The sequence below is a fragment of the Lutjanus erythropterus genome, chromosome 23 (genome assembly GCF_056507025.1).
Source record: "Lutjanus erythropterus isolate fLutEry1 chromosome 23, fLutEry1.hap2, whole genome shotgun sequence".
Classification (NCBI taxonomy): domain Eukaryota; kingdom Metazoa; phylum Chordata; class Actinopteri; order Lutjaniformes; family Lutjanidae; genus Lutjanus; species Lutjanus erythropterus.
The window spans coordinates 15,515,123-15,616,202 of record NC_139339.1 but is presented as its reverse complement, the minus strand read 5'-3'; the positions used below and the strand labels follow the sequence as shown (position 1 = coordinate 15,616,202).

The window sequence follows — 101,080 nt, the reverse complement described above, 5'->3', positions numbered from 1 at the left end:
TTGAAGTGTGAGATCGGAGCTTGAATGAACCGGGATTAGAAAGTAAGGTTACTTGTCTCATGTTTTGAGATGTTATTACAGTGGTTTCATTTTGGTAATAGGAGACAAAAAAAATCAGATGTTGTGATGTGAGTTTTTATGTATCTTAATGATATCCTGATCATAATAATACTGTCTCATTTTTTATAATATTTTCTGCAACAGTTTAACATCAGTGAATTACGAGGTTTCACTGCAAAAGTTTTTTTTCTCAGAGGCAAGAAGGGTTTAGTTAAGATCTGTCACGTTCTACTTCACCCTGGTGATTCCGTTAATAAAAATGTGGGTAACACCTTCTGTGACGCGTCTGTAATGCATTATAAGTGTGTTCATAGGCCAGTGTAATAAGGCTTTGTAAAATGCTTTATAAATGTTTTTAACATAATACAATTGCTAATAATATCTACTGAAAGCTCACAAAGTCATGATATAGTACATAATTGATGTTCCATTGCAGAAACCTAGAATTGCGTTATGACACCGTAGAGCAGTTCTCTGTGGGTCATTATAACTGGCTAAAGTGATGGTAGTTATATGCACACTGTTGTCACTGTGTCATGGCAGTATAAAGCATTATGTCCACCACTTGTAATATACTATAAATATAAATGCATTATGTCTTAAGAATGAACTTATAATGCTTTATAGACATTACTTTCATGCAAAGTGTTATTGTTAAATGCACTATGATTAATATGAATGCTGTTAAGTGAATTTTAAATAAAATTTAAAAGACTATACACTGTGCTGTGTTATGAATTGGAGTATCAACTTTTTCTGTTTTGAACCTCAGTAGCTTTTTGTCTATAAAGTTTCATATTTCTTCAATACTGCAATAATCCACAAACTAATCCCATTTTTGCCACAGGATCTTTCTCCATGTCCGCAGTGGCTCCCTCCAGTCCCACCAGTCTCGCGGGGCCGGCTCTGGTCCAGTTCAAGCTCGGCCTGTTCAGGGAGATGGTTCAAGTCCCTGCTGGCAACCGGAGCTATCGTCATGCCAAGAGGCTGGCTGCAGAGATCATAGAGCGCAAGGTAATCAAAACCTCACACTGGTGGCCTCGTTTTCATGCTGCTGTCCTGAAGCATTTTGAGGGTGTTACACAGTAAATCAGGAGGGTTCATAGGCAGGGCACTCTTAAAGGGGAATTTCACTGAATTCACTCATGAAGTATGTTTTATTTGTCATGAGGAGCACAAATCAACCTGTGGAAAAAAGCTGTCCTCTGCAAGAAGTTTGCAAAGCAGAAGACTTGGCTTTGATTTGAGACTTTTTTGTGTGTTTCACGTGAAATTTATGCTGCAAACTGGAGGTGTGGGGTTTGAAGTTGATGTTTGAAGTTGAAGTGGGTATGTAGGTGGCAGAGAACAAATAATGAAAGACACTATTGAATCACAGGTGTTTTTTTTGTTTCTGAGCAATACTAAAAACAAAAAGTAGAGGTAATTTGGTCGATGCGGCATCAATTTTGAATTTTAAAAAAATCATTCTCCTGTAGAACTGCAAGAATCAGTCGACCAATCAGTCAATCAACAGTAATTAATCGTTAAATTAATTTGTCGAACAAAGATGGCAGAAATATTGTTTTCAGCCTCCTAAATATGGATTTCTCGTGTGCTTTATATTATATTAAAGTCTATGTTTGGTTTCTGGACTGACAAAAGAAGATATTTAAATATATAACCATGGACTTTGGACACAAAAGGAGCATTTAGGTCAGCCTTTTCTCTATATTATAAAACCTCTTATATCTGGCAAATAGGTAGGTTACAACAAACTAGACTAAAGCTGGTTCAAATCCCAACCCTGCTGGTAAAAAGCAGACTCATAATGGAATGACAATAATTGGGATGCCACTCAACCTAACGCTTTTCCAGTCAGTATTTTGCAGTGGTTACAGAGAGCTCAAATGGGCAATAATGTGCTTAAATGAATTATTAGTGATAAAAAATATGCTAAAATCAACTTTTTAGCACATCAGTAAATGAAAATCTGCTTTAACCCTTCACATAGTCCTACTTGGAAAATATTCAGTTGGTGTTTTGAATCTGTCAGAACTGTCAGGAAGTGGACTTTGAAAGGTCACCCTATGCATGAAGGAAGGTTGTGTAGGTTACTATCTACAGTGTGGCTTTTGAGAAACCACCAAGTGTCTGTGCATCATTGACTGATGCAGGTTGAAGGATGCTGGAGTGGTTTTTGGCTGTAGGGTATCCCGTTTACTAACACGTCTCATTTAGCGATTTTCATACTGTTAAAGCAGGTCAAATGTGAGCTTTTAAACTTTATTGTCTGTTTCTAAGAGGTTTGGGAAGAGAAATAGGCAATAAAAACGTAGAATTTTCTATGAGAAATAGGTAATAAATACGTAGAATTTTCTATGAGAGTAAAATTGAAGTGAGCAGTCAGTTGGTTAATGATGCACTGAAACTGTAGTTGAGGTTAAACAAAGATGAATCGCAGGTGTAGTTGGTCTCCGTGTCAGATGGTCGTGCCTTCGCACTGCCTCAGTTGCAGCGACTGTGTGGTCGACAAGAGCACAGCAAACTTTCCAACCACAGCATCTCCGCCCTTGTCTCAAACACACACGCACGCACACACACACACACACACACCTTTGATCAACTTTGATCTTTTCTCGAGTTTCCAGGCAGCAGGTCAGCGGTGATGTCTAAAGAATGCGTCTTTGTGTGTGTGTGTGTGTGTGTGTGTGTGTGTGTGTGTGTGTGTGTGTGTGTGTGTGCGTGTGTGTGTGTGTGCGCGTGTGCGCATGCGTGCATGTGCTTCACATTTTAGTGCATTCACTTGCACACAAACCTGACTGCGGGAGCAGGCCACTGCAAATATGTCACATACTGTTTATATGTGCAGCTATGAGAAAACCCTGTTATCTCCAATTCTAACATCCAACTTTTTAAGGTCACAGAAAAATTGAAATGAAACTTACAGCATTTTACCCACATTTTATAATAATATAATACTTTTATATAGATATATGTTATATATAGTATTTGTGTAGGACTTTTGTTTCAGAGACAAAACATAAATATTACCAGAATTTGGGTTGTTTTAGCTGAGCAGATACTGATTCTGGTAACACTATATTTAAAGGGACTGTGCATATGACTAACATGACACCATCATAACCATAGCATAATACTTGTCATTATCATGAAGGAGTCTTATATATGTTTGACTGCTGTCATTAAGTGTCATTGGTCAGTTGTTTAATTTTTTGAATTTTTTAAGATGTCCTTGTCATAACAACCTGACATTAACCAAGACAAAAATGTCTTTATGACAACATTAATCAAGCCAATAATGTCTTTGTTATGACAACCTGACATTAACCAAGAGAACAGAACCTGTTAATTTCTTCATGACAACTTGACATTCATTTAGACAAAAAGTATTTGCTATAACAACTTGACATTAACCAGGACAAAAATATCTTAATGACAACAACTTGTCAATGCCACGTCATTGACTGAAATCTGTTTTAAGTGCTTAACTAGGTCATCGTTTTGGTGGTAAAGGGACTGTTTGACTTTTACAAATGTCTCTTTCTGTCTCTGTAGATATTGAACTTTTCTTCAGGTTATGAATGCCAGACTTGAGATCATCTAAATTGACACATGAATAAAGCAATGAAGAGAGAATGGAAATGTTTGTTTAGAAAAAAAGTTATTTAATGTTATATACAGGTTTAAATTTTGGGAAGAAAGAAAACTACAGCATGTGGAAAACACGATAAAAGCTACATAAGTAATGAAGTTCTGTGCAGCTATTTTCTATATTCACATGTAGAGATCTATGTAGCTTCAGTCCAGCTGGTAGATCTAATGTTTTCTAGCAGCACTTCAGAAAGCTTTATATTTAGCTCATCTCTTGGATGAAGACTCAACCTGTGACCGTCTGTGTGTTCAGGCTCCAGACTGCAGCGTGGTGGGCGGCGGGGAGAAGATCCTGCTGTTCAGACACCAGCCTGCCTCAGAGCTGCTGCTGCACCGCCTGACGGAGCACGACGAGCTGCAGTATGGAGACCTCATTGAGGTCATCATCGCAGGTCAGAGCTCAGAAGCACAGAAAAAGCTTAATGAGGCTGATTTTCTGTAGTTTAATTTTTCCGTTATTGTTGGGTTACTACAGCTACTGGACTTTTATAATAACTGTCGTTTTGTCACAGCAGCTGTAAGACTTATTTAAGCTAAATGAAGTCTTATTTTGGCGGGAAATGTTTCATAAATAGGTTAAGAAGACACAATTTTACAAATGGAACACCTCTGATTACATAAGACTTGTTTTTAGCATTTCAAGTGTCACTGGAATTGCTTCTTACAATTTCACACATTAGTCAGATCCTCACAGGCTGTCAGGTTATCCGTGAGGTACAGAGTCTGGTTTTCTTCATGCCAACAAGCATCACAAAGCTGCTAAATCTCACCATGAAGCTGAGTCTGGCAGGTGAACCTCCTTATTTAACTATTCTGACTGAGTTTTTAGACATGAAATTCTCTATCAAGACCACAGGAGAAGCAACACTCTTGAATGGTGTATTTCAAATTAAGCCACCTGAACCTTGCTTCTAATTACAGGTTCCTGTTGTTAAGTCTGTCTGTAGCAAGTTCAAGTATATTTTGCATCTTGTTTTTCCACTTTTTTCAATTAAATAGCAGGAAGCAGTATGTTTACTGCAGCATAGAAACATTTTGACACAATGTGAATATATCAACTATTAGTTAATACTTGTACATGTTGGACTGCTTCACCCTGACGATTCGGCAAATAAATATCCACTTTTAGTACAAGATGAGATGTTCTTAAACACAAATGGATTTCAAAATGTTAGGCAGTAAAGAGCCTCTCGCAAAATACCAAAATATCAGAAAGTTTTGAGCTCTCAAAGTATTTATTAATTAATTGTGACCAACGTTAAAATACAGAACTGTAAACCTATCCTATTCAGCTATGGACAGTTCATGCAGGAAGCAGGTTTATTCGTAACAGCTCCTGCTCCGACTGAATCCTGCTTTGGGGTAACTCGAGTCGTATCTCCTCAATGTTCTGCGCTGTTGGGTTCTAGCAGGTGCTGTGGATGCTTCACTGGTGCTTTTGAAGTAGCCATTAGCACTTATGCTCAGTTCAGTTTCATCTGTCACATGGCTTCTTGAAATATTCTCCTCCTGATCTGCAGTTCTCTCCTTAATAGTTCCAGTTTGTAGCCACGATTACATTGTTTCTGAACCATTAATATTATCTCCACTTATTTGTAGAATTAAATATTTTTAAAGAAATTTATTTCACCTTAAAAAAATATGTTGGACCTTCCTCCACATACCTCTAGAGGAGTTTGCATGACGCCACTGGTACACATACTGCAGTTTGAGATCTAGGCCTTGGAATGAGCCGTTAGATTTACAGAGGATGCAGGTCCTCTCCCACTGATGCTGTGATGTTGCACCATGCTTCTACAGTAGCCCGGTAGGGACAAATTAAACACTGACTCTACATTTTTTGCAGCTATCGTAGGTTCTTCTTCACACTTGGAAGGGGAGAGTCGTGCCTAGATGGTTATAATCTTTTAAAAAGGTGACTTTTGATTTCACACAGGACATGAACTCTGGTCTTCTAGCTGAAAACACTATGTTCAACCACCACTATCTCCGTCCAACATGGACTTTCTGGCTCTTTATACTTAATCACCTGACTTCCTGAAGCACATGCTGAATCAAGTGTGCAGGTGCGAGCGGTGAGGGTGAGGTGAGTTAGTTGCAATCTGCAAGCTCACCACTAGATTTCACTAAGTTTCACATACTGGTCCGTTAATGGGTATGCGTTGACTGCCAGGATGGTCGATTCTGAATTTTATCGACATGCCGTGTCTGTCTCTGGAGAGACCAACAAGGAGGCTCTGTCAGTGATCGCACAGATCACACATGCACTTTGTTTTAGTTTTTTTCTATCATACATGCACTTTGTTTTAGTTTTTTTCTATCATACATGCACTTTGTTTTAGTTTTTTTCTATCACACCTGCACTTTGTTTTAGTTTTTTTCTAAGTGTGACTTTCAGTATGAGGTTTCTGGTCTGTCTTTTGTGTCACAGCCTTGCATCTCAAGCCACCGCTCAGTTTCTAATTGAGGATACAGACTGTCACATGTACTTTCTAAACATAGACACAAGCATGAGAGTAAGAGTGCCGATTGAAGAATTAAGATTCCAGCTTGTAGTTACGATTTCTCAAGATACAAGGTCTGCGAGAGGAAAGAACTGTGAAAGGGATCGTGGTGTCCCCCAAGGTTTAATTTTAGGTCAGACCCTTTTTATTCTTTATATGCTGCCACTTGGAAACATCATCAGGAAACACAGCATACATTTCTAGAGGTATGCAGATGATGCATAGCTTTACCTCGCCAAGTTTTTTTGGCTTACAGTTAGTCTGTATATACACCACAGTCTAGTCTAAAATATCTTGGCCCAGGTTTTTAATCCCAGCTACAACAACATGTGATATTTGTCAGTAGTGCTCAGCCAAAGGGCTGTGATAATTAGACTGTGCACCATCTCTTTATTTTATTTTATCTGACTCAGCATCAGCGTCAGTGACTGAGATGAGGGTCCGTCCACACTCCCTGGTGGTCCAGTCGTACCGGACTCCCACCTTCTGTCATCACTGTGGAGAGATGCTGTGGGGCCTCGTCCGACAGGGCTTAAAATGTGACGGTAAGATGTCTTTTTTTGTCTTTTCTTTGAAATGTGAGAGCTATCAAACTTTTCCAGAGTGTGTAAAAAGTATATCTGTTGTTTTATTTACCAGAATCTAATGTAAAAGTTGCAGCATTATGGATTTGCAGCCGTTTACACAACAGAATCTAAAGCTTCTCTGCCTCTCAGAAGTACTAATGATTCAAATTTCACTCTCACCTCTGCCTTTCTTCAGGTTGTGGATTAGACTTTCATAAACGTTGTGCTTTCCGACTGCCCAATGACTGCAGTCGAGCACGGCGTCAGGTCAGCACCAGCCTCTCGCTGTTTCCTCCCCGACGACCTCGCACACACTCCCTGTCCAATCAGGCAGGAGGCAGTCTAGAGGAGGTAAGGAGGTATTGTGAAAGAAGGAGGACAACAACTAAACTGAAACCTGTTTTTTAAGTATTGAACATGAACTCATAAAAACATATTTACACTGACGACTCTCGCCATCCATCCCTCACCAGATCAGCATGTCCAAATCGTCCTCCAGGCCAGCGTCATGGGCGGAGCCTCCTGTCTGGGTGGGCATCGGGTACGGTGAGAGGAGCAGGCCTCAGGTGCCTCACACCTTCCACATCCACAGCTACACCAAACCCACCGTCTGCCAGTACTGCCACCGGCTGCTCAAAGGGCTCTTCAGACAGGGGCTGCAGTGCTCAGGTGAGACGTCTGGAGGACATAACAGTTTTAGGGTTCCTCATTATATGAATTCAATACGATATCCAAAGATGGCGCCCATTCTCTTCAATGAGAAGTGCTCGTCTGGTCCATACGCCAAAAAAGTTCTTTAGCTCCTTCCATGATTTATGTCGCATTTTGTTGCAATACTTCGAGTGGCCACTTAGTGGCAGTGCCTTGTCATACATTTATGAGGAAAAAACTCAGACATAATCCTTTTAGTCATTTTTCAAGCAAAAATGTCAAACATTTGCTGCTTCAGCCTTCTTGAATGTGAAGATTTGCGACTTTTCTTTGTCATTTATGATAGTAAATGAAGTGTCTGGGTTTTGGATAAAAGAAATTGTTGGAGCCATAGTAATATTTTTGTTTCTTTTGTTTCTTGGTTTAATTCATTAGAGATAATTATATGTAAATAGAAGTGCAGTTTTGTTGTTTGAACACAGGGTGGAGCACTAGGTAAAACACAGGTAATATAGGTAAGGTGAAGCTGATGAGTAGCAGGTGTGTGAACAGGGGCAAGCAAACAGTTTTTTGACTGTGTGAGGCAGCATGGAAGTTTTTGGGACAATGTGTTGGAAATCAAACTGTTAAATGGATATTTGACTGTAATGGACACTAAACCCTCTTTAATGGTTTACCTGTGTGAAGGTGAGCACTGGTGAAAATAAATGGGTCACCGCACCCAAAGAGACCGGCGTATCAGACATTGGTTTATTGTTGTTGCCAAGAACATGTGTCCGAACAAGTTCTCCCTGTCCACCCCTCAGTGGCTTTAAACGTAAATGTTCAAGTTTTTATTGAAAGACTCTACAGAAATAATTTCAAGACGTCACTTTGCCCTCTGGGAGATTGTTTTGACAGTTGTAATGAATTAATTGATAAAATAAGAACCAAGATTAATTGATAAGGAAAATAATCCTCAATTGCAACCATGAATTAGTGATGGAGAATAACATTCATTTGACCAAAAAAAAAAAGTCAGCCTAAAATTCATCTTTTTAAGGGTGAATGTGTTGTAGAATGTCTTCTTTTCAAATCTGTCTTTTTTCAGTGATGATTCATGTAGTGTATTAAAATATATTACTTTTTAGATATTTTTAGATGCTCTGTTCGAGCAGAACCTTTTGATGAGCCATTTGTGGATTAGAGGCTCAGAAACATAAACTGAGGAAAAGAAAGAAAGAAAGAAAATACATTTAACTGTAATTTTCTGTCACCTGTGTAAAAGTCACTCATGATGTGACTGAGTGATGTAACTTTGAACCTCTCGTCTGTGATCCTTTTGTCAGACTGCAGGTTTAACTGCCATCGGCGCTGTGAGCAGCTGGTCCCTAGAGACTGTCCAGGAGAGAAGAGAAGCTCGAACGGGGAAGGTGAGCAGCAGTCAGTCCCTTGAGGTCTGGTTTCCGTTTTGTATTCAGGGGTTGTAGCTGTGTTAGATCATGCTTCTTTGAAAAGGCCCTTGCTCCGATGTTTCCTGTAACCCTGTGATGAGTCAAAGGACTCATTCAGGACTCATTTTTGATTCCCAGAAACATTACGTTTGTCCCAGCAGTGGCAATGATTCAGGACAATGTGATCAAAGCCTGATGAGATTCAAAATGAATTTCTTAAATGCTGCTGAGTCTGTGACTTTTCCTCTAGAAAATGTCATTTGTCCAACACTTTTTTCCATGATCAGATACTTCAAAAGGAATGACATTTCCATCAGCCTCAGCTGTTCTTCATGTTTGGAGCAAATTATTTTTATTTTATTTTATTTATTTGACTCATTCCTGTGTAATTTCCAAAACCAGTTTCACAAAACTAATACAAACAAGTGATGCAGATTCTATGATTGAAAAAAAGAGCAGAAGGGAGGTAAGTCTTATATTACCTGTCACTTTATTAATAACATAAATACAGATTGTCTTTTTGTTTCCACAGATCACATAAAAAGCTTTAATAATACATAATCAAATGTAGTCACTAAAAAGATTTGATCATACTCAAACACTAATAATGAGCAAATGTTAGCATGCTAACTTGCTAAATAAAAATGGTGAGCATGTTTAACATTATACTCACTAAACATGAGGGCCTGGTTGCACCTTAGGTTAAGATTTAGTTTGAAGTCCAAGTTTAGCTTTCCTTATAATAAAACTGGTTACACAAAATATCCTTAATTCTTCTCCTTGAGGTTCCCTTAAAATGTTCACCTAAGTATTTAAGATTTTCTCCTAATATAGCTCTTACACTTGAGGAATCCCTTTAAGTTACTTTGCACAAAAGACACAAAAGAGGCTGGGTTTATGGGAATAAATGAATAATGTGTGGAAGAATTCTGAGAAAAAATATTTCTTTTATAGCACATTAGATAACAGTCTGAAGGAGAAGTCTTTGAATGTCATTAATCTCTTTTTTGGGGCCAGAACAGTCAAGTTGTCATTGTTTTTTGAACCTTTTCGATAGAGGTGATATCCAGCACACAAGTGCCAGTGCAAGTCAACAAACGGTCTCCAAGCAGCCGCAGAATTTTGCAGCTGTAAAATCTCTTTCAATGCATTTAATGTTTTAAAGTTGTTCATTAACTAAGGAAACCTTTTAAGAGATTTTATGCAACACCCTTAATAAAAAAATGTCACACTGAAGGTCTTCTGTGGATTCGGCTCCAGCATGTCAATATTGAAATTGTGAGGATGTTAGCATGTTGACATTAACATTTAAATCAAAGCACTTTTGTACCTAAGGACAGCCTTAAAGAGCCGCTAGCATGATTGTAGATCTGTTAAAAAACATAATAACATCACAAACAGGAATTAACACCGGCTAAAAAAAACTGTGATTTTCTAACCTCTCGTTATCACCGTTATATCATCTTTAGTGTCAACTGAGAGAAAAATGTGCCTGTCAGAGATGAAAACAGCTTATTTTTAACAGCTACACTTCTAGCTGTTAAATTGAAGTTATGTATTTAAAAAATGACAAATATTTACTTGTTCCAGCTTCTCATGCGTCCATGAAAATTTATCACCAAGGGGTCATTTGACACGTCATGTGACTACAAAATATTACAACATGCTCAACATGCTCCCAGTTTGGAGAAGCAGCAGGAGTACTGGTGTAGGAAGTTAAGCAATGTACTGCGATGGACAGGGTCAGCAGCAAAACATATTTTAAAATCACTATCATTAAATACCTCGTATAACCCTGTTTCAAAAAATCACTTTAAAACTTTAATTGTAATTTTTACGTGTGGATCAAAAGTTGCTGACCTGCTACTGTTTACATATGATGTCACTTTCCCAGAATCCCCAGCAGTGGCTAACATCATCCCGCCAGAGGCAGAGGACAATGATTCAGATCTCATGAGTATGACAACGACAACACTAGAACTCTCTGACGATGAGATGTCCACTGACGGAGACCCGATGATGGAGACCAAGGACGATGAGCAGCTGCGAGAGCCGATGAGGTCAGTGGGCTGTTAATTTATTCTGATGATGTCATCTCATTTAAAAGGTGGTAGCCTGACGATGATGTCAGGAACTTGGCTCACAGCTGTTGTCAGGTGCCACCTACACACATACTGAAACACACACACTCATCTGTCCTGTCACTCATCACTGAGGTCATCTGCAGGAGTGAGTTTTGAGCTGTACTGCTGCCACCTAGAGGCGTTTAATTTAGTTTTTATCCCTAAATCACCCTGTTTGACTTATTTATCATGTCCTGTTGTCTTCTGTCCATCCGTCAGTCCGTGTTTCAGCAGCAACATCCCTCTGATGAGGCTCGTCCAGACGGTGCATCACACTAAGAGGAGAGCTGGTGGAGTCCTGAGGGAGGGATGGCTGCTGCATCACACCAGCACTGACACACTGGTGAGACACACACGCACGCACACACGCACACGCACACGCACACACACACACACACACACACACACACACACACACACACACACACACACACACACACACAAACACAGATTAAATGTGGCTAAAAGCAGCTAAGCTCTGTAATTATTCACTTTGCATGGCACAAAACATTCCAGTAAAAAGCTTTTCATTTGGTTAATATCCTGTGGTGGAAGAGGAATTCAGATACTTTAATGAAATCATAGGAAAATCATATAGTAGTAGTAGAAATGCTGTCCTGTGAGAACAATGACAAGTTTTGTTAAGAAAACAGCCGTTTCCATCCTCATGACAGTGCATGTTCCAGTTAATCCAAGAGGGTTTTTAAATAGTTTATCTTCCCACAAAGGAACTTTTAACCCCTCAGATAAACAGAGAAATTAAAATTCAAAATCACTAAATGTGGAGATGTTTGGTTTTCTGCAGACAAGAGGAGTATAAATATTTTTTTTAAAAAAAAGCTAGAGCAGTGAGACAAATGTAGTGAGTGAAAAATACTTGCCTCTGAAATGTAATGAAGTACAAGTATGTAGTAAAGTTGCATAAAATGTAATTACTCAAGTAAAGGATTAGTACCTAAAATTTATACGGAAGTGTGGTGCTTAAATTAATATACATGGTTACATCATTCCATCACACTTAACATCTCTTTCAGCTGAATAATAGATGCCTGAGTTCTCTTGTATTTATGTTCTTTAGTTTTATGTCTTAAGGTTTTGTGTGATTAGATAAATAGATCTCAAATTCAAATCAAACATCTCATACATATGACGAAGCTGTTAACTTCCTGTATACACAGATAACACATTATTTCTTTTTTTTTTTCCTCAGAGGAAACGTCATTACTGGATCTTGGACTGGAAAAGCATCACTCTGTACCAGAATGAGAGCAGCACCAAGTACTACAAGGTACGATTCATGGCTGACAAACACTTCTTTAAGACTAATGTGCTGATTTTAAAACCCTCTTGTCTCTCTCCTGCAGGAGATCACTCTGTCTGAGGTGCTGCAGGTCCGAGGCCCCGCCCAGCTCTGCGTGCCCTTGTCGGCAGGCAACAGCGCCCACTCCTTCGAGGTGGTGACGGCCTCGCTGGTGTACTGTGTGGTGGCCGGAGAGAACGGGCCGGCCTGGGAGAGCGCCATCCGACAGGCTCTGATGCCTGTCGAGAGCAGCAGAGGACACGGCAAGGAAAACCAGGGTGAGACGCAAACAACACCTCTGGATATTCATGAAAAAATGTTCCTTTTTAAAGTGTGAGGTGTTTTCTTATTAATAACTTATTACACAAACGCTACTGGAACATGAATCCAAACTAATCCCACCAAATTTAGATTTGTTTTAATAATGTGATGAGTGAAAAACAAAAATCGTAATCAGGATTATGCAACAAAATTCTTCATATAGTTTCTAATGAGTCAGACAGAATTATTCAGAGAATATTTGTGAACACTTGTTAGACAATAAGTGCTTATTATATGATCTTCTTCTCTTCTGATTACAGATAAAGATTCACGCAGAGACAGCGTGGTGAGGATCCGCTCCATACTGCTGCTTTAAAATCTACACAGTGAACAGTGTGTTGTGCAGTGTTAATATATGTGTGTGTGTGTGTGTGTGTGTGTGTGTGTGTGTGTGTGTGTGTGTGTGTGTGTGTGTGTGTGTGTGTGTTTTAGGACATCAGCTCGGTGTATCAGATCTTTACAGATGAGGTTTTGGGCTCTGGACAGTTTGGAGTGGTGTACAAAGGTGAGCTGAGTTTAAGCACATTGCTCAATTAAGGCATTGTCACGGTCAGATGATGTAATTTTATTTAACTTTAAGAGAAAACTGATAAACTGATTTTTTTTAGAATTTGTTGTGGTGGTGTGTTTTTCTACAGAGAATGACTGTACTTTTTTAATGCTGTTATCTTGACATCACTGCACCACTTGAAAACAAGCTTTTCTTTCCTGAGGTAACAAGTTAATCAACTTGTTATCACGACAAAACAAGATTTGTCATCTCAAGAACAAAAAAACTAACCGGTTATCACCACGAACATAAGTTTTGTTATTCCATGATAACAAAATAATCAACCTGTTATTAAGTTGAAACAACCTTTTTTTAATCCCAGGATAAGATAATCAACCTGTTATCACAATAAAATCAGCTTTATCTTGAGATCATGAAATAATCAACACAACCTGAAAACCAGCTCAAGATCAGTCTGTTATCACAAGAACATTAACTGTTATGTGACTGTGAAAACTGCAGTCAGCAGTCTCCTGTCCTCTGCCTCCATGTTTAGCATTTGATGATTTCCTCATTTTAAGCAGGATGTGAACGATTATTAATTGTTGATTTGTAATCTTCATATATGTTTTCATGCATTCAGCTGACCTCATTTGCACTGAAAGACTTTCTAGGAGGCAGTTAATTGGAATCAAGTAATTCGAAGTGTGTTAATTGAACAGTGTCTCTAATTTGGTGCTAATTGCAGTGTTCCTTTTTAGAAAACTGCAGGAAATAAATATGAAATTACAGACTTGTAAAATAAAGTGTCACCAAAATGTCTGTAAACTGGAGGCTTCTGACTGACTATAACTGTATTAATGCAGAAAAATGGCACAAAAAAAAAAGTCACTGAATTAAAATCAAGATGAAAACATGATTATGAAACTGTTCTTTGATGTGTTTGACCTGAGAGACATAAATCTGCAAAAATATTTTTAATCTCAGTGAGTCACTGTCTCCATTAAGTAAAGTTATGGAAGTTATTATCACTCGTCTTTCTCAGGTACTCACAGGAAGTCGGGTCGGCCAGTCGCCATCAAAGTCATCGACAAAACGCGCTTCCCCACCAAACAAGAGAGACAGCTGAGGAACGAAGTCGCCATCCTGCAGGTACTGATATATTTTTGTTGGCAGGGAGCTTTGTGTCATCATCCAATTATTTTCTGCAAAACCAATATGTGTGTGTATGTTTGTGTGTTGTCCAGAGTCTCTCTCACCTCGGTGTGGTCCTGTTGGAGGGGATGTTTGAGACGGTAGAGCACGTCTTTGTTGTCATGGAGAAGCTCCACGGAGACATGCTGGAGATGATTCTGTCCAGTGAGATGGGCAGACTCCCTGAACGCAACACCCGCTTCTTGGTCACACAGGTGAGACTGGTCTGTCTCCTGTCATTAAATCCTCTGGAGTTCCTGACAATAGACCCATTTTATGTTCTTATATGACACCGGGATCCAACCTAGGGCCCAGGATCCCAGAGAGGAGTCATAAGATAATTCATGGGGGTCATGAGATGCTTAATAAGATGAAAAACATTTTCATAGGATATTATTTTTAGTTTTGTCTAATTTTATACAAATTACATGTTGTTACGTCTTATTATTGTACTGTAAAATAAAGTGTGACTGGAAGTTTTTCCTCACCGCTGTTGCGTTAGTGTTTGCTCATGATTGGCATTGTTGGGTCTCACTAAATAATATTATAAAGAGGATGGTCTAGACCTGCTTTGTATGAAAAGTGTCTTATGATTAAGTTCTGTTTAAATAAAATTGATATGACCATCAGCCTGTAGACACCAGCATCAGTTTTGCATGATCTCCTGTATACTGTAAATAAAGCTTATAGAGAAATTGTACTATGACTTGTTGTTTTCATGTTTGTATTTGTGTGTGTGTGTGTGTGTGTGTGTGTGTGTGTGTGTGTGTGTGTGTGTGTGTGTGTGTGTGTGTGTGTGTGTGTGTTTTCAGATCCTTGAGGCCCTGAGGTACCTGCATTTGAAACACATCGCTCACTGTGACCTGAAACCTGAGAACGTGCTGCTGGCCTCTGCAGACCCTTTTCCTCAGGTGGGATTTTGTGATTTTCTCACTTGATGTGTTTCATTTACAGCATCAGTCAAAGGTCCAGTGTTTAAGATTAACAGAGAATATGGCAGACATTGAGTATACTATATATAGACATTGAGTGTGTGTGTCTATATATATATATATATATATATATATATATATATATTCATTTATATCTTAAAAGGGTTTATTTTTTTGCAAGTTTTGAGGAGGGGAGGGTGAGATGATGTGTTTGGAGTCTACAAGCTCATCACTAGATGCACTGGTCCTTTAAGTTCACTCTGTTTCTGTGTTGTAGGTGAAGCTGTGCGACTTTGGCTTTGCCCGCATCATCGGCGAGAAGTCTTTCCGTCGCTCGGTGGTGGGCACGCCGGCTTACCTGGCGCCCGAGGTGATCAGCAGCAACGGCTACAACCGCTCTCTGGACATGTGGTCGGTGGGCGTCATCATGTACGTGAGCCTGAGCGGCACGTTCCCCTTCAACGAGGACGAGGACATCAAACAGCAGATCACCAATGCTGCCTTCATGTACCCACGACAACCATGGGCCTCCATCTCACTGGAGGGTGAGGACCATTTTTTTTCTGCTGGTGTATTCAAGGACGGTCTGATAGGCGAGATTTTATCAAATTTGTTTAATGACCTAAATCTGTTTAATCAGTTTATATAATAAACTAGTAAATCCTTATAATGAGAAAGTTTCAATGTTTTGCAATACTAAATTATGTTGTAATATTTTGCTATACCAAGTCATTATTTTGAGATGTTAAGTCATATTGAGTACTAAGTCAATTATTCTGCAACACTAATACATTACTTCAGTAGAAGTTTCTCATTATAATGACTTTAGGATTTTGTATGTGTGTGTGAGTCAATGTAACTATATATTTTATATTATATTCATTAGCTCGTTTCAGCTCTTTACCCTAAGTGACACATGATGTTCTGTGTGGTTTAACGCAGTATGAGTTTGTAGTGGTTTTGATCAGATTCTCTTCCTGTTGGCCACTGGGTGACTCCAGTGGACCACTTTTAAGACGGTCTGAATAAATCCTTTGTGCCTCCTCTCTCCGTTTCCTCTCCAGCTGTGAGTCTCATCAACAACCTGCTGCAGGTGTCGGTCAGACGGAGGTTCAGTGTGGGAAAAGCACTGGGACACCCCTGGCTGCAGGTCAGACACATTAACACTTGTTTATGCTCCGATATAAAGCGGGATTATAAAATGTTTGTGTTGAGGATCTGGTCCCACAGTAACCTGGCATTGATAAGGAGAACATGTAGTGTAGAATTTGCTGAACTGTGTGACATATTTTAATGTCATTAAGTCCTTACAGAGGATACTGACTGATTCAGATAAATTTTCCTAATTTATAGGTTTTTGAGTTTTATGTGCCATAATAATAAGGTATATTGTCTGAATGGTAAAAGGATAAATCTCTTTGCTGGTTAGCTGTCAACTATTAAATTAATCCTCAGCTATTGAATTAATCAGTTTCAATATTTTTTGATAATGATAGTGGACTGAATATCTTCGGGGTGTGGACAAAGTAGGGTTGCACAATTTGCACATTCACTTTAATCAATAGTTAAAAACGCAAAAACAACTGATTACTCATTAATCACAAATAGATACAAAACACATTTTGTTCATTTGTTTCTCATTTTAAATTTACTTATCCAATAAATGGTTCTGCCAGGTTAAAAAATGTCAAAAGGGGAGCAATTACTGCCATTTTTTATCAATTAATTACTAATTAATGCATTTTTAATCAATAAATCATTGATGTCCCTTTGAGAAAACAACATTTGATCATTTTGGGGTTCAGGAAACCCTGATCGACATTTTTCACCATTTTCTGATATGTTATGGACCAAACAATTGATCGATTACTCGATAAAATAATCGTAAAAATAAATAAATGTTGTACTTCTTATGTGGATGTCCAGTTAGTGTTGATGGTAAATGTAGTCAACTGTATCAGTATTTTCCTCAGTGCGTTACATTGACTGAGTACCAAGATGCTTTGCAGTTGAGCTTGAGACTCCCACGCTAATGTTGCCCTCTATCACCAACCTGCCCTATAGCTATTAATTTTTTGGCCAAAACATATTATTAAATGATAAAAAATACTCATCTTGCAGACACTGTTGTTACCCTAACCCTGTAGTTCTTCCTTAAGACTAATGACATCACTGTGACATCACTGTATTCATGAAGAACAACCAATTTTGCATCAGGAGAACGCAGCTTTCTCAGTCAATATAACACACATCAAGGAATTTAATGCTTCAGTTTACTGCATTTACCATCAGCACTGACTAGACATCCTTTACGAAAAAAAATCTGAGCTGATTTTCATTGGAAACTGAAGGATTCATGTCTTCGTTTATTTTTTTTCCTTCTTCCTCCTCTTCATCTTCTCCCCTCCTGCAGGACTTCCAGCTGTGGTGTGACCTCAGGGAGTTCGAGCACAGGATGGGTCACAGGTATCTGACGCACCACGGGGACGAGGAGCACTGGACACGCTACGCCAAAGAGAGGGGCCTGAGCTTCCCGACCCACCTCTGCTGGGACCCCGACAACGACCCCGACATGTGACGTCAGCACAGAGGTTAGAGATTGGACAGTTTATGACTCGTCCATGATTCTCAGAGATAAATTTAAGACTTTTTAGGACCTTTTTTTTTCTTAATACCACAGAATGCAATTAAGACCAATCTCATGACCACACTGGAAAAATATGAAGGATATAATGAGTCAGTACTGATTAAAGCCTTTAAAAAAATAATTATTTACCAAGTATTTAAATCTTCAATTGGGAGTCTAAAGCCACAAGTCCATTCATACCCGGCTTGAAATATTTTTGGCACAAACGGCATTGGACCACTGCCTGGAAAAGGTTTATCCTCCTTGTCTTTTGGATTCTGCCACCACTAAAGGTTAAATTGACGCTTGTCCATTTTGAGGAGAGGAGCTAATGTTAGGCATTTTAAGATCTAAAACTGAGATTATTGGATTTTAAAGTTTTTAAGGACCCGTGGGGATTTAAATGTCATAGTTTAGGTTAGTGTTTATGCAACTCCATGGAAGGACAAAAAATGTAGGCCCTTTTTAATTGAAATTCAATATTTTTAAAGCTATAATATTTAACATTTCTGCATTAAAATGCGTAAAAATGCTAGAACTGTTATATATTTAGATGTGTACTTGCATCATCCAAAATGTTTCGATGTTCAAATGCAGAAAAATTTGTTTTGCGTTTAAGATAATGCCTTTCTTACTTGCCAGTAGTTGCTATAATTTTGGTGAAAACGTGGTATACATCAGAGTGAGAAAGAAAGTTGGCAAATGTGACTAAACATAATGTGAATACAACTTTAATATTACATGCCTGAGTCAGGTCAGATAGATTTTCATCAGCTACTATGTTTTTGTCCGTTTAATGAGAGAGACACCTAGTGGCAAAGCTTACATATTGTCCATTTAAGGCCTTATTTGTTATTTTGAGAGTAACAACTTAATGTTTTGTTAATACTTTTAAGTCCCCACAGGTACCCTGTTCATAGTCTGTACAGCTTAGATTAAAAAAGAGACGAGATGTTATCTTTGCTCTCTTGATGTTGGTGTTACCTGCGTCTGCTGTAGTGGGAACGATCAGGAGGAAAAACTGGCAGAATCAGCAGTAAACACAAGTAAAATACCCATTAATCATAGCACAGTTATCCCCACTTTTATACTACAAAAAAATATTTTTTAGTGTAGAAGTAAGGTAATAAAAACACAAACAACTGCTGTTTAGTAATATAATTTTCCTTTTTTATTCCAAGTTGTGGTTTTTAAAATTTAACTGTGAGAGTGAGTGTTTGTGGCATTGTTTATGATGGATGGACAGAATAAATGGATGAATGGAGGAGGAGAATGGAGCACAGATGAAATGTAAAATATCATAATTATGCACAGGGAGGAGTCGACTCGCACTGATCATCATGGCCGACCTGTCAATGGCACCAAAACCTGAACTTATTTAGCTTCGTCACTGACAATAGGCCTGCTATGGTCCCACGTACAGTTATCGATTCTTCTTTATTTATTTTGTCTGCAACCTTCCTGACGCCCTCACTGCTCAACACCTCTCTTCATCTGTATTATGTTCAGGAGAGAGGTGTGTGGGATCGTTCTCTCTGGCCATAACAGTTTGTCTTTCTCTCTTCTTACGTCCAGCCATGGCCCTTCTCTTTGTCTATATTTTACCCACAGTGCTTTGCTCTGAGTTGCTCTCTCTGCCTGCTGTCTTCATCTTAATATTCAGTGCTTTAAGTTTTACGGTCAGTGCTCCTGTTCAGCCCCCGTTTCTTCCTGAGCTTAAAGGCTTTTAAGATCTTCAGGTGACATTTTTTTAATCAGGTTTCACAGTGTTTTTAATTTATTCTGTAACATCGTAGCACCTGACTGGCTTTGTTAACAGGCTCCTAATGTGTTATTGTGTGGTTAAGGAAGAGTCAGGGACTCACAAAGACAGCATTTCTAAACTTTAACATAGCATGCATGTGCACAAATACACAACCAACCAAGCCGACTGACCAACCAGCATTTTTATCATGTTTTCTTCTTTAATTACCCTTCTACAAAAAATATGGCATCTGAGAGAGAGGGTGAAAGCAGGAGGCTTTACTCAACATGACTCAAAGATTTTTTCCCTCTATCTGTTTAACGTCTCTTAAAGGCAGGTATGTTCATATGTATGCTGCTTACATAACTTCAGTGCAATACCCACTCTGCACTCTGACAGAAATGAGGGACAAGCTGACCAGTCTGAACAGAGCAAAGTCTTCTACTCTCACCCTCTCTGGGAAATGTTGTTTTTTTTAAGGATGGGAGGAGTTGGGGGGAGAAGGGGAAGAAAGTTTAAGATCTGAAAGAGGAAAAAATGATAAGAACAAAGAATATAGAAGGACAGTGGAAGGGGTTTAAATCGCTCTCTCCACACAGGAGAAAAATATAGCTGGCGCTGGGAGGAAGAAGGGATGGGAGGAGGAGGAGGAGAAGCGGTTTATAAGTCGCTCTCTCCGTAGAGGGCGCTGGAGAAGGAGATGTAGTCCAGGGCACCAGAGGGGCAGTCGGCTCCGACGTATCTGGTCATGCGGCTGATGCAGTACTCAGCCTGCTCGGGGGGAAGCTCTCTGCGCAGCTCTTCCACTGTGATGTAGTTCTGGAGGAGACAAAGAGGAAGAGGCAGGGTGAGATTCGTTTGACTTTCCATATCCCCTCGTCCCCAGACTCAAGCTCAGGCAGACAAGTGAACATTGCAAGTTCAGAAAAACAGGCGACAAGTTGATCAGCTGTTTGTAACTGTCAGTTGTACTTAGTAACTTAGCCTGTTTTCTTAATCTCTGATGAAATATAATACTTCTTTTGATTTATTGTAGTAAATATATTACAGATTACTCCTTAATTGCAAAATGTAACCATCAGTGTGAAACAATTTTACTGCTGCTGTTACACAAGCCAAAAATTGCTCTCTCCAAACCACTTGTGCAACCTCTGTGTTTTAAAAAGGAAAGTTCACACAATAACACAAGCAAATCAATTGAGGCAGCAGCAGACCAGCAACTCTGGTCAGTGTTCTGTGAGGTAAAATTACTGATTTTGCCAATGAAGTCTGGTTGCACAAGACAAAGAGACACATTTGGCTTATAGAACAGCAGTTTGCAGTTAAACTGTGTGTCTTTACGTGGCTAAATGTTTTGTTGCTGACCCCTGTCCACAAGAGTACATTGCTTAGCTTCCTACACTGATTCTCTAGCTGCTTCTCTAAAGTGGGCTGTCCATCTATGCGTAGCTAATATAGACTATAGATAAGTACCTCATACAATATCACTTCAAATAACCTGAGTGTAAAATGTTATATTATATATTATCACCAAAAGTAAGAAAGAAGTTGTCTCTCTTTGTCAAACTGTAACTGCAGTTTGTGTCAGTGGTTAGCTGTTGTTGGGTTTTTAGATATTTTCTGGTGTAAAGCCAACAGGATTCTCTATTAGTCAGCTCACCTTGTCTGAGGCCAGGATCTTGAAGGAGGCCATGACCTGTTCTGCGGTGTCGGTCTCGGCGGTCTCGCGGGTCATGAAGTCGATGAAGGCCTGGAAGGTCACCACACCTGTGTTGTTGGGGTCCACCAGGGTCATGATGCGAGCAAACTCGACCTCACCCTGTCACACAGAAAAGGATTTTATTAGTCCAGCATCATTTGGTACAGACATGTTAAATGACTGCTTTTTACATTTTTATCAGTGAACTGAGGTAAAGCTCTGGTCTCTTGCTACTTTCACATAAAGTCATTGCACACAGGGACACATGGAGATGAATTTCTTAAACAAATTTAAACTAATACTGATTTGAAGAAGTCCTACTCAGTATTAAAAAAGTACATGTTGCACTAACCAGATCGTAACCCATGGAGATGAGGCAGGCACGGAAGTCATCTGGGTCCATCATGCCGTTTCTCTTCTGCAGAGGAAAAATATGACTCCGTTTTAATTATTGCAACTGACAATTTAGATGTAAAAGATAAGGTGTAGCTCCTAGAATCATAGTTATAAACCACATTTTCAGTTATTACTTGTGCTAGAATACTGAGTGTTAACTGAAGTCATGTGATCTTGAAATGTTTAGGGACAAAAATGACAAAAGAAAAACTAGATCTGCTGATGTTTCTTATGCATGTTTATCTTTTCAGAAATTAGTTAAAACCAGTGCTGGGCAAATCACTCAAATATAGTAATTAGTTACAGTTATTAGTTACTCCACTATGAAAGTATTTCAGTTATTTTACCAATTACTGCATGATAAAAGTAATTAGTTACTATGGAAAGTAACATTTGCATTACTTTTTAATGTCTGCTTTAATTCTCTTATTAATGCACATATAACTACAAAAAAAAAAAACCCAACACTGGCTAAAAACACTTTTACAACATCAGTATTCAGTATTCATCAGTATCAATATTTAGAGATTCCTTTTTTCCGAGGTCAGTGAACGCCTCACCCTGTCGAAGTGGTTGAAGGAGGCCCTGAACTCGTTGAGCTGCTCCTGGCTGATGCCCTTGGCGTCGCGGGTCAGGATCTGGTTCTCCACCTCGTTGATGGTTCTGGCGATGGTGGTGAGCAGCTGCTCCCAGCCCACACGGATGTGCTGCAGCGGTGCAGGAACAGAGGCGGAGAGAACACGATTAAAACAAAGAAACAAAAGGTGGAGGAGCAGCTTATGGTCATGGCTGCAGTGAGGTCCAGTGTACCTCCATGGTGTAGTTGGTGTGCTTGTTGTCGAAGATGAGGGACTCCTGGCTGAGCTGGTGGTCTCCCTCCAGCTTGTCGATGTTGGATTTGTAGTTGATGATGTTCTGCTCGTACTGCTTCAGGCTGTTCATCTGTTCCTCCAGGGAGCCAGCGATGTCCACCGACACGTGGCTGATCTCCTGCAGGCGGAGGGAACAAGAACATTTGAATGCATCAAAGTCCTGAGATCTCTGTGAAAATTTGATTTTATTTGCTCCTGTTGAGGTCATCTAAAGTATCTAATTATCCATAATTTGATATATTTTGATACCACTTAAAATGATACTATGTTAATTGTATCGAAAGTACCTAAACTATAAAAAATATTCTCATTCAAGACCTTTCGTAGGCTGACTGCTTTGACATGTTTTTGTTGTTGTTTTTTCTTTAATACTAGCCTTGTACTGAAGTTTAAAATTCTGGTATGTGACTACCTTAGCACTTGTTTTGTTTAATTTGTATATACGTAGATAAATCTATTTGTAATGTACTGATAAATAGTTTCTCTTCTGTTAATTCATTTTAAATCAGCATCCTTCACTGATATCTATGTGCAGGAGCTAAAAGTAAATCATGACATCTAGATAATGCACTAGAAATTGTCTTTACATAATTCGAAGACTGTTTATATTTTACAGTATTGCATCTTTTTTTCTATTGTTTTGTCTTTTTACACTTTTCCATGGTCAACCTTATTTCACCACACTGTTCAATAAATTATATTATAAAATGTCAAAAGTCAATATTCTTTATCCTCTAATGTCTCTATTAAATAAATGTATTTTTAAGCTGCTCCAGAGCCGTGAGACTGTTTAATTCATCCTTAGCACTCCACCAAGCAAAACATTTTTATTTATATTATTATGATTTTATCTTTTTCAATTTATTCAATCAATCTACTATATATCATTTTAACATTGATTTTTTGTGAGTAGCAAAAAGAGGACTAAATCTTAACCCTCTGTTGTATCATAATAGAATTTGACCTTGTACCAAAAATGTATTTTTAAGTGTAACTACATAGAGAGACACTGCAGTTATCTTTTCTACGTCTGTCAGTATGTTGTATTGTTAAAGTATCAGTTTACCTCCATCTTGGTTTGAATCCAGGGTCCGATGATGTTGGCCTGGGCAGCGAACTGGCGCCTCAGTCTCTCGTTGGCCTGCTGTCTGGCCACCTCCTCCTGGAGCATTTGGTCTCTGAGGGGAACAAGGTGCTTCACCTGCAGGTGGATAAATTAAGTCTTCTTCTGTGTAATATATTTAAAGGTAAATGACAGCTGTTTACTGCTAAATCATAAAACCACTTTGTCACCAAGGTATCAACAGGGTTGCCACCAGTCTGCAAAATACCTGAAAGTGCTTGGATTTAACCTACTAGAATACCAGAGTTTGAGCCTCAAAATTCACCATTTTTATACATCTTGAACACAAGTTTAATACACTTTCTTCCTATCTATCACTTTCAGCAAAGGCTACAAGCAAACAGTAATTTGTTGATCACTGATTGTTGTGTCACTGGCTGCTCTCTCACCTGCTGGTGGCCTTAGTAGATATCTATTTATTTTATAAGGCATTTTATGAGGAAAAAATGGTTTAAAAAAATCATGGTTTTCAGCTCATATTCCAACATAAAAAACTTTTAAAGCAATATGTTCATAAAAATCTCTAAAATGACCACTAAAATTATTTCTACTGATATGCTAATTCTTGCATATTCAGTTGCATATTTAAATTATTAATTCTTTGTAATTGACTCTCAATTAACATGGAAAAGTTTTATCCTGATGGAATAAAGTGATTTTGTCCCTCTTCTCAGGAGGTGTCTGGCCTTACATTTCTACTGCCATATAATTAATCCATTAAGGTCATGCTCAACTGTTTGATAGAGCAAATACTGGCCATTATCATTATTATTATTGAAAAATGTATTTAATTTAATTCAACTACACATTTTAGGTATGTAATAGTCAAACAATGCACTAGATGTCACTGTGTCTTTAAATATTACACCTTTTCAGTTTACCTCCTAACAAGTAATTAGAAACAAAAAGGCTCCTCCAGACATGTGAACTCTTAAGTTTTTTTTTTTTCAACATATTATAGTTTCAGAGGTGTTACTGACAAAATTATGTAACGTGATACAACAATAAAGTCTAATAAGTGTCAAATAATTTTGTAAAATGATGCCCTACGAAAGAGCTTCTTTGTGTTTTTATGGTAAAGGTATTGTAGCTGACCTAAACACCTATCAAATAAAACTGACATTACAAGGTAAAAAAAAAAAACATTATCATTCATTGGTTAATATGACACATTATATGTGCTGGAACAATTTAATAAATCTGATTTTTTTTTTCACTGTCTAAAGAGTAAACTAAAGACAGAGAGGGAGAGAGATCAACAGAGGACTTATCTATGAATGACAAATACAACAGTAGGACTGTTTCATTTCAAACATTTTTTGGTTGATGTGACTGACTGTGCAGATGAAAAAACAGATTATGTCGAAAATAAAGCATTTTTCTCAGTATATTCCTAACCTTGAAAATAGTTCAAATTAAGTATTTTCCAAACTTTTAAGTTTAAAATTTACAGTAAACAGACAGCTGAATATTAGCATCAGACAGTTTGCTTCAGTGCATTTAACTAACATGGTTAGTGATGTTTGCAAATTAAATATAGTTGTTCCAGTGCATCTTTAGTTACTTCATGATTCCCACAGGAACAAATCTATTTTCTCAGCACAGCAGTCTTGCAGTGACACACATCTGACAGATTGTGTTCTGCAGTTATTTTGATTTGCCCTGAGAGCTCGCAGCCAGTATTCAGTGTCGCTCTAACCTACATGTACTGAACTATTTCTGACCCGTCGCTATGTATGTATCGTATGTATTATTAGCCAGATGACCAAAAGCAGCGCACAGTGAGTCTGAATTAGGATGACATTTCCTGTTTACACATCAGAAATAAACACAAAGTGCTTAGTCGTGGATAAAGTATCTGTAATAATGATAAAATCAGTTATTTCCCATGTTCGTCCACAATAATTCTCAGGTGTGTTTGATTCGACTCACAGTGTCCCACTTATTGCTGATGTCCTGGGGGGAGAGGGTGGTGTAAGGGTTGATTCCGGACAGCTTGATGCCATAGGTCTGGGCGATCTTCAGGATCTCATTGTGAATGCCCATGGTGGCCATGCGCTCCTTGTCGGCTTCGGGCAGAGTGGCCTTGAACTGGTCATGAGCGGTGATCAGACTCTGTATGAGGACAGAGGAGATTCAGAAAATAAACCAGTCAAACGAGGACGATCCAGTGTTTGACGCTGAGTTTTTACTAATAAAACAAAAGCCACTTGATTGATTTTCACATTCTGGAGACCTTCATTTACCAGCACTTCTCATTTACACACATGGATTAAGGCAAAAAAAATTGTGAGCCTGCAAAGTTGTCCAGGAGGGAATGTGTATAATGTATTGAATTAAGCAATTTATGAATTTAAAACTGCTCAGGCATGGAGTCTGAGCCCTTAAGCCCCGTACAGAATTTATTTTGGGTAACCAAAAACTGACTGAAAAGATTTTTTGTGTTTTACAGCATTTTTTTCTTTTTGTATGGGCAGAAACTCTGCCAAAACTGCACTTATGTGCAGCTGAATGACCTCCCGAGTGAGAAGCAAACTCTCTGGCACAGTAAATCAAGTACAGTATCTGCCTGAGGAAACACTGATGTACAGTATATTCCTGCTTATTCTTTTCTCTATTACAAACTCTTACAGATTTCTGTCACAGGTTTAGACAGAGAACCGTGTGTCTTTAGTCTATATTTTTACTTTTCAGCACACAATTCAGATTTATTCAGGTAAACTAACAAATAAATGTGTCATACTCTTCCATTGATGTTATGAAGCATATACCTGTTCTTCAACAACAGAATGACTGCATGTGCAGCTCTTAGAGGTAAAAAAAAATCTAACATAACAAACAGGAGTAAGTTAAAGGTGCAGTTAATGATTCTGGAGAAAGACAGTTGATTGTTGAGTCTCATTCTCAAATTACCAATGCTTTGGATTGGTAACAAGAAGCTGGATGGCTGAAAACACAACAAGCATGAGGACTCATTGGTGCATTGTGTGTGTGGGTTGTTACATGACTGTGAGTTAACCGCCTTCAGGAAGTGTTGTTTGTATTGTAATACCTTCTGACCTTCCTAAATGTTGCCTATGACAAATACCCACCATATTATAAAAAAAACAACAAACTACAACAGAAATGAATAAAAACTAAACTCAAACTCAACATTTTGAACAATAAAAGTCAACAGAAACCTAAAAAAATTAAAATAAATCCTGATGAGAAATACAGAACTATAATAACTCTGTTCTGTACCTGGATCTCCTCAATGCTGTGGACAATGAACATGTCCTGCAGGTCCTCCATGGCTCCGTCCATCCAGTTGTTGAAGGGCGCCGCCCTCTTGGCAAACTCCAGGTACAGCTGGTCGATAGTCTCCCACAGCTTCTCAACTCGCTGAAAAATACAGAGAAGATTCAGACTCGTATCACAAACAAAGGTGGGATTTTGGCGTATGAGGAACCAATTTAAAGTTTACTGACCCACGTGGGGAAATTTACAGTTATAGCAGCGCAAGAGTCCAAAATAGAGGTAGAAAAAGAGCAAGTGACTGATAAAAATGTGATCAGAATTAGAATAATTCTAAGCTATGTAGATTATATACACTTTTCACTGGTACAGCTTTATGGATAATTGTACAGGATAACAGCGCACATATAAAAAAAAAATAAAGGTGGGATTTGGGTATATAAGGAAGCATTTTACTCCTATAACCAGTGTGATTGTGCATTTCACCTCCAGTGCGTCCCTCCTCTTCTGGGTGAGGGTACCCAGGTTGTCCCACTGGTCACAGATGCCCTGGCAGCGGGAATTGATTGTAGCAGCATCGTGGTAGTCCAGCTCACTGGAGGAGACAACAGAGTCAAACATCGGACCATTAATCATCTACACCGATGAAAAATTAAATGCCATCTGATGTATGGGTATAATGGTTTGGTTTTTAACTCTTTATCAAAAAGTCTCAGTTAAATATTGATGCCTCTATATGACCTACTTAAGCAAACAAGACCATCAATTAGATTTAATTATAGTTATTCTCAGAGATTTTTTTTTTTAATATAAAAATCGTTGTCAGAATTAGTATTTGAATGTGGTTGAATCCCTGAAGAGACTGTATTTGAGTATATGTTGTTGGATTTTTATGTGATCTGTGAAAAACAAAAAGGCCATCCATATTTTTCTTAAAGTGGAAAAAAGAAAATACACATTGAAATGAGCAAAATAAATGGCATTAAAATAAACTAAACTAACGACACAGAATACCTGAATTTGGTCTTTAAGTTTTACTATTACCTGAAGTTACACTCACATTTTCCCAAAACATCTGGAATCTACAGCAGAATATTTAATGACATCACCTGCACTTGATTTTTATTCTATTCTGCATTGTAAGGGGTCATCTGAGAACGTTTTGCTTTTGAGTATTTAATATGTGCTTTTGAAGTAATGGATGATAAATTATGGGTGGCACGCATACATTTTCAGCTCATATCATACTGTATATAGCATCAAAGGGATCATCTTAGAACTATCTGTGGAGGAAAAAAAGCCCTGAGGAGTGGTGAGGAATAAGGAAATGGTGAGATCAGAGGTTTCTGCTCTTTCATGAATCATCCTTTCATCTTCTTATTCATCTCATTAATATGCTTTCCACTCATCTGTTGCCTCTTTTGTTCTTATTCACAGTCTCATCTGCGCTCAACTTATCACGACCATTAGGAGTCCTAAAACACTTCAGTCACTCACTTTCTCCTCTCCGGTCCCTCCTACTGTTTCAAAATAAGCCGCTAAATCTAACTTAATCCATAATCTTATTTCTCCCATGCATCCTCGTCCTCAAAACTGATTTTTCCCATTTCCCTCCAACACACAATGAACTCTACCTAAAAGCTGAACAAAAATAAAAATAAAGATGTCACAGCGTCTTACTTCAGCTCCTGGGCGATGGCAGCGATCTGCTCCACTCTGTCCTGGTGAGCGGCGAGGTCGCTCTCAAATGCCTCGTGCTTCCTCATCAGGGCTCTGATCTCCATCAGGGAGGCCGACTCGTAGTCCTTCTGGGACAGCAGGTCCTCCTTACCTGAAACACGCAGTGGAAACATTTCACCACCTGATCTTTACAGCTCTCACTTTAGTCCGTCCTCTGATCTTTTGTCTTCCCTCTGCTGCATTTAGACTTTTTCTTTTACTCACTTAAGTATTCAGCTATCACCATAAATTACTGCAGAGAATTTTATTACTCTATCAATAGAATTATTATGTGATTTATCATGATTTTTCCAGTCTGTAATGGTTATTCTATGGATTTCTTTCCTTATTAGATCATATAAAGCAGGCATGTCCAAACTGTTCCATAAAGGGCCATGTGGCTGCAGGTTTTCATTCCTACCAAGCCGGAGCACACCAGGCTCGACTCATTTAATCAACTGATTTCAGTCTTCAAACAGCTGATTAGTCGAATCAGGTGTGCTGTAGACTGGTTGGATCAAAAACCTGCAGCCACTCGGCCCTTTATGGAACAGTTTGGACATGCCTGATATAAAGTGAGGAAAGTGTTCCAGATTCACTGTGCTGACTCAACAGCTGAGTCAAAAAGTTTAAGGCTGAAAGTTTATAAACTTTCTGAAACTTTGTGAGTTCTTAAAAAAAAGTCTTACAATGTTTACATTTACTAAATATTAAGCCTTACAGGTCATGAAATAGTATTTGAACTATTTTTTTTCCTTTCCTTTCCTGCCAAAATAAGACATTCTGGTCCATCTGAATCAACAACACCTCATGAAAATGTCAAAAACATTAAATTTACTTTCCTCATACACGTAGAAACTCTGTTACAACACTAATTTTCTTTTTTCTTTGATAACTGTAGCTTCTTTTTATGTTTTTCAAGATAGAACATTATATTATTAATTATTCTATTCTAATTTAAATATCTGGATATATGTTCTATGTGTATGTAGCATGAAGGGGCTACAACTAACATTCTATTGTGCAACCCTGTATTGTAAAAAAAGACAATAGATTAACTTTGATTAAACATTTCAAAAACATTTGCATATTCGTATTCTGTTTTTTCCAGTTACACTGTGTTCTAACAACAAAATGCATTGTTTCCAATGGAAATGTCTTAATTGGCTGCAAGTGGTGCTGTGCAATACAACCCACCATTTTGGATTAGACTTTGGCAGATGCACCGTTTCTATTTATTCCTTGAAATTGGTACAAAACATTTGATTCCTGAAGTTAAAATGACAAGTTAGCTGTATGATACCTTCTCATTTAACTACAAAAACACAAATGAGATTTCAGCTGGATAGATGCCAAAGAGCTGACTTAAAGAAACATTGAAAGTTTTCTGTTTAAAAAGTACAAATATAGGAAGATAGAAAGTACCCACTCATCTTTTACTTGAGTGGTTATGATTCAGTGATTTTTTTTTTTTGACCGGTAGTGGCTACCAGAGACCCGTCACAAGCGAACCAACTCTTGTATGAATGACTCTTATGGTTCAGTCATTAGTTAGACTACTGACATTTCAGAACGTCCTTACAAATCCATTATTATCTTAATTTAGAATTTTTCTTCCCCCAAAACAAATATAAAATGACTGGTTTGCACTCTACACCTTCCAGTCCCTCTGGCTTGTGTTCCTTTGTCTGTCTGGGAGGAAACCAGAGCAAACATTGAAACTGCACACAGAACGATCCTGGTGCGGTGGAAATTATGTTTATCACACTCTTCTGTTGGCCCTACCTGAGGTCCAGGACTCATGCATGGCACACTTTTGCTTGAACTTCTCGGCCAAGTGGTCAAGTCTCTCCAGGCGGCGGATCTCGGTCAGCAGCCACTCCTCATAGCCCTTCTCCACCTGCTCCAGACCCTTCCAGGCGTTGGCAATATCCTGCAGTAGCGAGAGAAGAGTTTTCAGCCATTTCATTGCCACTTATTTGAGGGGACTGAGTGTTCAGAATGTGAATAATGAAATGTATGCCCTGAGAGCATTTTAATATCCATGTAAATTTACAAGAAATTAGTTCTCCATTATTAGCAAATGAAATACATCCTCTATTTGCATTTCAAACTCAGCTCTAATCTCTGCAAAATGTTCTGTACTCATCAAGTTTTTCTGTCTTTCAGCTGCTACTTTTCCACCTTTGTTCATCATAAATTGCTGTTGTTCTGTGAAGACTTTGTGTCTGTAGTTAAGGGAACAGTCTTATCTTTGTTGGATCACAAAGCAGGGGGTTTGAGAGGATTTTACCAGCTTTAGGGGATGAAAAACAACATAGAGGGCGGGGAAGTAATCCTCTGGTTGATGTCAAAGCCTGAAAATCTACACTGATGCTGTGCAGAAACAATCATATACTGAGCTAAAAATCCGTCCTGCTCACCGACACCATCTTGCCCTCAGAGGGCATGAAGGCGGGCCTGTTGCTGAGCCTCAGTTTGGTCTGCAGGGTGTTGAAGTTGATCTCCAGCTGGCATTTCTCCTGCACACGGGGCGGCTTATGGATGCGGCGGTAGTCACGGAAATCCTCCAGCTTCTGCTGCATGGCGCGCATGGTCTGCTCGGCCACGCGGTTCTCCAGCCAGGGGATGGTGCGACGGATCCACTCCAGCAGCTGCAGAGGGAAGAGAAATGTGAAGATTGTTGTCATTTTATATCCTGTAAATAATAATTTTACAACACCCTACTGTCTAATAAGTGCTTCACTTAAATACCAGTCACAGACTGTGGGGTTATGAAGTCGTTGTAGATTAAAAATTAACTGGTGCTCAGGTTCATCTGCATGAGCACAATAAAGGCCATGTTGAAAATATAGATTTGAATCTCAGTTATCTCTTTTTTTCATCCTTTCTCTACAAAGAAAAATATTTTAAAAAATGACACAAGGACACTGTTGTTGTTTTCAATATTGTCTATCTCAGCTGGCCATTTACCTTCTTTAATCCCGCTGTTCTACTGATTTGTAGATCCAAAACAGCTCTCTTTTTTCCTAATATTTTTTTAATTAGAAATTAAAGTCCTAAGACAAAACACTATGGTTGTGGAAACTCACATTTGCCATTACTTTTGACCTTTTACTGATTGAAAAATCAATTCATAGTGAAAATAATCAGTGGTTGTCAAACTATTTTCAACAGCTGAAAATGCAGCTTTTGTGTTTTATGCAGCGAATACAGAATTTTGAATCGCCTTGTTATGGAAGTGTGCTATACAAGTAAACCTGGCTTTTTTAAAACAAGATTTTATCATATATTTATTGTATTTTCCCTACATAGTCCTTGTTCATGGCAGCCATGTTGCATGCAACATGGAACCAATAATCAGTACTAACCAGTGAACTGTGCTTGTACTTTTTTTGCCACTATGGACATGAAATAGGTCTAAAATTGCATTCATAATAGCCTTTAAAAGGTCATAAAATACTTAAATTTAACTTGTTGAAACCTGCAGATACCCTGATAGTGATATGAATTAGCATATCTAAATGTACCTTCATTAGTATCATTAGTAACACCTGTGTTTACCCTACTATTTCACACCAAAATGGCTGGTGTGGAAAAGGTCTATTGTCATTATTTCTGTATTTTGTTCTCAGCTACTTTTTAGAAGTTCTTCACCTATCATCACACTATTGATTTTCCTGAGTTGATTTTAGAGCCGTGTCAAGAAGTCAGTCAGAGGATCAGAAAGTTTAAAGAAACGCAGCGAGTTCAAACTGCTGGAACATTAAAGTGTTGTTGCAGAGGAGGACGTGTGGGACAGACTGCCTGTGGGAGTATTTTGGTTGCAGTGGTTTTCTCACCTCGCTGGCCAGCTTCTCGTACTCCTCCATCAGTTTCTCGTTCTCCTGGTTGACGGCCAGCACCTTGCAGATACGGTTGGCAGCTGTCTCAGCCTGAGAGGAGGAGAGAGTAACAATTAATATACATTTACAACCTCTCACATTTATTCATTGAGACTGCTGTCATATCATGTTGATGGTGTTTTATCTATCAGCTGCTTTAATAAATTAAAAAGTGATAACATGTTGACATCCACAGTGATATGACCTGCAATGCCAGTCCAAATCCCTTAATGAAGTGAAAGTAAAAGCATAATTATTTATTCTATTAATCTCTGTTTATTATAGTATATGAAAATGTATTGAGTGTTACAAAGGTTAAGAATTAGACATAATAGTAACAAAACTAATCAATTTTTTTTTAAAAAAACCCCAAAAACTTAAAAGCCAAAAGTAGTCTAAACAACTGAAACTGAGTTTTGTCAGACCAGATCTCAAATTTATCATAAAGGAAATCCATATGGTCCAAAGAGCCTATCAAAATAAATCTATCAAATATACTACTGCAACATAAAATCATCAAAATCAAAATAATCTGACCTGTTCAGCACCGGCAAAGGCGTGGTAGAAGCAGGACACATAGGTCATGATGGCCTTCTCATCAGGTTTGGGTGTGTTCACAATATCTGAGGACGTAAAAATGATCAAAGACAAAATTAAAATATTATAAATGGCTTTTAAACAGCCATCCCTGGTGATGTGTCATTTTTCACATCACCAGCTTTGTTAGACTGGATTTTTACAGAAGCTTATTGCATAGATGAGAAAAATATTTTGAGATTTTTTCACGTAAAAAAGAAAATCTGCTGTTTTTCTGAATGTAAAAAATAATTGTTCTACTGAATTTTTGTCTAATCCAGAAAAACAAAGAACTTTTTTCTCAAGTGAATGTCATCTGCTTCCATAGATTTTCAAAACTATCAATAAAAGAATTAAATGATTTTACATGAAAAATGACTGCCACCATAAAGTTGAAGAACATGATTTACTGTCGTATCTATGAGTCATTTGCCTACAAAATTAACATATTTCTGGAGGTCAGAACCATCTGTACTTCAACAGATGCTTTTAAAGTGATTTAAAATGGATTCATTATTTAATGCAGATGGATGAATTTCAAGTCAGAAGGACTTGTTGTCCTTGTGCCATCTGCCATTGTGTATTGTACTTTGCTGCAGTGGAGGTTATCAGTGTGTGTTTCTGCAGAGGGTTGTCACTCTGATTGCTGTTTCAGGATTTTGTGTCACCTTCAGCGTCAAGCATCTTGGGGATGTCCAGGAACTTCTCAGCCACCTCGAAGGCAGTGTTCAGGTTACCAATGGGGTCATCCTACAGGGAGACACAATTACTGATCAGACATGTACATGTAGGACTGCAGTGAAAGCACAAACAGAAAGTGCAGGATGAGAATCATAATACTAACAGCCCCTGTCATGATCCACACTGAGAGGATAGAACATAAATGGGATTCATACACTGTATAAAATCAGTTTTATAAAGCAGTATTGGTTTTGGCAAACAAACAAGTGCGTGGATTCCTTCTTGTCAAAAAGTTTTGCTTTGCTTTGCTATTTGACCACTGTGAAAGGTAACACAGCTCTGGAGGACACATGAAATACTTTTGTTCTCCTTTTGGGAATCAAAACATTCACTTCAAAATATCAGCTATAATCCAAATAACTAAAGTTGCCCTAAAATTTTCATCTAAGAAAAAATGAATTGCATAAAAATCCCCTTCCTCAGGATGTTGTGAGTATTGATGTCCAAATACTTCCCTTAGCTACTTAAGTATTCCCTTATGCGCGGCTAGAAGGTCATTAGCGACCATTTTCCTCCTTAAAATTGACTGTAAGCCTGGATCAGGCTACCATACATGACAGACTGTTGATATCATTCAACTAGTTTTAAACCAAATGACAGAGAGAGCATCCACCACTGGAATTTCTGATAAAAATGTCTAAAAAAATTGCAAGCTCCTAAAGCTTAATGACAATCATATCTGCTGAAAAGACATTTAAAATGACTGTAACACACCTGTCACCTGTGCATAATGGTTCATGTGTCTTTTAAACACAGCCACTGTGTTCATATCATCCTCAGAATGGTCCTCATAATATAATAACAAAGTCATATTCTGTTACTCAGAGTTCTTCTATGACATGACTCGCTCACTCCCGATTCCCCTGTCCTGAAATTCACCCATTCTCATCTGGGTCATCCTACCCTTAAAAGTGAAGCATAAGATAATGGCTGAATTTATGGTGACTGAAGAGGAGGAAGGAGACCAAGACACATTTTTCAAGACAGGGAAAACCCATTGTACACTATGAGCGATCCTAGCAACTTATTAAAAAGATCTGACATTTGCATTGACATCTGACATCTGCAACAACTTTACTTGACTCTCTCTAACAATTCTCGAATCTTGTGTCCAATGTGGATTTCTTTTTCTATTTGTATTCTCTTTGTTGTCCACTTTGGAGAAGTCAGCTGACCCTGACAATAATGCTGTCTAGTAACATTAAAGAATTATGTGAGTGAAGTGTAACCATGGTAACTGAAGCACACATGTGCTGTATTATGACATTACATGTTATTAAAGCCTTAGTCTAAACACTCAGGCAAGTAGACAACCTAAGAGGCTTTATGCAATGCTTTTAAATAAACCCCTCAGCTCCAGGAAATATTTTGCATGATGAACTTTAACTTGAAACTTAAGGTGGTTTATGCAACCAAGCACTGGCACTGACATGTACCGTTAACATCCCACAATACCATATGACTTATATGCACTAGAAATATGCCATTGGCTTAACAATGAGGCTGAATTTGGACATCTAGGATACTAAAATCTTTTGTATTACATCCACAAAAGATCTGACATTGCAACACAACATTACAACACATATCACATACTAGATACACTGTTCATTGTAAAGAATAAAAGCTAGATAAATACTCTATGAACAGATTTAAGAAAACTGACTGTGATGCTGAATCATAAGTCAGTGCAAAGCACATCAGAGGAGGAGGAAGGAAAAAAACAGGAAGGAAGGACAGAGTACCTTTCTCAGTTTGGAGTAGTCAATGAGGTCAGGTCTGTGTCTGTGGATGAGGGCGCACAGAGCCAGGCCATCCTTCCAACTGAGCCGCAAGAACAGGAGTGAAAAGTGGGAGAAAGACCAGACAAGGAAGTGGGAAGATTCCCGAGATAAAGGAAAGAAAAAAGTGAAAAAGATGGATAAGAAAACAGGGTGAGGATGTTAAAAAGGGAACAAAAAGATTTGAAAAAGAAGAGAAATGGTAAAGTGTTAAATTTAAGAAAGCAAAAAGATGGTGGTGGTTGCAGTTCCCCAATAATCCCACAGTTCGGCGTTGTAGACCCACCTGATATGGAAGTTCTGCACGTTGACATTCCTGTAGGGGGCAGTCTTCCTCTGGCACCACAGCAGCAGACCCTCCTTGGCAGAGGTCTCTGGAAAAAGTAAGAAAAGGAGATGGTGAATATATTGGCACAGATGAAAGAAAATACATTAATCTATTCAATAATTATTATTAGAAAAGCAGGGCATACAGGGTGTTTTCAAAAAAATTGATTCAGACAGGTGCATTGAGGGGTGAAAAGTAGATAAATCATGTAAAGAAACCCTCCAAAATGAAAAAAAGATTATATTCTTCTTCTATTTCTCCATTTACAGGAAGAAAACCTCTTTTCTATTTTCAAAGCTAATCTTCTGCAGCCAGTGGTTGAAAGATATCGTTTTTCTGCGAGGTTAGAAGGAGGTCGATGGGCAAAAGGAATCAGGCTATATGACAGGAGAAGATATTGAAGAGCCAGAGCAATAAAAGGAGAGTTAAAGAAGATGACTTGAAGGTGAGGGTCAGAGGTGTGAGGAAGGACAGGGTGAACGAGGTCTGAGTCTTTATAAACAAGAATTTATTGTGAGCTGACCTGCCTGACAACAAAGCTTTCATGAAATGACATGAGGTGCAGATAAAGTTCAGGGAAATTTGATGATTTACTGCAACAGATCTCACAGTGCAATAAATATACACCAGTCAGATGTGAGAGGATGCTTTGCTGACCTGAGACTCTGTATATGCGTTTGTCCCTGAAATGTGAAATTTTTAATGTTCATGCAACATGTAGACAGACAAAGTATTCGGTGTGTGAGTTTTGTGCAAAGATCAAGTGTAAAACTGATTTAGTTCCACTTCTTTAGTGTGTAAGACTGTGATTGACACAACAAAGGCTAATTTAAAACTGGCTCTGTAGGTTGTGCTCATATGACAGACATGGTGATTATAGTCAGTCAGCATCAATCAAACCTCTTATGTGATGATTAAATGTGCTATAATTGCTCTCATACTCATTTGAACTAATCTTTTCATTCAAAGGAATGATTTGACATTTTGGGAATACATTTAGGGTTTTTTCACACCTGAAAGTCAGAACCAAAGTTCACAGGGCTTTTTTTTTTAACACTGTATACAGCAATTAAGCGAGACCAGATGTCAGTTAAACATGTGCCTGTGCTACTGCAGCTCACTTTGTTTTGTTACGCAGTTTTTTCTTTTTCCAGTTCAGCAGTCAGAACCATTAAAATAAAAAAGGTTTTTCACACTAGAAATGAACCAAACAGTGGTTCAATTTGATCTGGACCGAGTCAACCTCTTTCAGTCTGATCAAAAAACTTCTGAAAAAAGTCTGAAAGCGCAGACAAAACAAGGAAAATATGAAAGGGCCCTTGATTTCATGTTGCCTTTGTTTTGTAGTTGTTACAACCTGAACAAAACAAATTTAAAAACATGTTATTTCAAGTTGTTTTTATGCTAAATGATTATTTTTTGTAATGAACAAAGAATGTGATGATGGTGGTATGTAAAATAATGTTTATTTCTAGTGAAAAAGTGATCACAAAGAACTGGTACAAACCTGAGCCTCAGGATCTAAAGCAGTGGATGGACATAGAGAAATCTTTGTAATGGAAAGGGCAATGTTCTGTCTGAGATCTAGACGAGCAATGTTTCTCAGAAAATGGGAGAAATGGACTGTCTACATTACAGCGGAATAGAACATTACCTTCCTGAGATTTCATTTGGGCAATAATGGACACCTGACATGATATATCATGATTATTAATCTGGGGTGGACCACACTGTGTTGTTGTTTTTCTCCCTCCTTCCCTTTTCATTTCTTATAAAATGTTGACATTATTTAAATAAAAAGTTAATACACACCTTCCACGGAGATGTCCTGGATGGCGAAACGCAGGATGATGGTCCAAATCATACCAAGAGTCATCTTCACATTACCGTCGACAATTTCTGTTAAAAACACACACACACACAAACAGAAACATATGATGACAATAGACTACATCTAGGAGACAAAACGCAGCAGGCCTCTTGGTCATGAATCTACAAGGTTAGAAGTTTTGTGTCTGCTACTGAAACAAGTTTAATTGTACGCCTTTTGAAGCTCTTGCTGTTGAGACAAATTGAATTTCACGCAGCCTGAAGGCTCAAAAAGAATCTTGACTGCAATTAGGGTGAGGAAAATTCAAGTCACACGAAAATGCACTAACTGCTTTTGAAGTGCTGCGATGTGAATGCTGCACGAGCGAACTTCTCAGTCTGAACAGTTGTTACCCCGCTGAGCATTTAAAGTCAGTTTAACCTCAGAGAGTCGAGCAGATTTAGAGGGCAAAAATCAATGTGGAACATTTTCACTGTTCAAAACACACTCCAGCTCACTTAATGTTATTATTGTTGGTTTTCCCACTACAGTGTCTGTCTTCTGTCATACCCAATTTGCCACTATCTTTAATCTTACTCAATATTAAATGTTTTAACCATGATTTTTATCATTTGGGACAAAAAGTGAGTCAACAAAAAGGGAGACTTTTATACAGATTCAAATATATATGTTCATATATATATATTTCAGCATAAATTAAAACATTTGTGTAATGCTGATAATTCCTCATATTTATTGCTAGTTGGAAGATCTGTTGTTTATTTTCCTGTCACTGCCAACTCATCTGAATTCTCCTGATACTGTGAACTTCACCAGCCATCTGGTGCTCAGAAACAGGTCCAAGAAATGCAAATACTATGTGACCTTGGCATATTAATTAAAGGGATGAAAATAGGTAGCAGAGGGAGGGGAACTAAAAGAACTGGAGTTTGTTAAGTCAAAGTAGGACTCTCACCCTCAGCACCAATAGACACCAGTTTGACTCCCTTGCTGCAGATGAAGTCCAGGGCTTTGTTCACGTTGGCGATCTTGTGGAAACGCATCTTGCCTTTGTCGGGTTTGGGCAGCCTCTCACCTGAAAGACAAGGATAAGTTACTACGGCTGAAACCACAATTCAATCAGCAAAGTATTTTTTTAATAGAATAATTGTTTAAGTAATTATTAGTCGACTAATTGTGCGCATCCCTAGTTTGTGTAGCAACTTTTATTGTATTTTCACCTACATTTTCACTTTCAACCGTGTTTTTCTTTCAAAAACTGCACTGAAACAGTCTTTTATTACCTGTGTTGGTTAGACATGTCACCCTGTATCTCTGAAATTATTTAACTACAACTGAGAAGTATGGCTAAAATGATGAAGGTTAAAAGATAAAACTACAAAAAAGGTAAGTAAAAAAGAAAAAGTAAAAAAGGAAGCATTTAAGACAAAGTTATTAGATCTATAACAATCTTTTAAAAGCATCATCTGAAGAAAGTATGTCTCTTCTCTATAATGAAAATTGAGTAATAATAGCAAAAAACAGATATTTTCCCATCTCAAAGAATGAGTTAATGCAATATTACTTTTCATTATTATAATGTGCAATATTTCATTTCATATTGTGTGCAATTTTATGAACATTTTCTGGTGCAATATAACTTTTTATTACTTTCAGTATTACTGCCAATACTACTTCTTATGTTTTAGTTTTGTTTTTGTTTTTTTTAACTTATCCTACTTCTACTGTTATTTTATTAGCAACCTCTGGTACAATAAAGTTCCATCATCCACAATGACTCAGTAAGTACAACAAATGTGTGTGTGTGTGTGTGTGTGTGTGTCCTCCAGTGTGATATCCACCTGATATGACCTCCAGCAGCAGCATGAGTTTGAGGCCATTTCTGAAATCCTCTTCAATGTTCTCAATCTGTGTCCCGGCCTTCCTCAAGTGGGAGTTACACCAAGCTGTGAAGGTCTGCGAGAGAAGAGAGGAGACAGAGGAAGAGGAGGAGGAGGTTACATTATCTGTCAGCTATCTGACTGTAGGACAAATACATTCACACACACTGACGGTAAGCATCATAACTTTACCTGATACACTCACACACACACGTACAGTGCATATACACTGAGAGCAGGGTCAAAAGTGCTTAGCAAGGCCTGACCTGTCCACTTCAATTTGTGACCTTGTTATTACTGCAGCTACTGACGGTGAGAGATACACTGAGACATTTATGTCAGTTTGACGGCCACTGTTGACTCAACAGTCCCGAAACTAGTTGAAACTGACTTCTGATTTATATTATATTTATTAATAAATTCATTCTATGCCTGTGGAAATCACTGGATTAATATAGAAATGCTTTAAAACAACAAATACGAAGGTTTTTTTTTTTTCAGTACAACAGGTTTTCACCTTAAACATCAGTTACTGTCAGGAGGAGTGGGATGACTGAAAGAAAATTAAAGAATAATCTTCATTTTGTTTTCTACATTATTTCTACTTTTGAATTTGAATTTTTACTTTTGGTAACAAATTAAAACAGACACAATTAAAATAAATTATCACAAAAGAATAATATTACACAACTAAATTATGAAACAGAAAACAAGGGAAAAGCAAAGTCTGATAGGAAATGCATATAAATTATACTGTATGTTTTGATCATATTAATCAGTTATTAGATACCAATATTAACTTTTCAACCAGAGTGTATATATTACAATAACAGAGATAAGAATATGAAAAGGGGGCTCAATGCAAAACATAATTAATAAATTAGTTAATAAATTTAGTGTAATCTGCCCTTCAACAGTAATAGGGAACAATCTGGACAGTTGATTGTTAAAGTAATTTATCAAGCAAAATGACAAGTATATTTTATTTCTAGCTTCTCAAATTGGTTGAGAAGATTTGTTGCTTTTTTTTCCACTGTAAATTGAATATCTTTGTGTAGTTTAATTTAGCTCGGTAACCATCTGATTTGATGTTTTTTGCTATTTTCTGACATTTTGGAGATTTTTTGAGTAATTAATAATATAATATAAAAAACAAAACAATTTATTGACAATATATTAAATTAACTTTGGGTGCAGGCCGAAATGGTCATGAAAATGTTTTACTGAAGCTCTCTGTGAATCACTTCACTTGCTGATTATTATGTGTATGCAACACGTAACACAGGTTACTTTGGTATGCGAGGCCAACATTTCTCACTACGTGGAGAGAATTTTTTTTCCTCTTTTCATTAATCAGTAGGCTATTAGTAAAAGGTTGTTATAGCCCCGTCACCTGTCTCTCCCTTTCTCCTGACACTGACCCTGGTTCTAACTAAAATCACAGATGTATCGCCTAAAGTGTTCCAAATTACTTCTAAAGTTCAAATAAGAAGCACAAGCAGCGCTCTTGACCTTGAAATTTACTTCGCCTGTCTGTTTGGTACGGTGCACAGGTGGAAGAAAAGGCACAAACAGGTGGGTGGTTTGTTCAAATGAGGCAGTACAAAGAGAGCTGTTGGTATTTTGGTGAAGACAGGGTCTTACATGCTGCCATAAGAATAGCTATCACATCTGTTTGTAGTGCAAAATCACCAGTAAATATATTATTTTAACCAAACCATCTCCATCTAGTACACGTTTGTGCAGGATTTAGTGACATCCAAGGGGGGAGCTTAAAGACTGCAAACACTTTGTCTCACTTTCACCCTCTGTTTTTGCATGTTTTTCTCAGTAAAGAAAAGAAAATCTGTCTGGGGCAGCATCTATTAAATTCTTTATTTTCCTCAGAGACTTCTTTTTGGGGGGATTTGAAATCCTAAGCTAGCCTCGGGGGACTTAAGACCAAAGCCGTAGATATAGGCTATGATGCACATTTTAGGTGTAAAAAAATTTAAACTTTTTTTTAAATTGGGTGTATAGACTACACATCTTTACAGCTGGAGAATGTAAGAATCACCGTAGGTCTACAACAATTATAAATACAAATTACAATGTTAAACATTTCATACAATTTTTTTGCCAAAGCCAGAGGAAGCCACAGGCCACAAGTGGTTCCAGAACTGCAGGTTGCTGACTCCTGATATAGGAGAACATTTAGTCCCACCAAAAAAATGTCAAAGACAGTAGAACCAGTGTTTGGGTTGTCCGTTCTAGGGTACTGTAGAAACATGACAGTACAACATGATGACAAATCTGGAAGAGGACCTGCATCCTCTGGCTCATTCTAGAGTAACAAAAACACAACAATTCTTTTTTTCAGCTGATCATACACTCATGAAAACATAGTTACGATTATTATATCACATTAAATCTTACACACTGGACCTTTAAATCAGCATCACAAATAACTTTTAATGTGGTTAAAGCAGAAAAAGTGAAGCGCTCGGCATTGATCCCATAAATTAAATCTGTTGTTCTTCAGTTCATTAAACTCTCAGCAGCAACATGAAGGCAGCTGGACAGATACAGTGTGTTGATAATTGTGCAGCCTCTAATTTGAAAGCAGCTGAGTCAGAGCACAGCTGCAAACACAAAGCCATCCACTGTGTTTACCTTCATTAAATCACATTCAAATGGCTGCTATAGAATAACCACACATACCTACACACATCAGATTTGTCAGTTGTAATTGCACCATCCAAACAACCCTCGAAAGCTGTTATGTTCAGCCACTGAACTGTATAGCCTCCACATGCTTTACATATTTATGCTGGAGTTGCAGGATCAGTCTATTAGCAGCGCTACTGTTAGCCAGGAAGTTACCTGCCATAAAGTACTACATTTGGCCTTAATCCTGTGTTGTGTTGAGCATTTTGTAAGAGTACAGTAGGTACTGCGTCTTTCAAAAGCCAGATCTCTGATTTTAAAAACCAAACTGCTCATTAGGTGATGCCGCTGTGCGTAATGAGCTGAACGCAGACGGTGATGTAAATGGCTCTCAGCCGCTGAGTGCTTGCTTTTGGTCTGTCTGGAAAATTGCCTAATGGAATAGGCCGTGCACGTCGGGGACAATTCAATTGCCTCCATCAGGCCATTCAATCAATCGTTCAATGGTATTTTGAGAGGCTTTCATGGTGTTTAGCTTCAAATGTGAATATGGGGATGTGTGTGTTCAGATTGTGTGTTCGGTCTGCTGCTGTACAGCCAAAACTTTGCCAGGGTTTGGAGGATGTGTGGGTGTAGAAGCAGAATAAGTACATGAGCTGAATAACTAACTACAGATGATGGTGTGGGAGGAGTGAGGAGAGGGAGACTGAGCAGAGAGAGAGATGTATAAATTAGCAATGAAACAGGGTTTGTGCTCAGTAGGTGAGAGCATAAATTTTCCATTTCAGCAGAGACCATTAAACAATCTAGGAATCTAAATGTACATGTCCTTGTACAGTGTGTGGGTGTGCGTTTATATCCATGTGTGCTTCCACATCTATCACTCTGCACTCAAGCATGACTGTACATCTACATGGGTGGACAGAGAGGCAAAGCAACAAAGACAGACAGAGAGGAGATGGTGACAGACAGAAACGGATGTTTTTGACAGAGAGGGAAGAGAGAAACCACTCAAGTGAATTAGTGAAGAAGAGATAAGGTATAGAAATGCACATTGCAGGGAGACACTACACATTTCTAGTCACACCAAAAGCTGAAATCATTATTTGATTTGTTGATCTACAGAAAATTTATAAAACTCAAATGTTACTCTGTTCTAGTCTTCTCAATTCTGCTGATTTTCTGCTTGTCTTTGTCTTATTTGAGAATAAACTGAATATGTTTGGGTTTTGGAATGTTGGTTGCAGAAGTCAATGGATTAATTGGTTTGGTTGATCAACCGGTGCTGATAGGACATTGTACAAACTATCAGTATCAGTATTAACGTTTACCATCTTTTACTTAGACTGTTTCGAAATACTATTATTTCGAAAGCTTGCAAAAAGCCTGCAACGTAACCATGGAGTCTATATAGTAAACCCTATTTTTTGGGTTCAAGTGTGATACAGACTCAGAGCAGAGAGAGAGTACACACACATGCAATTATGGCCAGAAGTCGACGTGATATAAACTTTCTTTGATCATGAAGCCTAATGTTACTCTATAATTCTGTCGTTTACACTGCAGACTTGAGTCTCTGTTAACAGTGACCAATAACTATATTCATGTTATATGTGCTTGTCTCCTTGCCTGTATTTTCATTATGCTGCTGTTCATACACTATCTCTCCCTATGGAAGCCCATTTTGGCAATGTGATGAAATCCTTACGCCATTATAATGACTTACATAATAAGCCATTATTTTGAAATAGTATAAAGAACAAGCAAAAAAACAGACTAAGATAAAAGAGCAACACATGTTATGCTGAAACACAGGAACACAAATCTTTTACAAGTACCATCATATTAGGTGTTAAGCAGCAAAGAAATGCTGCAATCTGGAGTTACACAAGAGCTTCAGGTGCTCTTTTCATTGCATAATCTTGACTGTCTTTGTATTTGCCTTTGCAGAGCTGTGGACTACAATCAGTGCAATTGACCTGTATATTTCCATTTTATGCTAGTTTATACTTCTACTACATTTTCTAGGGAAATATTGTACTTTTGATGAAAATGAAGTGAACAAAAATACACTGTCTTGTCTATGAAACACTATTCAATTCAAAGTTCATTTCAGAATTTGGAGGCCAAAGAAAGACTTTTGTACAAAGAGAAAGAGAGATGCAGTTAAGTGGAGAAGTGAGAGGAGGAGTGACAGGAATGCTCAGGCCCTGGTGTAATTTGATGTAAGGGTCTGGAGAGGAAAAGAGGCCGCCTGTCCAAGCCACCAGGGTCCTAGCAGGTGCTCGTCTCCTTTGCCATGCATGACCAAATTTAGACAGGCTCCTAATCCAGTACACACAGGCCACCAGGCCAAGCCAGGGAGGAGTCAAGAAGGTGTGCAAGGGGAGGAAGGAGGAGGCAGAAAGCTCAAAGGAGCAGGGAGGAGGGGTGGGTGGGCGTGTGGGGGCTAAATTAGGTAGAGGAGGAGGAGAAAAAGAGACCGAAAAGTAGAGGGGGGCTGAAGGAGGGCGAGAGGGCTAAATTGGGTTGCTATGGAACACCAGCGGACAGCTGAGAAGGCAGGATTCCTGAGGTGAACTGTAAGAGTCCAAGAGAAGAGGAGAAGGAAACGAAGAGAAGGAAGGAATGGATTGAAGAATATGACGGGATATAAAATAATAACTCGAGAAAGTGTGGGTAAGATGAGAGGGGTGAGAGCTCACCAACATCAAAGCAGAGCTGTTAAAAACTAAACTGGCAGTAATTGAAATCAAGGACTCACTTAACCTAATAAAGCTGTCATAATGCGGGATTCATTAAATCCAAAATGCTCAACGGAGCACCGCAGGATAAAAAAACAATTACCTACCATACCTGTGATGGCTAAAGCTATTATTGCTGTTCCCCTGCATGTAATGCTCTATTATCTCATCCCCTGGGTTTGTGTTAATGCCTGTGGTTGTCTACAAAATCCACCGGCATGAAGTCACCCTCCATCCTGGCATCGCCACCCCCTCTCTTCCGTCCTCTCTTCTGTCTGTCCACACCTGTCAGTCTGGCCTGGCTGAGCTCGGCCGGGGTCTTTTTTACAGGTCCTTCTTGTAAAATGAGGTCACGGCAGACCAGCTGAATGCCTGTCATAACTACACTGCCCCCCCCCAGGGGAATCAGGGCTGCTGACCCTCAATACAGCTGACATGCACATACACACATGTTCCTACACACCTACACACACACACACACTCACACACACACACACACACACACACAGGTCCCTCTTCCCACTTGAACAGGCTCAGACCTCTTAATAATGTCAGCTAGCTCGGCTGTCCATCAAAGAGCTGATGCAACCACACAGCACTGCCTGGAGTTACCACAGCTGGCCTCAGAGGGGAGGCCAAGAGCAAGAAACATTTACTAAAGAGGTCTGCTCAATATCCCTACTTCGTACTTCATCTCAGCAAAACCCTCCTGTAATTTGGTTAGAGGAGAAACTAATATCTTAAGGTGGAAGTAATATTATGCACCAGGAAGGGACAAATGTTGCCTTGTGATCCAATTCTTTTTCATTATTAGAAATATGGCTACAACAGAGGATTATTTTCATTACTATTACAATTTCCCAGAGCCCAGAGTGATGTCTTCAAGTCGGTTATTTTGTCTAACCCACAGTCTAATGGTGGAGCAAATAACATGAGTTTTGGTTCAAAAATATCAAAATAATATGTAAAATGAAGCATAATCACTTGACCTACTATGTCCTGGGAGAAAAAAAATTACGTTTTCTATATTTTACTCAATTGTTGTTAATAACTTTTTCCCTTTTTCATTTGATCTACACATAAAGTGTAAAAATTCCACTGAACAAAACCGTTCTTGGGGCGCCCCTGTAGCTCAGTTGGTAGAGCATGCGTCCCATGTACTAATGTTTCCAGTCCTGTGCTGTCCTGTCCCACCTGCAGCCCATGTGCTAACCCCTTTCTTGTCATATGTTCAGCTGTCCCTCTCAGCTGTCAAATGAAGACAAAAATGTCCAAAAATAATCTTAAAAGGAAAAATTGATGATTTGGGCAAAAATGAAGAGGAAAAAAGAACTTAAACATGAACGTGTCATCATAAAACACATTAAGATCATAACTAGAAACATTTGTGGGCTGTTTTTCTGAATAAAATGAGTCTGGCTTGGTGCTAATTCTCTAAAAAACCTTCCACTGTTAAGTTAACACTACATTGCTGCTGTCTCACCTGATGGGATTATATTTTGTTGACCTATGACATAACTTTCACCACGTTTGTAGACACAAAATGGCCTCCTGTGGGCTGACAATCGCCCTGTCTTGCTGCTATGTTAAAGGTTTGTACCTTCTGCCCTCTGTGGTGCCAGTCCAACATATTACACACACACTGTTAACACACACACTTGAGCTGTGGCTGACCTGATTATTAGCCCAGAGTGAGTGTTACTCTCCTGCTATGTCAAGGTGCTCTTTACACTTAGAGCGCTCAGTTTCTCTGTCTCAGACCGTCCTTTGACCCAGAAATAAAACAGCAGACTTTACACTAGTGGATAATTACATAAACCTGTAAGACGGCTTTAATTTACACCTAACCTCTGTGCAATTTTCCCTCACTGGTGTCCAGTCGTTTGTCATAGAGGAGTGCGCTGATTTAATTACAGAAGTCCTCAGAAGCTGATTTCCCTAATTAGCACCTTCAATCAGGGACAGACGATCTAATTAGGGAAATATGCTGGTGTAGTGTTTGTCTGGAATCAAAACTTGCATACTGAACACATACTGAACACTGCCTGCATATATCTATCTTTATCTCCCCATTGTGTCTGAACATCTTTATGCTCTACTCTCACTAGATGTTGTGCATTTTCTACCTGTTGACACAAAACTTGTAACAGATCTATGATGTAGAAAACAATAGGCAGAGCTTTTAAAAAGCTAATTCTGCAGCATATGGGGCACAGATTCAGTTAAAAAAATCTATAGTCATTCAATTTAGGAAGCCTATATCATCCAAGCTAAGTATCCTAGAGAATCATCTTGTGTGCCAATGATGGACTGAGACAAGACACTTTTATTGCAGCTTTAAACATTAAGCCCATAATAAACCCATTCTTTCAAGTGCAGTTAATCTAAATAAAAGTCCTGTTGTAGTACTTAAGATAAACACAGAGGTATTCTATTTCATTTGCTACTACTTGTTCATCTGTTTTTTTGTTGCGTCCCTTCTTGTGTAAACACAATCTGTTTATCCCTTTTCATTCAACAATCTAAATACATGCTGTTTAATATATGCTGTATATGAACAATAACACATTATATATCTACTTGTACTACAAGTGCTTGGGAAAGAATAAATATATCACAAGAAAAATGCTGTTTTAGAAGCTAAAACAGTGGAAAATATGACAAAAATCTACTACTTTCATTTGTCTATTATTTACTGATTTGCTATGGAACAAACTGAGACTTAAGGTATTTCACAAGAGACTTTTCAGCTTAAGTCCAGTACTGTGACATATGTTATGTTTAAATCAAGCACTTTAATATGAGGTGTGTACATGCCGTCTGTAGACAGCAAGCATCTCTTTTTCTTAGTGCAATAAATGTTTTTGTTGAAAAGATAAGACTTCTGTGAGAGAATCATGATCTCAAGTCTTAGTGAGCAAAATTGTGATTCACATTTTAGCAAGAATTGCGTGACCCTGCACTCTATGACAGTAAACTTTTGGGTGACATCTTGGGCTTTGGGAAACATTGATCAACATTTTTTTACAAATTTCTGACATTTTATAGACCAAACAACTATTTAATGGAGCAAATAATCGGCAGATTAATCTACAATGAAAATAATAATTAGTTACAGTCCTATTAGCCAACAGACTACACAATTAATAGTCAGAATAATCGGCAGACCAATCAACAATGAAAATAATCATTAGCTGCAGCCCTAGTCACTATTAATGACTTGAATATCTAAAAGGGTTTAAGAGATCATGCAGCCAGCACACAGTTTATGTGTTTTATCTTAATATAACACAGGTATTCATGTCTCACTGCCCGTTCAAAAATAGTCTGGCTGCAAGGTTGACATGGTTGACTCCATTCACACCTGTCCACTACAGATACCTTTGTCACACACCTGTTCAGAAGTCACGTCCTGTCAAATACACACACATGCCACATAAACAAATCACAGCCTTCTCACATGCACTCACAGAGTACACAATAATAGCAGCACATAAAAACACTGTCCTCTTTTGTTTATAAAGGTCACTATGTTTGTGATGCATGAGGACACACACAATTTAACTTGCAACAAACACATACACTAGGGATTGACTAATATCTTTTTGGCAGGGCCAATACAGATTATTAGTAAGATCGATGACAGATATCAGTGACTGATATTTGGAGTAGAGATGAAAATGTCAGTGCTGAAATTTAGAGGAACCATTTCTGCAACTTTATACTTCCACTCAAATGCATTTATGGAGGCAAATATTGTGATTTTAACTCAGCTAGGCTACATTTATCTGATCATTTTAGTTAGTAACATTGCAGATGCTGATTATTAACACAAAATATTAAGGCTGCACAATTAGTGGATTAATCCATTAGTCGATGGAAACAATTATTTGACAACCGTTAAACAGTAGTAGATAATCGTTATGTTTCAAGCAAAAATATTAAACACTTGCTGGTTCCAGCTTCTTGAATGTAAGGTTTTGCTGCTTTTCTTTGTGATTTATGATAACAAATGAAGAGTCATTGGGCTCTATGAAATTGTAAAGAGCATTTTCACAATTTTTGATGTTTTATAGAATAACTGATTGATTAATCATGAAAATAATAGTCAGATTAATCAATACTGAAAATATTTTTGTTGCATCCCTACAAAATATAAATCAGCTATTGTGAACAATTATGTTAAGATTCAATGATTAATCAATTATTAAATAAATCACCAACTTTTTTGATAATAGATTAATCAATTTGAGTTGAAAATCTCTTTTTACTCAGCTTTCAAGATTAACTAATTACTGAAATAGTCTGCAACTAATTTAATACTTAAGAACTACTAAATTAAGCATTACAGGTCTAATATGAAACATACTTTTAACACAAACTATAGACACAAATCTTTCAAATAAGTTACATCTTTTATCTAAAACCTGAAGTCCCATTGTAATAATAGCTCCATGATTTTGGACCACTGCCACTTCAGTCCACTTGTCTGACAGTATAGTAAGTGTTTGCACAGAGAAGCAAAATGTGCAAACACTGTCAACAAACTACAGGTCAGTAGTTATTAAGAACACAGACACAAAGCTCCCTTGTACTGTAATGCCTGCTCATCTCAGTTATTGGATTTTTAAGTAGTAAGAATCAATTTCTCTCCAAAATGAGAGATCCAAATCCTAAATGAAAGTATCTGAAATAAGTTTACATGACATTTTTGCACCATTATAATTTCTTTGTGGTTTCTAAACGTAATGTAAATGATGTAATCATCCTCTACAGACACTGTACTGTATGCATTTCCTTTCAAAATTCACACATAATACTACAAATTATCTCACTCCTCTAGTGTCATTTACATTGCTGGCTGACATGCACCCACTCTGAAAGTCTCAGCAGGACGCTTTGAACTGAACAAAGCTAACAGACAGTGTGAGAAATCTAGCAGGCTCTGTTCATCTGTCAGCAGATGAACAGAGCAGAGGAAAAGAGCATAATTTGTTCATCTGTCAGGACTGATGGAGTGAAGCTGCACCACTGCTGAGCTCTACTCCTCACATCAGTAAAAACTCAAACATACCAAACTCAAACACATTAAAAAATAATCTAACATCGATCTATCTGAGGCAACTTCCACAAAAAGGGGATGTCAACAACATTCAAACACAGATGCCAAGAACAGTTCATGTTAGAATAAAACACCTTCAAGAACTGCTGACATGGTGACACTTAACTAGATTTGCACACATCAAAACTGTGTGCAAACCAACACTGTGACAGCACTTATGCAAGTCCTCAACCGTAACACTTCTGACAGATTCAAACAGCCACTGTAGAGGCATATCAGTTCTGAGTGGACAAACAACACTCTCATCAACACTTGTCATCTCACAGCAAGTGTCAATAAAAAGAAAAAAAAGTTTGCTGTGCCTGTGACTTTTTGGACGATTAAAGTCTCCAGCTGTCATGATGACTGATGTTCACTAAGGTTGCAACTAATGATTAGAACTGGAACGATTAGTCGATTAATTGGAAATTCACTGATTTCATCTTCTCAAATGTGAATATTTTCTGGTTTCTTTACACATTTATGACAGTAAACTTAACACATTTGGGCTGTGAACAAAACAAGACATGTGAGGATGTAATTTTGGGCTTTGGTAAAAAGAATCAACATTTTTCACCATTTCTGACATTTTATAGACCAAACAACTAATCAATTAATCAAGAAAATGATTAACAAATTAATCAAAAATTTAAATACATGTTAATTAAAGTCCTATTGTCAGCTGCCGTTTCCAAGGTCAAGAAGATAATGGTGAGTTGCAACCCTAGATTTATCTGTTAGTTGTTAAATTTACAGAATGTTAAAAATATGAAAAATGTGAACATTTACCATTCCAAGAGCACAGCAGTGAATATTTTTTACTATTAAATGTCTTTAATAAATAAAGGACTAACTAACGATTGATTGATTCGTCTATAAAATGGTGTCATCACAATACTATAATTTCCAACTTTGATACAATACCTTGAAGAATAATAATATTTAAAATCATTCTTGATAAAAACAGGATAAGTTTGACAATATAGAGGCTATAAAATTTTTAATCTTTATTAAACGATCTAACATGACATAGACACAGCTGTTACTGGTATTAATTTCTGCGTAAAATGAGTACTGAACGCATTTAAAAAATCCATAATCAATATGTATTGATGTTTTTGCCAACACTAAACAAACAAACAAACAAACAAACAAACAATTGTAAAAAAAAAAAATTCTCATCACATATTCCCAGAGCCCAAATAGATGTCTTCAAATTGCTTTTTTTGTCTAACCAACAGTACTAAACCCACAGACTGTTTATTTACTGTCATAAATGACAACCAAAAGCAGCATTTGAGAAGGTGGAACCTGCAAAAGTCCTGACATATTTGCTTGGAAAATTACTGAAATAAGAAATCAACTATCAAAATAGTTGGCAACTAATCTTCTAGGGATAGACAAATTGATTAATAAGGTACATTTAAATATTAAGGTACTAATTCAGATACAATGCCTGAGTTTCTGTACTCATACAATATAAAAGAGCAACTCTCAAACATTCAAGTCTAAAATTGACAGTTTTTAAAATATAAATCAGGAACCATCTGGTCAAGGAATACGTCAACAGGATTACTTGAGCAAACATTCAACGCCATTATGTCAGGGGTCTCTTGTAAACAACAATCGCCCTGTATTCCTACACTGAATTTTAACAGCTGATAAAGTGGCAGGACCATCGTGGAGGAGGGAGAAGGGAGAGGAGTTACAACACACAACAGGTGTAGCCGACATTTAGGACTACCACCCTCTCTCTCCTCCCCAACTCCTTCTCTTCTTCCACATGTGGGCTTTAAATACCTCCCACCCCTCAAACAGAGCTGGAGCCCTGAACTTGGGTGCCACAGGGACGATTTGGGAAAATGACATAAGAGCCAGGCAAACCTGAACTCTCCTGCCCGACACACTCACCACTAATCCCCCCATAACATCTAAACAACTATTACACTTACGGCAGGGAACTCCTAAAAATAGATTTCGTGACGTAACATCTGTGGGTGTAGATAATTTTATTATGGTTTCATTATCTTAAAATGCAAATCAAAGGCAGATTTCTATTAGATATTTTAAGGCCCACATCTGTGAAAGCAGATATTTTACACAAATATTGGTGATATAAATACATTGTGGTTTTCTATATAAAGTTATGAGTCAACTAAGGTCAGTGGTTTCACACTTGGAGAAGTAAATCTTGGCCGAGATGATTACTAAGATAGGAAAGAAGGAGTAAAAAGAACTGTCTGTGCTTCACAAAATAGTTTTTCCCCCCGACTTTTCTCATTTGTTCGAAATGTAATTTAAAAAAAATGGAATAAAGAAATGCTGTAGCAGACTGACAATATCTACAACAATATTATATGGGTAATTATTGTATTTATTTTTATATACATTTTTATATTTATTTTTTTTATATTTATGTTTTGTATATTATTTTTTGTTTTGCAATTTTTGCACATGCTAAGGTCATGCTTGACTTATTTTATTTTATTAAAGAAGGAAAGCAGAAGCACTTTAAGTGAAATGGAAAAACTAATTTTATACAAACAGTGATCAATGTTTTTCAGTATTTTCTGACAGCTTATGGACCAAAAGGCTGCAAATTGCTACACTGAAAAACATCCACTTCACCACTAACAGGACAAACCACATGCAAAGGTCATTATCATTAAAAAATACAGCACTGCAGCATAGAATAAAATTTAACTGACTGAGCTGCACGGATTATTCAATTTGCATCATTTTTGAGGGATTAGAAAGGCATTAATATTTCTAAAACATGTAATCCTAGGTAGGTAGGGGGAAATTATCAAAACAAAACAGCCAGGTAAAAGTTCTTTTAATCAAGGTAATACAGAAAGAGCTTGTATGAAATCAGAATCTCAAGTTACATTTTTAGCAGGTTGAACTGTAACTGAATCACTCCCCAGCATCAATTTATCAGCCTTCTTTTCCACCTCCTCTCTATGAAGGATTAACAGGCTAATATCCCAGAGACCCTGCTGACAACAGGGCCACCACTGGCCTCCGGCACAAGGCCTGAGTCCAAACCTACGGATTTATGTCTGTGTTTAGAGGATAAAAGGCCTAGGACACCTCTTCTAGTCAAAGTGTGTGTGTATGTGTGCATCAACCCTGTGCCAGATACCAGTGAGATATACTGTAGGCACAAGGGATTTTAGCTGGTGAGAGAACAGGTGGCGCAGGTGAAGACAGACAACAGTCATCCACCCGCAAACATGCTGAGAACAAATCTAATGTTTAAAAGATTTGAAGATTTAGCTTTGTACAAACAGTTCTTAATATTATGTTCCTTTCTGTAATATACAGATGGGCGACAAATTAAGGGAAAAAACAACATAGTGTGTGATTAAGAAGGTGTTGTACCACCTCCACAACAGCTTCAGTGCTCCTTGTAAGAAGTTCTCCAAGTGTGCTGAACAGAACGCTGTCACCACACCAAAATCCTGCATTTGTGTTCAACCAGTATGAGTATGGCAGGTTGTGCCTACGTCATTGTGGGAAAAAACTCCCTAGAACCATCTCAACAGCCATCAAAACTACTAGAGTGCCTTAGAACCTCACCAACAACCACTAACAGCTATGAAACAACCCATAACACATCCTCAATGAGCCCTAGAGCCGCCTAAAGGACCTCTAACACCTTGTCAATACCTATTAAAAAAAACAAAGTGCCCTAGAACCTCATCAGTACTCACTTAACAACATCCCTAAAGAGCCCTACAACTTCCTAAAGTACATCTAGAACCAACTCAAAAGCCACAAAAAAATCCAACGTCACCATAGATCCTCCTCAATGAACACTAGAACCTATTTAAGAACCTCCTAAAATAACTAGAACCATTGCAGTGACCACTAAAACCTCCTTAAAGATCCCTTGTTTCTCCTCATTTACAAAAAAGATCCCAATAGCCTCCTTTAGGACCTCTGGAACCTCCTCACTGATTACTTAAACTTGAAAAACAACCCCTAAAACCTTTTTCAGTGGCCATCAAAACTCTATAGTGCTATAGAACCTCACCAATAACCACTAAAATTTATGAACATCTTTGATGGGCCCTATAACTTCCTGAACAACCTCTAAAACCCTCTCAACAGCCACCAAAACACCAAAAGTATTATAGAACCTCCTGAGTTACCACTAGACCGTACTCATCCAAAGTAACTCTAGAAATGTCTCAATGACCACTAGAAACTCCTAAAATATTCCTTGAATTTTATCAGTTACAAAAGGGATCATGATAACCTCTTATAGGATCTCTGGAACTCCCTCAATGACTACAATACCCCCAAAACAACCCCCAAAACCTCTTAAAAGACCCCTAGAGCCTTCGCAACTGCTATCAGAAGTGCCAGAATGCCCTAGGATCTCACAAATAAACCAATAAAAGCTATGAACATCCTCAATGAGCTATAGAACTGCATAATGCACCTCTTAAACCTTCTCAACACCAAAACTTCAAAGGTACTGTAGAACATCCTCAGTGACCACTATAACCTCGTAAGAGATCCCCGAATCTCACCATTTACAAAAAGGATCCTAATAGCCTCTATATGACCTTTAGAACCTACTCAATGCCTACTTAACCTAACAAAACAACCCCTAAACCCTCTTAAAAGACCCATAGACCCTTCTTTAGATTCTCAGAAATTAAAGAGACATGAGTAAATCTTGTAAACCTTGATGCAGGTTTCCCTTTAATCTGTCACCTCTCTGTAAATCTGCGCCTGCAGCATTTTGTCAACAGTTCAATGATGACATCCGATTTTGATTCACAGCACACAGGCAGAGCACAAGTTACACAAACACACAAATTAATGACACTATGCTCCAAGAAACAAGGTTATGACCCAAACTAAACAACTTGTGCTGCTTGGAAAACACAGGTACAGTGCATGACGATCCTGATACAACCCAGGTGCTTTATTTTCTGTCTGCGGCTGAACAACACAAGGGAACGGATGGCTAACCTGGTTCAGTCAATCACTTGTTTTGACACAGCCATCTGTCTGCGTCGTTCGTCATATTAATTGCTTCAGCTCAGTGTAGGAAAACATTGTGTCCTGCTCCACTCCATTATGCTGCCTTACATTGTGTTCTTCTGCCACACTGCTCCAGGTCACCATGCTACCAGAATGATGATGCCTGCCAGAAATACCAGCCAAAACTTCACAATGAGCTCCTCCAGCAGTGTGTGCGCGTGCGTGTGCGTAGGTGTTCACTTTTCAGATGCATCAGAGATGCTGACAGGAATCGCAGAGCAGAAACACAGTGGCATATCTTTCAGATTTTTGGATTTATTGACAGTAAGAAGACAAATGAACAGGACAGTGAGCGAAGTTACTTAGAAATAACAACTTCCCATTTTTTGGTGTCACAGTGAATGAAGTGTCATCAGCTGCTGCAGAAACCACTACTGCCATAATAACAGTGAAACCACATGGCATATAGCCAGTTGGTTTTCTAACAGGCTAATTATTGAGATGAGTCTTATTACGTTTCAGTGGTACAAAGAATACACTTCACACCAACTAGACAATTCACTGTCATGACATTCAGGGAGAGAATAGACTCGCCGTGCTACATGAAGCTTATAGCAGTAATATCACAATTTACATCATCAGCAACTTCTGCATTGGTCAGGTTATTTACAAAAGTCATTAGTTTGTCCTGAGAATTAAGCAAGACATTATGTACCTGATTTCTTGACAATCCATCCAATAGCTGCTGACACATTTAACCCAGAACTATAAATCCTGAACTCAGGTTGTGCTAGAGGAAAAGTAAAGGGACACATCATCTGGGAGCCATGAGTGTTTGGTACAATCCCTCTAGGAGATTTTATTTTTTCAGGTTAGGTGAAAACTTACATGCAGGTGATGCTCCAAAAAAAAGGTCACGGGATCACCAAGTCTATCAGAATTCATCCGCCTTACAACATGAATATTTGTTCAAAATTTCATGGCTAGACCAAAATGGTGAATCAACACTGCTATCCCTAGAACCATGGTGCTAGCATGGCTAAAATACGCCATCTATAAAGAAAAAGTAACAGCTTTTAATGGAAAAACAAGAACATACAAGGTTTGTCATTTTTGGTATATGGTTACATGTAATGACTTGAAAAATGAGCCAACAAGGTCAGAAGTCATTTTTCATGCCACTGTGACTTTGAATTGACTGTGAGGTTGCATATAATAAGTAATAACCCCCATTTTCTGCTTGCACTGCACACACACTGCACACACACACAGCACCACTATCTTTCAGTGTTAGCTCTAATACTGCCATCACCCTCTTTCTTGTCGCACAATTCAACAAATGAATTGACTGACTGTGTGATCGATGGTGGAGAATAAAGGTGAATGTACGGGATGGTTGGCGGCAGCAGCATGCAGAGTCTTTTGTCATTTAATGAGCTCTGGACTGCGGAGACTGACACGACAGACATAAATTGGTGCGAGTGCTTGTGGAGGATTTATGGTAGTGGGGCTGGCCTGAGAGTGAGGACGGGTTGGGGGAGGAGGAAGAGGAGCAGGAGGAGGAGGAGGTTTGTGTCTAATTTCAGAGGGCAAGTTCTTTCTCTGAAATAAGAGGCAAAACTGTTCAGGCAAATCTGGAGTCAGCTAATTCCGACTTAACAGGAACTTTGACCATGGGGGGGCCTATGTGTGAAACTGATGTCTATAGTAACATGGAACCCAGCCACATTTCCCAGCAGTCATCGGGCCAAAAGAGCAAGTCACTGCTATGGAGTCACAGGAGTGCCATAAAAAAAAGGGTAAATCTGTAAAAGAATAAGAAAATAAATGTGGAAATTTAAGGCCAGTTATTTCTTCATCTAGTTCTGTATATATATTTATTTCTAAATATATATTTAAAATATATATTTATATTTGCATACATACTATTCTACATGTGTTTTCCTGTATTTTTTATTCAATGTGTTTCCTTTATTTTTATTCATTTATTCTTCCTACTGCCTTATATAAAAAAGCTTAAAAAAAATAAAAGTAGACAAAAAGACATAAAATATTCATTTTTAAAACTATATAAAATATAGAGAAATAAATCAACCAGTAAAAATAATAAATCAGTGTTAATAATTATTATTTTTTATTTTCATTTGTATACTTCCACATTTTTAAGAATTTATTCTTTTTTTATGGCACTCCTATGACTCAACAGCTGTCGACCTTGTGCCTCCAGATTGACCACACATGACTGCTGCTACATGCCTACTACATGTCATTCAGGAAGACCTCATTTAGTGTCCATTGAAAGCTGCTAGCAAAAAGCTGTTAACACCTAAACCAGCTGAATGTTAATAAACCAACACCTTTCACTTTGCATGAAACAGCTCAGACTATAACAATGCCCCCTGCAAAAAATGCAAACATGACAGCATTATATTTAAATGCTCCTATTAACTACAAAGTAAAACACATCTCAAGGTTGAATAAAGTCAAAGATTACAGCCCTCTGCTTACATTTTGACCATGTTCTGGCAGAATACTTTGTAGCTGCAGCTTTTTAAGCCATTATAAAGTACATAATGATATCTTCATGACCTCAGTCCTATTATAAGAGACCCATCATCTCAGCAGACGTCCAACTGACGACTGTAACTTCTGCTGCCACCTGCCTATAAATATCCAGTGCAGGCAGCCAGCATTCAGCCCTAACATTATGAGTTTAGTTTCATAAAGACACTGTTCAGTTTGTCTCACTATTTCAGGAGAATGAATGTGACATATAGACAGATTTCGAATCCAAGACCATTAGGACCTGTGGTGACATTTTGTAGGTGTTTGGCCATGTATCCTCTGTGTGTCATTTGCTACGGAGGTCACAGACTTGGCAGCTTGTGGCTTTGTGCTTCCTCATAAACACAAGTCTCCATTTCTGACACTAGCACTGAGCCTGACAAAAAGTAATAAGCAGAACAGGGATCATATGTTGACAACACACTTTTGTTATTTTTTTAGTTCAGTTTACTTTGTCTGCACAAACTGTAATGGCAGCAACACCACTGTCAACCATGCAATTTTCACGAACTAATCCAACCTTTTATTCTATTTCCAGACCCACAGGATTGCTCTGATCAGATCAAGATGGCTGCTCTCACAGCCCATCAATCATCATTTCTACTTTCCCCTCCGAGGACTCTGACACCACAGTTGTATCGTGTGTCTGCTTTCACCATTACAACACTCTGTAAGAACTTCTCTGTCTTCAAACTGTGTCCCAATCCTCATAAGAACTCTCCCACAAAACTCACCGGAAACTTTCATGCTAATAAAATACAGTGGGTGAAGAATATGTCACACACATGCGCATGCACTCTCTCTCTCTCTCTCTCTCTCTCTCACACACACACACACATATACTTCTCAGCCCTTCCTACGGCCTCCCAGGGCTCCTGCGCAGGCTGCACTAAAGCAGTTTATAGAAGCCTCCCTACATGGACACAGCTTCTGGAATAGCAACTGCTATTTGATCTGACTGCAAGTTCTCTCACCTCTCCACTTACGTTTAACCCTCTTACACCTACTCTCTACACAAGATACAGTGCGCTACACTAATTAATGCTTTTATTTTGACACACTTCACCTGGAATAAACTTTAAAAGGTCAGCAGGCTTGTTTTTTAATGTCCTGCTCGCTGGACAGTGAACTACTTTAACTCACTGCTGTGAGATTTTATGAAAATGATAAGTTATAATTCAATCATTTTTCATAGATAAAGTCTAAGATTAGTCACATATATTGACAGACAGGAGGAGACAATGAATCTCCTGTGCAATATGATGTTCAATATCTGGTGTAATATCAGGTTTTTTTTTATTACTTTTCAATATCACTGCCAATAGTACATTTAATGTCATTGCCAATACTACTTTCTCTATTTTGTTTTTACTTATTTTCCTTGTATTGTTATTCTATTTTACAACTTGTCTTTTATATTTTACTTTATATTTTATACTCCATTGTTTTTATTCATATGTTACTACAATATCCTCTAGGATTAATACAGTTCTATCGTATCTTATCCCTGCCCTTTTTGGCTTAAACATTTGTACAGAGATGCTTTAACTACTTTGCAACAGACTATGTTATTCCCAGTGTGCCCAGTGCTGCCTGTAAGTCCTGATAAATATGTTAGACACACTGCATATAGATATTATTTAATAAAGTTGCCAAAAGTAGGGATACTTTTTCAGTACCAGGTGTTTAAAACAATACAATATCCATTCATTGTAGAATAGAAAGTACCAAAGCTACTGAAAAAAAACCCTAACTGCTCATTCAAGAGTTCAGTTCAGTTCAGTTTTTATTGTCCTCTCTGAAATTTGTTCAGACTTTTTGTACAAGCACTGTGTGCAGGTTGTTATTTAAAAAAAGAAAAGAACAAATATCCATTTTTTCATTTGCAGTGGTTTGAACGAAGTATTGAGAGTCTGGTATTGTGACAACTTTGTCACTATAAAACATGTCTTGCTGCTTCTCATTTAAGCCCCTTATAGAAGTCTCTGTGTGCTCCACTGATCTGGTCAGTGAAAATATGCTGAGAGGTCCAGAGATCAGTGCAACTGGGTAACTGTTCCTGCAGCACTGGGATCACATGACCCTGACAGACTGAATCATAGGAGGGAATTTAAGAGGGTAGCCTGGGCAATGAGGACAAATCAGTGGATTAAGTCTAATGCAATGAAAAGGTGCAACAATTAGTCAGTTTCATGTATTTTTTGAAGGAAAAAAAGGTCAAAATCTGAATGTCAGATACGTCACAATTTCCAATTCCAGCTTCTTAAATGTGAATATTTTATGCTTCCTTCACTCCTGTGTGACAGTAAGCTTAGTATCTTTGGGCTTTGGGAAAAACAAAACATTTGAGGACGTAATCTTGGGCTTTGAGAAAACTGATCAACATTTTTCAACATTGTCTGACACAATATGGACTGAGCAACTAATCATGTAATTGACATAATAATGTAATTGACCAAATAGTTAAATTGAAGACATCTGGAAAGAGAAAACATTATTGGTCAAGGCAAAAATGTCCTGCAATTGGAGGGATTTCGGTTGTTCTAGGATTTAATCAGTTTAGATAGCTTCTCTCTCCTATTATGACATCTATAAAAATTTTGCTCCTTCAATGCAATGCATCATTTTAGCACCGTCTCACTAAACATCAGGTAGTAGGTGAGATCAATGTTCCCGTCTGGATGCTGCACTCCTGGGCTGATTTGTTAAAGTGCAAAATGACATTAGACAAGAATAGATTCGATTACGTGGCACCCTAAGTTCTCTCATCGCCCACACACACAGGGGCATTACATTAGGTTGAGTGGATAAATATCATATTACTGAATATAACTTTATAACACTTGAATCTGACGATGATCAGTCTTTTGGACACTTCATTCTGTTTACACCCTGTGGAATAGAACAGGGAAAAACAGCTTGAAATATTTAAGATCTATTGTAAATCTAATTTAGTGAGAATAAAAAGTGTGGACTAATAACCAAAGCTTTTAAAGCTTTTTCACAGTTTTATAATGAGGATGCATGACAATTACTGTTAATCCTGGGAATAAATGTTCATAATCAACCCTTGTGCAAAACTTAACACTTAATCTACTTTAAGACTGATTCATCAGTCACTATCTTTGGCAGGATTATTCAATATACATGATACTTACACATGAGACTGGTTGATAATTCAATATGTTATCTAAGCATTTGATTGTATGATTTGTTCCAACATAAACTTCAGAGTATATTTATAAAATCACAGGATTTTATGTAATCAAACACTTAAAAGCATTTTAATTGATTGGATGAACCTGAGTTTTAGCATATAACTTTAAATTTTACTTTGTGATTTTAACTGCTTTAACATGAGATTGCATATTTTACCCTGTGGTTTTGACTGCTTATTAAATAACATCATTATAATTAGCACTATATTGCATCACTATATTAATTTAATCAATATCCCTATGCTAACTTTTAAAGTTAGGTGTACACCAGCAATGTAGGACAATGGACAAAAACACTTCCTCTTTGTGTTTGTAGGTGTTTGTAAATACTAAGCTTTCACCCTATGACTACTGGGACAGCTAAGCCAATAAGGCTGTTGATAACCCTCTGTAATAAGTATTTATAGGTTATTGCTAGCACAAGCTTCATTAGGCAGCCAGTCATTCACTTAGTCAGTTAGCAGCTGAACTCCTGAACTATGTGAAACAGAAGATGTCCTTAGTCACAATGAATCTTTTTGGTATATTGAGATTTACATTTAGTATTCAATGCATCATACAAAAAGAAAAAAACAGCCAAACGGCAAAATATGAACGCACACCAGCATACAACTATAACATACCAGTCCTCCTTTTTCTAATTAGTAAGCCACATTTTCAGCACTACGAATGTTGTTGCGAGTGCAGTCCTATGCAGTGAGAGTTAATTTTTAAACAGCCATTGATCTCCTTTATAAAAGGTCATTACTTTCTTGTAGATGTGTTCAAGTAAGATCGAGTATGAGCTCTCTGAGCATCGACAAGACATCAATAAGCTTTCAGAGTTCATGTAAAAAACATCTACTTCTGTCCCTAACTGGCCTGTTCGCCTCGTCTCTTCTTGAATCAGTCTGACAACCAAGCCTTCTTATTTCTAGGATTACAGCTGCTCTGAAGAAGAGAGAATATCACCAAGACAAGATACAGCCAAATCTCATCAGTCTCCTTCCTTTCACATCTCATTCTATCTGACACCCTTCGCTAGATGCAATATCTAACACTGTTTTTGCCAACTCCTCTCAAATAAAATTCCTGGTCCAAACCGAGCCATGAATCATTTAGCTCGCAATCTACAAGAGCTGCTGTTTCATGATAAATATAAACCAGTGTCGAGATGTACAATTCAGACACCCAAGCACACACTATTTCTAATGTCCAGTATCAGATTCGGCAGCACTGTGTGTTGACAAACACTTTACTACCGCGTCAAGTGATGAGCAGCTTTTTCCACTGAAATTTCAAGTATAGGAGACAGAACAGGTGGCACAAGGATTTCCTTTCATATTCATTACATTGCAAAATGAGGCACTGGCTATATTTATGGACTGATATCAGCTCCTTAAGCTAGATTTTACATGCCGAGGAGAGCAATGGAGTACGATGACCTACTCCCCTGGGAGGCTGAGTGATGAAGACCAAAGAGAGGGGGCTTGCTTGGCTGTGTGAGGTTTTTCAAGGCCTATTATATCATCTTACAGTTAAAAGATTGACAGGTGCTTGAGACAAAAAAGTTGCTCTTCTAATGGACAAAAGATATAAAAAGACAAAAACTGCAAAATAGGGATATTTTCAAGAATGGTGACAGGAGGAAGTGTTCAACCTGACTGGAGAAAAGACAGATACAGAAAGCAAGCAAGTGAAGAAGAAGGCAGGGAGGGTGGAGGGATGTTGGAGCCGAGCAAGTTGAAAAGTATTTTTAGGAAGATGTTTATTTGTAGGTCTGTGAAACTAACCCGGGGTGTATATCTACCAGCCTTGCCATCTTTCTTTCTCTCTGTTACCATCTGTTGAGGTCTCTCAGCCTGTCACAGCAGTCTGGCTCTATAGGCAGGGGACATTTTGCACTGACAGAACAATTCTGCAGAATCGCCGCAAAGTACCATCTGAACACGCCTGTCAAAAATGCTGCTGCTCTATGCTGTAATGCTCCACAATAGTGCAGATTAGGTGTTATTAGATAAGATTAGGTTAAATTAGATGAGATTATCCCTAGGGGGAAATTGTCTTGTGGTAGCAGAAGCACAAAAACAATACAACAAAGAAAAAATTGCTATAAACTGGAATATATGCATTATCAGCACACTTTTGGCATGGACAGATATCAACTTTAAATAGGCTATAGTAACTTCAAGCATTTTTGATAAGGAGCATGTAAATTATTATAAATTAACATGTAGAATAACAGCTAAATTGTTCTTACTTCACTTGATACAATACTGGACAAAATACATACTAGTGTCTTTATCATCTGATAGAACGAAAATTTCAAAAATAAAATGAGAGAGAAAATGGAAAGACATAATAAGCAACACTTGGAACTAAACTATACGAAGTAGTTTACATGCAACATGTTTTTTGACAATACTTACAACTGTTCTGAAGACATTTCTACAAAGACACTCCTATTCGACGAGAACAAAAAATTATTACACCAGTTTCAAAAACAACGGTGGCCCATGGTGTCACTCTTGTTCAGCCAACCAAAGACGAGATTAAGCATATGTAAATTATATGGTAAATTAATCAATATAAATCTGCATTCATAAGGCCTGTTTTTAATTTACCATATTTACATTTTCAAACTTTAATATTTCTATTACATAGCATGAGTTGCCATCTGCAATTGATAAGCCACAGTTGCAACTTTTACTTTTAGTGTGCCACAGTTTTAATACTTTTTTTGTTACAGGCCATCTGTATAAAAAAGATTTTAAAAGATATATAAATTAGTACATAATAAGAACTAATTGTTGTCAAAAGACCTGTTAAGCTGTAACTTGCCTTCGCTAGTTCTGGGATTGGACCAAAATGTTAGCTAGCTAGCTAGCTAGCTAATATCTAGGCCTAAAATACTAGCTATCTGTACTGATTTTACGTCAGGAAGTTTCATTCCCAAAGTTTAACTAATGGAAGCCCATTTCAGCTTGTAAATAACAGGTCACAATTACTGACTTTTTATTTTACTTTTTATCTCAAAGCTGACTTTATATCTCATGATTTAGAAAGGATTACAGGCTCCAAGAGTATCATTTTGAAACGGCAACTGTTTAATTTTTTAAAAACGGTCATCCAACATGGCTGCCGTGGCGTCGCCGTTAAGCGAACCTCACACGGATGATAAATACCTTCCGACTTTCCTGAAACAGTGGGAGGACAATTTGTGTGTCAGGTGAACATTAAAGCAGATTATAAAATTGTATTAACCTCTGCTGATGTAGTTTTTGTCCCGGTCCTGCGGCGGCAGAAGAGGTCACCTGTGTCAGTTGACTTTTAGCTCCGACAGCTCATTAAACGCACCTGTCGAGTTTGTCTCCGCGCATGCGCCAAGACCAGCTGGTCACCTTGGCAACGGCTGGCCTCTTTGCGGGGCTAACTTAGAATGGCTGACAACAGGCTTGATCAGGTTGAAAATGGGAGGATTTTCACAATTTAGTACATTAGATTGGGATTCATAGACAGAAAATTTGATTTTTTTTCTACAATAATCTTGTTTGTACTTGCTCAGTCTTAAATTGTACGTTAATATGCTTGTCAAATTTGTATTCTGCAGTGATGAATCGGGAAATAACATCAGGCTTAAGATGTCCATTTCTACAAATAATAATTCATTAGTTATTAGTAACACGAAAAAGCGCTGCTTTTACACATTGTTAATCCAAATTACACATAGACCTACTTGTCTTGCCTAAAATAGCCGGTAAACCGACTTCAATCAAATTTTCTCTCTCATTTAATTTCACTCGATGCTTTTCAGTGTATTTTAAATTTTAATTGACTTAATGTTGTAAAAACTCAGATAAAGTTATATGTATTTTCTGGGTTATGATTCAAATGTAGCTAGTCGAAAGACTGGGGAGGGTGGTATTATATTTAGACAGTCTTCGCAAGGCAATTGGGGGTAACTGAAAGACAACACTGAGAAAGTTCCGCGGCCTAAAATATCTGCCCACACAGCTTCCAGCAGGACTGAAGTGCCAGGTGCGAAGACAGCTCAGGCGCAGATACCCAGTTTCATGTTGGGCTGTTTTAGACTTAACACACTTAATTAAAGGGAAAGCATACAATTTGTCATCTTAAAATGCATAAAAGGTCACTAATTGATAGTGTGAGGGCATGGATCAACCTGTGCGTAATTACGCACGGTGGCACAAGCTCAACACGCTGCTCAGAGTCTCCAGATCCAAACATACCTTCCTCTGCTGCTTCTCCCAGGCGGGGTCCAGCAGCAGGTCCCTGTCCCAGTCCTCCTCCTGGGTCATATACGCTTCTTCATGGTGGATCGTGTAGGAGTTGGTGTATGTCATTTGGGTTTCGACAGCTGTCATTGTGCCGCCTCTGTTTTAGGACTTCTCACGTCCCCCTCAGCTTATAGTAAGAAAAAAATAATCAGGAGTAGAAACGACGACGACGCCGTGAGGGCAAGAACCTCCTTGAGACGGGGGTCTCGCTTGTCAGGGGGGAGAGACAGTTAGGGGCTGCAGAGACCAGACTCCACTGGTGCGAGGTGCCTGTGCGGAGGTGGTGCTCCCACTACCAGAAGACCCTGCTGGCCGGTGCTCCTTTCCTGGTCAAAAGTGGAACACGTGACCGCACCCCAATAAGTATGGGAACTGACAGCTTGGGTATCAGGTTCTGAGCCTAAAAAGGTGTAAAAGGCGGGGTAGTCTCCCGCGGGCAGGGTTAACGGGCGTGTGAGTGGCGTGCAGGGACGTCAATTACGCCCCCTGGCACCAGAGAGGTTTTTATGGTCTGTGCCATGCACCTGTTGCTGTTAGTGACCCTCAATGGCAAACCCAGGCCTCTGTAGTTTCAGTGTATCTCTACAAGAAGGAACTGAATCAAAAAACTAAATCTCAAGTTCTCAAAAAAGTAATACTAAAACGCAGTTGTCAAGAAATTTTGGATAGCTCTCTATTGCTCCAGGCAAAGTACCCCTGGGTCTGTTAAAGTGCTGCAGAGACCATCTTATTCCACACTGCTGAAAAATCTGGCTGCAGTTCATTTTCTATCATAAAATCTACTACAATATATGAAACAGTCTCAATAAATATTCATGGTATTCTGTATTGTTTGCCTCAGTAGGGGAGACCTGGGGCAATGTAACACACCCAAGTCCCCCAATCAAAAGCAGGCTAGAATGATGGCATCTATTCTGCACATGCTCAGTAGGATTCTCTCTCTGCCTGTGGCCTGTGGAAAAGGAGCAAGATAATTTCGTTTTAGCAGAAGTTTTCTACCAAGAAATTTTTTATATATATGTTACTTTTTGGATGTCTGTTTTTTAAAGGAACAGTTCACCCCAAAAAGTAAAAAAATACATATTTTCCCCCAGCCTGTCGGCCAGGCTGCAGGCTGGAAGTACATGGCTGCTGCTGAGGACTGATAGCCTCATGCATGCTTCTTGTCTTCAGTTTAGATGCCTGTGAATTCAAACTTAAGGAAATTTTATCTCTAGGTTATTGATTATGAACATGAACAACTTGTGCTAATATAGTTGCTGCTAGCTAGCATACAAGACTTATTCATGCCTGCAAGGTCAGGGGCAATAGAGTTCTGCAGGGATGACCTATTTTATGGGCCAACACAGAAATTAGCATCACTCTGGTTTGCACCACAAAAAGCCAGAGGGATCTTTGCATTGGATTTTGGATTAGTGTAGAAAATGAGTTCTACAGCAAACAAAATTCATGATACTTACATGTTTTGTTTGGTGAGATAATCTTTAAAAATGAATACTTACAATTTTTGAAGCGTAAATGTACTTGAAAAGCTAACGTAAGGCTATCAATGAAAATCACGGTCACGTGACTTCAGTGTCCCCCACAGTAAAGGACTGGGTTCGATGTGATGATGTTTAATACCCCTGACAACCTCTGTACTCTCATTTAGCGAGTTGTAAGCAACTCTACAAAAATGGTAAGTCTACAAAAATGAAATAAGATGCATACAATGTCTGACATCTAACAGAATTGGACCATTAAAAAAAATCTGATGTAACACTGTAAAACACAACTGCAGTAATGCAGTAACTTTGAGGTTTGCTTTTATTTAAGATAGTGGATTAATAGAACTTTTTTTCAGTTTTAGAATTCCCCCCACTAAGACTTCTTGCATTAAATTAAAGCTACTACAAGAAAAATTTAACTGATTATGAAACAGTATCAGTTTAATACTGATGCCTCTATCTAACCTACATATGTTGGCAAGACCATCAGTGAGAAGATCAGCCATTTCTGTAGTTATTCTAAATGTCTGCCACCACTAAATATTATAGTCTTGTCCTTACCAGTGAAACCTTATCAATTCTATTATTCCATAGTGTGACTATATGTATCTTATATCAACAGATGGCTGGTATATTTGTAAAAAAAAAAAAAAAAGAGAAAATTTTGCAAGTGTCCCTGGTCTCCTGTCCCAAATTTCAATCACAATAAAAGAGATTCAGACCCTTTTATGAGACAAAATGAATTTATTCATGATTTGCATGCAGACTGTAAAATGTCTCAGAATGTTTTAAGAAATACAGATTAAAAGGCATATATATGCATACACAACCTCACAATATAACTCTTGTTTATATAAGGATTTGTCATTCACAGTAAACATGTTGATGCAAAGATTTCAACATTCATTGACTTAAATTCCCACCCCATCCATCCCATTCGATTTTGTGCTGGAATAAATTTCCTCAAAATCAGCAGATATCCAGATTGCTATTCTCTTGAGGTGACACTTCATTCAGTCACCCTTGATGTGTCTTTGGAAACTAGAATGATTTATATTATAATTAATCAGGCATTTAAATGTAACTACACCCTGCTTGGTCCATTAACCTACTTGAAGAAGCTTAGCTACTGTGTGACTATTTCTGGTTACCATTAGGTACATTATTGTGCTACTGCTATTGAGCGGAGGGAATTGGATGGGTTGATCTCTGTAAACATAACACAACTATGGGAATTTTGATTCATATGGACCATGGAAAAAGACAGATTTGGCCTCTAGTAGCTATTAAACAAGACAAACAAGGGACAAACAATATAACATAAATACCTTGCAATGTAATGCAAGGCACTACACCAGAATTGCCTATTTTTACACCAATTCTCAACACAAATTAAACATATTGAGCTTCTTATTGCTTCTTAATGAATGCAGGAACAGTGTATTGAATTGCATTATACTCTGCAGGTGTTCATGCTGTGTTGACCCCCTGAAGATGAGGTAATGGCTCAGGTACGACTATACCTTATCTGAAGAAAGGACGAGCAGCAGTAGGGTCTAATATATGTAATTAACATCTGTGCTAGAAGAGCCAGAATAATCATGGTCACAATTGTTAATGAATCTCATTACTGCAAACTGAAAAGGCAATATGGTCTACGGGTTGTGCTCAAACCACACTGGAGTATGTTCCAGATGCACACATTTGCACATCTCAGCTGATACCTGCTGCAGGAGAACAGATGTAACCTGTGGGATCCCATCAAAACAACAAAGATACAGAGATAGATGTGCGCATAAAAGAGCATCTGGATTACAGTTCTTCAGCTGTCCAAACCACAGAAGGCAGGGGGGAGGAGAGTGGGTGAGGAAGTGGAAGTAGGTAGGGAGGAGGCTGCAGCGAGCTTTGGCTGTCAGTACAGTGCCACTGTGAATTCAGAGCAGGGGGGGGGTTTAAAGATGCGTGGCTGCATTCACCCAAGCACGGGAAGCCCAGACTCGCAAGCACCCGAAGAAGCTTTTAGTGAGCTGGGAGAGTGGGGAGGATGCTGTGGCTGGAGGAGAAAAACTGGAGCACCACGCACCCTGATCATGGAGGCCAGGAAGGGAGTCTGCACTTTGTAAAGCTACCTTGTTTACAGGGTATTTCTAATAACATTGGCTTGTAGGTGCATTGTTTTTCCTGCCTTCATCGGTACAGTAATATGAAGCTGTGAAAAGATTACATTTTCCTCTATGTTGGGTGCAAACAATGTTTTGCCGGCGTGTGTGTATCCAAGAAATGGACACCTCAGAGTCAAAGCTGCACTGTGAGGATATACTATGAATGGGTGGCACCAACAAAGACTAATTTAATATGAGATTAGTTCTTATTAGAGTTTAGCAAAACTAGGTTTAAAATCAATAAATCCAGGTTTAAAATTAAGCAGAGCTCTGATGCACATTTAACTAATCTTAAAAACATTGTTTGCAAACTAGCTGAAATGTTTGCAAAACACTGCAATGTTTGCTAGCTAGCTAAAAAGTGCTGTCAGTATACATTAAGCGTAAAAGAAGGGGGGAAACATTAACTTTTGGCTACTCTGTATTCCTTAACAAAACAGTGCATTGTTTACTTGCTAGCTAAAAAGTTAACAAAACATAATATGGTTTGCTAGCTATCAAAAAGTTAAACTGTCATAGTGTTTGCTGGCTAGCCTAAAAGTTTACAAAATGATAAGCTATAGAGTTAGTTAGCCTTGTTGGCAACTCACAATGGCTCAGCAGAGAATCTCTAATTTCTGTTAAGTACAGAAAAACTCAGTGGCCAAATTAATGGTGCAATAAAACCAAGTAACGGAAGATTTAAAAACTGACAACAGCTCAGTAAAAAAAACAGACTAGCAGTAACTAGTAGACTGTTTTAATGGATCAACTGGAGTGAAAGACGGAAGAGACGTATCATAAAACTCAATTGTGTTTGTCTTAGTTAGGAACTTAGTTAATACTGGATTACATTTTCAATTGGAGTTTAGTTTCCGTTCAACTGGATTTTAATTAAATTTAGGATTGGAGTAAAAACTAAACTGAGGTTTAAATGTAACCCTTCTTAATTTTAAGATGGTTTTTAAGTTTGTTGCAACATATTTATTAATTAATATACCATCTAATCTGGTTTAAAAATGAATCCTTGTTGGTGAAACCCAGGCAACAATAAAATGTCCAGAATAGAAGGAGCCCTTTTTAAAATAAGACTGGCCAGTATATCTATGATGACAACCAACAATAGGGTCCTCCAAGATCAGGAAGTTCAGGTTAGGGAGCAGCTTTAAACCGAGAACCCTTCCACTACCAACTCACCTTATAATCAACTCATCTATTCATTCCTCTCCTTCTTCTTCTTCCCTTTCCTTCCTTTCTTTGTTAGGCGGACAGAAGGCAACGCCCGCTTTGTCTCGACTCCATCTCGCAGCTGTCAGAGCAAATGCCGGACAACTCGTTTGACATACTGAAAGCTTGTGAGTGTGCAATCGTGTGTGCGAGGCTTAAGCTCTATCTCAGCACATGGACAATCTTAAACAGGTAAGAAGAACACATACAAGTCACTCAGAACACATATCCAGCCAGTCCAGCTGTTCCCAGTATTAGAGAAATAGAGCTGCCGTACCAGAAAAGTCCTATAGGAACCCTGAGATTGAGGAGAATCTACAGGTCAGACTGGCCTCATACCTAGGCCTATCTTATAGGATGTTTCTGATTGGCACACAGGCTGTGAGGGACCCCAAAGGTAAGACAATTATTTTGATTTATCACTTAAGATGAAATGGAGCTAAGAACTTTTGGGAGACAGGAAGTTAAGATCCCTTCCACAGCCATGTGGAGCAAACCCAGCATTCAACAGTTTTAGCAAAAGCGACTTGTCCAACAGTGAAGTCTCTCTGTGTCATGTTACTGAGTCCGGCGGCGGGCCACCACACATACACTGTCCATTGGCACGCCCAGGCCTCTATGGTAACAAAGGAAGGTGGGGGAGGTTGGGTCAGGTGGGTGGTTCTGGGAAGTTGAGTCCGAGCCAGAGCCACGAACCCAGATCCAAGGTGGCGACGGCGGTGGCGGCGGAAAAAGCGCTGTGTGTGTGAACGGCGGAGAGAAGAGGCGCATAGGGGACAGTAGGGGAGGGGGGGGAGGAGGAGGGAAGGGAAGGAGGGGGGGTGTGTGAGGGCGGCGAATACGGCGGTGGAGAGGAGTTGACTAGCGGGCAGAGGGAAAGGGGAAGGGGTGTGTCCGCATGTGCCAAGCCTCACCAATCAATGAAACACCATCCAAAAAGTTCTTCAGACATCCATGCCATCTTTCTGGTTAAAGGGGTAGTTTGGATTTTTTATGTGGGGTTGTATGAGGTACTTATCGATAATCAGTGCATTGCCTACAATAAATGCCAGTCTGCATGCCCCCAGTTTGCAGAGAGAAGTACGAGCACGTAAGCTAAGCAATGTACTGCTGTGGACAAGGTTAGCAGCGAAACACATTGCAACCAGCTGTAACCAATAATAGCCTAGCATGTCAAAGACACCCAGGTGTCTGTGGTCAACAATGCTATTTGCACCCGGGGTATAAACAGCCACATAGCCAATGTGCTAGCTACACCCTAGCTAAAAGGTTATCTAAAACATTACATTGTTAGTTAGCAAACTAAAAAGTTGTCACAACATTTAATTTTTTGCTTGCCAGCTAAAAAGGCTGTTAGCCTACTCATGATCGCTTTTAGAAAAAACTTGTTGACCGCAGCAAAACATATTTTAACCAATTAAAAAAAGGCCCATCCAAAAAAATTAAGGCAGAGGCTACATGTACTAGGAATGGAACAGCCAATGTGGCTATCTATACCCAGATATATATTAGCTTAGCATGGCAGAGACTGTGGTCAACCACAACCACATAGTGAGTATCACATGGCAGAGACAAACCGTTGTATTTTGCTAAACCTAACCAAGTAGATTTGTTGTCTAAATCGTACCACACTGAAAAAAATAAGGCAGATGCTATCTGCATAGCCTGTGTGGCTTTATAAAACAAATAAAACGACTGAGGCAGCGGTGGACCAGCAACTTCTATGTTCTGCAAGTTAAAATAAAAGTACACACCCGTACATTACTTAGCATTCATGCTGGTGCTCCTCTCTGCTTCTGCAAACTTGGGGCCGTGTCGACTATCATCTACTGAAGGTGATACACTGACTATCGATAAGTGCTTCATACAACCGCACTACAAATAATCCAAACTATCCCTTTAAAAACACACTTACGCACATTATCACACTTCCCTTTATTCACTAGTTCAGACACCAGCGGGACAGAGAGGGCACAGTCAGTCGCCTTGTCTGCTGATGCGAGACAGGACTCAAGTCTTGTGGAGGAGGGTCCTAGCCTCGCCCCGCCCCACCCGCCACCCCCACCGATGACACTGCCATTGCAGCAGAGGAGGAGTTACGGAGCGGGGAGAGGGGGAGGTGGTGATGGCAGAGGAGAGGAGGGGGGAGGAGGAGTGTTTGGTCAAGGCACAGTCAAAAGGAAGGGGCGGCAGGTGGGGAGAAGGGAGGTCAGTCAGTGCTTTTGTTTTTGTTTCGTTTTTTCATTTACCTTGGTGGTGAAGAGAGAGAGAACAAGTTCCCGCTGCGGTGGCATCGCGCTAAAAGTCCTCCCCATGGCTCACACCGCCGCCACGCTCACGCACGGCTGCACACTGGCCGTTCCAGGTGGCACGGTGACCTAATTCAGTTGAGATAGTTAGTTCAGAGCTGGACTGTCGCGGGGCTTTTATTTTTTGCGGCAGAGTTACAGATTATCATACATGCAGGTCTGAGAGTAGAGTGGACACAGAGACACACGGAGGGGGGAGATTTTGGTGCAGCAGGGAGAGACCAGACCAGACCAGACCAGACGCACACCCATCAACCCCAGGAACAGGACTGCTCCACAGATCAAAATGCACCCAAGCCATTCTATCTGTGTGCCTCTCCCCAGCTCTCAACGTAATTTCACAGTGTGTGTAATGTCCTTTTCTGCATAAAAATCAATTTTAAAAATTTTAAAAAGGACCATAACCAAGCCTTTAAATACTGCATCTGGTCAAGTGCAAACCCCTTCATATAAATTTTTGGTTTGCACCCAGTGTGAGAGGCTGGAGAGAGAAAGGAGCACCAACCCGCACTTACCCTGACCAAAGAGAGCAAAGCTGGGCCAGCATCTACACCTGTCTCCCCCTGGGTCCCCAGTCAAATGGGTCTGGTGGTCATTTTACACAAGAGAAACAGATAGTGGAGAAGAACAACATAAACAAGAAGGGGAAATGTCCAAACCCTTTGCTTTCTTTTACCACAGTAGTCAGCCAAACATTCTTTATTATAATAATGATTATAGTATACATATTCTCAATAAAAAGCATGCTGATTTTGTTTTTTACTTTTTTGTCTTTTCCTAAAAAAAGGCAAAATTAAAATACTTCTCTAAAAAATACGGTTTCAAACATGGCAAACAAGACATTTCGCAAACCACATAATTCTACAAAGGATGCAACTGGTATGTGTTTGTATATACAACACAGAAAGATTACACTGTGAGATGCAAAAGTCACTTAACCACTAAAAACCACACGGGGAGAGGGGAGGGGGGGGAACAGCGAGGCAGTAAGGTGATTTCAGAGGGTATGTCTGTGTGTGCATCAGACCGCTGTCAAATAGTAGCTGCAGAAGAGTCCCAAGTGATTGTTTGAAGTGATTGTGGAACCACATGGGTGCAACTGACCCTTCCTGAGTCCCGCCCCTTTTCACTCTGTGCTCTAATAACAGTTGAGCAAGCTTGGCACCTGGTGAAATCTCAGTCAACTTTCTCTTTTCCTGTTAATATGCTATGTGCTCTGCTCATCTGTTGAAAATACTACCAAATTTTTAAGATAGTTAAAAGATGTTACTAGGCAATCTGTAAAAGGAACATATATTCAAATTTTAAGTTCACAAATGTTAGCAAAATGCTAGTTAGCTAATCTACATCAATCATTAGCTAGCTGGTTACATGTGATAGCCAATGTTAGGTAAATGCTAACTAACTGGGTAATGTATATTAATTGTTAGCTCACATTTTGCTAACATGTACATTTGTGAAGTCACATCTTAGTAACTTGTAGTCTTATAACATCTTAAAATTCCATTCTTTTTAGACGAGCCTAGCACATAGCATATCTGAATACAGGAAATAAAAAAGGAGAGAGTTGTCTGAGCTTCCGCCGGATGCCAAGCTTGTTTAAGTTACTGGTGCACAGAGCAAAAGGGGCGGGGCTTATGAAGGGTCAATTTGCCAAAAGTACCTGTACTTGCAAGTCAAGCTTTTGTTACTTTCAAGCAGCAAACCTCACCTACCAGCTCCAACAACCAGATTAAAACCAACACTAAATCATCTTCGCAATTACAATCTGAAGCAGGTCTGGTATTTGGAAAAACGTAGGATAGTTGGGGGCAACTGGAAGACACTGCCACATCTCTCACTTCATTGGTGCTATCACTGTCATTCCTGCTTAAAACCAGCGGCTAATCCTGAACCTGTGAGGCTCAGTTTGTGGCTTTTTAAAAACCTTATGATATGAAACAAATCTAACACAGGAGTGCAAATCTACGAGAAAGCTTCACAGCTCGAAGCCTTCTGGATACTAAGATCCTTAGGGCCCCTGTACCCCTGCCCCCCCAACTTGAAATGATTAAAAAGTCAAAAAGCACTTAAAAATGGGAGATCCCTCCACTTAATGCACTTCACTCAAAGCTTATAGGCACATAATTGAGCTTGTCACATATCATGATTCCTTATAGGATGCAGTGTAAAGATCCTTTGTAAACAGCTCATTCAGTAGTCACACATGGGTATTTTTTCCATTTACAATTCATTACACCCCCAGGTTGACTGACATGTAAACTACATTAAAACAAACAAAACACAAACTATTTGTTAAAAAAGGCCTCTGAACATGTAGGAGGACTTAATACAGAATATATACAAAAGTCATTGTCACCTCCCTCCCTAAAACTGCTGACCCTGTACCTTTACGAGGAGCAGAAAATGAACTGCTGACAGGGTGAAAGGTGGAATAGAATAGACTCTACACTGAAGTTTACTGTTAGAGGTAGGCAGCTGTAGTTAGAAAGAGAAAGAGAGGTGAAGCAGTGTCTTCCAGTGTTGTAGTTAAGAGTACAGGTGGGGAAAAGGGTCAAGGAGAGATCCAAACATACATTACAGTACGTATTATGTGTGCTTTACTGTTTTTTTTTTCTGCAAGGCGCAGTCTTAGCTGCTGCGTTTGTGCGCTGCAAGATCAGGAGCCCGCACATACCTCTCTCTTGCACTCGTTCACACATACTACATCCACATCACATTCAAGACAAACACCCACCCAAAACAACCTTGGTTCTGTTGGACACAATGCAATGCAGCCAGTACACAATATGTGTTTATCTGACTTCCCATCTGACTTTTAATCTAAACTCTTCAACATAAGGCAAAAAAGGTTTAAAATTAGCTGCCCTAACTGATCATCTAGGCCTAAAGAGGATGGCTAATGTCTTTTGTCGTAGATTTGGCCTTAGAAAATCATAACTGGGTTGCGTAAATAAAGGCATATGGAACGACTGACTGGATCAGTCTAATACTGGCACAAGTGTGAGACTGGCACAATAAGAAAGTAAAACTGAGAAGCACAAAGAATGCCCGTTCGACAGATGAGAGCTTCCCTTTCATGACCGCACTGTGCGTGTGCAAACAGGACCAAGGTTCGCTGATCAAGTCCCTCGTAAAGCAGGTTAATAAACCAACGAGCCCCCAGTTTCACACCCCGCCCCAGACACTCAGAGCCCCCAGACGCACACAGTCTCACACACACACACACGCACAGCTGCTGTAAGGTGTTCAAGTTTGGGGTGGAAGAGGAGATGGGAGGGGGGGGGTGGGGGTTCAGGGCAAAGAGGGAGAGGGTGGGCGGGCAGAGAGTTGTGTGCGACTATCGGAAGGGGGGCTCAGGCGTGTGAAGGGAGAGTTCGGGGCGGCGGAGGATGGCCTCCTTGCGCGTGGGCGGCGGCAACGGCGGCTCATACACCCTGGGCGCAGCCATGGCGGCTGCCACTGCCGCAGCTGTGGGGACCACTGGCCTGAGGGCGTCCAGCGTGGCGACTGGCTGGGCGGACATCGTGGGTACAGCAGGTACTGCGGAAACTCCCGGCATGCCAGGGATGGCAGTCACGGTGTTCGGTGGTGGGTAGGCATACTGGAACTGGGGGTACTGCTGCAGCTGCTGGTAGTACTCCGCATAGTACCTAAGAGAAGTGAGGAAGGGGAGTGGACAGGGATGGATTAAGGAAGAGAGGAGAGGGTTTAGGTAGGAAGAGGGACAGCATGGGCATTTATAGTGCCACTTAGCAACACAATGTGACTAACAAGAAAGTGATAAAGCAAACAACCAGCATGGAAATTCAAAACAATAAAGTTTGAAACAGGGCTTATCATTTATGTTTCCTGATGCAGATATTGACTGGTGTTTACAGAGGCCAAAAGCACTAAATGTGCTGGTTAGGTTAGGTTACTTTAGCAACAAGTAAAGCTATTTTTCTATCAGCAAACTCTGTAAAGGACATCAATGTTGTATTCCCTGTCAGCTTTGGAGGCTTTGTTCGTCCCAGTGTCTGGTTGTGATCACTGGGAGGTTGCTGAGCTTAGTTCTGTTGCCAGCTAACAGCTAAAAGTTATGGTTACGTACTTTATCAACAAGGCTAAAACTATCTTTCTATGAAAAAACTCTGTAATTAAATCTCAGAGAGTTGAAGCTGGATAGCCGGAGGACATAAGTGGGGAAAGCAGAAAATATTTTTTGCGTAAAATATGATGCAGTTTCACCCACATCAGTTAATAAAGTTTAGCAGTTGAACAGATGTATTCTCCTTTCATGCTCCGGCAGAGTCATAAGCGAAAAAGCATTTCATTAGATGCAAATTCAGTATATGCCCCCAAGTACAGGACAAGTCATTAACAATTGTTAATCATTTGCCAGGAAAAGACAAACTCTGAAATACCATTAAATTAACCCAGAATATCCATAAAACAACTTTTTTGCCATTGCTGGGCCAGATACTGACTTAGGTGCCATATAGCATGATGGACTTTGACTTCATGGGAACTCTAATCAGCCATGAGAAATGTGCCTATGAGATGACAGAAACATACAACAGACAAGCAACAATTCCAAGAGGCAAAGAGTGGGAACATGTAGTATTAGAGAAACTTAAAACTCAATTCTCTCTAGGAATTTTAGTGGTGCTGCAGGGCTGATGGTAAAGTGGATCAAGGATCGTGCCCTACCTGGCCATGGGGTCCTCAGCAGCCTCCACTGCCTCTTCCGCCGCACGGCCAGCTGGCGTAGGGAGCAGGGGTCGACGCGGCTTGGCTCTCTGGTACATGAACGGCTTCATCACTGGGTCTGGTAGCAGGGGTACCGACCGCCGTAGGGGACTGCGGTCCCTCTCACCAGACTTTGCCACAGCTGCTGCAGCTGCAGCGGCAGCCACTGACTGCTGCTCAGCCACAACCTGTTGGCCCTGGGCAAAGTAATGTGCCTGCCTGGCTGCCTCAAAGATGGCTGTGGTAGGGTCCGCTGCTCCCATGGCGCTTATATGAGCATAGGCTGGTGTGGCGGCACCGTAAATCGCTGGTGCAACAGTGTAGGCAGGGTTGACCGCAGCCGCTGCTGTTGGCATTTCTATTCCAGGAGCAGCAGCCAGATAGACAGGGGGGTTGGCCACAGTTGGGGTGTAAACTGGGGTTGTGTAGGCTGCAGCCGCAGCAGCCGCAGCAGCAGCCGCTGGGGTTGCAGCCATCTGGCCGTAGATGTTGGGGGTCATCGAGCTGTACATTTGGGTGGCACCTGATGTAAGAGCTGCCTGATTGGCCACCGTTCCATAAAGCTGATTGGCAACATTGGCACCATACACCTGGCTGGCAAGGGCACCATAAACAGCTGGATTCACCGGGTTTCCGTCAGTGCGTGTGCCTGTGGTGATCCCAGTGAGAGCTGCGTATGTGGGATCAAAGGTGGAGGTGTTGTAGACTGAATTGTGCACACTTTGTTGGACTTGTAGTGGCAAGCCGGCAGCCGCAGCAGCTGCGGCAGCCAGGACCGCTGCCTGGCTCTGGTACTGCTCAAGAGAAGGCTTCCCCACGGGGCATTCTCCGGCATAGTGGCCCTGCTTTCCACAGTTAACGCAGGGGATTTTTCCTGTCGGTGCCTGCTTGCTGGGCTGGACCTTAGACAGCTCTACAGACAGCGGGCGGCCCTTAAATGACGTGCCATGTAGGGCCTCAATGGCCTGGAGAGCATCTTCCTTGTTTTCCATGTGGACAAAGGCATAGCCTGCGGAAGAGGAATGCCTGGCTGTCATTGAGCGCAGGGACAACAGTTAGGATCACAGTGGCATTGCCACACTTATCTATTACTTCTACAAAAAGGTCTAAATAATGCTAAAGAAAACCACCTCATCCATCTCAATAGGGACAAATTTAAATGTAGTTTTACTTTCAGCCACTTACTGAAAATTGTAGTTAGTTATTAGTTTCACTGACTAAATCTTGACAAAATAAAGGACTAAAATGTGACTTTAACTAATTTTAGACAATCTTTAAGCCATAATTTTAGTCAATATTTAAGTCATTATTTACATATTTCTCCTGTCTGTAAAAATTCAAATGAGAAGAAGTATATCTCACACTGTGTTAGTCATCTATGCTGAGAATGTGCTACTGACACATTCATCCATGTCGTATTATAAATGCATGTCACTGATGCATCATTACTGGTTTTCAGACACAGATAATATTTAATTCCTGACAAAACAGACTTTTTATATATTACTGATGTCTGCTAAATTTGCTGCCATGTTTGACTCAGTAGACCTTTGATCTCTTATCTTTAATCCACAAGGCGCACCATCCTCGTTGGGAACAATACACTCTCTCAGTTTGAATATAAGAGAAGAGTCTCTCCTCTTTCTTTTCTTCCCACCTGAGAGGCCACTGGTGAAGATGGTGATTATTGGCAAAAATCTGGCAATATGATATCTGTATATCATGATACAAAGGTTATGATTCTATATTTTGCAATACCAGTGGGCAGCCTGTCCAGGTAAATTAATACTCATGCATTTCTTACTTAAAATGTTTTCAGAAACATATTTTGGTGTACTGTTTAGTTGTAATACTAGAAAGATTGGGATAAAAAAAAAAACAATATGGCAAACTCCACAAAGTCCACAAACCAGTGGGTGGCTCCATCAACTTATTCTACTGTCTATGACTCTAATTTAAGGAACAGAACATTTGCAGGCACTCATAATCTCTACACAACTCAGCAGTTGGAATAAGATAAGACTGTCAGATCTCTTACCGGCACTACCCATGATTTCACTCGTGCCACAGTTTTACTAACATCACAGTGCAACCTGAGCAGAATGTGACGGGGAGCGTTTTAAATCAATTCAAATGTTACACGGGTCTCCACTCACCTTTGACTTTGTCACACTCAAGAACTTTCCCAAACGTCTGGAACAGCTGCTGGAGGTCTTCTGTGGTGCACATCCCACTCAGATTACCCACAAACACCTTGGTGGAGTGCAACGGCCGTCCCCTCGACTCCTCCACCACCAAATTCCGTCCACGAAACTCCCGTCCATTGAGCTCCCGGATGGCGCGCTCAGCGGCGCCCTCGCCCTGCAGGTGGACGAAGGCGAACTGTCGCAGCACGCTGCAGCTGACCACCTGGCCGTAGGGTTCGAAGATGGCTGACAGCTCCTCCTGGGTGGTGTCCAACGCCAGGTTGCCCACGAAGAGCTTCACTGTGTGGCTCTTGTCCATGGCGCTGCAGAGACACAGACTGGTTATGCTCTTGACTGTGGTTAGAGATAAGTGAGGGGATTAACAACAACAGTGCAACTATTGGCTGCCACAGATATAACAACTACTGAGTGAGCACAAAACCACACGTTTGGCTCTGTGGTGGCCAGACGTGGAGGAGGAAGTAGTGGAGTGCATTTGTCTGAATACAGGGGTGGACTGCAGCACACAGGGACAGAGCTGACCCAGCTATTTAGAGTCTTTTACAGAGCTTTAAGGGAAGGGGTGCTGCTGAAATTGGGTTGATGAAAAAGAAACTTACAAGACTTGCTCCATTTCTCCAACATTAAACTTCTGTTCATCATGCAAAAATAAGGCAAATAAAAGACTAAAGATCTAGAGATTCAGCACTAACCACTTTTCACTCAAATTTAAATTTTATGATGTGGAGGATACTTATACATACACTCTCGATAAAGAACCTCAGTGGATGAGTGAGCGACCACATTAACAAATATTGCAAATTAAAAACCACACAGACCCCACATTTGCCTGTGAGGTCAGATAAACTCAGATTAGGTAAAACAGAGCAGGATTTCCCTACAGAAAACACATTATTCTCCCTGAACACCAGCTACATACTGTCAATACACAACATGAAATCGAGGCATTTTGAAGGAGATCTTTAAAGAAATCTCATTCTGACTTAAGAGAAGCTGTTGATCACCCAAACAGCTATGAGTCACACTCATACACAGCAGGCAGCGAGGCTATAGGCCATAGAACATAGAACACGCTGCTGGGAAGAAGCAGGGTCTGGTGTATAGGCAAGAATCTGACATATCACGATACAGCAGTTACAATTCAATATATTCAGTGTATTGTGATACTGTGAACAAGGCGATATACTGCTTTTTTTTAAAAATCCACCTTTAGGAAAACTAGAATTTATGCGATCAGAACAATGCCAGATAACAACACTGAAAACTAACAGTTGGGGTTTAAACTAGGGCTGAACGATTTTGAAAAAATATCCAATTGCGATTATTTTGACTGATATTGCAACTGTGACATGATTTGCGATGTTAGCGGTTGTTATAATAAGGATTAGGAAACTACCAAATGAAGATTTTTTTTTGTAGGACAGGACATCTATGCCTCACAATATTTATTAATTTAAAAGCTTTATGACAAACATTTTTCCTTTAACAACATCAACATTGCACCTCCTGTGATTTGAAACTTACAGAAAGCCATATTGTGATTGCCATAAAATTTTGATTAATTGTGCTGCCCTAACTTAAACACAACACAAAATGAACCACTGCCACAAATCTTGGAATGTGTCACCAGTACTGGATCAGTGCATAGACTTGCATACTCGCTAGTACTGATACCAGCATTTATGCATGGTATCAGTGGTGCATTTTCTGATATTTGAATTGGTATCAACATAACCTTAAGTGACAGCACTCTTTCAAACAGGCGTGTTACTGGAGGTGTGTAGTCATATAACTTGGACTCAAATTACAAATTTGATGACTTTAGACTCAACTTGGCAAAAACAAAAAAGACTCAACTTGGACTTTAACACCGGTGACTTGTTATGTCACTTGGACTTGAGCTTTTGACTTGAACCAAAGTTTAAAAAGTCATTTAAAAAGTGTGCCAAGAATGAGTTCATTTCCTAAAATCAACTAACGTTAACACTATTCATTCTCAGTAAGATGAAACTTAATTTCCCACATACACTTTGTTTGAACCAATCTGACAGCATCCAAGCAAGTTGTGGGGCAGAAAAGATAAGATAATTTTCTTTGCATTCAAAAACTACAGAATGGTCAACAAAAAAATGAGGGTCAAAAATTACAAACGGAGACACAACAACTTCCTGGGCTGGCTTCCAGGCTGGGGCAAAGACCTTATTGCGATTGTTTTGACAGTAACTGTGATATGATTCACAATTAAGGTTGTCAAACACATTGATACTCAAATACTTTAACATCATATTTAAAAACAATATAATACTAAAATTAGATAGTATCAAAAGTACATAATCTATAAAAAGGAAAACAATCTAAGTAAGGGGGTTGCATCCTTTACTCTCAAAAGAACCATATTAGCCAAAAACACCCACAAAAATCCATCTGGAGCCACACCTATTTAATTTGGTATTTTCCTCAAAAGACATTTCCTTTGGGTTTTGCATTCTTTGCAAGCTTAGGGAGACTAGCCACCACAATTTAGAGGAAAAGGTGAAGCAGAGCCATAGATATACACACATTTTTGTTAACAAAATAGAATGTAAGCATCACTTTACGCAATAACAATGATAAATGAGAATTAAAATAACAACAATGTTGAAAAGAAAACGTATTAACCATTTCCATAAAAAAAAAACAGTCAAAGCCAGAGGGAGCCACTGGAGAGAAGCAAAAGTGCCGCTTGAGATCGCAGAGCCACAGGTTGCTGACCCCTGATCTAAGAGCTCGTGCAAAACCTCATTTCAGTCTTAATGTTCCTGCATCTGTCAGCATAACAAAAAACAGATAATGAGTGACTTTGTCTGCACCAACACGGTATGAAAACTCTCAAGTTTGTCTATTCTTGATTTGTGGAAATGATCATTTTTGCACTGAGGCTACATTTGCTAAAACGCTTTTCATTTGGCGAAAAGCCCATTACGACTTGTTGACGTCTCGAAAGTCAAAGTTCAGGACATGACCTGCAACTAATGTCAGAACTTGACTTGTTTCTTCGATGTCAAGACTTGAGACTTACTTGTGACTTGACAAACAACGACTTGGTACAGAATAGCCCTTTTCTTTGAGTTGAAAAAGCTGCCTCGACTTCCCTTATTCCCCTCCTCGCGAGCTTCTGAATCTATAGGTAAAACTGAAGTGTGAGTCTACAGGTCGGCCAACACCTTTCCTCCTCCTGATCCTGAACAACCTTTATGGCTGGCTGTAAATCAAAGGGCAAAGTGGAACATGACACCAGGGAATGACACTTCTATTTTTTGGTTTAGGTTCCAGCCAGCTGCTGCTGACTTAAACTACACCTCCTCCAACTGCTGCTGCTCATAGAAAACATGTTAAACAACAGCCTCAGTGTTTGTGTACAGTATGTATGTGAGTGCAGTGTACCCCCTCTGTTACATATGGCTGCTGCTGCTGCATGAACACTGGGTTCATTTGAGGCATATCCAGGGGGAAGCTGGGTTTCTGATGACGCAGCACGACGCTGAGTCAACACATTTTCAAAAGTCGGCTCGTTTGCGAGCGAAATAATGAACGAAAAGACAAGTTAAGTTGCGCTGAAACGTGTTAGACGCATTGTCCACGTTTGCTGTGAAAAAAAAAAATGTGAATGGCGAGACGGGATGCTTTTGGTTTCGCTCAAGGTGTCCAAAGCAAAACAAGCTCCAGAGCGAAAACACATGGAGAAATGAATAAAAAAACACGTATTTTTGCTCTGTTAACCGCAACAAGGGCGATAAACACTAATATCTGATGCAACAACTGGCTCTCAATAGGAGATCGATACAATGTAACAAGCGTTTTTTACCGCACAGGACTGAATACAGTGTAACACCGAGTGATTCCTGTGCGACAACACGGTCTAATAGTCTTTGTCGTTACAACATACCAGCCAAAAACACTTGAGCTTAAATACGAATTGGAATTAATTACCTCCCAGGCGGCTCAGATGAGGAAAATACTGCAGAAAATGCGATTAAATAAAAGGATCTACCATCTTACCTAGGCGGTGCTGTATTTCAAAATGGTAGCGCCTGCTTCCGTTTGCATGTCGGGCATACTGCTGGAAAGGCTGCAGAGGGGGAGGGCTGCTGCTGCTGCTGCTGCTGCTGCACCCAGAGGATGCTGCTGAATCCTCACAAAAACACCTCAAGAAAGGACTTACGTAGAGGTTGGAAGTAACTAAGTACAAATACTTTGCTTTTGCACGTAGATAGAGTTTTCAGATGTCTACACTTGAGTATTTTGTCTGACAATAACACAAAAAGGACAATTCCTTGGTTTATCCATTTGTGCATTTCACACATGACAGATGTAACTATGAAAACAAAAAGCGTAAAAGACATAACGAAGAAAAAGCCATATTAAAACCAAAAAGGCCATAAAGACGTAACAAGACAAGAAAGACGTGACATGATGAGAAAGATGTAACAAGACGAGAAAGACGTAACAAGATGAAAAATGATGTAGAAGTAACACGATGAGAAAGACGTAAAAATGTAACACGATGAGAAAGACGTAACAAGATGAAAAATTACGTAAAGACGTAACAAGACGAGAAAGACGTAACAAGATGAAAAATTACGTTAAGACGTAACAAGACGAGAAAGATGTAACAAGATGAAAAATGACATAAAGACATTACATGATGAGGAAGACGTAACAACATGAGAAAGATGTAACAAGACAAAAATGACATAAAGACATAGCATGAGGAGAAAGACGTAACAAGACGAGACAGATGTAACAAAACGAAAAATGACATAAAGACGTAACATGATGAGAAAGACATGACAAGACAAGAAAGTTACGTAAAGACAATGGGATGAAAAACAACATTTAAGATGTAACATAGCAAAAATTACATAAAAGGCCTGACAAGGCAAAAATGATGTAAAGAGATAAAAGATGTAACAAGCCAAAAAAAAAAAAAACAACATAAACATATCAAGTAGAGAAAGATGTAACAAGACGAAGATAATGAAAAATGACATAAAAGACTACAGACTTCAACGTTTCAAGAAATTACTCAAGCAGAGGTGAGGGGTAACTGTGTACAAATACTTAGTTGACACCAGTATCTTTACTTTCTGCTTTTGCCTCCCCATAATCAAGACTGACTTTAGCATAATTATGCAACATGCAAGATGTAACAAGACAAAAAAGACATAAGATGAAAAAAACCACATAGAGATTTGACAAGAAGAAAAATATGTAAAGATGTAAAAAGATGAAAAGTGACGTAAAATACATAAAATGAAAAACAATGTAAAAGACATAACAAGATGAAAAAGATGTAATGAAAAACGACATAAAAGGCATAATGATGAAAAACATAAAGTCATATAAGGCCTAAAAAATACAAAAAACAAACAAGGCAAAAAACAATATAAAAGATGAAATAGATGAAAAATTATGTAAAATGTGTAACAAGACTAAAAACAATGTAAAAGACATAAGGCTACAGAGATAGAGTAGGAGACTAAACACTAGAGAAAGGGTGAGGTTCAGTTAGTTTTGCACAGAAACAGCTGGAGTGTACTTTTGCCACCGCTGGACTCAAGCACCACAAATCCAGCGTAAAGGCTGTTTAATTCATTAAGAGCCACTGGAAGAATGAAAGTCTACCTCAAAGCCACAGGGCTCTGCTCCAAAGGGACAGGAAACAAAGTGAGTGTGCTCAATTAAAAAGCTCATTATGTGCTATGAAATAAATATGACACATTTACTTTAACCACAGAGGACAGATCAAGTGTAAAATGACTGCACCAGAATTGTGTCTTGTTATAATGTGATAACTTCAATTGTTCTGATGTTTTGTTATAACAATAACACTTTATAACACTTTCCTTGTTATACCAATATACCATTTATATTGTTATATATTAGAATGTGAAATGTTTCACAATATGTAAGGGATAATGTACAGTGAGCAGGTCAATATTGCAACATAAACAAAGACAAGGTGATGCAGGACCCCTGAGGATCCTGAAGGGGTTTATTTCTCAATAATGATCTGTACATCATCCCACTTAATATATGGTTACTTACCAAAAAAAAAAAATAATAATAATTTGACACAAAATATTTGTTTTAAAATGATTCACATGGTCTATAATGAGAACCGTGTACATAACAATGGTCTGTTGTTCATAGCAACTGTTTGTTATACAGAAATAACAGACATCAGAATGTTGTAATTGACCAATCAAAATTATTTAGTTTAGTATTTAACAAAGTCATGTAATAACACAATAACATATTGTTATAACATTAAATGTTTCATGTTATAATGTCACGTTGTAACGTAAGTTATCACATGAAACTGTTGATAACAATAAGTTTCTTATTATATAAGGGATAAAACCCCTTCAAGATGATTTGATACATCTTGTCTGTACATTAACCCACTTATTACATGATTACTTACAAAAAAAATTGTCACACATTTATGTGAAACTAAATATCATTTTTAAAATCATTTTATGGCTTTATTTCACAATAGTGACCTGCTCTCTGTACATTTTCCTGCCTGATGGTTGGTTATGAATGGTAATGTACAAAAAAATCAATAATTTGACACAAAATATTAATTTTAAAATATTTTAGTGATTTAACAATGATTTTATTGAATATGTAGCAACAGTCTGTTATACAGAAATAACAGAGCTTATAATGCTGTAATTGTAATCCGAATTAAGTATTAAACAAAGCCATGTAATAAAACACGCTAATGTGATGTCATGTGATACAACATGAGTTATCATGTATTAATGTTAAACTTTTGGTGTTATAAAGATAAGGTATCACATTATAACATATTACATTTAACAAAACTTTTCACATTATAACAAAGACTATATAAGACTTTAAGAAACTTTTCTTGTTACAACAATATACCATTTATAATTATAATGTTAAAAAGGTTACATGTTATAACGGGATAACCTACATAAACTTAATGTTATAACAAGATAAATATTACATTGTTCTTACAGGAAAAGTTTCTTGTTTTCTGCAAAATATCTTTAACATTAAAATATCTTATTATTCTTAATGGGAAAAACAAGTTATAACAATAAACTTTTCACACTATAACTTGATACTGATCCATCTTTCTTTTTCAGCGTGGCAGAAATGCGCTTCAGTAATATTTAGATCAACGATCAGAAACAGGGCCCTGGGAATTTTCATAAATTGATAACATAAACAATCATTAGTTTCAGCCCTACGTTCTACGTGCATTCCCAGCACCCAGAACAAATGGAAAAACAAAGAAAAGAACACCGACTGGAGCTTTGGGTGGAAATTCAATAATCTTATTCAGGCATGACTGAGACAAGACAGATCCTCAGTGTGAAAAATGAAAACTTGTCACACACACATATGTACACCAATAGTGACGTCTTCATCAAGAGGAAAAACATGGATTAACAGAAATCAACACGTGTCAGCAGGTAGATGTTAATGTGCATCATTATATTAGACAGTGTGTGCAGTTTTCTACAGAAGACAACAGGATTTGAAGCAGAAACTTTCCTGTATTGTGAGGCTCTCATGTTGGCTACAGCAACCATGAAGGAACTGTACACTTAAACTCCATGTTGAACAAACAGCTGAGCACACAATCCTTTAAGACACCCCGCCTCCTCTCAAACTTTTACCCCCTCTTGCCCTTTCACTCTGGATGGAATGTGACTCCGCAGCTCCTCCAAGTCTCTCTTACCCAAGTCACTTACACCACCTCATGGATTTAAAATGAACAAGCTAATGCAGGTTTTCTTCAGTTCTTTCAGCAGCTTCCCTCCGCCTCCATCCTGAGTTAGTCCATGGCTGCACATGTGGACCCTCGACCCTGGAACTGTCCACGTTTAGGCCTGGACTGGCCGAAGCTGGACCCTTCAGCCCTTCATCCATTACTTCTAGCTATCTACTTTGATTTTTCTGTTGCCTTTTTAACTGTTGTTTATGAACGAACTCTTGGACTGGGTGGCACCAACAAAGAATAAGAATAATTTAAGATTACCTCTGATCAGAGTTCAGCAAAACTAGGTGTAAAATGAGTAAAAGCAGATTTAAAATTAAGCAGAGCTCTGTTGCACAATTAAAAATGTCTGTTTAGTAAATTAAAGTACAAACTCAAATACATACTAACATTTTCTGCTTTTAAATTTATATCATTGATATTGATATTGATATTATCATTCTTTATTCATGTTGTTGGTGTCAAACATATTTGTGTCGCCAACAGTCATCTATTGTTCTGTAATTTTCTGTATTTTGAGTTCTTAATAGATGGGTTCTTCTGGGGTTTTTTTGCCTCTCCTTGTACTGCTTGTTATTTGTCATTTTTGCTATTGTTGTGTGAAGTTTTTACGTTGTGAAAAATAAAACTAAAGTTTAGTGATGTAAATTGAAATTAAATAGTTTAATCAATATTGAGATGGAAGAAAGAAAGAGTTACATGTTTGTTAGTTAGCTAAATCCTAAACAAAATGTTACACTGTTTGCTAGCAAGGAACCTTAATAGATTATTTTGGAGACATTTTAAGGTCTAATTTTTAAGTTAATACTGGATCTCAGTTCAAGTTGGAGTTTTAAGTTTTGGTGCAACGGAATTAAATTTATTCTAGGTTTTGTGTAAAAAAAAAAACAGGTTTAAATGAAATCTTTCTTAATTTTATGATAGTTTTAAAGTTTAGTGCAACAAAATTAGTTAAGTCATGATTTAATCAAGTTTAAAATTAATCATTGTTGGTGCAACATAGTACCAGTATTAAACTGACTTAGGTTGAGAAGCACCCTGTGGAGTCGCATCATTTTGTAATCCTATGTTGTGTACTGATCTTCCTCCTGAACTGAATATTTTTGGACATTTTCTAAACAAATCAGAATTTTTTTTGTATCTTTTTCCAAATTAGCTGAGCTGCAGTGTTTCCAATGATCTGCAGAAGTACCCCTGCCTGGGAAACACCGAGTTGGTTGACGTGATGAGAGCAGCAGGATGTTTTTACTACTTCTGTTAGGAGGCTGCATAATTAACTTAGACACTTTAATAGCAAAATGAAGCTTATTTATCCCAGCCAGTACACAGCCAAAATGAATGCCTCAAATCTTACAAGTGCATCAGTTTAGACAGTGATGAGACAGTCGTGTCAGAGGTTATACTGGTTATACAAGCAAATAACAGTATTAACAGACATCTAGTTAATCAGAGGTGACTTTTACAGTCTCCCAGGCTGTTTTAATCTGCTTTAGTGCTTTTAAAATCCACACGGGACACTAAGTGCGGTTGTGAGAGCATTTGATTTCATCACAGAGAAAATATTTAAGAAAATAAGGCCATTTTTCTTTTGGTCACCTCTCCAGCTGTCTGGAAACGTATTCCTCAGTGCTTTGTCTTCCTCGCTTCACTCTCTGTCCACAAACGTCCCCTGCTTTTCTCTTCAAGGTGCTGAAACCATCCAACATGTGTCACAGATGTGTTTGTGTCTTAGGTTTAGAGGTGTGCTGCTGGCGTCTCTGTTTTGGCCTTGCTTCGACCCGTCCCGGCTATCGGTCTGTCTCTTTCCTCCCACAGCGTGACCCCGTCACACGCACAGATCTGTTTGGGGTTTTGGAAAAGACCTGCTGATCGGGCGATGATCCCACAGGCCAGTCTGTGGAGGACGGAAGAAGAGACAGAAAAATTTTAAAAAGTGATTCTAGCAATGAAGAAAATCACCTGTCTTCTTATTACTGCTTTATAAAGTGGTCTCTATACAAGATAAATTATCAGTCAATCAATTATTTACTCACTCAGTGAAGCTACAACAACGTGTATGTAGTCACAATCAATATCTCTGTATATCTGTTGATCTTTACAAATCAAAACTTAATAGTCTAATAATGGCATAGGCAACAGTGCAAAAAAATATATAAAATATAATATAAAAATCAAAGGCGGCAAAGTGATGAGCTTTCATTGTGCAATTTCTGAGCTCTCTCTCTTTTTCCTGCTCCCTCCGGCCAACTTTGAATGGTGCATTTACAAACAATCTTGCATTTTCTACCATTAAACCACCACCGTTGACCCACCTTTCCCCAGAGTTTCCAGTCTGCTTGGAGAGAGGGTGACCGCCTCGACCCAGGTCGTCCTCCTCTGCATCCACAACCAGCGATCGGCCAATCACATCCCACACCTGCAACGTGGGTGCGAAGGTATCGATAAACAGGAATTCTGGTATTGTTTTTTTTTTTTCCCAATTAGATATTGTTATATGACTGCTTCTTATTTTTTTGTTAAGCTTAGCATACTGTGGCTACCTGCCACCAGTGGGAAATATGTGTTACCTTTAGCTGACTGTCCTCCAGTCTGAACGAGGCTCTGCCGTCTGGTCCAGCAACAATATTCCCCAGATCACCTACATGCTGTAACATCAATACTGCGTGTGAGAAGAGTTACGCATAAACATGAACCACAGAAATGAAAACACAAGCATCACAGTGAGGACACACTGCTTCAGACTTGTATCTTGTTCAAACGCTTTATTGTAAATTTAAGACCTGGAACAGAACTGCTCAGAACGGCTCCTGAGGGGCAAATTTGGCAAACTGAGAGCAGCATCACGTCTTAGATTTGGCTTGTGTTGAAATTTTATTAAATCTCAGGAGTAATTTTTGTCAGAATTTCTGATAAGAGGATCCTTTATTTACTTTATGTTCTGCAGCCTGATCCTCTTACATCTAAATGTTGTAGCAAGTAGTCTCCAAACATTACACGGTATTTCTATATTTATTTTATATTGTTATAAAGAACAGATACGGCTTTACCCTTTCAGAGTCCTCTGGACCACCGTGTTGTCTTCCAAACGGGTTATAGTGCTCTCCACAACTGTGAAAAAGAAATGATTGAATCTATTATAATATAAAGGCAAAAAAAAGTTCAGCTCCTCATGTAGTTTTAAATGACGGCAGTTTAACTCCAAGTGCTGTTGCTGTCTGCTGTTGATAAAGTTGCAAAATGAGAGGATTTATTTTATTTTCAAGCTCACTTCATTTATATAACTCCTTAAAAAGCAAAAAGACTTTGCACCAAAGTGCTTCACAAAGACAGATGTATATGTTGGACAGAAGTTCCCAAATGGTGTGTGTTGAGGCAAGTCAAGGTGCATTTTGTGACAAACATACATTATTATTACAATATACATATTTAATTTACTATATTAGGACTTTGTATGGAGTCATTTCCAAATATGGAGGCAAATAAATTCTAGACCCTAAAAAATATTAAAAAATGAATACAAATAAATAGGAATAACCTTAAATAAAAGGTCTTTTCTGGTGTCTGTCTGTCAGAGGTCCTACCTGTGGCAGTCCAGTGTGAGGTCCCCCAGGGTGTGGACATGGAGGCCGTGTGGTCCAGGCTCCAGCCCATCAATGGTCCCATCAATCAAGCAGTGCTCTTCAGACAGCTGCAGGAAACGCACCACCCCCTGGATCTTCCCCACACCAGACATCATGGCCACTGCTGTACCTAAATCTGTCACAACAAAAACACAGATATCCTAAAATAATGTACATATTTACGACGGCGAGCGGGTTCACATCCAGATAGATAAATCCAGGTTGTGTTTAGATGTTACTGTAGTGCACACATGGAATAAGAATGCATTACAAATGTGACTTGAGTGACCGCCTGTGATCAGATTATGTTTCTCAGCTCACATTTGATTTTATCTGAGGGAAACTGTGAACTGAACAGAAACATCCACAGACATACAGCTATTTTTATACCAGCTAGAATACAGACTTAAAACCCCTGTCTGATGTTGTGACGGGGCAAATCAGTCACAAACAACTGCGTCTGAAAGGTCTGCCGTGCTAAACATGTACCACAGAGTTGACCTGGCACTCAACCCAGTGTGGTCAGGGGGGCAAAACAGGTGCAATCACGCTTTTATTGAGAGCTTCCAACTTGTGATTGTGTTCGTCCACAATGTGTTTTATTGATAGTGATAATTGTATTCTATGTGTAGAATATTCACCACTTTACCTTGCTGTCAGACAGACTTTTCTGATAGGAAACCAGTAGTATGTAACCAAATTACACAGGCGACACCAGTGATTTTACCTTGCAGAACACGTGAGTTGCTGGACTTTCACTTCCTCTATCTGTTGGTTTGTTCATGTTATTGTGTGACTTTGGTGAAACTGAACTATCCTATTTCTATATCTGGAGTTTGGAGGGAGCAATATTTAGCCAATAAAATGGTGGCTTCCTGTGTCTGACAGCGAGGTTAAGCAGTGAGAATATTATCAATATAGTATACACTTAAAGTAATACAATGACTATCGATACTATTTTACCTCTCTTATTTTTTAATTCACAAGCATTTTCCTCACTTCCATTTTTATCAATTAATATTTGTGATTTCCAGCCCTCATGTAAACATAACTTTTATTTGTTTACAAGAAAACCCCATGTGGTGCTTTTAAGGCAGAACTAATAACTAAAACACTGTGTCATCCTGACACAGAACATTCTTTCTGTTCCCAAATGTTTTAAAGCAGGCAGCTGTACAATAACTTGTGCATCGTCTAATAAAACATTACTTTTGCTACTTGACTTGTTTTCAATAGTTGATGCTATAGAAAGTACAGAGGTGCAGCTTCTCACCTTGCTTTGATCCTCCGATGCCTTTCAGCACGGCCCTGCGCCCGGTGCTCTCGATCAAAGCCTGAATCTCTGCACTGGTCAGAGCAGATTCCACCAACACCTCCTCCTTACTGACATCGATACTGACAGACTTCACTCCTGCAAACACATCGACAGCAAAGAAAACGATAGATCCGATAGATATACATGCAGATAAAGACATGACATGCATGCAGGAAAAGAAACTAAAACACACATAGTGATTAATTTGTAATCTGCCATTTCTCGAGCAAAATGATAAACATTATCTGTTTCCATCTTCTCAAAAATGAAGATTTGCTGCTTTTCTGTGTTACACTGTATCCCTTGTGTCCACTTCCAAAACAGACTCAATGCTTGTCTGTTTCCTCACAGTTATGTGTAGTTCCTGTGTCTGTCTGTTTTGAGACTTTACAAGCCATTTTTCCTAATAAATTTCACAAGACTTTCCTGGAAAGAACTATGAAATGTATTAAAAGTTAGAAGTAGAAAGACAGACAATCCCTTCTCCTCATTTCTCAGTTTCTTTGTTGCACATGCCTTAAGTCTCTGGTTACACTGGCTTAGCTAGAGCTGCAACGATTAATCACTTACTCAATGATTAATCGATTATTAAATTAATCACCAACTATTTTGAGTCATTTTTTAAGAAAAGAAAAGACAAAATTCTCTGTTTTTAGCTTCTTAAATGTGAATATTTTTGGTTACTTTCCTCCTCTGTGAGAATAAACTGAATATCTTTGAGTTGTGGGTAAAACAAGACATTTGAGGATGTCATCTTAGGTTTCAGGAAACACTCATTTTTCACCATTTTCTGACATCGACCGATTAATTGACTATGAAAATAGTCTTAAGTTGCAGCCCTAAGCTTAGCAATCAATTTGAATTAATTATTTGAAAGTGCCTATAGGCTATAATTCATGCCAAATTACTTAGTTCTCCTTAGAAAAAAATATTAGGAATTTACAAATCCATAGAATTAGGTGTTTTTTCAGTTGATAACTGATAATAACTTCATGCTTCTCATGACCAGCATACAGACAGGGTAACGAACAATTTCATATTCATGTATTTTAAAAAGTTTATATAATCTGTCGTTTATGCACACCTGAGCATCAGAAAGAGCTGTAACTGACATCACTATATATATAAAAAAACAGAATAGTTCTCACTTTACAAATGTTCACTTATTTTTTTCCAGTAATGGGCATAGGAAATAAAGACTTTAGCAAAGTTTATTTGTGAGTTTTTTGCCTAAGAATTCCAATTAAATGTTTTGTCATAATCTCTCTATCTTGCAGATATTAGTATAGTCAATATGTACTGGCTAGAATTTTAATTCTTATAATTCTTCAAATTATTGGCCCTGATATTTATCCTTATATATCCTGTATGTCACTTGTTGCTATATACAGTTTACTTGAAATGAAATGAGTTGTATAAATAAATCTGCCTCTATACTAACTTATACTAATATCCATACTGTAGACTGGAATGCATGAAGAAAGGAAAGCCATGACCAAGTGACAGATAAGAGCTGACAGACATGATCTGCTGAGTCATGGTCCCCAGCTGTGTCAAACAGAGCTCGTTCAGTAACACATGACACAACCAGCCGTTATTGTACCAGGACCTCGTTTCAGATTCATGAAAACATGCATTTAATTCTCCTTTCACGGTGCTGGTGAAGCTTTTAATGTTTTTTTTTGTACCTGGTTTATCCTTCAGAGCAGCTCTGACTTTATCTGCGCAGCTCTCACATGTCATCTGCACCGCGAACTCCAGCTGTGGAAGAAATGAAACACCTGTGGCTAATGTGTATGAATATTGTCATCACATCTGTAACGGCAGCATGTCATCGTTTATCTAACTGTGCAGCAGTGTAACACTGAGGTTAATCATTTTATCTGTCAAACCTCACAGCAGTTAGCTCATGTTACAACAGCAGCAGAATAAGGCATGTTTTTGTTTTGACAGTGTTATTGTCACAAGCACAATGGTGTCGTAACGCATTAAAACGGTTTAAAGCGTGACAAAGTCTCTGTCAAACCTTTGTTGGCCTCTCCGACTCCATCCTGTTAGCGCCTGTCACCGCCTGGGCGACGAAAACTGAATTAAATAGATAACTTCCCACTTTTCTACAAACGGAAACCAGCCGACTGGACCTGATAACGGGCGCCGCCATATTTGTGAGGTCACAGTGAAACTAATCGCACGTTAGCGCCGCCATGTGCCAAGTACCTGCCACTGCAAGTTTTTATTTTGTCTTGAGGGCAAGACAAATGCGTTTGTAGAGTGTTTATGTCTTCGGATTTATTAGTGAAATTTATATAATAAGAATTATTATGTCCCGAGCACCGACTGTCTTAAATCAATCTCTTTATCAATAAATTAAACACAACAAAAGGAGGAACTAATAAACCCAGCAAACAACATAAAACACTTGCAACAATCAATCTATTAATTGAGTATTAAATTAATCTGCATCTGTATTGATAACTGATCAAATATTTTGAGTTTTTTTTAAAGTCCTTTTTCTCTGATTTCAGCTTCTTAAATGTGAATATTTTCTGGGTTTTTTCTCATCTCTGACAGTAAACTTAATATTTCTGGGTTGTGGACAAAACAAGAAATTTGAGGACATCATGTTGAGCTTATGTACCAAACAATTAATCAGTTAATTGAGGAATTAATCAACCAATTAATCAATGATGAAGATAATCATCGGTAGCAGCCCTAAAAACACTATATTAGGCTAAACTGACATCAATGTGATTGATATTTCCCTTGTCTGCACAATAAAAAAAAAAAACAAAAAAAAAAAAACATTATTTATGCAAATTCTGAGTTATGTTATCAGTATAAATGTTTGACAACATACTATGGCAGATTTGGTAGATCAATAAATCAGCGCTGCTGGTAAATATAAAATGTAGTGGAGTAAAATTTACAGTATTTACTTCTCACATTATCGTGGAGTAAAAGTTTAAATTGGCATAAAATTGAACTAGGCTTGTAAAGTAGAAAAAAAACACCAAACTGTGCTTACTGTAAATGCAGTAATGCAGTTTAATGAATAAATGTACTGCATCACGCATGTATAACTGTCAGTTACGTTTAGGGACTTTATTGCATTTTTAAAATAATCAAAATTGCTTGACTGAATTGAAGGTTTTGATGAAAAGAAAAGGTATAAGACTTTTGATGTATTGAAGAACATGTAACTCTTCACCAAAAAACACCCCTAAAACAACCTAGACTTAATAATTGAGATTTTCACCAGGTGATGAACAGAAAGTGTGTTGCTTTATTTTAATCAATCATTTTCAAATCAATCTGCACAAAGGATGCATACAATAGCACAGCAGTTGTGTTAATAATGATGGATTGCAGGCAGAGAATATGGATACATCATATATCATGTTATAGGTCATGTTGCCAGACAGGAATACATTTTGTGGCTGATCCAGTAAATGCAAAAATCAGAGGGATAAACACTATAGTTTTTGTCCCTTCTCTGCACATATTTACATCCATTTGTGTTTACATCTCCCCATTGTATTTGTCTGGCTGCAGCATTCATCAGTGTCCCAAACTGAGCTACCTGTTGCATGTGCGTTTCCTGCATCCTGTTTACAGCAGCTGTAAACATCCTGTACAAAGTATGAGACACAGTATCCTGTTTTATTTATTTATTTTTTTTCACATTGAATCAAAAGATCAGGAAGATTAACCACCCCTTCCTTTGAAGGGCAACTTAGGATCCCTAATTACTAATTATGTGTCATAATCTCAGCAGACTGGTAGTGCGACTCTTTGTGCAGGAAATTAAGGGAACTTGGGATCTCAGTATCATGTTGCAAGTTTCAGATTTGGCTTACGCCCATTGCCACCATACTAACTCATTATGCTGAGATGCCAACTCATTATACGGTATATTGCACCCTATTTAGTGTAGTTGCCCCTAAAATTATAAAATTCCAGGCTTCATAAGTAATTAAATACAAAACCTGTTCAAATATATTTATAGAAATTCTGCCTATCTATCTCTGAGAGTGGTTATCTGAACATGTAAGACTCTGATGTATGGATAAACCATGATAAAGATTATACGCAGTAATAATGATCACATCCTGTCGTATGTAGTGGCCTCCAATTCAATTTCATAATGTGTATAGATTATTGCTGCAAAGTCGATCTGCAGATGAAAGCTATCAGAGAGACCACCACTAAGCTGATGACTGAGCTTTAAAGGCTCAGAGGAGACCAGAGTGGAAGCCTGTTCCCACCAGAGAAACGAAAAAAAAAAAAAAAAATCCTGTAAAACATTAGCATGAGAAACTTTACTCAAAATAATGAGTTACTATTACAAAATAATCAGAAATCCTTAAATTAATAAGTTATATCTTTTAAAAATAATGACTTAATATGTAGTATTTTGAGGTGTCTCTATTTTGACACACTATTCCCAATATTTGCAGAATAATTGTTTTGAGATAAGTAAGTCATAGTTTTGAAAGGCCCATTATTTTGAGAAAGTCTATTATTATTTTAAGAGAATAACTCATTAATTTGAGAATATTTGAAATACTAATTCATTAATTTGAGTAATTTTATGAAAGTTTAAATAAAAAAAAAAGTCTTTCAAGACACTATGTCATTATTTTGAGATAATAACTTAATGTGAGAATATTTGTGATACTAATTCATTATCAAATTTAAAAATGGCATTTTCAAAAAGTTTTGATAAAGTTTCTCATTATTTTGAGATACTAAGTGATTATTGTGTGAAGGTTTGCCATTATTTTGGGATAATAACTCATTATTTTGAGAATATTTGAGATACTAACTTATTCTTTTGAGTAATTTTAAGTAAGAATATGTTTAAAAGAAAGAATGAGAAGGTTTCTCATTATAAGGACTCAATGCATCTTTTTCCTTTAACATTGGCAGAAACGGGCTTCTATAGAACAGTGTGTGTGTGTGTGTGTGTGTGTGTGTGTGTGTGTGTGTGTGTGTGTGTGTGTGTTCTCTATACATCCCTATCCTCTATCTCTCCTCTTGGCGTCTTTTCTGACAGCAGAGATAAGCCACAGGAGATGGTGGATGACTGTGATGTGGCGTAAAATCTGGGTCGCAAAGTCTAAAATAAAAGCTTCTAAATCAAACCTCCTCCAACTAAATTTGGGAAGATGATAAGTACGGGGAGTGACACATATTCACCACCGTTCACCGTACGCTCATCCACAGTGTGTGCTGATCCAGAAACACGGCCGTCAACGCGTCAAAGCAAACACCAAGGGGCCGATGTTTTACACCGAAGAAAGCCGAGTGGCAGCTCAGTCGAACACAGCTCCTTCTGTGTCTGGCAGCTCATTGGCTTTGACCTTTGACCCCGTGCTCAGTAATATGACCACAGGCTTTAAGAGGGCTGAGCCAGTGTGCACCAGGCTCAAGCACACATAAGCACTGCCTTTTGTGTGGGTCTTTTTTCCCCCTCTCCTGTCTCTCTCATACACACACACACATACACACATCGCCCACACACACACACACACACACACATCGCCCACACAGCAGCAGCAGTTAATTTATTCGGTACATGGGAAACTGTCTAAAACCTTTGCCCTCATGTTGATCCTCGACGCTGAGCTCTCCGTTCAAAGGAACGGAGGGAGAGCTGTGGTGACACCTGAACCCAAGGGAGGGGGGATTTCATTAACCCACACACACGTTTACGTACAGGAACACACACACACACACACACACACACACACACACACACACACACACACACACACACAAGAGCACAGAGCTAGAAAGCAGAGTGAAACCTAATCGGTACACGAGCACTGTCCACGGCAGATTCAGAGGGAGAAAGAGAGGAGGGAGGGAAATGGGAAAGGAAAATGAGAAAAGACAGCAAAAGAAAGAATTTGACAAAGAGGAGTGTGTGTTTGTGTGTGTGTGTGTGTGTGTGTGTGTGCTCGGCAGGCAGTGTACGGCAGTGCTGACAGGATGTGTTGACAGTCCTGTGTGGAACAGTAGAGGTTTTATCTGTACTAAATGAACCACTATCCTCCACCCCATTAGCACTGACCTGCAGTGTGTTATATTTTCTTATTAAAAACTTCAAGAAGGTGAGGCAGCTCTTGTTTCAGCGACCGGTACAACGAAGCAAAGCAAGGAACACTTTATTTTTAGAGCAGATAATGAAACATGTAAAACACGAGCAGATCAAGACGAAGTTTATCAAACGCTTACGAGAAGAGGAGCTTTTTCTGCCAGATGTTTATGCTGGAGCACTTCTGATTCTTTCAGTATTCAAGCAGCTGTAGGATCATAAAAAAGTAGGTTCACCAACGTTTGATTTAACCCTTGGTGTAAACAGAAGGACTGTGACAGATGAGCCTTATATCGGATTATTTCCAATTTTCAGTGGCTCTTGGAAAAGCTACTAAATGGACCATGTGGTGTCATTATTTTATAAATTGCTGCATCCAAGGTTGCGAATGAACTTCGACCCTCATCTTTTAATCTCAATCTTAAATTAATCTTCTAATTAAAGGCAGGCTCTGTCTACTGAAGAAGATCATGTAATACAATCAAATACAGCTCCCTAACGGATCCTTAACTGATCCTGAAGTTAGACAGCTGGATGACCAGGGGAGAAATAACAAACAAGCAATAGTTTGCTGATGCTATCATGCTACCCTTTATTTCACTAAAATTCAACTTGAATCATTTTTTTATCAGTTGCTTCCTCAGTTATTTGATTGATTGATTGATTGATTGATAAGATAACTTTTTTCGGCTTCATGCCAGAAAAAGTTTAGGTGACACTGCTCTGATGTAAGAACTTTTATTTACTTATCTGTAACTTTAGAAAAAAAAAAACTTTATTCAAACATAATGTTCAACATGTTGCATTGCAGACTTAAAAAGTTGAATAAGACCAATTATGAGACTTTTTAAGACAGCCGTGCAGTTTAGTGTCAGCTTTTCAACATCCAGCATTAATTTTGTTATTATTCTATGTTTCATATGTTTTTGGTCATCTGTTTGCTCTTTAAGGACATTTATACTCGTGTTAAGCTTTTTTTTCTACGTCTTCTAGCCTAAATCTTATAATGTTAAGCTTCTTTCAACAGATTTTTTCTATGAAAGCCAATGGAGAGGAAAATTCCTCTTTAACTGACTGTACATTGAACCTCCTAACTTCAAAAACAAATGTGTATCTATATATATTTTTTGTATTTTGTATAATCTTAATTCTTTGACAGGTATCTATAGACTTGCTCCAAACAATATTTCACTGTACTTGTAACAGTGATAAAAAAGCTATCTCATCTTATCTATCTAAAAAGAGAAGCATCTCTTGTTTCAGCGACCTCCTTCTGGGACATTCACCCTTACCCTGGACTCAACGCCTTCTTTGGCCCCTCACCCCCCTCCCTCCCCCGTGCGGCGTAGTAGTCGAAGGTTGAGGGCAGCGCCCTGTGTAGGAGCTGCAGCCCTCTCCTGGGCGACTGCATCGTGGTCCTCCTGTCTCTGTCCTCCTATGTCAGTTATTTGTACTGTTTTTTGTGCTTTTGTGTCCTCTGGGACGGGTTGTAACCGAATGGAATTTCCCCGTTGTGGGATCAATAAAGGTTTCATTCATTCATTCATTCATTCATTCAGTGCAGCAAAGCAAAGAAAGCAACGCCTTGTTTTTAGAGCATGAAATAAAACAAACCACACCGAGACAAAGTCAATCAAACGCTCGCACGAGAAAGGGAGCTTTATCTGTCAGATGCATTAAGGCCATGTTAATGTTGGAACACAAGCAGCTGTAGGACCATAGAAAAAAGTAGTTTTAGCAATGTTTGACTTATCCCTTTGTGTAACCAGAAAGAAGTTCATATTGGATTATTATTCTTAAATTATATTGTCGTAGTACACAATAAAATTTTCAGAAGGCCATAGAAAAGCTACTAAGTGGACCTTGTGGCGTCTGTGTTTTGTGAATTAAGGCGCCCGAGGTCACAGGTTCCTTTAGCAAAACATTTTATTGAAATCTACTGTCCATTCAACTTTCAAAGCTAGCAATTAAGTCAAACTTGAGCTTTCCAACAACCGTTAAAATAGTCCACATTTTTCATATATCCTTGGTAATGTGCAGTTTAGCATCAGCTTTTTACCATCCTGCATTCACACTGCAATTTCTTCAGAAATTGCTTTCCTAGTTATTAATATTACATGTTATTATTCTGTGTTCTGTATGTTCGGGAGTCCTGTATTCCTCTTTATGGACAATTACACTTGTGTTCAGATTTTTTCTACCTCATACTTTTTAATATTAAGCTTTTTTCAGAGTTTAAGATGTTAACATGCTCAACTTTGAACTTCTGCTATTCCAGCAAGCTTGCAACAAGGTGTGCCACTTTAGGGAGCAAGCATACGATTGAGGGCCGCAGAGGAAAATGCATGAACTCGTCGTAGGAGTTATGATTGCTCTCATTATGGCTTTTATCATTAAATTCCTTGAGCACTGAATTTACCTGTTTGCAGATAATCTGTCCCCTGAGGTTCAACAAACACAGAGTTGATCCATCTTTCCTGAAACCACCTTCTCTCCTCAACCATAACATTTTTTGTGTGTCTCACTTCCACATTAATTGCAGAGTCATCCAAAATCATCAAAAGTCATCAAAAATCCAAAATGACTGACTTTAGGGAACAGCACTGATTGATTCCATCCAGCTGTGCAAAGTGTCTCTGAGGTCTGTCATTAGCCTGTGGTCAGCACTTTGAGAATTAGCAACAGACTTCATTTAAACTTTAAACAAGTCACAAGACTTTAAACTGTCCAGCTTTTTGATATCTTCTACCGTTTTTGAATGATCAGTTTCAAAATCTGCTCTTTCTGCCTCTGTTTCAGCCTACTGTTAAGTCAGACCTGTCACTTTAAACCATCAGGATCACTCAGCGGCTGAGTGGAAAATGCATTTCCTGTAGCAAATGCAGTGTGAAGGTGACACTACACAGTAATATTATGAAGTAGCTT

The 101,080-nt window shown here is 38.7% G+C and overlaps 4 protein-coding genes and 1 long non-coding RNA gene across 8 annotated transcripts; 1 reads left to right on the top strand and 4 right to left on the bottom strand.

Annotated features, from left to right (window-relative positions):
• Window positions 1-907: 907 nt before the first annotated feature.
• Window positions 908-17,861, top strand: prkd4 (protein kinase D4). Its single transcript, XM_084711921.1, has 18 exons — window positions 908-1,074; window positions 3,968-4,106; window positions 6,632-6,763; window positions 6,981-7,135; window positions 7,258-7,453; window positions 8,764-8,847; window positions 10,763-10,928; window positions 11,211-11,334; window positions 12,202-12,279; window positions 12,356-12,569; window positions 12,873-12,898; window positions 13,045-13,117; window positions 14,148-14,254; window positions 14,350-14,511; window positions 15,109-15,207; window positions 15,506-15,773; window positions 16,293-16,378; window positions 17,642-17,861. Exons 1-18 carry the CDS (start codon window positions 919-921, stop codon window positions 17,804-17,806), a joined length of 2,430 nt encoding a protein of 809 aa, XP_084568047.1. The 5' UTR covers window positions 908-918; the 3' UTR covers window positions 17,807-17,861.
• A 1,141-nt stretch (window positions 17,862-19,002) lies between these two features.
• Window positions 19,003-65,555, bottom strand: actn3b (actinin alpha 3b). Its single transcript, XM_084711920.1, has 21 exons — window positions 65,170-65,555; window positions 39,627-39,741; window positions 38,741-38,860; window positions 37,767-37,853; window positions 35,913-36,000; window positions 35,591-35,669; window positions 33,773-33,854; window positions 33,066-33,151; window positions 32,487-32,579; window positions 31,068-31,298; window positions 30,430-30,577; window positions 28,606-28,756; window positions 27,412-27,520; window positions 26,932-27,072; window positions 25,621-25,803; window positions 23,632-23,766; window positions 22,504-22,683; window positions 22,254-22,400; window positions 21,650-21,715; window positions 21,259-21,417; window positions 19,003-20,417 (listed from the first exon to the last, which is right to left on the bottom strand). Exons 1-21 carry the CDS (start codon window positions 65,302-65,304, stop codon window positions 20,259-20,261), a joined length of 2,694 nt encoding a protein of 897 aa, XP_084568046.1. The 5' UTR covers window positions 65,305-65,555; the 3' UTR covers window positions 19,003-20,258.
• Window positions 65,556-69,740: 4,185 nt separating this feature from the next.
• Window positions 69,741-73,623, bottom strand: LOC146305848 (uncharacterized). Its single transcript, XR_014769152.1, has 3 exons — window positions 72,897-73,623; window positions 72,322-72,450; window positions 69,741-70,688 (listed from the first exon to the last, which is right to left on the bottom strand). It is a non-coding gene; the product is annotated as an uncharacterized LOC146305848 (long non-coding RNA).
• A 507-nt stretch (window positions 73,624-74,130) lies between these two features.
• rbm14b (RNA binding motif protein 14b) lies at window positions 74,131-83,677 on the bottom strand. Of its 4 annotated transcripts, none has more exons than XM_084712566.1 (4): window positions 83,289-83,677; window positions 79,269-79,621; window positions 77,074-78,142; window positions 74,131-76,034 (listed from the first exon to the last, which is right to left on the bottom strand). In XM_084712566.1, exons 2-4 carry the CDS (start codon window positions 79,615-79,617, stop codon window positions 75,722-75,724), a joined length of 1,731 nt encoding a protein of 576 aa, XP_084568692.1. In that variant the 5' UTR covers window positions 79,618-79,621; window positions 83,289-83,677; the 3' UTR covers window positions 74,131-75,721. The 4 variants fall into 4 exon arrangements, with proteins under 4 accessions (XP_084568692.1, XP_084568691.1, XP_084568695.1 ...); XM_084712565.1 differs by having other exon boundaries at window positions 83,358-83,677; XM_084712569.1 differs by having other exon boundaries at window positions 77,074-78,121; window positions 83,358-83,677.
• A 4,737-nt stretch (window positions 83,678-88,414) lies between these two features.
• On the bottom strand, window positions 88,415-94,219 carry ccs (copper chaperone for superoxide dismutase). The gene is made up of 8 exons (XM_084711910.1): window positions 94,082-94,219; window positions 93,744-93,816; window positions 92,014-92,151; window positions 90,702-90,876; window positions 90,168-90,228; window positions 89,688-89,765; window positions 89,433-89,536; window positions 88,415-89,014 (listed from the first exon to the last, which is right to left on the bottom strand). Exons 1-8 carry the CDS (start codon window positions 94,214-94,216, stop codon window positions 88,855-88,857), a joined length of 924 nt encoding a protein of 307 aa, XP_084568036.1. The 5' UTR covers window positions 94,217-94,219; the 3' UTR covers window positions 88,415-88,854.
• Between the last annotated feature and the right edge of the window lie 6,861 nt (window positions 94,220-101,080).

What these genes read in the sequence shown, in the direction of transcription:
- prkd4 (XM_084711921.1), top strand. Translation starts at nt 919, where the DNA reads ATGTCCGCAGTGGCTCCCTCCAGTCCCACCAGTCTCGCGGGGCCGGCT. An exon ending in CAGCTGCGAGAGCCGATGAG is followed by an intron (nt 10,929 to 11,210) that starts GTCAGTGGGCTG and finishes TCCATCCGTCAG; the next exon opens with TCCGTGTTTCAGCAGCAACA. An exon ending in GCAGCACCAAGTACTACAAG is followed by an intron (nt 12,280 to 12,355) that starts GTACGATTCATG and finishes TCTCTCCTGCAG; the next exon opens with GAGATCACTCTGTCTGAGGT.
- actn3b (XM_084711920.1), bottom strand. Translation starts at nt 65,304, where the DNA reads ATGACAGCTGTCGAAACCCAAATGACATACACCAACTCCTACACGATC. An exon ending in ACTACTCCAAACTGAGAAAG is followed by an intron (nt 33,855 to 35,590) that starts GTACTCTGTCCT and finishes GTCTCCCTGTAG; the next exon opens with GATGACCCCATTGGTAACCT. An exon ending in CCTTTGCCGGTGCTGAACAG is followed by an intron (nt 32,580 to 33,065) that starts GTCAGATTATTT and finishes TCCTCCTCTCAG; the next exon opens with GCTGAGACAGCTGCCAACCG.
- rbm14b (XM_084712566.1), bottom strand. Translation starts at nt 79,617, where the DNA reads ATGGACAAGAGCCACACAGTGAAGCTCTTCGTGGGCAACCTGGCGTTG. An exon ending in TGAGTGTGACAAAGTCAAAG is followed by an intron (nt 78,143 to 79,268) that starts GTGAGTGGAGAC and finishes GCTCAATGACAG; the next exon opens with CCAGGCATTCCTCTTCCGCA. An exon ending in GCTGAGGACCCCATGGCCAG is followed by an intron (nt 76,035 to 77,073) that starts GTAGGGCACGAT and finishes CACTTCTCTTAG; the next exon opens with GTACTATGCGGAGTACTACC.
- ccs (XM_084711910.1), bottom strand. Translation starts at nt 94,216, where the DNA reads ATGGCGGCGCCCGTTATCAGGTCCAGTCGGCTGGTTTCCGTTTGTAGA. An exon ending in CATCGGAGGATCAAAGCAAG is followed by an intron (nt 90,877 to 92,013) that starts GTGAGAAGCTGC and finishes TTGTTGTGACAG; the next exon opens with ATTTAGGTACAGCAGTGGCC. An exon ending in ACTGGAAACTCTGGGGAAAG is followed by an intron (nt 89,015 to 89,432) that starts GTGGGTCAACGG and finishes CGTCCTCCACAG; the next exon opens with ACTGGCCTGTGGGATCATCG.